This window comes from Papio anubis, chromosome X, assembly GCF_008728515.1.
Source record: "Papio anubis isolate 15944 chromosome X, Panubis1.0, whole genome shotgun sequence".
Classification (NCBI taxonomy): Eukaryota; Metazoa; Chordata; class Mammalia; order Primates; family Cercopithecidae; genus Papio; species Papio anubis.
This window is the reverse complement of record NC_044996.1, coordinates 2,404,187-2,539,440: the sequence shown is the minus strand read 5'-3', so window position 1 is coordinate 2,539,440 and position 135,254 is coordinate 2,404,187. Positions and strand designations below refer to the sequence as shown.

Sequence of the window (135,254 nt, the reverse complement as noted above, 5' to 3'; positions counted from 1 at the left end):
GCCAGAGCTGAGAGAGATTCTGACCAAGGCCAGAGGGCGTGAGGAGGAGGCGCAGGGCTGGGGCTGTCCCCACCACAGCAGGGTCTTTGGTGGACAGACAGTAGGCATGCTGCAGTGGACAGAGGCAGGAGACGAGGGTTAGAATCCTGCCTTTGACTGTGCTACTCATTCACCTGGACGACAGTGACAGGCCCATTCCAGGTCTCCCTGACTCCATGCGGTCTCTCCATCCTCTACCCTATGGCCAGAAGCACCATCCATGCACCAGGCAGATCTGCTCCTGGCACTGAACACTAAAATCCTCACCCGTGTGTCCCAGGGGATGGACTTGAACATGACGAGTACTACAATGACCGTCTTTGTTCAATAACAAAGAAAGAAAGAAAGGCCATTCCTGCTCAGTTATCTTTCAATCCTTCAGATCCTGAAAAAAAATCAAAAAACTAGAAAAAAAAAAAAAAAACCAAAAACCTCAGAGTTCCATGCTCTTAAGGTTTTTGACTTTGTATTGAAGCATGATATACACTTTAAAAAGTGCATGTCATACATAAGTGTACGGCTTGATGACTGCTCACAAGGAGAACATATCCATGTCAAAGAACCCAGACCGAGAAACAAGATGGCCACTACCCTGACATCTAGCAGCAGAAATTAGTTTCACCCGTTTTTCTGTTTTATTTAAATGAAATCGGCCGGGCGCAGTGGCTCATGCCTGTAATCCCAGCACTTTGGGAGGCCGAGGAGGGTGGATCACCTGAGGTCAGGAGTTCAAGACCAGCCTGGCCAACATGGTGAAACCCTGTCTCTACTAAAAATACAAAAATTAGCTGGGTGTGGTGGTGTGTGCCTGTAATCCCAGCTACTTGGGAGGTCAAGGCACAAGAATCACTTGAGCGTGGGAGGCGGAGGTTGCAGTGAGCAGAGATCACGCCACTGCACTCCAACCTGGGCGCAACAGAGCGAAACTCTGTCTCAAAAAATAAAAATAAAAAATAAAAACAAGAAATCACTCTATATGTGCTCTTAGGTGTTTGGCTTTCTTCTCTCAACATTATGTTTGTGAACTGCATCCATTTGTTTCTACACTCATTGTCATTGCTGTAGAGCATTACATTGTGTGAAGATAGCACAAATTACTTGTTCCTTCTACCTTAATGGGCATTAGGGTTGCTTTTGGCTATAACAAATAGTTCTGCTCTGGATATTTCTTGGGTATATGTCTTTAAAAACATCCGTAGGCTGTTGAGTGGGAACCTGAAAGTGGGATTACAAAGTCAGAAAGTATGTGTGTATTTGGCTTCAGTGGGTAAGCTGAGTTTCCCAAGTGGTTGTACCAATGTACCCTCCCCACCAGTAAAATATGAGTATTCTAGTTGCCAACAGTTAATATTTTCTGTCTTCTTAATTTTATTTTATTATTTATTTTTTTATTTGTTTTTAGAGACAGGGTCTCACTCTGTTGCTCATGCTGCAGTGCAGTGGTGCGATCTCAGGTCACTGCAGCCTCCCACTCTTGGGCTCAAGTGATTCTCCCACCTTAGCCTCCCGAGTAGCTGGGACAACAGGCGTGCATCACTGTGCCCGGCTACTTTTTTATTTTCTAGTTTTTTGTAGAGAAGAGGGTCTCACTCTGTTTCCCAGGCTGTTCTCAAACTCCTGAGCTCAAGCAATGCTCCCACCTCGGCCTCCCAAAATGCTGGGATTACAGGTGAGCACCACTGTGCTCAACCTGGAGTTGTTTATTTTTTTGATGTATTCTGGATGAGGGTTTTGTTGAAGATGTGTATTGTGAAGATCTGCCACATGTTGAGTATCCTTTCACTTTCTTAACAGTCTGTTTTGATGAACAGAAGTTTCTCACTTTAATATGGTTCAATTTGTCACATATTTGGTCACACTCAGCACTTTTTGTGTCACACTTAAGAAATCTTCGGCTGTTGCAAGTTCACAAAGACACTCTCCTATGTTTTTCTTGTAAAAGCTTTATTGTTTTACCTTTCACATTTAGGTCTGCAGTTTGTCTGGAACTGATCTTTTTAAATGATGTGTAGTAAGGATTCATAGACCTTTTTTTTTCCCATATGGGTACCCAATTAACCCAGCACTTTTTGTTGAAAGGCCAATCCTATTCCCACTGCCCTGCCCTGTGGTGCTAGTGTATCTTTAGATTCTCAAACACTTGCTAACTCCCTGATTTGGTGTTGGAAGTGTTAATGGGTTAAAACAGTTCAGACCCCAGTTATCAATCGAACACTTATCTAGGTGTTGTTGTGAAGGTGTTTTGCAGATGCGATTAAAGTCCTTCATAATTGACTCTAAGTATGGAGATTGTCCTAGATCATCTGTGCAAGCCTCAACCAATCAGTTGGAAGGATTTAAGAGCAGAGCTGAGACTGCCCTGAAGAAGAAGAAATTCTGTCTGTGGATTGCAGTTTGGGCCCACATCCAAGAGTTCCTGCATGCCCTTCCTGATGACCTGCCTTATGGATTTTGGACCTCCCCAGTCAGCCCCCACCACCACATAAGCCAATTCCTTGCATAGATATCTTAATATGTATCTCCTACTGGTTTTCTTTCTCTGGTGGAACCCTGACTGATACATGCCTCCATCTCCCAAACAAGACCCAAATGGTTTTAATAGTAAATTCACTAGCCATTCACCACAGACTAGGCAAAGAGGGAACCCTGACTAATGGGAATGGAATGGAAGAGGAAAATGAGTCTAATCTCAGTCATGAACATAGATTTAAAAAAAAAAATAACAAAAAACTCTACAAAATCTTAGCCAAGTGGCCGTATTCAAAAGATCTTATGCCATGACCAAGTTCATGTTGGTATACACTGCAATTGCAAACCAAGTCTTGCCAGGCCAACTCATCTTAATGGAAATGAAGAAATTCAGTTGAGAACGGTGGCAGACCAACAGTCAAACTTTTGAATGAAATGCAGTTTAATTCAATGTCCTCATCCTTGAATGTCTTCATATCTTTACTATCCTTGGTACTTTCATGCCCCAGGACCCAAAGCTGAGAAACCAGCTTGAGGAAGTATCCTGGGCCCACAACTGATTTGGTTCCACCCCTACGTCTCTTTCCTAAAACTCCCTGTCTCACTCACTGTGTCCACCTCACTCAGAAGCAGTAGTCCTCAATCCTTGGAGCACACCTGAGTCTGCAGGGATACCTGTTAAAAATGTGAACTGTCTCCTGGGGCAGGTTAGTTGACCCAGTGGACTCACGTCTCTGAAAGGTTCCAGCTGACTTGCATTGGTGTCCAGGCTCACCCACTTTCCAGCTGTGTGGCTTTGGGCAAATGACCTCCCTGCTCTGAGGCTCAGCATCCTCCTGTGAACCACATAGCCTCCCTAGCCCAAAGGGGAGGGAAGAGTCACAGCTCCTTTGCCCACCAGGCAGGGTGCCGCATGGTGGTAAGGGCAGCAGCCAGTGGGGAGCAAGGGAAGATATCCTTTGGGCAGCCTGGGTCCAGGAAACACAGCTCTGCCTTGCTCAGCCCCAGGAGGAGCCGCACTTCTGTCAGGCTCTCAGCAGGGTCAACAGGAGCCGCCAGGCTAAGTTTACATCCTCCTGAAAGAAAGACAGCCATGGGGCATTTCCTGCTGGGGACTGGTGAATTCCTTGCTCTCCTTGCAAGCAGCCAAACATTCAAAGTGAGGCTGCCAAGTTCATGTCATCCTCTGATCCTTCTAGAAATATCCTACTAAAAGCCAATCACATGTTTTCTTTCAAATGTGTCATTTTGCACAGATGTTTAAACTCTGGCATAAGCAGCAGGTTGCATCAGCCTCTCTTATATCTAAGGCCTGCAGGATCCCAATAATTTAATGTTGACCAAAGGAAGAAAGCCTCCTTACAAAGTGGCAGAAAGAAGAGGATCTCGAGAGGGTTTTCTCAGGACACCTACTAACAGAAGCACTGTGCATCATGCCCAGCATGTAGTAAGCCCTCAATAAATATTAGCTTTATTATTAGTATTGTTAGCACAGCTCCCATGAACAGTCCCTGATGCCGCATGTAAGTGGCTAATTGAGCAATTTGAACTCAGTGGGGTAATAATCTTGGAAGTTAAGAGTCCGGGCTCTAGAGTAAGACAGCCTAGGTCCAAATCCCAGCTCCACCACTCACTAGCCCTTCCGTGCCTCAGTCTCCTCATCTGTAAAATGGGGATAATAATAGTATTTATGTCATAAGGCTGTAGCAAGGATGGAATGAGATGTTTTCAGTAGAGTGCTTGGGACAGCACCTGACATAAAAAGCATTAAGTCAACATGGACCCTCAAATCACCCCCTTCAGCTGAACTTTGTCAAATCAGCCTTGCCCATCTATTAACAGAATCTTGAGCAAGTTTCGGAAGTTACTGGTGTCTTGCAGTTGTTAAAACTCAGACCAGATTAAAATGCCAATCTCAGACTCAGTTTCATTCTTCCCTACCCAATGCAGTGCAGCTTCCCTGAGCCCCTGGCTGCTCTGAGACCCTCCTGCCACCCTACCCTGTTTGGGAAAATGAAAGGACACTGGCGCCGGGCGTGGTGGCTCACGCCTGTAATCCCAGCACTTTGGGAGGCTGAGGCGGGCGGATCACGAGGTCAGGAGTTCGAGACCAGACTGGCCAACATGGTAAAACCCCATCTCTACTAAAAATACAAAAATTAGCTGAGTGTGGTGGCACGTGCCTGTAATCCCAGCTACTCAGGAGGCTGAGGCAGGAGAACTGCTTGAACCGGGACCCGGGAGGCGGAGGTTGCGGTGAGCCGAAATCACGCCATTGCACTCCAGCCTGGGCAACAAGAGTGAAACTCTGTCTCAAAAAAAAAAAAAAGACACTGGCTGTCTCATGGGAAAGGGGGAGGAGTGGGGGAAATATGTGAGCGCTTTTGAAGGCTCTTTGAGACTTGAGTAGGTTTCTGTTCCTTGCCTCAGAGGCATCTTAACAAAGGTGACTCCTGACACCTTCCTGTAGGCTCCTTTCACGTGGGGGATCTCTTTGAGGGGAGCTAGTTGAAGCTCCTTCCTGGCCTTCTCTGATCATCCAACACACACTCAACCATTCCCATACTGTCTAGGTGATATCATGCTCTCCCGTGGCCTCAAGGGGCCATCACTAGCTGCCTCTGCCCCCACGAGCTTGGCCTCTACCCTGGACGGTTCCTCTGAGCCCCCGCCCTGTGATGTCCTAGTGTCAGCTCATCTTATCCACTTGGTTGCCACACAGGCCCCACAGCCTCACTGTCTCCCAAGTGAAAATCAGATCTCTACCCTATTCCCTTCCCCCAACTGTTGCCAGTGGAGTCTCTAATTCCTGAATAAAAGATTTGTGCAAGTAACTAAGACCAGCAGGCCCCTCTGTCTCTCCTTCCCAGCCCAGGCTCCCGTTGGGCAAAGCTCATTCCTCGCTATTATGCATACCAAACACCTGTCCTTCAATTTGGGGCTGGGGCAAACAGTTTAACTCTCCAGTCTTAGGAGGAGAGGTCTCCCTTGTCGAAGATGGGAGTGGAGGCCAGGGAACAGGGAGATGAATGTATATCCCAGCTACGTAGGAACATTTCTGCTGGTGCAGGAAACCTACATCAAAGTGGCCACAAGATGAGCTAATAGAAGATGGATAAACATGAGTCCATATTTACTGCACTTTATGTGGAATCTTGACCGTGTAGGGAGGGAAGGGCCTGCCTGTGCCATTCTCCTGCTCCCACCCCTTTTTCCCAAGCTGAGCAGGAGCCCCCTTGGGTCTTGGGATTGACTTTATAGCATTTGAGATTCTTATCTCTTCCTTCTATTCTTTTGAAGTACATGATGACACTCTCTCCTTCCTCTGCCTTTTCCTCTGGGGAAATATAAGAAAGGAATAAAGACTTATTTGTCTGGAAAAAAACTGAGTCCAACTTTTACAAGTAGAGAATAAACTACAAACAACTTCAATCTGATGGTCGACTTTCACTGACAAGGCATTTCCTCCTTTCCTCTCCATCTCCATCTCTCCCTCCTTCCCTCTTTTTCTAAACATCTAGCAGCCTCCTTAACTGCCCTGTAGGCATAGCCCTGGCTAATACCTGTGACTGGAGGAGCTCTCAGCCACCTAAGGTAGACATCATTCCACCATGCCAGGATGCAAGCTGTAGGCGAGGCCTGAAGCTCAACAGATCTTGGAATCCCCCTCTAAATGGGTATGGTCTCTGCAGAATTCATGCTCCCCTTCTAGTCTATTCTTCTGAGGACCATCTCTTTCTATTTTTTCCTCAACACCCTCTGCCCCTCCACTGACTCCCTCTCCCATCACTGCTACTCCTCCATCCTCTGGCTACCAGTTTTTGCCTCAGTACTAGACGGCTTTTTACCAGACTGAACTCCTCAGGGTCCAGGCCTGGCTCAAAGCAGGTGCTCAGGACACAAGTGTGGGCCACTGGAAGCCCTGTATCATGGAGAGGGAGCAGGGAGTAGGGCTTCAGGAAGCGTCTGCAGGAGTGACGTCATGCAATCCACTACGATTCTGATATTTTAAAACAAATAATATGTATGACTTTTTAAAATGTCATGTAAAAACATGATTTAAACTGTCTTTAAAATATACCAGGTATTTACCAGGTTCGTACTTGTGAACAAATATTGTCTTCATCCAAACGTTAAGAATGGCTAAATGCCATCATGTTCCTTCCTCCAAAGCTACCCTCTTGGAAAAGACAAACTTGTCCAAAGAGGCTGCCTTAGCCTACAACCCAAAGGACTTTGTCACCTCCATAATTTAGAGACACAGCACGAACAAGCTTTGCCTGCCACCTCACACCCCCGCCACGAGCCTGGCATACTGGGCCATTGCAGATTGGATGGCAATACCGGGAGACATCTAGGTGTGACTGTCTACCTTGAGTTTAGAAATAGGGGCATTTGCAAAATGGCATCTCTTGCTTCTTTCTGTTCTGGAAATGATCATCTTCTGTTCCCTCCAATGCTGACTGAGCATTTGGTGCGTGCCAGCCCCTATATCTGTTACCTAAGACTCAGGGAGGAATATAAGCTGGTTTCTGCCTTCTAGAGCTCATGGGCTGTCAGGTAGACAGAGGAAAACCCAGTCACCACCACATGATGTGCTCATGAAGGGACTGAGTCATGTGTGTTGGCTTGGCAGTCCCTGGTAGCTCAGAAGGGCTACCATGAGGAGGAAGCGTTTTCTTCTGGTGGTCTCTGAGAAACAACCTCTCTACACTGTCACCAAGTATAGCAACACCTGCCTGTGTCCCTTCACCTGAGTGAAGTCTTTGTTTGTTTTAGATAATATTAATTCTTTCTCAGTTCAGAGTGGCCCCTGATTCTGCCATACAAGTGTGTAGTAGATAAGTTCACGTTCAGGGTCGCTACGCCTTTCTGATTTTGCAGTCTTTATTTCCTTCTATCTCTCACCTTTACAGACTTAAAAGTGCTCCACTGGAAACATAGGTTGTTTGTTATCGGAGGTTTTTGGCCTCTGACACCCCTTTGGCTCCTTAGTTGTGCGCCTCAATTTTCTCTGGGCCTTCTGGGGGGCTGGCTTCTCCTTCCCACATGCTTTATAGGAGTGACACATTGCTCTTGGCTCAAGGCACCACCCAGAAGCAGAAGGAACTCTCTCCTGGGCAGCACAGTGACTGGCACGGACTCCACAGCTTGAAAGCTCCCCAGCCAGAGGAGGTCTGGCACAGATTGAACGGGCTTGTTGGGAAGTACTTGGGGGCCTCAGAATGGCTGAGTGGGCTGGGCCCACAGCAGCAGGGGCTGGCAGGGCTGGCTTGAGTGTTAAGAATAACTCTTTTCTGTTGTTGTTTTTACTAGTGCTTTTTTATTACGAAAGTAATACACTGCCATAAAAATTCAAAGAGTACAGAAAGGAATAAAGAGAAAACTCAAAGCATCTTCCCACTCATCCCACACAAACCCACTTCCTAGAGGCAGCAGCTATGATCAGTTTCATGTGAAACCTTTAAGATAATTTTATGCATATGCAAATGTAACAAATATAAGAATGCATTTTTTTGCAAATTGCTTTTCTTTTCTTTTTTTTTTTTTTTTTTTTTTGAGACGGAGTCTCGTTTTGTCGCCCAGGCTGCAGTGCAGTGGCACCATCTCGGCTCACTGCAAGCTCCGCCTCCCGGGTTCACGCCATTCTCCTGCCTCAGCCTCCGAGTAGCTGGGACTACAGGTGCGTAGCACCACGCCCAGCTAGTTTTTTGTATTTTTAGTAGAGACAGGGTTTCACTGTGTTAGCCAGGATGGTCTCCATCTCCTGACCTCGTGATCCGCCCGCCTCGGCCTCCCAAAGTGCTGGGATTACAGGCGTGAGCCACCATGCCTGGCACAAATTGCTTTTCTTTAAAGGAAAAAAGATATGCCCATTTTTTAAAAAGTCAAACACTACAGAAAACACAAAATAAAACACAAAAAATAAAAACAAGGAAAAGACAACTCTCAAAATCCATGTCTTAGAAGATAGCAAGTGTTGACACTCTGGAAGTGTTTCTCAAAGCCTTTGGGCAATTTGACAGAAGTGAAATCACACTACGCTGCCTTGTAAATTGCTTTGATGCAAACTGCTATTTCCCTCTTTCATTCAACAATATATTATTGGCATTTTTCATGCCCCTAACTAGAGATCTAAAATCATCACCTTGATTGATCACATAATATCCTGTTATTACTTTGGAATGGATCTTCTGATAGAAACTTACCTTGTAATGAGTTTTTAAAAATATCATGAATAATGTTGCAATGAGCATACATGTACTTAGTTATCTCCCCCTGATGCAGTTACTACCTAAGGATAAATGCCTAGATGCCAGGGTACTGGCAATACAACCCCAAACCACAGTGAGCTGATACTTTCTATCCACTGCATTGAGAAAATAGAACACATCTGACAACACCAAGTGTTGGCAAGGATATGTAGCACTGGGAATTGTTTAGGCAGGAAAGTCAGTGTTCTGTTGTCAGATTGAACATGAACATACCCTGTGACCCAGCAATTCTGCCCCAGGATATATTATGTAGATGGTTCATGACTTAACAATGGCCAGACTTACGATTTTTCCACTCTACTGTGATGTGAAAGCGATACACATTCAGTAGAAACCAAACTTGGAGTCCCATACGACTATTCTGTTTTTCACTTTCAGTGTAGTATTCAATAAGTTACATGAGTTATTCAACACTTTATTATAACATAGGTTTCGTGTTAAATGATTTTGCCCAACTGTAGGCTAACGTAAGCATTCTGAGCACATTTAAGGTAGGCCAGACAAAGCTATGATGTTTGGTAGGTTAAGTGTATTAAATGCATTTTCTACTTAGGGTATTCTGAACTTATGATGGAGTTACATGCCTATAAACTCACTCCACATCTGGGAATGTTAAATGCTGCTAACATGTTCAGTAAAATTCAAAGTGAAAACTGCTCATTGGATTTAGTAACATAGAGGGTGTTGATGACCTTGACAAGAGCCATTTCTGTGTAGTGATGGGAGTGAAAGAGAAGGGAGGAAGGGGACTCTGAGAAAGTGTAGAGAATTCTCTGAAGCATTGTTGCTGTAAGGGGAAGAAGGGGAATGAATGGACAGTAGCTAGAAAGGAGTATGGGGTCAAGAGAAAGGTTTTTTAAAATGGTGGGAAGAATTCCGGCTTGTGTACATGCTGAGCAGAATGATCCGGTCAAGAGGGAATAATTGATGGTGCAGGAGAAAGGGAGAAATGTTAGCAAGATGTTCCTGAGTAGGCGGCAAATGGGATTTAGGGCACAAGCAGAAAACTTGACCTTTCATCTGCTTCAGGACACATCGTTCTCTTGTACCAGGATGGGGCAGAATGTATAGATAATGGTGCTGTGGAGGTAGGGGATAAAGATGTTTATATGCATCTCGTTTAATATAATATACATATATACTAATTTTCTATGTCAGATAATAAAAAGAATTTTTAAATGTTAGCATTGTTGAGTCCAAGGGATACCTCATCATTCATTTTGTGACATAGTTTTAGATCACCACCCAGAAGGTTGCCCTGACTTATCCTCTCACTCTTAGAGCCCCTGGGGCACGAGAGTGCCCATTTTCCCACACCCTAGGTAACCCAAGGTTTTGCAGATTTGTTTTAAGTTTTACATACCTGAGGCAGGGGTGGAAACAGCTGACTTTCTTTGCATTTCCTTCATATGCTAATTGGTGACCCGCAAACCTTCTTTTGTGATTATCTGTTCCCTTTCTTGGTCCTTTGCTGATTTTCCTACTGGGTTGCTTTAAAAGGAGTCCTTTTTTATTTTCAGAAGATTAAGCCTTTCGCTGTCATATGCAGTTCAAATAACTCTTCCTCATTTGTCATTTGTCTAATGACAGTTATGGTGGGTTTTGCCATACAGAAGTTTTAAATTTCTCCATCTTTTATGGTTTCTGGTTTTCATGACATACTTAGAAAGGCCGTCCCCACCCCAGGATTCTTTCTCATACTTCTATGGTTTCATTTTTTTTACATTAAATTTCTGAGCCATCTGGAGTTTATTGTGGTATGGAGAGCGAGGTAGGAAATCTAGCTTGTTTTTCCAAATGGCCAGTTATTCCAACATCATCTCTTGAAGGATACACTTTTAATCCACTGATTCAAAATGCCACCTTGATCACACACTACATTTGAAACTACCCTCTAGCCCTCCCTTTATTAATTTGGCAGCTGCTTCCTGTGTGCCTACTCAGGCATCATACCAGCATAAGGTGTGTTTCCTACATCCAGGAGGAAGGGAGAGGAGACATAGGAGACAGCGACCCTGCAGGGTAATAGGTGCTAGGGCGGAATGAGGTGGAAGTGACACTTAGCTGGGTCTTGGTGGTTAGGGATGACTTCTTGTAAAGGAATGACCTCTAAGCAGACATGAGTATAGTAGCAGTTAACCAGCGCGAGTGACCTCAGTCAGCACTAAGTTCTAGAGACAGAATGGAAGCCTATGTGGGGAATCAGCAGGAAGTCCAGTATGGCTTCTATATGACAGGAGCTTGGAGCGTGAAGAGGCTTGAGCCATAGCAGGTACCAGACTTGGATGGCAGAGGGAATGAGGAGTCTCAGATGGTGCCCCTGTTTCTAGCCTGCACCGCTGGACATACAGTCACCCAAGCAGGGCACAGGGGAAGATGGCTCTGGCTGCTTTGCAGAAAGTAGATGCAGGAGTCAAGAGAGGAAGCCAGGAGACTGGGGAGGAGGTGATCAGGGACACTAGTGTGTCCCAGGATAGTGGCAGTGGAAGTGGATGTGTTTTGGAGTGCAATCAGGACTTGCTGCTGGATTGGACATGGGAGATGAGGGAAAGAAGAATATCAGTTAAACACCTGGGCCTTGGGAGGTGCCTTTGATGATGAAGAAAACTGAGGGAGGAGAGGTTTGGAAGGTGAAGGATGGTGGGACAAGAGTTTGTTTTGAACATGTTTCATTCGGATTGACTCAGACATTCGTGTGGTGATTTCAAGTAACAAAAGTAGCAATAGTAAACATTCATTGAGCACCACCATGTAACAAACTCTATTCCAAGCACTTTATGCACGCCATCCCATGTCATCTCACAACAACTTATGAAGGCAGATGCTGGCACTCTCATCTCTATTGTACAGGTAAGAAATGGAAACTCAGAGAGGGCAAGTAACTTGCCCAAGGTCACACAGCTATTAATTGGCACAGCTGGGATTTGCACGCAGTCCAGTTCCAGAGTCTGTGCTCATAGCCTCCATGCCTCCAGATAAGTGGGGTGTCAGGGAAGCCAAGAGAAGCAAGTTTTTCCAGAAGGGGAAGGTGGAGTGATCAACTGTGACCACGGGGTAAGTGAAGGCAGAAATGTGAACACTGGGTTTAGCAACATGGAGATGAATGGTGACAAGAATGATGTGAAGGGAGTGGCAGGGTTGAAGTCCTGATCTGGGTGAGTTTATGAGCGAATGGGAGGAGAAGTAGAGACAGTGAGTCTAGACAACTCTTTTGAGGAGTTTTGCTCAATAGCAAAGTGGAGAGATGGGGCAGTAACTGGAGGCGGGTGTGTGGTCAGGTGAGATTCTTTTTCTTTCTTTTCTTTTATGTTGATGGGAAAGCTCCAAATGAAATGGACATTTTTATAATGTAGAAGAGAAAGGGATAATTATAAAGAGGGAAGAACCTATGAAGGGGAGAAAGAGTGGAATACATAAGTTTATATTGGCACCATTCTGCACAGTTGTGTGACCTCTGCCAGCACGGTTCTTTGCCTTGGGATAGGCATGAAGAATATAGACATTTAGCTTTGTTCAGATTTGATGCCATTATCATCAGGTGGAGGTGATAAAGAGACAGTAGGGTGAGAAGATTAGGATGTTCATAAGACAGTGGTTGAGGTGAAGTGATGGGCCATTAACTGTAAGCTGGATAGGGAGGGAAATGAAGAGAGGAAAGGACTAATGGATGGAAAGAAAGTGGAGCAGCCAACAGTTGGGAGCTTGAAAGATAGTTGTCACAGAAGTGGTTGAACAAGCCTGCTGGAAAGAGAGGAGGTTGGGGCAAGAAGTTGGAAAGCCTGCATTCTCCATTCTGGAGGTAGCAACAGTAGGCAGGCTGCACCTGTGGGAAGAGGTGGCTATGGTAGAGCTGACAGGGTCTTTGGAGATGCCTGGGGAGCCTGAGGGTTGGGGATAGCTAAGCCACAAGCGTGGATGCTCAAGTCACACTCTTACTACCCCACCTCACTGCTCTCACCCTCACCCTCCTAGTCACTTTCTCACATCCAGGGCAAAGACCTGCCTGAATGTCAGGTGGGGGATGGTGTTGCCAGTTGGCCTGAGCCTCAAAGGAGGGGAGGATTTCGTCCAACAGCAAACTGGTCTATTCTGAGGTAGCTGGGGTGTGGGAGAAGGAAGAGCCTCCTCTGGATTGGGCTGCAGGGAGGGTGCCTGGCTTCAGTTGAGGAGGAGATGGATAGCTCCCTCCAAGAAGGGCAGCATACGGGGCGGTGCTATCCTAGAACTTTCTGTGGTGATGGACGTGTTCACTATCTGTGCTGTCCAACACAGTAGCCACTGGCCACATGGGGTTATTGAGTACTTGGAATGTGGCTAGTGTGACTGAGGAACAGAATTTCCTATTTTATTCCTTTATAATTCACTGAAATTTAAATAGCCACATGTGGCCAGTAGCACCTGTAGTAACCAGTGGATTTCTAGAGACATGTGCTAGTTACAGAGCTGCAGTCTCCAAGGCCTGGGATGGGACAGGTGGGGGAAGAAGGAGAGGAGGAACAGATGGCACAATGCCAGGAAGGCTAGAGTTATTTGGTAGAGTTCAAGGTCTCCAAGTACAGGTTACTTGGGCCAAGTGCAATCAACAGGAGCCAAATGCATCCCCCAGCCAGGCTGGTCCAATCCTTTTTGACGAGAGCCAGCCCCTTCCCCTATGCTGAAAAAATTAGAGTTTTCACCAAGTGAGACTTTGGCCAGCAGCAATGTGGGCAGAAGAAGGAGAAAAGCAGCAAGTCTGACTCCAAAGGTCAAAGGTTATGGACCACAGTCCTGCTCAGTTGAACAAAAGGGCACCCTCTCAACTGTTCTCCCCTCTAATCTCTCAAAGGCTGCTCTCCATGAGGAAATCAAGGCAGCAAAGCACCCAGGGAAGTTTCTGGGAAAAACTAATAAGAAGTATACAACCTTTAAGAGGTGAAACCCAGTAACCTTCCCTCTCCTGTGTGAAGAGGACTTGGATTTGCAATGGCGTTTTAGGGATCCACTGCATTTCCCCTTCCCAGGAGGGCATTTCCCAAGCCAAGGGCAGTACCCAAACGAAAGGAACAAGGCTGGGCATGGTGGCTCATGCCTGTAATCCCAGCACTTTGGGGGGCCAAGTCAGATGAATTGATTGAGACCAGGAGTTCAAGATCAGCCTTGGCAAGATGGTGAAACCCCATCTCTACAAAAAATTAGCCAGGCATGATGGTGCGTGCCTGTAGTCCCAGCTACTAGGCAGGCTGAGGTGGGAGGATTGCTTGAGCCCAGGATGTTGAGGCTGCAGTGTGCCTTAATTGTGCCACTGCACTCCAGCCCGGGTGACAGATTGAAAAAAAAAAAACAAAGAAAGACAGAAAGAAACAAATCCACAACTCTCGGAGCCAGACATTCCCTCTGGTTGCTGTGGTTTCCGCGCCCTCAACCACTGGTTTAGCCAGGCCAGGCTTAGCAGGGCCCCAGAGTTGGAGCTCCCTCCCTCGCAGGACAGATGCAGCTGCTCAAAAGTTAGCGTTCACCTGCAGCCTGCATCTCTCTGCCAGACCTCCCAGCCTGGGGCCCCAGAGAGGTCTGGGGGATGCTCACAGACCCCAACACTGACTCTGACCTTCCCATTTCTTGAGCATGTGGCAGCTTCCACACCTTTCCTCTTCCAGGCCCATACTCACAATTCCCACTGAGCATCAGCCCTGCCAGAGGATCCTAGGAGCCTGGGCTGCTTCTGGGGCAGCAGCAGGGCGTCTGGGGGGCGGGGTTGGGCCCAGCTGGGGGTGGGGAGTGGGGGGTGGGCAGGGAGCTCCCAGCTGAGGCCAGACAGCCTCCAGAGTCTCCAGGCTGAGGACCGCGGGGGCCCTCAGCACGGCCCCTTGCCGGCAGTGGCTGAGCTGAGCTTCGGGGGATGAGGGGGCGCTGGGCAGGGAGCCCACTGTCTCCTTCTCATGGCTTCCCTTCCTCCTTATCCCAGGAGCCTCCCTGCCGGCCAACTGTACTAAAACTCCGGAAAACCATGGCGGGGAGGTTTTCCAATTAGAACATTCTTTTTCCGATCTGTGGATGATTCTTAAAGCAGCAAAAAGCCATTCTTCAGGGCATGCGGGGATTATCTGCCAGCGAGGCCTTGGCTCCACTCGCGCACTCGTGCTCAGGAGGCCTGGCCTGGGGCTGCTTCAGAGCCAGAGACAAAAGGCAGAGCCTGTGTTGTGGGGCATCAGGTCACACAGACCAAGACTGATGGCTGAGTGTTTCTTGGGCTCATTCGAAGCAGTAGATTCAAACGGCAGTGGGGATCCAGGCTACAGGAGTGGCAGATGTCAGACCACCTCTCTCCTTCCTTTGTGACAAGGCCACTGCTCCCAATGAGGCCACTGTTCACACAGCAAACAATTCCCGGGCACGGCTGCCATCCCTTGGAGTAGAACTGGGCTGCTTCCTCTCCCAAAATGGAAGCCACAACAGGCCAGGGCAGGGTCTGACTGGTCTCTGGCCAGGGTTGGGGTGGCAGTACAGTAGGGCAAGTAAGAATGTGTGTGTATTCCAGAGAGGGGACCACAACTCTTTAGCTTGGAGTGCAGTCGGAGAACTGGGGGAGAGGGGCAGCCACTCCATATGCTGAGAGGCTGGACCAGCAGGAGAGCTGATTACAAACACAAGGGGCCTGGCCTCACAGGTTCGGGACTCAAAGGACCCATCCTACCTGCAGTCACACCTGGAGACCCCTGCTTCCAGGGCATCCACCCTGCTTGGAGTCGGCAGAGTCACCTAGCAAGTGTAAACCGGTTGAAGAGCTTAGGAGGATGAGGTGGCAGGGCGGGAAGGAGGGGATTAGGGCCCAAGCAGGAGCCCAGCCCTCCCCACGCATGAACCTGAGCACCCCAGCTTCTCTCCAGCTGGGCAGGGGCTCCTTCCAGAGCAACTGGAACCCCAGGTTCTAAGCCCAGCTCTGCCTCAGACTAGCTGTGTAATCCTGGCAACATCCTGTCTCTGTGGGCCTCTGTTTCCCCATTTGTACAACTGAAGGGTTGAGGTTGGTTGCCGGTCTTCAGTCCCCTCTAGTTGAGGACACTGCCTGGGTCAGCTTTGGGGCCTGACAGCTTTCAGGACCCAACCCCTCTTTCCCCCGTCTAGCCAGGTAACTCTTTCTGTTTTCTGTGTTTTTTGTAGAGATGGGGTCTTGACATACTGCCCAGGCTGGTCCTGAACTCCTGAGTTCAAGTGGTCCTGTCTCCTTGGCCTCCCAAAATGCTGAGATTACAGGCGTGAGCCACTGTGCCCAGCTCCTAGCCTGGGAACTCTGGGGCTAGATCACCTTGCTTGAGTTCTGTTCCCAGCCCTGGAGATCAGAATAGGGCCTTGCCTGGAAGTTAGGAGTGCTGCTGGCCAGTTCTTTCCCAGCAGACACCTGTCCTGCTACTCATCTCATTGCTTAGATGCAGCCTCCCAGAGAAGCTGCCTCCACTGCCTGCTTGTGAGCTGTGGCTTCCCCAGTACAGGGCTCACCACCTGCCACTCCCTGCCTCTAACTTTCAGCCTCTTGCCTGCCCAGAGAGCCCAGCCTGGCCTCACCCTCAAGCCCCCCACCTCCCACTTAGTGCCTTGCTGAGGGCCTGCTTGTTGGTGGGAAGACACTGTCCCATCCCCTGGAGGTGGCACTGCTGCCTAAGCTGGAGGGACTTCAGGAGAACTCTGCCAGAGCCAGGGAGTGGGAGCTGGCCTGTCTTGGAGCAGGAGATGGGTGGTAAGGTGCAAGAGGAGATGTGAATAGGAAAGGATAGGGCCAAGCTCAGGTCAGGTAGGGACAGAGCCCAGCCTGGAGGCAGCCAGCAGCCACCACAGCCTTGGCCTAGAACTTGAGGGAGGTCTAAGGGAAGGTTCATGAAGAAGGTAATGTTACAGCTGAGAGTAAGTGGAGGCCACCTGGTGTCCCTGGGGAGGAAATGTCATTCCAAACAAAGGGAGTATCTTGTGCAGAGTCCTGGTGGTATTTGAGCACTTGGTCTATCTGGGTACATGTCATTTGGGCATGTCTGGTGCTTGAGGAGGCTGAAGAAGCCAGCAGGCGCCTGAAGCCTGGCTGAGGTGACTAGAGGTGCCCTGGCAGGCGTGGAAGTGGAAGACTGTTGGGGCAGTGGACAGGTGGGCAGGGCAGGGCAGGGCAGGGCAGGGCAGTTACCATTCGAGTCAAACCCGTTTGCAGGCAAGATCAGCTGCAGGGCCCGGCAGCCTGGCAGGGAGGGAGGGGTTCAGGGAAGGCTGATCTTTTTGGCTGGAGCAGTCATGACAGATCTGGCCTGGGCAGAGACTGAGTCACCTGGGACATGGGAAGAGCTTGAGGCCCTGGGGCGGCCCAGCCTGGGGCAGTCCTCACTTGTTGGCCGTGCCCTTGGACACCACGTTTGCTCATGCTCTCCAGCTGGGCCCCCCACCCCTGACTCAGGGCTCTGGAGTGAGTTTGCCTTTTCCCTCTTCCTTGCCCTACATCTCACCCATCACGATGTCTTCTACCTTCTACCCTTTCAAGCAAGGGGCTCTTGAAGAGGACTGGGGCCCAGGCAAAGAGTATGACACAGCCTAAGTCATACAGTGAACATGTTTAGGAGGTAAGATGCCAAGCCAAATCCATGGCCACCAGTAGCCACAGTGGAGGAGGGGAGATGTTAGTTGCTGGTCACCAGACAGGGGCATACAATATTGGAAGCAGAAAAATGCTTGTTGGCAAGAGACAGACATGAACAGAAGTGACTTTATATACAACCCCCCAAGCACACACAGGGTCGCCTTCTCCCTATCTGATGAACCCCAAGAAGAAAAGGATGAGGACAGCTTCCACAGCCTCACTCACCCCTCCATCACTTCCTTCTGCAAATTCTTCAGATGCCCTGTGCTGGTCTCCGTGACCCAGTGATGAATCAGAAGGGGCCCTGCCCTCCCAGAGCTCAGGATCTAGAACAATAGAGGGTGACAGCTACTATGCTGGATTGATGTCATCTGAGGGAACTAAGGGGTGCACAGAAGGAAGTGATCAGCTTGACTGGGTGGCAGGCAGGGGAGGCTTTCCGGACACTGGGTGGAGGCTTGAAGAATGACTAAGAGCTCACTAGCCCAACAGAGATGAAGAGCATTCTAGGGAGTCCAAGGAGCAGAAGCAAACCCCCCAAGGTGAAGGCCATGTGATGTATTCAGAAGACAATGGACAAAGGCCAGCGTGGCTGTAATGTATCGAACAAAGGGAAGAGTGGCTGGACCCGCAGGGACAGGTCATCTCAGGCTTTTACCCTGAGAGCAGTGGGAAGCCATGGAGGAGTTGCAAGCAGCAGAGCACCTGATCATACAGACACATGTGAACTTTTAACCTGACCTCTGTGTAGAGACTGAGGAGAAGGAAGGCAAGACCAGAGGCAGGGGGACACCAGCAAGGAGGCTGGTCTTCGGGGCCAGGTCTGGACTAGGGTGGTGGCAGCAGACACAGGGAGAAGTGGGTGGACTGGAGGGCCATGGAAACATTACATTGGCAGGCCCTGGTGAAGGAGAAGCAGCTGGTCCATTCTTTCGAACCTATCATCCTGGTAAGCCAACTCCTGGCCAAGTCCATGCCATTTCTTGGGCTGGCTTAATTATCTTCCTATCTAGGAGGCCGCAGGGTGAGGGGTCTTTCCTCCATGCTCTCTCCATCCCAGCCCCAGCCCAGGGCCTTGCACACAATAAGCACTCGGTGAGCAACAACGCGTGACGCAGGTACATCAAACCGCATTGGCTCTGGGAGTCTGGCTGTATCTCCAGCCAGATGTCGTCCAGTCTGGGAGATAGCCCCGTTTGCTGTGCCTTGTGAGCCCCGGGTCCCTTCCGCGGTGAGCGGCTCCCTCACTCTTCTCCTCCTTTCCTGCCTGCAGGACTTCCTGGATGATCTCAGCCGCCAGCCCCCCGCCCCCTCCTCGCCCCTGTCTGGGATCTCCATCTGTAAAATGGATCTAGGAACAGTAGTTCTCAACTGAATTAACCCGACAGCATCTGTGGAAGTCGTTGGCCCTGTGCCGGGGCCAGATCGCGCAACTAAGAGCGGGGGCCCTTCACGTGGCGGAGGCTTCCCGGCCTGGGGCCAAGGGCCCGGAGGAATTTGCCTGGAAGTTTTCCATCACGGCAGAGCCTTCTGGAGCTCGCCCGTGCTCGGCGAGGGGAGCCCCAGACTTGATTTCTCCAGCAGCCCCGCGAGGCGGGGCCGAGAAGGGGCGGGCGAGCGGGCGGAGGACGCTGGCGGGAGAATGTGCGGAATGTGCCAGGCGTCTCTACCTACCCCAGGAGGGGCAGAGGAAGGGGCCGGCCGAGGGGAGGGGCGAGGGGCGAGGCTCCGGGCGGCCGGAGAAAACCTGTTTGTTCTCCTGCGGGCGGAGCCCAGTCCGCGCCTCCTCGCCTCCCCGCGCGCTCCCCGCTGCGCCCCGCGCCCCGCGCCCCGCGCCTGCCTCCCCGGCCCGGCCCGGCCGGGCGCTGTCCACCCGAGGGAGCCCGCGCCCCGCGTCCGCCCGACCCTCCACCCGCCCACGAACCGGGCACCTGTGCCAGGTAGGGCTGTCGAGTCGCCATCGGACGCGGCCCTGCGGGGAGGCAGTGGGGGGCACCCAGTCCGTGCGCAGCTAGGGACAAGTCAGGGCCTCAGTTTCCCCATCCATAACCCTTACCGGCTCCAAGCATCTCTCTTCGGATTTCCCCCCGGGAGTCAGTGGATTTCTGGTTTTCGCTGTGAGTGAAAAGATTGACAGAGGAGGCCAGCGTCCCCTACCGAGGCAAGTGTCCCCCTCGCCGGCCTGATCGCTCTGTCTTGCCCTTTAGGAAAGACACGGTTTGATTGCTAGTAAATGGCGAGGGGCCAGGATGCTCTGAGAGTTGACTGCAGGTCTTTAAGAATCAGGGAATCTCATATCCCTCCGTCCCCCTGTGTCCATTTTATAGATGAGGAAACTGAGACCCAGAGGCTGGCTCGCCCAGAGGATCCCCTCGATCGCCCTGGGGCCTGTGATGGGCATGTGCTGGGTACAGGGCAATCTTGGGGAGGGCCATGCGGATGGTGGCTGCTCACACTCAGACAGAAGGCGCCGAATCAGGTGTCACTGGGTGTTATCGACTGGATCGGCAGTGCACCAGCTCTGTGACTCGATTGTTTTGATGGGGGCAGGGGGAGCCAAGAGTCTGTTCTCTTTGGAAAGGCAGAGGGATACCTCGCCTTACAAAAAGGCTGAAAGCTCAGGTGCTCCTGCCTGATCTGCCACTTCTGAGCTGGGGACACCTGGGTACTCTATCGGTTTAAGGGGGTGACACGTCAAGCTACCTCCCACCCAGGGCTGCTGGGGACTCAGATAAGGTAGGTGGTGGGTGTGTTTGGGCTTTGGGAGAGCTGAGGCATGGCAGGAGTTGTGTTCTTGCTGAGCCATCCGCACGGAGCCTTGACATCGTGGAAGGCTGTGCAGCATCATCTCAGGACTCAAAGCTGTGAGCCCCGAGAGAGAACCTCTCACACCCTGTCCAGCAGTGCTTGAGGCCTCAGTACCTGGACTAAGTCCTGCCTTGGTCTCATGGCTCTTCAGACTTCTGGTTGTTGTATCCGGCTGGGGACGGGAGGCAGGGGCGCACAGGTGGATAGGCCTGAACAGAGCTGCAGAGGTAGGCTGTGGGAGGTCCTGCTTTGCCAGGGCCTCCACTCCTCATCTGAAAAACAAGGGGCAGTTCAGAGGCCAGCAAGTGGCCAGGACACAGATGCACAGACGAGGGGCCAACCTTCTGGCAGGTCTTGGTGCCTTCCCCTCATCACTCCCAGGCCACTTCAGGAAGGGAAGGAACAGATCCCTCTCACCTGCCCCTCCTTCCAGCAATTCCCAGCCCCTGGATGGCCGCTGTACATTCAGCCGTGTGGAGCTGGCGGAAGGCACTCAGTGCAGGGCCAGGCACGTGGCAGGTGCTCAAGATCTGTTCATTTCCATCCTCTGGACACTCATGAGTCAAGCAACAGAGGTGGCCCAGGACCACTTAGGGTGTTGCAGCTCTGAGTAGCATGAAAATATTAGGGGCTCCTCAGTCCTGGAGCAACAAGGCACCCCTGGCTGGGAAGATCAGGGAAGGCTTCCTGGAGGAGAAGGGCTTGGAAGCAGGAGGAGGAGCTCAACTGCCACCAGGTCAAGGCCCGCACGTCCTTTGGAGCTGCTCAAGTCTAACCTCCCCCTTACACCTGGAAGATCATAAACCACTTCTTGCTGAGCTCCTGCATATGGGGGCCCACAGAGAAATCAGCTCCATGCCTTGCCCAGAGGAGTGACAGAGAGGCCATCTGTCAGTAAGAAATTGCCATCTGAATGCAAATGGCAGCAGTGATTGTCCACCTCACTTCCCGCTCAGCTCGAGTCCAGACTCCAGAAAAAGCCTTTCCCACATAAGGGCAGTGATGCCAGGGGCAGCCAGCGCCTCAACTCAGCCTCCCTTAGCCTGACTTGTGCTCCTTGTCTTCCTGCCCAGTGTCCCCAAGGCCTCCTGAGATCTGGCAGGGCAGGGACTCTGGGTCCCCAGCACTGGGTCTGGGACCTGGCCATGATAGGCATCGGCACCTGTTCCCTGAACTGTCTTCCGTTGCATGCCAAGCAAACTCCCCTAATTCTGGCTCAGTGCATTCTGGAAGCCGGAAGTCTGCCTTCCTCCTTCCCCACTCGAGCCTCCACAGGTGACTGACCCTTTTGGTGTGGGTTTTGCTTCAAGCCACAACTCATAAGGTGCCAGGTCACATGTAACACAAGCTTTGCTTCTGTTGGTGAGCCCAGAGGCTGCCCCCACTGCCAGTCCCTAGCAGCATGGGACAGGACCAGTGCCAGAGAGGAGAGCTGCCTTCCAGTGCTCTGGAGCCCTGAGCGGCAACCCCTTGCAGTCCGGGCCTTTGGGCTCTCATGTTTAGGGTCAGTCCAGGGGCTTTGCCTTCGTTACCGCTGTGCCTATAGTGAACCGAATGATGCCAAGACAAGGGCAGTGCCATCAGGGACTGGTCCCTGAGAGATGCTCGGGAGAGGTTGCCATCATTGCTTCCAAAGACCCGGGCGGGGCGGGAGTTGAACTGTCCCACACCTGGTCAGGTGTGTGGTAGGGGAGGGTGGCATCTTTATAGCCTAGTGGTTAAGAGAATGGCTCAGAGGTCAGACTGGGTTCAAACCCCAGCTCAGCCACCATCCAGTTGTGCAAAGTTGGGCCCTTCATGCAACCCCTTGAGGCCTCTGTTTTCTCACCAGTACAGAAGGGCGGCTAAAGCCAGGAGTACCTGCTGCACTGGGTGCCTGGCTCAGAGGTGGTGCTCTGTCACGGAAGGTAGCTGAGCCAGGACTATGGTGCCCTCCTTCAGGGCTGTGGTGGCAAGGAGTGAGGTGGGACTAGGTGGAGAGAGAGATGCTGCCTGGGATGTGGGCTCCTACCTGAGGAAAACAGTTTAGAAATTACTGCTGATGATTGGCCGGGCGCGGTGGCTCAAGCCTGTAATCCCAGCACTTTGGGAGGCCGAGACGGGTGGATCACAAGGTCAGGAGATCGAGACCATCCTGGCTAACACAGTGAAACCCCGTCTCTACTAAAAAATACAAAAACTAGCCGGGCGAGGTGGCGGGCGCCTGTAATCCCAGCTACTACTCGGAGGCTGAGGCAGGAGAATGGTGTAAACCCGGGAGGCGGAGCTTGCAGTGAGCTGAGATCTGGCCACTGCACTCCAGCCTGGGCGACAGAGCGAGACTCCGTCTCAAAAAAAAAAAGAAAAAAGAAATTACTGCTGATGATGCAAACAGTATCTACTCACATTTCAAATGACTCACTAAAGAACACTTAATTCTTAGGGTGATTTCTCATGCTTACTAAAGTCTGACTCGCTTTCTTTTTTGTTTTCACTTTTTTTGTTGTTGTTAGAGCTGGGGTCTCGCCTTGTCACCCAGGCTGGTATACAGTGGCTAGTCACAGGCACGATCATAGCACACCGCAGCCTCCAACTCTTGGGCTCAAGCGATCCTCGTGCCTCAGTCTCCCGAGTAGCTGGCACTACAGGCGAGTGCCACCATGCCAGCACTGTTGTTACTTTTTATCTTTAAGTTTTTAATTTATTTTTTACCTTGAATTGATTTAAAACTCATAGAAAAGTTGTAAGAATCGTGCAGAGAACTCCTGAAGCCTTATCTGAATTCCCACTGTTAACATTTTGCCACATTTCTCATTAGTTTACTTCACTTGTAGCCTTTGGACGGGTCAGAGGGTGGGCAGGACTGATGTCAGTTCATTTTTCCAGTTCCCTTTTCCAAAGGGAAACTGAGGCACAGAGAGGGACTTGCTCAAGTGCCATTGATTAGAAACTGAGCCAGATTAACTTCTCTCAGGGACACACATTGATGCATTTGGCAGGTATTTTCTTGATCACTTTCTGTGTTGGGCGCTGGGGCACAGAAATGACTGAGAACTGACAGCAAAGTGGGAGGCACAGGCCTGGGTGGAGAAGAGACTGGAAAAGGAGAAGACAAGAGGCCCTGTGGGTATCATTCTCAATGTCGGAGGTGGAGCGCAGGAAGGAATCTGCAGCTTGAGCGCGTGTCCCAGGGAATTTGACTGACTGCCGAAGGGTCAGAGGCCACTTTCAGAAACACTGTCTAGGCTTTTCCTGTTGGGAGTGTGCTCATTTCTCATCTCAAAAGGAAGCTGGGAACTGGGAGGGTGCCTGCCTGGAGCGGGGAGGTGGGTCCCGGCCAGCCAAGAGAGCAATTCCTCACCCACTCATTAATGCCCACTGAGCCATCCTTCTTCCCGCAGAGCTGCCCTTGGGGCTGCTGCTGCTGAGATGGCCACAGAGCTCTGAAGCCACCCCCTGGGTCAGAGAGGAGTCATAGCCTCTGGGGCCAGTGGGCAAGCTCTAGGCTGCTGGTGGTTGCTGGCGGTGGTCCCTGGCCTTGGCCCCATCTGTGGGCCCAGCTCGGGCACCCAGTCCGGGCCCTTTGGTGTAGTCCCTGTGATCTTTGGCTCAGCACGCCACTTTCTGATGACTAGGTCAGTTTCCCAGAGAGCTTGATGTGGCGAAGAGTTGCTATGAAGAGAGCAAGCACAAGGATTTTAATCACAAGAACCGGCATCCCTGGTGAAAATGCTTACATCAGGCACTGCCTGCTTTAAACTGAAAAAAAAAAAAAAAAAAAAAAAAAAAAACCCAAAACCCAAAACCAGGACTTGCTTCACCACTTGTGTCAGCGATCCCTTACTCATGCTTTCATTCCTCCGGGCCTGAGCCTAGGCACCTCCTTGGGAAATGCAGTGCTCTGGCTACACCCCGCTAGGCCGATTCCCCCCAGCACCCAGCCTGGTGGTTAGCGCTCTGAAAATGCTTGTTGCATACACGGCAATGTGATCTTGGGCAAGTGCGTCCTTCTCTCTGGACTTCCTTATTCTTATCCAAAAATAAGGGCAGTGTTAGAGGTAAGGGTGGAGTTGAGGGGACTCTGGGTCTAGAGTGGGCAGGAAGATGAGAAAGAGGGTTGTTGGAGGGGAGAAGGAGGATGGGGAGTCAGAGCTTCGGGGAAGGTGGGGAGGCAGCGGGCTCGTTCTGTTCCTTTTGCTCCTCACTAGTGATCACCTGCATCTAGGACAGAAGGAATTAGCTTTGGCTGATGTTAGTCAAGGGCAAGTAGGAGTGACTTCCTGTCACTGGCCCTGCTCTGGCAAAGACTGAATGGATGGCAGCAATGGTGTGTGTGTAAGGGGGATGTTCCTAGGGGAAAGCGAAAGAGGGTAAAAGAAAGTGACCAGGTGCAGTGGCTCATGCCTGTAATCCCAGCACTTTGGGAGGCTGAGGCGGGTGGATCACTTGAGGTCACGAGTTAAGAGACTAGCCTGGCCAACATGGTGAAACCCCGTCTCTATCAAAAATACAAAAATTAGCCGGGTGTGGTAGCTGGCATCTGTAATCCCAGATACTAGGGAGGCTGAGGCAGGAGAATTGCTTGAACCTGGGAGGTGGAGGTTGCAGTGAGCCGAGACTATGCCACTGCACTCCAGCCTGGGTGACAGAGAGAGACTCCGTCTCAAAAAAAATTAAAAAAAAAAAAAAAAAAAAAAAAAAGAAAGGGAGTAGAGGGGAGAGAGGTGCTGTGGAGGTGGAAGTGTGGGCTCCATGACCTCTGAGCCTCCTCTGATCCCACTGGCTGCCTTGTCTGCAAATGGGACTAGCATCTCTGCATGACTGGGATTGGCTTAAGACCACACTGGTTCCCTGGCTGCAGAGACAACTGCAGGACGAGGGGTGCAGAAGCAGCCAGGGCCCTGCAAGAGGGTCCCTGCCTAGTCCTCTGTTCTCCGCAGAGACATCTCAGAGGGCCCTTGAAGCCAAGCCAGCCCTGAAATGGCCCAGTTCCCTGAACAGTCACTTGTATCTGGCTCACTGAGAACTAGAAAATGGGTGCATGGAAGCCAGGAGGAATCCCGAGGCCCCAAAGAGTGGTGGGTGGCCGGGGCTGCCTTCTCCCCTCCTCCTCACCCCCAGCTCCCCACCACCTTGGGAAGGAGCTGGCCTGACTTAGATGTCTGCCTCCCAGGGCCCCTCCAGTGCAGACGCCAAAAAGTCTAGCTGCTGGGGTGTTAGGGGTGGGATGGGGAGAGGTGAAATTCCAGACTTTCATGCAGAAGTCATTTACCTGTAAAGCACATTTACAAATACCACCCCCCCATGCGTTCTTTTTCCATATTATATTTTTCCCTCTGCAACCCAAGTCTTTTTCAGCTCTTTTTTTCCACTTGCTGCTCCTTTTTCCTGCCACCCTGTTGGCCTCCAGGCGAGAGCCCCTGGGACTGGAGCATCCCAGGCAGATCGTGCATTCTGGCTCTGGCAAGAGAGGCCCAGCCTAGGCCTCCTTGGAGCTGCACGCTGAGCAGCAGACTAGGAGGCTCAGACGGGATCCAGCTGCTCAGCCCTGCCCATGATCCCTAAATCACCTTTGAAGGGCCCCACCCCCCTGGATCTCAGCAACTCCTGGAACAGCAGCTACAGACGCTGCAGCGGTGCCTGTGGTGGTGCCTGCTCCATCCCCTTCCCAGAGGAAAGCAGGAAAGCAACCTGTCTGCTGACTGTTGCCTTGCCAGCTGCTGAGACTCCAGTGCAGGAGACCGGGAATCAGAATGTCCTGATTCACCAGACCTGGCCACAGGAGGCTGCTTCATCAAATGTAACGTTTCATCATTCCAACCCTTTTGGTCCAGAAAATCAGCACCCGCACCGGCTTAAATCAGCCTGGGTCCAAACTGAGTCAGCCAAGTGCGTGCCTTGAGAAAGGACGGGGTGAGGGCATCTGAGCGGGGGTGGAGGTCGTGCTTCCTGACTTTATAATTCCTCAGCCCCCTCACACTCCTTGCCGTGACTGGCACTTGGAGCGTGCAGGCTTGTCCCTGCACTTCCCAAGGCAGCCTCCAGGAGGAGTCTGTGCCACAGCCAAGGCTCTCCCCACTGTGCTAGCCTTTGACCTCAGCCCCCTCCCCGGGAAGTATCATTGTTTGGGGGCCTGTGGCCTTGGTGATGACCCGAGGGGCTGCACTGAAGCCTACACCTTCCTCACACTACCAGGTGCAGGGGCCAGGGAGCATTTTGAGAATGGGGCTTCCTTAAGCCCATTCCACCTCCCATGGGCACAACAGAGTATTCTCTTTTACCTCAGAGTTTAGAAGTGAAGGTCAGGAAGGGTGAGTGATGTGTCCAGTGACTAAAACCCAGGCCCTTGGACTCCTTGTCAATACTCCTTCCTTCGCTCCAGAGTTGGAAGAGCCAGCATGGGTGTGTGACTTTGTGGCCTTGACCAAGCCCTCCACAGCTCTGACGGCACCACTGTGCCCGTCTCATGACATGACAGATGATAAGGCATGGCTGGCTCTGCGCTGAGGCCTTCTGAATATGTTGTGCCCCGACTACCCTCTCAGCATCTGTTTCTTCTGCCCCATCTGGCTCAGGGCTGCAGTCTGGCCACAGAGAGGGAAGCTCTCTAAGGAAGGAGAATGGGCTAGGAGAAGCCCTCTGCTGCCCCTTGTTTAGCAGGCTGCATTCTCCAGCAAGCCAGCTCTGACTATCTCAGTGGTGCCCGTCTCCTGGTCACCCAGACTGCTCTGTTCCTGGGGCAGCTCATGACACTGCGAGGGGTTTGTGAAGGGTCTTTCATGGGAGGGCCCTTACTCTGAGCTCACAGACATTTGCTTGAAAGACAACAAAAGAGGACCTAAGACATGGGGACTTTTCTTTGAATCCTTTTCCTGACACTAGGGCCGCTGGAGGCTCTTTGCCCAAAGGGAACATTTACAGTGAGAAATGGACAGGAGCCTCGACACCCCCACCCTATGCAGAATTCGACCTCCACCCCTATTTTACCAAGGCATGTCCTCCAGCAAATGAAGCTGTCAGACAGGTTCAGGGAAGGGGGGCGGTCACAGCCTGGGAGGGAGCTGCCTCCTTCTCACCCTTGGTGCTGTGGTGGTGGTCCCCAGGTTGAGTTGGACCAGAATGGAGAGGTGGAGGGACTCTGGCCAGGGGAGCTACCTAGGCTGGCTGGGCTCTGGGACTTGGGCAGCTGGGAGCCTTGGGTTTGTAAAGCCCAACTCTGGCTCTTATAGGAGGACTGGGGGAAAGGTGTAAGAGCTGGGGTCACCCTTACACATGTGTTTCTCCATGGTTTGGTCATTGCCACCCTTTTCGAACGGTGGGGAGCCAAGACACCATAAGGGGAGGAGGGATTTGCCCAGGGTGGCAAAGCTGGGATGAGTCTCCTTCCCAGAGACCAGCCATCTTCTCTGAGGGTCCCAGCAGGGATCAGCCCTGGCAGGTATCTAAGCTAAGGGATCAGCACTGTCTGGGTCCACCCATCTCTAGGAACAAGTTCTTGGGAGACAAGGGACTTATCCCTCTACCACTTACCTCATGACCGGATAGGAGTACTTACATTTCTGCTATGGGGGCAGGCCTAAGTGCTGGTCCCCAGCTATATTCTGGGCCTCTGCCTCCATTAAAGCTCCTTGTCCCAGAGCCACATGAAAGTGCTTGCAGACAGAGCTTTCCTAAAACATAGCCGAGGTTTCCTAAAACACAGCAATCAGCCTCTGCAGTGGGCAGCCCAAGTCTTGATGGCTTCATCCACTTATACTTGACAGATCCATATTTGGTCCCTGTACTTGAGGGGCAGCACTCCGGGCTGTGCCCCCTTTCTTGTCCCGTCCAGGTGTTTCTTTATGCTGACTCCTGACCCACCCCAAAGGGGTCCACACAGATCTGAGCTGTGAGTGATCTCTGTGAGCCTAGCTGAGGTTGGCACGTGTGGGGTGGCAGAGCTGGGTGTCTGCTCAGCTCCTGGGTGCAAAGCATCCCAATTTACCTTTGGGAACGAAGCCCTTCTGCTTGCACCTCTGCCTGTGGCACACTTGCTCCTGTTTGTGCACGGCACCCGGTGCCCAGCACACATGAACTGAGACAAGCCCTGACACCCGTGCCCTCTGGCTGCATCTCCTCCATGCGCCGCAGCAATGTTCAATGCTCCGGGAAGGGAAGGCTGAAGGCGTTTTGCTCCTTTGCCCTCCCAGTTTGCTTAGGAGGCCCCTGCCTGGCATCCTACTTCCCTTCTGCACAATTTGGAAGCCATCCTAATCCCCTGCAAGCCAGATTCTCTGGGGAGCCAGGCAGCGGGGAAGTTCTACAAAACTTTCTCTGAGTTAGTCCTCTCATCTTGGAGGCTGAGCACGTCCTGTGGTGTGACAGGGAGCCTTTTCTCCTGCCGCTCCCGTCTGTGTCCATCTCCTCATGCTCCAGCACCTGCGTCATTGCCTGCTGCCGCCCCCACTCCTCCAGCGCACGGGAATCTGCATACATTAGCCCCCTGCGTCAGCTCCCCTCTCACTCCACTCACTGATGACACCAGGCTTGCTGTGGTTGGAATAACAGGCTCCCTTCAGCCACCTCATTGGCTCCTCGCTCCTATCCATCCAATCAGGGCCAGGGGCCCCTTCCTTTGAGGTTGCTGGGCAGCCTTCAGAGGCTGCAGTAGCAGGGAGAAAGGTGGGGCAGGAACATGCCCATGGGCATTTGGAGGCCATCTGAATTCAGGGAAGACCTGTCCCCATCTCCCCCACCCTACTCTGCCACGGACACTTCCCCTGATTGCCATCTCTCAGCCCACTTGGCCTGAGACAGGAAGAGGGAGAAAGAAGGGGATGAGAGGTGGGCTGGGACATCTGCCTGCTGTCTGAGGTGGCCCGGCTTGTGCAAGAGGAGTTGGACTTGGCCCTGAACTGCCCTAACAGTCTAGTGTTGTCTGAGTACAGGGCTTTGCTCAGAGTCAGCACAGAGAGGGGTACTGTGGAGTGTGGCCACATCTAGTGGGGCTCCAGGGGTGCACCACGAGGGACAGTCCATGCAGAAGGTGTCACATAAGCCAGCCATTCCTTTGGTGGCCCAGGCCAGGTCCTAAGCAGGATGATATGGAGATTTCCAAAAAAACCAGAAGTCTTCTCCCAATCAAGGTAGAAATGAGAGCCATGGTACTGAAAAGACCTAGAGTGGCTGTCCAGACCAGAAATGTGCCCACACAGGCCATCAAGACACCCGCGTGATGGCATGAGAAATTCAGAGAGGCACATCCTTTAGCTTGGGGTGTCCCGTCAGGAAGAGACCCAGTGAGCAGGCCCACAGATGCCACCTTCCAGATGAGGAGACCTAGACTTGGAGAGTGGGATGTCACAGTCCTGTGAGGCCACTTAGGGAAGAGGAGCAGAGATGTAAGCACAGGCCACAGCTCATGGGGACAGTGTTTGCTTTCGGGCTGTGTGGCCTCTCTGGGTGTCAGGGCTAATGGACTTTGAAAGAAGCCTGAGTTCCCAGAGGAAAAGAAATACTGGAAGACTTGGGCAGGTAGCAGGCCCCTGGTGCCACTTTCAAAGGTGGCTAAGGAAGGAACATTTGCTCTCCATCTTCATGGCAGGGTAAATGGGAAGGTGCAGGGACCCCAGTTACAGCGGTTTCTTTTTCTTCAGGAACTTTTTCTGAATGTTTCTCAGACACAAGCCCAGAGGCATGAGAAAGCTTGACATACTGAACTCAGATGGAGAGTGTAGGGCTGTGGGAGTGGGTGGGCTGCTCCATGGGGTCGTGGAGTCACATGTGGCAGGACTCTGCGGCTACATCAGGCCGAGCAGCATAGGCAGGCACGGTGCGGCTGGCCTGAGTCTGAAGAGTCTCCTCCCTCCAGCAGGTGAGCATTGCTGCATGTGCCCAGTGGTTTGGAGGAAGCCATAGAGGCGACTGGTGGTGGGTGTGCCCCAGGAGCCCTCGAGGCCATCGTGCGTGGGCTTACCTGGGCCACTGCGTGGCTGGGGCTCAGAGCCCTGGGAGCGTGGCCAGGGCCAGACACGGGCCCACTCCTGGCTGACTGTGCTGAAGGTGAAGCAGGAGCATTGGCACAGTTCTTGTGCACGAGCTGCACATGGTGCTGCTGGCCTTCGGGGACCTGATCCCAGGAGTGTGTGTGCAGGGTGCCCGCCTGACACAGGTGTCGTGCTCCAGCAAGGGAAGCCAGTGCTGTTATTGCTTCCCAGAGGAAGGCATGGTTCTCATCGCAGAGCAGAGCCCAGGCCACCGTCCCAGTGGCCAGGTCTTCCGGCCGCTTTGCTGGGACCTGGGTGCAGCCCTGGGGAGGGCAGGAGTCTTGCACACAGGCTCTGGAGGCTTCACTGGCTCCCCAAATGGAGTTCACATCCACTAGTGACTGTCCCAAGAGAGTGGAGAGCTGAGGGTGGCCCTGGGGCAGCAGCCATGGTGGCCAGAGGGTTTATCTGCCAAGCCTCTCTGGTGGGCGCTCTCTCCCTGGGCAGACTGGGTCTGTCCCCCCACCCCCTGCTGCCACCCACATGAGAGCAGACATAGGCATCCCACGTCCACACCTGAGCCATAACCAGTTCCTGTGCCCAGCTCTTCAGACCTTCTGGACGTGAGCCTCATGAGCAGGGAGTTGTCCTTGCCCCCTGGAGTACTCTGCTGTCTGTGCAGGTCCCTCTGGCTGACTTGCCATGGGCTGGGGAGCCAGGGCGGGATTGCGTGGGGTGGGAGAGGAGCCATCAGCGGGCCTCATGCACCCTCCTGTCCTGTCATCTCTCCCCTGGGCCCCATACATGTGTGAACGGAGAAGCTGGCCTCCTGCTTCCAGGGGTGCCACCGCCACTGCCACTGTCACTGCTGCAACCTCTGCCTGGCATCCGGCTCGAAACACCCCTGCCTGCTCTCTGCTTCCTTCTCCACCCCAGCTTGTGGGAAAAGAGGAGACCCCGGGAAGAGGCCGAGGCTGCAGCACCACATGGCCCAAAGCGGTGCACAGCACAGCTGGGCCCCAGAGACTGACGGCCTCTTGCTACTGTGGGGATTTCCTCCTCAGAGTGAACAAGCAAGAGAAGTCCCTGCATCCGTTCACTCTCCTCACCTCCCATCCTTCCTGGGCACTGCCCGCCTGGCATCAACTCTTTTTTGAGATGGAGTCTCTGCTGCCCAGGCTGGAGCGTAGTGATGTGATCTCAGCTCACTGCAACCTCTGCCTCCCAGGTTCAAGTGATTCTCCTACCTCAGCCTCCTGAGTAGCTGGGATTATAGGCACGTGCCACCATGCCTGGTTAATTTTTGTATTTTTAGTAGAGATGAGGTTTCCCCATGTTGGCTAGGCTGGTCTTGAACTCCTGATCTCAGGTGATCCACCCACCTTGGCCTCCCACAATGCTGAGATTACAGGTGTGAGCCACCACGTCCGGCCCTGGCATCAACTCTTGAGACCAATCCCTTGGCTGCCCAAGCATACCCCACTCCCACTTCATTTGGGTAAACCACTGTTGGTCTCATCTTTAGTACACAGAAGATACACGTTCATGACAGGAAAATTAGAAATATACGAAAGAGCAAAATATTTTGGTGTATATCTTTGCAAATTTTTCCCCTGTACATTTTTATGTAAATATAATTTGAGTTACATGACACCATCATACACATCCTGCTTTACAGGCTGCTTTTCACTGAGTGATGTATAGAAGCTGTACACAGTACAGGTTTACAAAGCATGTTAAATACTACATGTCTCAGTATGATTTGTAATAACTGCATAGTATTTACTTGAATGGATAGACTATAATATGTTTAACTATGACTGATGGGCATGTAGATTATTGCCACATTTTCACCATCATACTCAACACTGTGATGACACCTGTCTCATATACCTCTTTGTTGTACTCGTGCAATTTCTTCCTCAGGCTACTTGGCGGTGGGGGGAATTGCTGGACCAGCGGGCCTGCCCTTAAGCCTTTTGATACATACAGAAACTCAACCTGTCGAAAGATTCCTGCTTTCCCTTCCCACAAGAGCCACCAGGAAGCCACTTCTGGAGGGGTCCACATTCCATCCTCCAAGGCTGCTTACATCTGTAGCAAGGGTCTTCCTGGCTGTCACTGAGTGCAGGGCCACTCTGCCCTGCTGTCTGTGAAGGGCTGGACAAGGGGAGGGGGCGGTGGGTCTGGGAGGAGACCTAGGTCCCAGCAGGGGTCGGTGGCTTCAGGCAGTCACTCCCTGGTGGGGTGTGCTGGGCTGTCACAGGGTGCCTGGGCCTGATCCTTGTTGAGGATGGGGGAGGAGCAGGGCTTGTCTGGGAAGACTTGGGTCTGCAGGTCTGTGCCCGGCTGTTGGAGTTAGGGGAGGGGAGCGCCCAGTAGGAGCAGGGCTGGCCTCGACATGCTGGGCCCTGAGGGAGAGGCAGGGCTTAGGCTGGCAGGAGTTGGAAGGGCATTTCAGCTGGGTGGACCAGCATGAGCCAAGGCACAGGCATTCACCTGGTAGGGCTACCTTCCAGGGACTCCAAGGCACATGGTCTGCTTGGAGCACAGTGTCGGCATTGGGGGGGAAAGAGGCTGACTCAGGGGACTGGTGATTTTGCTCCCAGTCTGAGAAACAGTGGGGAACCATCTGGTGCTGACTGGGAATTGAAGGCTGGTGTGGGCCAAGTGGGATTAGAGACCAATGAGTGTTGCCTGGAAGAGGTGCAGATACAGGCAGCAGGCCAGGGACCAGGGAGGAGGTCACAAGGGATTGTGGCCTAGACCAGGGCAAATTGGAGGGAGAAGCCAGCTCAGCAGATGGGATGTATATTCCAAACTCATTTGGAGAATAACTCATTTGGGGTGCCCACCCCACCCCAACCCATCCCATCCCATCCCATCCCATCCCATCCCATCCATCCCATCCCATCCATCCCATTCCATCCATTCCATTCATCCCATCCCATCCATCCCATCCCATCCCATCCATCCCATCCCATCCATCCCATCCCATCCACCCCATCCCTCCCATCCCATCCCATCCCTCCCATCCCATCCATCCCATCCCATCCATCCCATTCCATCCCATCCCATCCCTTCCATCCCATCCCACCCCATCCATCCCATCCATCCCATCCCCTCCCAACCATCCCATCCCATCCATCCCATCCAACCCATCCCATCCCATCCCACTGCCTGACACTCATCACTTTGAAGACTCCTTGTCCCAAAGAACTGCCTTACACTTCATCGTATGGAAAGACTCTACTTTGGCAGAGATTTTTCTAACTCTTTCATATTTATTGTCTCATCAAAAAGGAAATTTCACTTGTGAGACTCAGCCAGGTGTGAGGGAAAGGAGCCCATGAAGAAGCACCAGCCCAGGTCTTTGCCTGGCAATAAACCTGGAGTCTTCTGAATGGAGTCTCAGCTATAAAGACGGGACTGAAGGCAGCATGGCACCCTCTGCAGGGGACCGATGGTGTTCCCACCCAGCCCTGTCCTCGCTTGCCATGGGACCCTTTGCCTCTGTCATTCTGCATGTGCAATAGTGTCTGTTTTGACTTTGGAAGTGGCTTATTTGGTCCTGATTTGTCAGGAAACTTCTAGGCTATGTGGCCATCAGGTTTGACAAGGGGTAACTGATGAGTCCTTGTGCCTAGTACTGGGCCTGGGATGGAGTCCACTCCCCAAACTGTGGATGGCTGTCACCTGCTTGCCACATTCATATGTGGAAGCTGGTGGCTGCAGTCCCTCAGGCCTTAGAAGGGAGTATGTCTTTGAGGTGCCCGGCGCAAAATAAGTCATACTAGCTGGTACAGCCTAGCAAGGTTAGAAGGAACCTAAAGACGAAAGACTAGGAGGTCCTCCTGCACGTGAAAAGCTGAGGCCCAGATGAAATGAGGAACTCTCCCAAGGTCTGTAGTCAGTCAGTGGCACCCAGAGACTCTGCCCATGTGCCCTGCCCATGGGGCCACTCCACAGATTGCTGGGATGGGGACAGTTGGGCCTGTATGGCCCTAGGATCACCTGTGGAGTGAGCTCCACTCAACAGAAGTCTAACGTGGCAGCTTTGGTTCGGGGCTGGGCACGTGGGGCTCCCATTTGCAGTGATGAGGTGCCATTCCTGGCACACAGCAGGCTCGGGCTGTCTGGGCTGCTCATTCAGTGCAGTTTATGGAAGAGCCGGCTCCTGCTGATGTGGCGAATTTGGTTTGCTCTCGTCCCCCTGCCCTGCCCATTCGACTGTTCCCCTGACCTCTACAGAAACACGTCCAGGCCCTGCCAGCTGGCAGCAATGCTGAGCTGGTCAGACCCTAGCCCTGGAGGGGCCCAGGGGATGGAAGACCCTGGAGAGAAAGGCTCTTCTGCTTTGTGACTATGCCAGCACAGCCAGGGCCCTACTTCCTGTCATGCCCACAAGCCTGAGTCCCCAGTCTCTCTTTTGAGGCTCAAGGGGTCGGCTGTGGCCACTCAGGGCTCCCAGCCTGGAGAGCCAGCTTCATCACCCTGGACCCTCCTCCGGAGCAAATGGCCCTTGAGACCACCACAGCTAACCCTTCATGGGCATGAGAGGGCAGCACTTGGCTCAAGGGCAGAGAGGCTGAAGGCAGTGTGGCACATTCTGGGCAGCATGAGCAGCATCGGGCTCAGGGGGCAGAGCAGGGCGAGAATACACAGAGGAAGAGGAAGCAGAGCTCGAGGCAGCTGTGGGCTAGGGGCGTAAGGAAGCCCTTACCACAATGCCACACTCGCCTGGTCCCTGAGGGCCACTAGGATTTGGCAGTGGGGCCCTGGGCTTCCCCACTGAAGGTGGAGCCAACCCCTGAAGGAAACAGGGCTGCACACCCCAGACCATTCTTGTGCTGTTTGAGGACCACCCACCGCGCCTCTCCTAGCAGATGACTTGAGAGCTACTGCTGCTTGGCTCCTGTTCAGGTGGTGCCAGGTACTTATAGGAACGTTGGCGCATTCCATCCTCACAGCAGTCCTGAAAGGTAGAATTTTTTTTTAACTATCGTTTTACAAATGATGACACTGAGGCAGCTCAGAGAGGTTAGCTGAGCTGCCCAAGGTCTGTCAGAAAACTCCTAAGGGGTGAGAGGCAAGGTCCAACCCCAAAGCAGCTGGTCCCCTTGCCCCTCCCTCCCAACAGGCCATCTGCCTGCCCTGAAGCTGTTCAGCTTTAGATGCACTCTGTCCCACCCTCTTGAGTCCACCGGTGCCAGCTGTCTCCCCGACACTCCCCAGCCTGAGCCAGGCCGTTAGCACTCTGTAGGAGGGCTCATGTTCTCCTGTTATCAGTGATCGCTTTGAACAGACAGTCCCTGGCAGTCCCTGAGCTCCACATTCTCTACGTGAGCAGCCCTGGGCAGGCAGGTGGGTGTGCTGCTGGGCAGCAGCAGGTACAGTGAGTGCTTGCCCCTGGCTTCTGCCCATACTTAGCACTCCACCAACGCTTGCCACCCCCAATGTGCAGAGGGCAGTCTGGATGATCTTGGTGTACCAGGACACATATGGTCACCTGCAAGACACTACAAATGAATGAAGTGACAGCATTTGCTTGCCTTTATCCCCAGAAGCCCTGCTGAATCAACTGAGAAGAGACCTGCGGAGCAATCACCATGAGTATCTCAGCTCTTGGAGGCAGCACCAAAGGTGAGGCCTGGGTTCCCTGGTGTCCCGGGCTCTGCTTGGGGCTGTTTTCTTCCAAGCCTGCCCCTACAGGCCGCAAGCACTGTCCCAGCAGCAAAGGGAGAGCAGCATACTGGGAGGACTGGAACGGAGGCCGAGGGTCCTGGGGCTGCGTTCCTCTTTTGAGGCTGGTGGCTTTTCCTACCACAGGGAAGCCTCTGCCATCAGGTGAGGAGGAGCGCAATAACGTCCTCAAGCAGATGAAAGTGCGAACCACGCTGAAGGGGGACAAGAGCTGGATCACCAAGCAGGATGAATCGGAGGGTCGCACCATGTAAGGCAAGGAGGCCGGGAGGGACCGCAGCAACGTGGGGGCGTGCAATCCGTGGGGGCCTGACCATACCTGGGGATGCAAAGGGGCTTCCACCGTTCAGAGCTCCACCAGGCCATGTAGAGGGCAGAGCATGGGAAAGGCTATCCAGCAATGTCACAGGGTGGGAGGGCCCCTGGTTGCCTGGGAAGGAGAATATGAGGCACAAATGGCAAGACTAGCTGGGCAGCCTCTAGGATGGAGGCCACAGGGTGGCAGGTGGCAGGGAGTCTTGGAGCCACTCTTTCAGGATGCCTCTTTCCCCCAGAGAGCTGCCCTCAGGTCGGAGTCGTGCCACATCCTTTTCATCAGCTGGGGAGGTTCCAAAGCCCAGGTAAGAGGTGGTACTCAGGTGGCTGGTGGGTCAGCCCCAGGGACTCTCCTAAGGCTTGGGGTCAGCCCTCAACAGGGAGGGGTGGGCAGTCCACAGGGGACAGGGATGCAGCCCCAGCCAAGGGTCTGCTATGAGTAATTTGAAATCTGCAGGAAGGGGAGTGTAGGAGTCACTTGGTCCAGGCCCTTGGCCTTGCTGTGTGGCTGTGGGGCAGCTGACTTCCCTGCTGGGCCTCCATGGCTCCAGCTGTTAACTGGGATTGAAGTTGTCTTTAAGAAGACGATTATTCTGACCTCCCACCCATTCCCTGCAGGGAGTGAGACTGCCTCTGAGATGCTTTGGGCAGCTTCCAGAGTCACAGTGACTCACTCCTGCAGGTCGCCCTGACTGCTTGAGTGTACTTGGGACTTGGCATGCCTGTAGAGAGGCATGAGTTTGCTCTGACTGTCTCCCAAGTTTATCGTGACATATTTTGTCAGCTGACCAAGGAGAACTGGCTTCTGTCTCTTTGGGGGACTTTTCCATAACAGTGTTCAGAGGGGCTCTGAAGCGTAGGCACACCCTGCTGGCATCTGGAGGAACTGCTCCTGAAAGAGAAAGGGAACTGAAATTCAGGCTTGCTTCTTGCTCCAAACAGCTGACAGGTGGCTTCTCAGGGGGTGGTAGAGGCAGTGGCAGCCTCTGGAAGGGAGGGCCTCAAGTTTACAGCCGGCACACAGGGCTGCCTTTAGTAACTACGGTCTCTCTGTCACCCCTCGATGACTCGGCTCCCACTACCTGCCAGGTCCCATGCTGGGCACAGAGGATGCAGTAGTGGCCAAGACAAAGGCCCTGTCTTCGGGAAACTGACATCCCAGCAGGGGGCTCAGGCAGGACCCTAATAAACAGTTGAATACAAGAGCGAGAACCCCCACGTGTGCCTGCAACATGGCCACCTCTGGGAGGCTGTCTCCTGTTAGGGATGGAGACTGTGGGGATGGAGACTACTGGGGCTCTGTTGCCCTTGACCCAAACCCTGATGCTCCAACCCAAATCCCATCCATTGCAGGACAGAAGGGTCTACCCTGACCCCTTGACTCCTCCCCTAACTCTGAGGAGGACTCTTTGCAGGGGCCCTTAACTCCTGCCCGAGGCCAGAACTTACAGGCCGACCACACCCGGCTGTCAGCTCCCTGCCTGCTCACCTTAGCTGCCCCCTGAGTTATCTGAGCCCCCTCAGTTGCTGCCAAGCAGAAGGTCTCAAACACCTGGAGCCTAATGTTTCCCAGCCACTGAACAAGCCCTGGCCATGCCCTTTCCTCTCAAACTTCCACCAAGACTTGGGGTGTGGGCATGCAAGGAGCTGGAGCAAAGAGGGCCCTGAGGGACAGGAAGGGGGACAACTGGCTTTGGTTGGCTGCTGCCTGGGCTCTCACCCTCAGGTCCTCATGCACCTTCCTGGTGGAGGCTGTTGAGGGAGATCAGGTCAGGCCCCGGGCTGAGGGGAAGCCTCTGGCTCTGACTGGGGAGCCTCCAGCCTGCACTGGTTCAGCCCCAAGCACAGAGGATGGGATGGCTGTTAGCTGAGAGGAGCGCTCCCTCGGCGCAGCACTGGGGCCCGGCTGGCCAAGGAGAAGCTGGACTTTGGAGAGGCCATCAACCTGCCATGAGGAGTCACCTTGGGCTCTTTTCCTGGGGGAGCATGAAGGAAACAGGCAGAGTGGAGCAGGCACCTGACTGGGGGCACAGGGGGCTGGCACCCCTCGTTTCTGCTGTACTGGGACACCTGGAGCACTTGCCAGCCAACCTTATTTGCTATAGTTAAGGGCAGGATAAAGTAGGATGACCTGAGCCCTCCAGCAAACCTCGCTTCACTCCACCCCTCCTTCCCTTTGGCAGGCCTCCGAACACAAGGGCTCCGACTGGCTACATCATCCGGTAAGTGACCGCAGGACTCTGCCGGCTTTCCTGTGCCCACTCGTATCACCCCTTGACTTCTTACCCCTCCAGCCCCTCCAGGGAGCTCACCAGCATCTCCTGGGCTCTCTTTTAGGGGAGTGTTCACCAAGCCCATAGACAGCTCTTCCCAGCCCCAGCAGCAGTTCCCCAAGGCCAACGGGACTCCAAAAAGGTGTGTCCATGGGGTGTTGGCCAGTCGGCCAGTGGGGAGGTGTGAGGGCCTGGTCTGGGCTCGTGGCAGAGAGAGCGCTCTGCCTGTCAGGAGTGTGGGGCCTTGGAGGTGCCAGTTCTCATCCTGTGTAGGGCAGGATCCTGGAGAGCAGGGTGGGGTGGCCAGAGGAGATGGGTTGGGGTGGGACTGGCAGTCCCAAGTGGATGTGTGGGTCTCTGGGAGGTCCTGGGCCACTAACAGTGTCCTTGTCCTGGGGTCAGTCCTGGCTACTGGGACAGAGAGGTGCAGGAGTTTGGGAGGGGCTGGGTGTAGAGTCCCCCTAGCCTGGCAGTGGGCACCCTTGACTTGACTTGCTGATGGCATTGAGAAGGCTGAAGTTGCATGCAATTCAAGCACCTTGGCATCAGACATTGCCTGGGGCTCCATCAGACTGGAAAGGCCAAAGGGATCAGGAAACAGGAAGCAAAGACACAGGCAAGAGCCCTCTGGGCTGTTCCCTGAAGCTCGGTGGGATTTGCCTATGCAGCAGGGGCTGCCCTGTTCTGAGCAGCACAGTTCTGGGTGTCTGTCAGGGCCAAAAGCAGAGAGGAAAGGCTCCCAGGCAGTTCCTGGCCCACCTATCACGTGTCCACTGGGCTGTATGGCCAAATCTGGAGGCAGGACGGAGCCTGCAGGTAGATACATGGAACATTCTCCTCTCTAGTGCTGCCAGTCTGGTGAGAACAGCTAACACTGGTCCTCCCCGCCCCTCCTCCTCTGGCTACAAGATGACCACTGAGGATTACAAGAAGCTGTGAGTATGCAACACCAGGCTCACCGTGGTTCCCTACTCCAAGGAACAAGTCCAAACTCTGGGTCCGCTGAAGGCAGCTGGCTACTTGCCTCCTGCCTGACACTCCCTGCCAGTTGCAGCTGTGGCCTGGAGCCACCAGAGGGTAACAAGTCCCAGAAAACTGGATGGCAGTGCACATTGCACGTCTAATCTGAGGCAGAGGAGGGACTGCAGGAAGCTTGTAGGAGGGGCCCCACGAATCTGGGGAAAGGATCATGGGTCGTGAGGCTGCTGCTGGCTGGTTGTGCTTCTTGGGCTTGGCCCTGCACCCTGCCGAGCCTCAGGTGCTCTGCCTGGCTGCGCTGGGCTGGGGGCCTGGGGATCCTCAGGGTGCTGCTGTCAGTCTGAGCATCGTGTGCCTAAATCTGAGCTGCTTCTTGGATAGAAACCTTTGGGGTTCCACTTCGTGCTCCCCTTGGGGTCCCTTTCAAAGCCCCCCACCCCCCACTGTATGCTCAGGGAGGGGGGTTCTCTAGACAGAGGTGTGAATTGTGCCTCTAGTTCCCAGGGGACCACATCTTTCTGTTGTTTGTCCCTTGCCTCCACCATCCAGGGATGGGGAGCATCTGGGTAACCTTTCTAGGGAAGGAGAGAGGCTCAAACAGGGAGGGAGGGGAGAGCTGGCTCTCAAGGAGGAACAAGTGGCATGAACTAAGGCCCAAAGGCAGAGATACTGACTTGCCTTGTCACTGGTGTTGAAAGCCAGGAAGCCAAGCTGCTGAGGGTGGCAGCCTATGACAGAAAAGTGCCTCTCCCCTCTCTTAGGGCACCCTACAATGTCAGGCGCAGCTCTACATCAGGGGACACCGAGGAGGAGGAGGAGGTGCCTTTCTCCTCAGATGAACAGAAGCGGAGGTAACGGAATGGTGCCTTTTGGGCATCCCAGGGGGCAGGGCAGGAGCCTGAGTCTTCGAAGACTGCTGGAATGAATTGAACTGGTTGGGGTGACAAAATGCACAACACGTAGGCCATCAGCGGTAGCCCATGGAGCATGAGAATAGGGGTCATTCTTTGAGTGCCAGAACCACCCACTCAGTGTTGGGCCAGCTGAGGGGCCCTTGAGAACCTTCTGTGGGGTAGAACCTACGTACTGTGCGTCCAGGGAAAAACCTCATTTGGAGGCTCTTCAGGGCTCTAAATCGGTTTGTTAGAAAGGGCCCTGAGACAGTTGGACAAAAATATTCAAGGAGAAGCCAGTACCCTCTATCTGCATGATCTGCATGATCTGCATGCCTTGGGGGCAGGGGTTGACTCCACAGTTCTGAATGCCCCTGGACCCCAAACTGAGCCCCAAGCACGCGCAGCAGTGGGAGTGTGCCCCGTGCTGCTGAAATTCTACCCCAGTCTCTGCACCAAGTTGCCCTCATCCACGCAGGCCAGCAAAGTTCCATGGACCCTTGCCCCTCCTCAGTCCTTTGTCCATGGGGACTGACCACACACCACCCAGTACTGGTGAACTGTGACAGGGTTTTGTAAGCACCTTTTGTATGCCTTCGGCTTGGGGCCTGTACAGCAGTTGGGCCCTGAGGAAATAAAGCCCTCCCCTCTCTGGGCTCAGCCAGCCACCAGTTCCGTATCTGCTGACCCATCTGTGGCACAGGAATCACAGCAAAGCCCCACTGCCAAAGGCCCTGGCAGATTGGCTATCCTCAGGGGATAGTTCACAGTGGCAGGGGCCCCCAGGCCTGGGTGGAGCAAGGAAAAGAGCCAGAAGCTAAGAGTGGCCTAGCATTGAATGCCAGCTCTGCCACCTGCTAGGTGAGTGCTCTTGGGCAAATAATGAAAGCTTCTTGGACTCAGTTTCCTCATCTGTAAATTGCAGAGGATACTAGCACCTACTTTCCTGGATTGAGAAGAGCAATAAACCAATGTGAGGACATTGGCATCTGGCGCAGAGCTGGGCACATGCCACACACTTGATAAACGTGGGCTGCCCTTCCTTCAGTTTCTACATTTCCTTTGAATAGTCCTTGGAGCAGGTGCAAATCTGGTTTATCCCATACCTTGCCTCCCTGGGCTGGCCCTAAGTCATCCCGAGTCCATCCCAGGCTAGGCTGGCAGAGCATGTCCAGCTTGGCACCCATCAGATGCTCCCCCACCCCGTGTCACCCCAGGTCAGAGGCTGCAAGCAGTGTTCTGAGGAGAACAGCTCCCCGGGAGCACTCCTACGTCCTGTCGGCAGTCAAGAAGAGCACTGGGTGAGTTGCCACCAACTGGCTCCAGGCTCTAGGACAGCTCTCCTCTCCTCAGAGCTCCAGCCTTCTCTGGCTGATGAAAGGGTGGGTGGAGAGATCATCCCCAAGGGCCTTCCTAGCTGAGCCTTCTCAGATTCTCAGATGTACTTTCTAGAAAATGGAGAGGTCTGGCGGTTACCACCAGGGAAAGTGAAGTGCCGGGAATGGGAGAGGACCCAGGACCCCCTGGGGTAAAGCAGTCTTGATGTCACCTGCCCACGGGCTCTGCCCAAAGCTTTGCCTTTCTCTTTCGTTTCAAGCAGTCCTACCCAGGAGACACAGGCGCCGTTTATTGCGAAGAGGTAAGTGTCATCAAGGGACATCTTGGAAGCCTGTTACTGGCCACAGGAAGGCCTTCCGTCAGCTGGGGTGTAATGTGGGAGCTGTGGAGAGGGGATGTGGATGTGGGAGCTACTGTCCCTGAGCAGGGGAAGTTGTGAGGGGCTGGGGGCTTCTGTCTGGAGGCTGTGGTAGCATATGTGGTAGCATATGTGGTCAAGCTCTTCCATTTGCCAATGGCTAATGGGGCTGGGTCCCTGACCCAAGATGGAGCATTTCCAAGGCCCTCTGGGAGTTGTTCCCCTGCCCCTGTTGCTTGCCTCTTGCCTTGCCTTCTGCTGTCACGCAGGATCAAAACCTGGGCCATCAGGAGAACTTCCCCTGGGAGGTGACTGTGACATTGGAGATGGGCCCTAAAGGGTGAACAGGGCTTAATAGGGAATGATCAGAACGTCAGGACACTCCAGCTGACTGAGGGAGGGGTGTCACCATTAGTTGAGACAGGGCACCTTCTGGAGGAGGAAAATATTCGGGGGAAAGCAGGAAAGAAAATTCTGGAAAGTTGAATTTGAGGGACTTCCAGTTTAGTGGACAGGGAAGGCCTCTCTCCATGCTGAGGTGGCTAGCTGGGGACTGAAAACCCAAGAGAAGACAGCATGCCAACTGCCCCAGGCAGAGGGCCCCATGGTGCCCAGGCCCGGGGTGGGACTAGCTTGCTGTGTTGGAAGACCGGAAGGTTGGCAGGAATACAGAGAGCAGGGATGGGGGCAGCACAAAGGAAGTGACAGAGAATGGCGGGGGGTCTTCCTGGTTCCATTTGGTTCCTGTGGTTTCTGTAACGCAGTACCACAAACTGAGCAGCTTAAAAAACCAGAAAAGACTTATCTCCCGGTTCTGGAGACCAGAAGTCCAGATCAAGGTGTTAGCAGGGTGGGTTCCTTCTGGAGGCTCTGAGGGAGAAACCGTCCCAGGCCACTCTCCTGGCTTCTGGTGGTGGTTGGCGATCCTTGGCGTTCCTTGGCTTGTACCTGCATCACTCCAGTCTGTGCCTCTGTCTTCACATGGCCTTCTCTTCCCTGTGTGTCTGTGTCCAGATTTCCCTCTTCTTACAAGGACAGCGGTCATTGGATTTAGGACCCATCCTATTCCAGTATGACCTCATCTTACCTGATTACATCTGCAAACACCCTATTTCCAAATAAGGTTACAGTCACAGGTTCCAGGGGACACGAATTTTGGGGGGACACTATTCAAGCCAGTATGCTGTCCTTATCCTGAGCTGGCATCACTGAACCCCCAGCCTGGGCCACCTCTTAGCCGTGATCCTGAAGGGTTGGCCCAGTTAGACACCACTGGAAGCATGTCCTTCAAGGCCTGCAAGCTCCAGGGCAGCCAAGAAGACCACGAGCACCATTTCTCTTCTTGCTCAAAGGGTGGAGGTGGTGGAAGAGGACGGGCCTTCTGAGAAGAGCCAGGACCCGTCTGCTCTGGCAAGATCCACTCCCGGCCCAAACAGGTAATCCATTGCGCTTATCTCTGCCTAGGGCTGGTGGCTGCTACACCTGCCACTCAGTCACTAAGGAACCTCAGTCAGGGCACCTCCATGCTGGGCTTAGAGATTAGTGTCTCTATGTGCCCAGTGACAAGATGGGACAACGAAATCATTAAGGGCCCATCTGGCTGGATGTCCCAGTGCTGAAAGGAGCAAAACAGTCCAGCCTCCCGGGAGAGAGCACCTGGCTCTGGTCTGTTGAGTATGTATCTGTGTCACCTTAACCCTTGCACCACTGAGCCTGGTGGCAACTTGAACACCCCAAGAAAAAGTACCATCCTTGGGGTTTGAGAGGGCCAGCCACCATGGCAGTAGCCTGCCATTGTCAGACTTGCTCCTTGCACTCCAATAAGTTAGCCATGTTCAGCATGCCCAGGGAGGAGGCTCTGACATCTCCAGAGCCTCTCACAGCCACCTTCTTTGCCAGTGCGGATGAAGGCAGGACCAAAGCGTCTCAGGCAATTTGGATCGGGTGCCTGCCGAGTATGCCTAGCCCCGGTGGGAGCCAGGAGCTCAGGTGGGTGCCGAGAGCTGACTCTGGCTTGTGAGTGGGTGTGATGGCTTCCCGCCAGCCTGGCTGGCTGGTTCTGCCAGCTGGAGAGGGTGTGGCAGTGGGATGACGGGGCAAGGACAGGCTGAGTGCTGGTGATCTCACTCCAGGAAGGGCCGTGATTTGTCCTGATTTCTGATCCCTGAGAATCTGGGCAGATAATGGTGCTCTCTTGTCTGTGGACAACTAATACCTTCCTGTACTTTGTGCAGAATGGTGCTACCAGTCCTGTGGGGAGAGCCACCACTCTGTTGTCGCTGCTGTTTAAAGTGCCTGCTGGATTGAGACCTTTGCTCAAATCTAGGTCTCCTAAGAGCTGCATCTCTGTAGCACCCTTGGAAGACCCCTGCATCCAGAAGGGGAGAGGGCCTGTCCCTACAGGTCACTTCCCAGGCCCCCAAGGGCTGTTCAGGCTCTCCTAATACCATAGCAATCCCCCAATTTGAGCTCCACAGCCATTTATAGACAGGTGACCAATGTCCTCAGGGTTACTTCCTCGGTGCTGCGAGGGAGACAGAAACACTGACAGAGGGAGCCAGGAGCACGAGGCCAGGTCTCTCCATGGCCCCAGGCAGCAGACTGCCAGGGTGCTCCTCCTTTTCACTCTCTCCGTCTCTTGATTTTCTCAGTTGTCTGACTCTCCCCATAAGAACTTTGGTCCATAAGAACCTTAGAAAATGTGGAAAAGAAGATTTGAGATTTCTTTACAAGGCAATATCTAGGGCAGAGGTCCCCAGTCTTTTTGGCACCAGGGATTGGTTTCGTGAAAGACAATTTTTCCACGGGACGGGGCAGGGGATGGTTTCAGGATGAAACTGTTCCACCTCAGAATCCACCTTCATCATCATCAGGCATTGGATTCTCATAAGGAGTGCACAATCTAGATCTCTCACATGTGTAGTTCACAATACGGTTCGTGCTCTTATGAGAATCTGCTGATCTGACAGCAGGCGGAGCTAAGGCAGTAATGATCGCTAGCTTACCTCCTACTGTGCAGCCTGGTTCCCAGCAGGCCACGGACTGGTACTGGTCCTCAGGCCGGGGTTGGGGACCCCTGATCTAGGGAACTTGGCAATTGAGGGATATGGGGGCAAAGGCTGCCACAGCAAAGTATTATACCACACACTGGGGGGCTTAAACCACAGAAATTTATCATCTCCTACTTCTGGAGGCTAGAAGTCTGAGATCAAGGTGATGGCAAGATTGGTTCCTCTTGAGTCTCTCTCCTTGACTGGTAGACTCCATCTTCTCCCTGGGTCCTTATGTGCTCATCCCTGTCTGTGTATGCCTGCATCCTAATTACTTCTCATTTTTTGAGACAGAGTCTCACTCTGTCGCCCAGGCTGGAGTGCAGTGGCACAGTCACCACTCACTGCAGCCTCGACCTCCCAGGCTCAAGAGATCCTCCAGCCTTAGCCTCCTGAGTAGCTGGGGCTATAGGCACATGCCACCATAACCAGCTAGTTTTTTTTGTTTGTTTTTTAAAAATTTTTTTATTTTTTGTAGAGACAGGGTTTCACCATGTTGCCCAGACTGGTCTGGAACTCTAGGACTCAAATCATCCTGTCTTGGCCTCCCAAAGTGCTGGGATTGCAGGCATGAGCCACCGCGCCCAGACCCTAATCACTTCTTTTAAGGACATTGGTCCAATTGGATTAGGGCTCACCCACTTCTTTAAAGGCCCCGTCTCCAAATGCAGTAACATTCTGAGGTCCTGGGGGTTAAGACCTCAACATATGAATTTTGGGTGGCACAAGTCAGCCCATAACAGTATACAGTTCTCGTTTCTCCTTATTTCTCTGTTAAAGAAAGGCAATAAATGGATTCAGGTGCCTTTTTGTTTGTTTGTTTTGTTTGTTTTTGAGATGGAGTCTCGCTCTGTCGCCCAGGCTCAAGTACAGTGGCGTGATCTCTGCTCACTGCAACCTCCGCCTCCCGGGTTCAAGCGATTCTTCTGCCTCAGCCTCCTGAGTAGCTGGGACTACAGGTGTATGCCACCATGCCTGGCTAATTTTTGCATTTTTAGTAGAGACGGGGTTTCACCATATTGGCCAGGCTAGTCTCAAACTCCTGACCTCGTGATCTGCCCGCCTTGGCCTCCCAAAGTGCTGGGATTACAGGTGTGAGCCACCACGCTCGGCCTCAGGTGCCTGTTAGAAGACAATATAGGAGGCTGGGCATGGTGGCTCATGCCTGTAATCCCAGCACTTTGGGAGGCCAAGGCAGGAGGATGGCTTGAAGCCAGGAGTTTGAGACCAGCCCAGGTAGCCTAGCAAGACCCCATCTCTACCAAAAAAAAAAAAAAAAAAAAAAAATTACAAATTAGTTGGGAGCATTGATGTACACCTGTAGTCCCAGCTACTTGGGAGGCTGAGGTGGGAGGACTGCCTGAGCCCAGGAGTTTGAGGCTGCAATGAGCTGTGACTGCACCCTTACATTCTAGCCTGGGTGACAGAGCGAGACCCTGTCTGTAAAACAAGAAGAAAAAAAGAGAGATAATGGAGGAGAATTAGACTGTGCTGTATTATAGATTTAAGAGGCACTTTGACATTTATTCCAAAAAATTCCTTTGGATGTTTAATACTCATCATATGGTTGTCATTGCAAGGTGGCTTTTTAAGTTTGCTCAGGCTGCCATAACAAATAAAGGCTAGAGATTCAGGGTCCGGAGCAAGCTCTCAACAGGAGGCTCAGCTTGATGCTTCTGATAGTTCTTTCCTCCAATTCTGGTCTCTCAACATTTGGAGCTCACCCAGGCAGGTTCCAGGAAAGCTGCTGGCTGATCCTGACCCTGGAGGGCCGTCTTCTCTGACCCTACCCCATTAGGTGCTGCACTGGACCAGGCAGCCATCATCAGTACTCCCAGGCCCAGCTCCTATCTGCCTGGTGTCTGAGAAGCCCAGCCCGTGAGGAGCAATGACTCAACCAAACTCAGGGTCCTGCAGCATCTCAGAAAAGGCTGGTTTGTGGCAGAGTGGAAGAGGAGAATGTCACAGCCTTGTCCCAGGCACAGACCCATCGAGGCTATCCTCTCCCCACTCCCTGCCCTGCCCAGTCTCCCTTAACTACAGTGCAAAGGTCAGCTCCTCATAACTCTTGCCCCCCTTGCAACCTACACCCAGTTTAGGGACCCTCTCTTGGAGCACCCCTTCTCGACACCCCCAGACCTGGCTGCTTTACCCGCAGCTCTGGTCAAGCTTGCCTCACCTGACCAGCGCAGGGCCTCCTGGGTCCTGGTCCTAGGCTCTGCCCAGCATGCTGCCTGGCAGAGCGTCTGGGGAGCAGGGAGTAGGAGCACAGCTTCTGGCACGGGACAAAACCCTGGCTTTGCATCGAACTGACTGTGTGACCTTGAACAAGTCCCTTCATCTCTCCGTGCGTCAGTTTTCCCGTGGGTAAAATAGGGAGAGCAGTAATAGCTACTTCCCAAGGCTGTCTCAAATACTAAATGAGATAATGCACCTGAAGTACTTACCACAGTGTCTGGGTGCTGGTATCCTCTGGGGCGTGCTCTGGGGCGTGCTGAACTGCAGGACCCTTATTCAAATACAGGAAGAGATCAATATCTCCACCTGCCGGCATTTGAGGGAAATGCGGCCAAAGGCAGTGAAAACGTAGTATCCCTCCGCCCCACATCCCCGCCTCCTCACTCTTTGGCAGGATGAGTCACACACTGTTTGGCACAGGCCACAGTTGCTCACATTCCCACAGGTGGCTGTGATCCGTTTTGGGCCTCAGGCTTCAGCAGATGCCTGCCTCTCTTCCTTGAGTGCCTTCCAAGGGTGTGCAGCCTTCCAGCATGGTCCTGGACTTCAGATTGGACTAGAGATGTCTGTGGTTGGGAGTCTGGGGAGGTGGTGGGGTAGCGAGTTGCAGGGGAGGAGAGACCCCTGTGTTAGTTTACTGGAGCTGCTGTAACAAGGTACTAGAAACCGAGTGGCTTAAAACCACAGGCGTTTATCCTCTCACAATTCTGGAAAGGCCATGTTTCCTCCAAAGACTCTGGGGCAAAATCTGTTCCACGCCTCTCTCTTACCTTTTGTTGCCCGCAATCCTTGGTGTTTCCTGGCTTGCGCCCACCTCACTCCCATCTCGGCCTCTGTCTTCGCACAGCCATCTTCCCTCTGTGTCTGTCCAAATTCCCCTAGTCTGACACCAGTCACTGGAGCAGGCTGGGGTGACACTTTGTTCCCATTTCCTCTCTGACAGAGCCAGAAACGCCAGTGAGAAAATATGTTGTGCTTACCTGTGACATCCTGGTTCCCTGGCACCACCTGCTTTAAATGAGGCAGCCAGGGGTTTTATACTGTCATCATAAATGACATCATCCTCAACAACGATGTCATCATCGTTATCACGAGAGGAGATGGGGAGAAGTCAGAGCTGTCTGTGTGTGTAGGGCCCCTCCTGGCTTTCCTGATGGGAGAGGCCTTGTCCTTGGTAGCCCTTCCATTTCCGTCTGGTCACTTTGAGCGCTCCAGGCCCTGACCAGGGTGGAAGTGGAGGGACAGAAGGGACAGAGATGAGCAGCCCACTGACCCAGCCCTCCATGGCTCATTCCTCACTTTCACCTTGGCCACTCCAAACCCTACCCCTCCTGGGACCCCTGACTGGCTTCTTTAAAGTTCCAGTCTGATCCTATAAACCCCCCACTCCACTTCAAGCCCATCCTGCATCTTCCCTTTGCCATACCAGATCTAGTCTGTACATTCAGGACCTCTGCCAGCCTCTACCTCCTCCTCTTCCCCTGATCTCGCTTCAGCTGGCCTGGGTCAGGCTATGCCTCCATAAAGCTTGTCCACTGCTCCCATGGCGAAACCTGTTCTGGGCCCTACAGCACAGCAAGGTCAGTTTCCATGCCTCTCTGCCCCCGTCTGACTTTGCTGGGCCCAGAGCTTCACCAGGGCAGGCCTGGGACTCAAGCTTGTCTGCACTTCCAGTGCCCAGGGACAGTCAAAGGCAGGAGTGACTGCAATGTGGCTTGGAATTAGGCTTTGCTCCATGGACCTGAGGAGGTCTAGTTTGGGGTGAAGGGTCCACCCCCACAAAGCCTGAGAGCTCTATATTCTCTCTGGCCCTGGCCACATCATGGCCAAACCTGCTGGGCGTCATGCCTTGCAGTACAGCCAGAGAATGCATCAGATTTGGAGGGATGTGTGTCTGGGGTGGCCTGTGGTCACCTGGGGGAGGGCTCTGAGCATGGCTGGCAAGAGGAAAGCTCAAAGGGGCCCTTTGTCCTCACCCCTGAGTCTGCGACATCCCCTCCCACTGTTTTTCATTCCAAATTTGGTCTGTGGGTTTTCTCAGTCTCTCATACCCCTCAGTTCCTACCAGCCCATGAATGCAGAATTACCCCTGGCCTCACAAACGGCCACTTTGGATGCCCTGGTGGGGCCACAGGCTGGGGCTGCCCCTGCAAATGGTTGGTAGAAACACGGGTTGGGAGGTTTCATTTCTACCCAGAAGGGCCCTTCCTGTGCCTGAGGGAGGGTTGGGCTCAGGTCAGGGGTGGGAGACTGGGGAAGTGGCCTAAGGTCAGTGGCCCGAGCTCAGCTGCAGCACCAACAAGGCTCAAGGCCAAGGAGGAGATGACAGCAAAACAAAAGGGGGCAGTGGGTCTGGGCAGCCCACCGCACTCACCAGCCCGAGAAGGGGGAGACTTTTCTCACCTGCAACCCACTGGGTCTCTCCTTTGGCCCGCAGCTCAAGAGGTGAGGAAATTGTCCGCCTGCAGATCCTGACACCCAGGGCAGGACTCCGCCTGGTGGCCCCAGACCTGGAAGGCATGAGGTATGGGGGTCCTGCTGCTGTCCTGGCTCCCTGCACATCATTCTAGAGATGGAGGTAGCCGCCTCAGGATGCAAATGATGAGGCCTAGGGTTGGCTCTGCCACTGTAGGGCCAACAGGTTGATGGGAGGCATGGTCGACCTGGGTTCTCTGCCCCATCTCATTCTTTCACTCACAAAACCATTATGGAGCAAGCACTTGGTCTGTGTAAGGACACAGGCCCGACCCTGGGACACAGTAATGAACAGGACACCCTGGCTGGAATTGTCATCTGCCTGATGGGGGAGGCAGATGCCGACATGAGCATGAACGAGGTCAGCCAGAGATGCTGTGTGCCAGGAGCCCCTGGGAAGTGAGAGCTCAACCCTGCCAATCCCTGAAGATGGGACCAGTCAGCCGTGCTGGAGATGTTGGTGGGGGTGGGAGGAGGATTGGGTCTAAGGAGCTCGTAAAGGCCACTGAGGACATTGCCCTGCCTGTGTGAGAGGGCCACTGGGAATAGAGTGGGGTCATTCTATCCCCTCCCACTGGTTTTCATTCCAAATTTGGTCTGTGGGTTTTCTCAGTCTCTCATACCCCTCAGTCCCTACCAGCTCATGAATGCAGAATTACCCCTGGCCTCACAAACGGCCACTTTGGATGCCCTGGTGGGGCCACAGGCTGGGGCTGCCCCTGCAAATGGTTGGTAGAAACACGGGTTGGGAGGTTTCATTTCTACCCAGAAGGGCCCTTGCTGTGGTCAGAGTCCACAGCTCTCCAGGCCACTAGGCTCTGTGCTGGGGAGGGGTGGGTCAAGGAGGCCACAACCAGCAGGGAGCACGAGGGGCTCGGCCCCTGCCCTGGGGTGGAGGACAGACAGCCAGGTGACATGCAGGCAGGATTCAGGGGCTGGGGTGGAGGCTAGGAGAGATCCAAGCAGGGAGACTGGGCCCCTTACCTTGTGAAGGCCAGAGACTGGGGAGAGAAGCGGGAGTGTACACTGAAGGTCATCCCTTCATCCCTGGGGTGGCAGGAACTTTGAGCAGAGGCCTCTCAAAAGTGTCGTGGGTGGGAGTGCTTGAGGAGAGCTTCCCGGAGGAAGTGACACCCAAGATGAGTCCTGAGCGATCTCTAAGTCCCTTTACTCTCCTCCTTGGCTCCTCCCACTTTTAATTCTGCCCCCAAGGCACCAAGTCCTGCCCATTTTATTTTAGAGATGTTTCCATCCCTATTGCTCTGCCCCTGGCTCAGGCCTCCACTGCCACTCACCCAGTTGTCTGCAGCCGTTTCCTACTATCCCATCCCTGGACTCCCTTCCACATCTACCTGGGTGATGTTTTCAAAGGGCAGAAGTAGTTATGCCAGCTCTCTGCACAAAGCCCTGCAAAGCCCCTCCCACTATGCTCTGCAGCCTGAACTCAGTACCTGGCCCCACCTGCAGGCTCCTCCCTCCCTGGGCCTTTCTCTGTGCAGGCTGGAGGCTCTGCCTGAGATGCCCTTTCCCCTCTTTATTTTTCTGTTCCACCTGAAATGTCCTCTCTTCTGGGTCACCTCGTTCTCCTGAGTTTCTTTCCCAGGCAGCATCTGAGGGGCTTGTTGATTCTGCATGGCAGCATCCATTCTGCATGGATGTAGATACAATCACTATGCTCATTTTACAGATTAAGAAACTGAGACCCTGAATGGTTAAGTAACTTGCTCAAGGTCACATGGTCCAGAGCACGCAGATCCGCCCAGCCTGCCCTACTCCCACCTTCCACCTTCTGCACCATAGCTCATTGTACTAGTCGGGGCAGGGAGCAGGGGGACGGAGAGGGGTGATTGAAAGAGTTGGCATTTGCTGAGTGAACTCATTTGATGAGTATATTCTTAGGCATTGAAGTCAAATTTCCAGGAGGGAGGTATTTGAAGGTTTGTGATTGAGGTTTGAGAGAGTGATCAGGGCTCAAGAGCTTTCCACGTTATATGCAGACAGAATAGAGCTGAAATCATGAGCGTAAACTAGCTTCACATGGGGCTCGTGGCAAGCCAGCGGAAGCTGGGCACTGACCTCACTATGCAAGTGGCAGCCACCTGGCCAGCCCTCCTGGGGACAGCTGGGTGAGGGCAGTCACTTCTCACCATGTTGAGAGTGAGCCTCCTGAGGGCCAGTTGGGAGGTAGTGGGTGTGCAGGCCAGTACAGAGGAGAGGCGGGAACAAGTGGAGATCACTGCTTCAAGGGTGGCAGTTGACGCTTTGGGAGGGGAGGAGACAGCCCAGCAGGTGGTGGAGCACGTGAAGGGGAGGAGAAAAAGGCAGAGACCAGGAAGGTGTGTGGCCAGGGAGGTAGGCAGGTCGTGTTGACAGGGTCAAGGGAGGAGGGGTGGCGAGAAGGCTGGAGTGGCCCACTGGGTCAGCAGTACTGAATGGTGGTTTGAAATAATGATGGGACTGTCTCTCCTGGAGTTGACAACATGGGTCTCCCTGATGACCTGAAGGAGAACAGAAGGGGGCTTAAATTAGGAGATTAGGATCAGTCTTACACCATAAAGGGATATAGTCCAGAACTCTGAAGTCAGACTGCCTGGATTCGAATCTGAGCTACTCCTCTTATTACCTGTGAAATTTGGGGCAAATCACATGGGCTTTGTGTGCCTCTGTTTGCTCATCTGAAAGATGGGCATGGGTGATAACAGTGCCCATATCCTGGGGTTGATTTGCAGAGTTAATGTATATAAAGTCATGAGAACAGGCTCAAATGCTCAATCAACAGTAGCTATTGCCAGGCGCAGTGGCTCACGCCTGTAATCCCAGCACAGTAGCTATAAAACAATAACAACGACAATAACAACAACAAAAACAAACCCAAAACACAGTAGCTATTACTAATGAAGTTTTGAGAATTGGTCAATCTGTCAATCAGCAGGGTTTGTTTGTTTGTGGTTTTGTTTTTTAACAAACGTTTCAGGTTCAACCTCCCAAGTAGCTGGGGCCACAGGCACACACCACCACTCCTGACTTTCAAAAATATTTTTGTGGAGATGGAGTCTAGCTATGTTTCTCAGGCTGGTCTTGAACTCCTTGGCTCAAGTGATCCTCTTGCCTCGGCCTCTGAAAATGCTGGGTTATAGGCGTGAGCCATTGCACCCAGCCCAGTAGCAGGTTTTAAGCTCCGTGGAGACAGCTGGCATTTGAGGATGAGGTAACAGCCCACACCTGAGTGTGAATGGCTGCTGCATCGTTAACTTCCATTTATTTCCTCCATAGGTCTTCCCCAGGCCACAAAGACAAGGAGGCCCCCTGCTCCAGAGAGCTCCAGAGGGACTTGGCTGGCGAGGAGGCTTTCAGGGGCCCCAACACAGACACTGCAAGGTAACTCAGTGCAGGAAGCAGACACTTCATTCCCAGAACATGGAGCCCACATACACCCAGCTGAAGGACTTCCATGGCCTCTGGTGCAATGTCAATGGATGCAGCTGGGGCCAGGATGGTCCTGTTCCCGCTGTTCCCCCGGTGCCTAGGGTAGTGCAGGTCTTTAATGAATATCTGTTGAAAGAAAGAATGAAGAAATGAATGAGGCCTGGAGTGGGGTAGGCCCCTGCCATGATTCCTCAGGGAGCCAGTTGGAGAGCAGGACCAAACTCCAGGGCAGGCTATCCCCAGCTCCTGGCCTGTGCTGGGTTCCTTCCATTCCCCTGAAGATTCCACACTCACTATGCTTTTACTGCAGGACAAAGCAGCCCTGCCAATGGCCAGGGCAAAGCAAGGCCACCAAGCTGGCAGTCTGGGAGAGTCAGTGACCAAAGTATGTGGGCCCCCATACAGCATGTAGCTGAGACTTTCAGGATGACCTGTGGACTACGGGAGACATTGTGGCAAGGGGTCAGGGGTCCAGGATGGGAAGTTGGAGCCATAGTGGTGGATGATGAGTCCAGATGGGATGATTGTCCCCAGTCGCTCTACAGCCAGCCCACTGACCTGTCTTCCAAGCCAGACCAGTGCCAAATGTGTCTGGTGAGCAGTGGCTGCAGGCTGGGCATTTCCTCAGTGAGAACCTGGTAGCCAGTTACAGCTAAGAACCCACACACCCGTCTTCTCAGTGTGGATCCCTGGAGCCTCTAGCTGGGACCCTGAGCCCTGGGAATGAGGAAAGGAATCCCTCTATAGCTTATTACCAGCCCCACGTCTTGCCCCTTGCTCTGTTGGCAATAAGCCCCCACAACGAACTGACCTCCTCCTGACTTTCCACCTTGCTCCCAACCAACTCATCAGGTTTGGAAAAAATACAGAAATGCTTCCTGTTAGAGTTAACTTGGGCTTGGCTCAGCTCTGGTCAGAGCAGCACAAAGTAGCAGCTAAAGGCCTGTGCTTCTGGACTTGAGGCCCACTCTCATGGCATCTGGGTTAGATGAGATCAAAACACAACCAGAGTCAGCAAATACTCACTTCTCATAACAGGTCAAGTGAACAGTTGAGTGATGGCAACGTGGGATCCGGAGCCACCGGCTCCTGGCCTGAAGGCTTGGCTGCAGTAGACATCGGCTCTGAGAGAGGAAGGTAAGCTGCCCGGGGGAGGCAGGTTCTCTCATGCTCCTGGTGACAGAACAGGGTCAAGCTGCCAGGCTGCTTGGACTGCTGGGGGTGGGGCACTGGTCACTTCCTATGACTCCTGTCTATTGCTTCTCCCACACGCCCACCTTCCACCACATCCTGTGTCCTTGGGCTTTCCACTTCTTGGAATCTTGTTCATTTTTTCTGACCCCTGCCACTGGCCCTCAAGCTCCTCGAGTAGGCACTAGGCCCACTCACAGCTGGAGGCCCAGCCCCCACATGGTGCTGGTCCTGGGCTGGTCAAATGAACGTGTGGGGAATACATGAAGGGACAAACTAATGAGTGAATGACTGAATGATGGAAGAGTCGGCACCTTCTTACTTTTCGGTTAAGCTCTGAGGACCAGCTAGGAGGCCCTTTGCTCCTGCTTTCTCCCTTCTCTCCTTTTCCTGCCCCACCCCTACCCCAGCCAGCTCTGCTGTGAGGTTCAGGGAGAGGAAAAGCAGTAGCCCTGGAAAGACCAGTGTGTCCAGCTGGGCTCTGGCTTCTTGGACCTGGATCAAGTCAGGGGCCACTTTCTCAGGTGATTTGGGGAGTGGCAAGGTCCCACTTGTCCCTAAGTGGTTCCAAACCAAGCCTGAATCATCCTTGGGGCAAAGGCTAGGTATGCAGATGATGGCATAAATAGTTTAGCTCCAAATTATGCTGGAGCCCTTCTTCAGAGCAGATAGCTAGGGAAGAGTGGCAAAGCCAGTGTCTGCAAAGAGCTACAACCGCAAGATATCATCTGCCTCCTGCATCCTACTGCAGTCTGGCCAAGGAGGGAATCCTGTAGGGAAGGCCCTGCTGATGCTTTCCTACTTCCCTCAGCATACCCAGGGCCCCTTTCCCTCACTAACTTCAATAGTTTGCAATTCATGCCTGGAAGCAGAGCCTGACTTCTAAATCCAGGCCCACAAGTCAACACAGGAAGGGGACAGCAGGTCCTGGCCTCTGAAACCACTGCCTCTGAGCAGGTCCAAGGAGAGGCCACCAGAGACTCTGTTCTTTGAGCTGCCACTAATGGGGAGGACTCCGCTAGAGCCCTGTCCACGCAGCCTGCATCTTTTTGCCATCTGCAGAGGTGTTGGAGGGATCTTTCTAAAAATAAGCTAGATCACATTTCTCCCCTGCTAAAACCTTCTAGTGGCTCTCCATTTTCCTTAGAATGAAGTCCCAACCCTTTCCCATGACCCACTGGATCCTGCATGGCAGAACCTTTGGCCTTCTATCCAGTTGGGGCTCCCGCTACTCTCCCCATGGTAGTGCAGCTTGACTGGCTCTGCTGATGGCTGTCGCGAAGAGACTTCTGGTCTACTGTGATTGGGTGGCTCTTGTCTCCTCCGTGTCGCCCCGCCTGCTTATACACCCTCATAACACGAAGGCTGTGCTGTCCTCTGTTTCCTTAAAGTGAAACCAGGCCTCAAAGTTACTTGTAAAGTCATCTGAAGAATCTTCTAGATTTTCACAAATTTTAACTCAGTCTTTTATAGTTGTCTTACCTATATAGTCGTCCCTAGGTATCTGTGGGGGATTGGTTCCAGAACCTCGCTCATATACCAAAATCCATGCATGTTCAAGTCCCTGATATAAAATGGTGTAGCATTTGCATGTAACCTATGCACATCCTCCTGTACCCTTTAAAGCATCTCTAGATTATTGTAATACCTCATACAATGTAAGTGGTATATAAATAGTTGTTATACTGTATTGTTTAGGGAATGATGACAGAAAAAAGCCTGCACATGGTCAGTATGGATGCAACCATCCTATTTTAATTATTTTTTCCAAGTCCCTCCCCTCCCCTCCCCCCTTCTCTCCCTCCCTCCCTCCCTCCCCTCCTCTCCTGTCTTCCTTTTTTAGACAGGGCCTTGCTCTGTCACCCAGGCTGGAGTGCAGTGGTGTGATCACAGTTCACAGCAGCCTCAACCTCTGGGGCTCAAGGGATCCTCTCACATCAGCCTCCCGGGTAGCTGGGACTATAGGTGTGTACCACCGCACCTGGCTAATTTTTGTATTTTTGGTAGATATAAGGTTTTACCATGTTGCCCAGGCTGGTTTGGAACTCCTGGGCTCAAGCAGTCCACCCACCTCAGCCCCACAAAGTGCTGGGATAACAGGCATGAGACACGGTACCTGGTCCCAAATATTTTCAATCTGAACTTGGTTGAATCCACAGATGTGGAACCCACAACATAGAGGGCTGACCACACACTTAGTTTGACCATGATTTTCAACAAACTCCTTTATTGTTTTTCCAAAGGCAAGGTTGTTTCTCATGGAAACAACCACTCTCCTTTTCCATTCATTTTCATGGATTTACTTAATCGTTGAACTTAGTGATTCTTCCCCATTAGAGGCAGCTCAAATAACTAAATTACTGCCCCAGGGGCCTTTCCTTGGACCTGCTCAGAGACACTGGTTTCAGAGGCCAGGACCTGCTGTCCCCTTCTTGTGCAAATACAACTGGCATAAAGAGGTTTGGGACCAAACAAGAGTGCCCCTTAGTGAGTGTGCTGGTTAGTGGAGGGCACAGACTTGTATAGGCAGTGATTGTTCAGCATGCCGTGAGCATCAGTCTGCCTGGCTTACAGAGACACAGAGAATGTGACTCAACCCTGTGAAGGGTGGGTAAGACATTTGCCACAAAATCCATATTGAGTGGGTGAATACAGGTGGACTGGGAAGGAGCACTGCTTCTACAAACAGCCACAGGGCCCAGTAGTAACAGGAACACATTAGCACATGTTATGGCCCAGGTATTATTCAAAGTACTTGGCATCTATGAACTCATTTACTTTTCTCAGAATACTTACGAGACAGACATGATTGGCATCCCTATTTCATTGATGGTAAAATTGAGGCCCAGAAACAAAGGTCAGGTAACATGCCCAATGTCACACAGCTGGGTGACAGCAAAGCCGTGATTTGCTTGCTAAACTTGGCTGTAGTCCCTACAGCAGAGGTTCTCTGAGACCTCCTAGCAGGATCTCTTCCTAGGCTCTGCCTTCCAATGCCCTCCTCTCTGCCACCTCAGCTTGGGTCCATGTAGGTTGGTGCTGGGCTCTCTGGGTGGGCATGGTCACTTTGCTGTGGGTGTGAGGAGCATTTGGCAAGTGCTAGTAGGGAACAATCTTTCTTGACTCCCACAAACCCTAAGGAGGTGTAGGTCAGGTAAGGATACGTCATGCTCAGGGTCAGGTTCCAGCCGCAACTCAGGGCTGAGGGGAATGGTTGGACATGGGGCAGGGAGCTGGAAGAACACTCAAGAGATAGCGGGTAAATGAGACATGACTTTACTCAGCAGCAGCTCTCTTACACAGCTTTCTCAAACTAGCTTTCAAATCGTTAGCAGCTTACTCTCACACTGTCTGCCCTGTCTTGGCTGCTTAGTCCGATGGCCCCCACGCACAGCTGCGTGGCCAGCTCTCCCTTGCCTTCAGGGTCAGCCGCTTAATTCTTTCTCTCCCTGGGCACGGGCAAACCAAGCTGTGTCCTGGTTCCCCTCTGTCCATCTGCAAAGACAGACAGCTCTTGCGCTGTCTCTTTCTCTGGGTTCCCACGCACCCGCCATGTCAAGCCATGATGAGCTGAGCCAAGCCCCAAGAGACATGTTCCCTGTACACAGCGTCAACAGGGCAGTTATACCTTTTACAGACAATAGTGGTTTAGAGCCAAGTATGAACTTACACAAACAGGTTATATAAGAAGTGGAGGTGTGCACTTGTGCACCAGACTCACTGAGTCATGCAGGCCTGGATATCCCCCTCTGCCTATTCCTTGACCAAAGCACATCCATGTACCTTACAGGATACTAGAACCCAAAACCAGGAGGGGACTTCCCCAGGGAACCCAAATTGGTCAGGGGCAGTGCTTGCTCTTGAACTCAGGTGCTAAGGCCATGTCCAAAGCTGACACGAGGTTGTCACACACCGTGGCATCGGTGCCACACTAATGCCAAGACTGAGACACCAGGCTTTACTGGAAGACACAGTTTCCCCCTTTCTGGTGAGAAGGCAGCCTGGAGGGAGAAGACCTGGGACCCAGCCTTCTTTGGCCTGAGATCTCAGCGGGCCTGTGTTTCCTTCCTCAGCTCCAGTGCCACTTCAGTCTCTGATGTCCCTGCTGATAGGAAGAGCGACAGCACAGCAGCCCGGGAGGATGCAAAGGCAGACCCAAAGAGGTAAGGTATGAGGAGACAGTGCTGAACGAGAGACGCAGCTTGGGCTGTGTGTCCATTGGCCTTTGGCTAGGAAGGCCAGCAAGGTTTGTGAGCTGGCCTGAGGCACATAGCAAGGGCAGAAGCCCCAACGGGAACCCTCTGGCTTCTGGGGCCAGGGAGCTTTCTACTAAACTCTGTTGCCTTGGCCAGGAAGTACACCATACTCAGAAAGGGTCTTTCAGTCAACAACCACTCTGACAGCACCTGCCTTTTGCTGGAGGCTGGAGCACACAGACAAATCAGAAACACCGCTGCCTTCCAGGAGCTCCCAGGCCGGGGGTGGGCAAAGGCTGGTTCAGATTAGAGCAATACATCAGCGCTAGAGGAGGGGAAGGGGGCTTCATGGGAAGGTGGCCTTTGAATGGAATGTTGACAGGTGAGGAGGAGTCTTTCAAGCAGAGGGAACAGGATACGTAAAGGGCCCAAGAAAACCTGGTGTTTCCTGGGCACTGTATGTTGCTGGGTGTGGTCAGCGATGAGTGTCCTTGTCAGGGAGTGCTGGAAGAGGAGGCTCAGTGAATTAGGTAGGGCTTGATTGGCCTCTTGTACTGTGATATTGGAGCCTACTGTGTGCACAGCCCTCTACTCACAGCGTCTCATATGGTTCTCCTCACAGTCTCTCAAAGGTTTATGCCTGATTACAACAAAATCCAAAAGCCTGGAGCCTAGGTCTCTGTGCCTCCTGAGAAGGATAGTGCTCTAAAGAAAACAGCCGCAGCTGAGATAGAGTGATGACGGTGAGGAGGGTACGACTTAGGTGGGTGGAAAAGGCAACTCAGGCGAGCTCCTCTAAAGATGAGAAGGAGCCAACTCTAGAAAGAATACGGTGAAGAGAGCTGTAGATAAGGAACCACAAACCAAATAACCCTGAGATGGGAACATGCTTAACATGTTCCAAAGGACAGAGTGGCTGGAGCTTGGCCAGTGAGGAGGGCCATAGATGGAGCAGGGCCTTGGTAAGCCATGATTAAGAGATTAGATCTTGTTTCAAGTTTTAAGCCAAAGGGGAGTCTGATGTGATTTAGGTGTTTAAAAGGTGAATGCATGTTTGCATTTTCATACCACATTGCTGTTGCTTTTTTACTTAAACCAAGATGCTGGGGGCTGGGGTGGGCAATGGATATCTAAGGTATGAGGCCTTAATATATTTCTTTTCTCATTCAAATTGCACTGACAATTAACAATCAGAGTGAAAACAATAGCTGACACCAATACTGTGCTGTGCCAGGTGCCTTACAGCCTTGCCAGCAACCCTGTGAGATGGGTAAGGTGGGAAACTGAAGCACAGAAAGATTACGTGACTTAGCCAAGGCCTTACAAGTGGCAGAGCTGAGTTCCAAGGGAAGAGGCTCTAAGAAAATCCTCAGGAGAAACTATGAAAAATTAGTTTATGAAATCTTGTCTTTGGAGCCTAGTCTCAAGACCCAGAATCAGTAACTCACAGCTGGTTAACATGGTTAACATGCTGTGTAATCTCACCTTAGTTCTCCCCAAACGTGGAAAAGGATAAGGCTTCTTATGCAACCTGACAGAGGAGAAAATTGAGGGACTCACTCCTGTGATGAACACACCTAGGAACAGAGCCCAGATCCAGCTAACTCTAGAGCCAGGCTCACACTACTTTCCTCTGATGTTTAAATGTCTGCAAAATCAGAGGTTTTTTTTTTTTGAGACGGAGTTTCACTCTGTCGCCCCAGCTGGGGTGCAGTGGCGTCATCTCGGCTCACGGCAACCTCTGCCTCCCGGGTTCAAACGATTCTCCTGCCTCAGCCTCCTGAGTAGCTGGGATTACAGGCTCATGCCATCACGCCCAGCTAATTTTTATATTTTTACTAGGGATGGGGTTTCACTATGTTGGCCAGGCTGGTCTCAAACTCCTGACATCAAGCGATCCACCCATCTTGGCCTCCCAAATTGCTGGGATTACGGGCGTGAGCCACTATGCCTGGCCAGTACAGACTTTCTTGATTACAGTGTTTCACAACTCTGGCTGTATTTGAGAATCACCTAGGAAGTACTGAAACACACTGTTGATGAAAAAGGCCGTACTCTGTAACATATTTGAAGAAATTCTGAGCCAAATGTTAGGACTATGACCCGTGACACAGCCTCAGGAGATCCTGAGAGCATGTGCCCAGGATGGTTCAGTTACAGCTTGGTTTTATATGTTCTAGGGAGACATAAGACATCAATCAATATATGTAAGGTATACATTAGTTAGGTCCAGAAAGGCCGGACACCTCAAAGCTGGGAGTGTGGTGGGGGTGGGGGTGAGGGTGGGGTTCCAGGTCATAGGTGGATTCAGAGATTTTCTGATTGGCAATTGGCTGAAAGGGTTGTTATTCTCTAAAGACCTGCAATCAATAGAAAGGAGTGCCTGGGTTAAGATAAGGGGTTGTGGAGACCAAAGTTCTTATATAGATGAAGTCTCATAAGTGGCCGCCCTTAGAAGCAATAGATGACCAATGTTTCTTATTCAGACCTTTAAAAGGTGCTAGACTCTCAGCTAAACTCTTCAGATCAGAAAAAGCCCTGGAAAGGGAAGAAGATTCTCTACAGAATTTAAATTTCCCCCAGGAGAGACAGCTTTGCAGGGTTATTTCAAAATATGTCAAAAAATATATTTTGGTGTAAAATACTTCAATTTCTTTCATTACCTGCTCTTTGTCATGTGATGCTATACTAGAGTCAGGTTGGAATTTGGCATATTATTGCTTCAAAGAGTCTGTTTTGTCAGTCTGAATATCTCTCTCAATGTTAATACTGGTCAGTTGGGTGTGAATTCCAAATGGAGAATATATTGAGGCATATCCGACCTTCCCCTTTCTCATCATGACCTGAACTAGTTTTTCACGTTGTGTCCCCTTGGCTGAGAGAAGTGTCCATTCATTCGGCTGGGGAGCTTAGAATTTTATTTTTGGTTTACAACACAACAAAAACTTTCCGAAGTCCCAGGTAGAGATTTGGATTTTATTTTTCTGGGGCGGGTCTCCATCATCTGTGTCTTTTTCAAAGCTCCCCAGTTTATTCTCTTTCCAGGCTAGGTTGAGAACCATTGTTCTCAGGTAGTGGTTCTGAACCAGGGGCATCTCCCAAACCTTCCAGCCTGCTACGATACAATGTCTGGAGCCATTTTTGGTTGTAAAAACTGGGAGTGGGAGATACTACTGGCTTCTTAAATGTAGAGATCTGGGATGCTACTAAATACCCTACAGTGAACAGGATAGCACCCACCCCACACCATAGAATTATGGGGTTCAAAATGGCAATAGTGCTAAGGTTGACAAATCCTGCTCTAGAGCTTTGACGAGCTATTTGGGAAGACAGAAGGGGCGGAAAAGAAAAACGGATGGAAGAGAACCGCAGCACTCGCCTTACCGGGAGTCTGGGTAGCAGGGACTGCGCCTGTGCGAATGCGCACTAGCCACCAGCGTACGCGACGCGTGCGCGCCTGTGCACCTCGGCTAGCACCCGCCCGTAGTGAGTACGCCTGCGCACGCCGCCATTTCTTGAAGCCCCGAACTCGGTCGCAGTGCCCGCCGGGAAAATGCGACTGTCTACAAAGTGAAATGGCCGCCTGGGGCGAGCTCGGCCTCGGCGGGGATTCTCCTGAGGCCATGCCCGCGCCGGCCGCCAGAGGTCGCCCGAGGATCGCGAATGGGCCCGAGGCGCTGGCTGCCCCTTCCCCCGCATAAGGTCTGAAGCCGCGGCCAGAGTGGCCTTGGGGTGACCGCGCGTGGACCGTCCCCGGCGGGAGGAAGCGCGGTCCCGCGAGGGACCGAACGGGGCCGCTGCGACTTGAGCTTGTTCCGCGGGGAGCCCTGGCGGCCATGGCCTCCGGTACACCGGACATGGGTCGTCAGGGCTGCCCAGGGGGAGGGGATGTGGACCCTCCAACCACGCTGGGCCCTCGGGCTGACCGGGGCTGGTCTGTGGGGCTCAGTGAGGAGGGACTTTATTCCTAGGAGTTTGATGAGGGAGCGCCTTGGGGGTGGCGTCGTCCTGACATCCTGCAGGGCAGTGGAGCCTTACTTTCCCTAGGTTACAACACAATTTTAACTGTCCCAAACTGTGGGGACTCTGCCCTATTCCACCTTGGGCCGTTCCATCACACTACAGGGAGAGGCGGTATAGTATAGTGGTTGAGAGCCTGAACTCTGGTGCTTTGGGTTCCAATCCAAGCCCTGTCACTTACAAGCTTCGTGACCTTGGGCATGTTACTCATCTCCTCTGTGCCTCAGGTTCTTCACGTGTAGAATAGTAGTAATCATACCTCCTACCATATAGGGTTGTTGAAACGGCCAAATCGGTTTGTATATGCAAAGCGTGTAGGACATTTAAACCTGCAAGCTAAGTGAAGCAGCACCAGAGGAATATCTCCTGCTCTCAGAGGTGTTCAGGGACACTCGGAAGGCTGACTTTACCAGCTTTATTGGCTTGATTTCATTTGACATGACACGATATCTCATCTCCTTCCTACTAAACTTTTGTCATCAGATTTTACATATAGAACATGCTGTTTTCTTCATTATGTTGCAAGCATGGGCTTCTCAAGTTTATATTTTTTCTTCATGAGGATCAGGTGAAGTTTAGGCCCCACATTTCCTCACCACTGGCAACCGTTGTTGGCCAGTGGAGGAGTCTAGTGGAGGTAGTACAAGAGTGGAAGTGTCATCTGGGTGCAGTGGCTCACGCCCACCTGTAATCCTATACTTTGAGAGGCCGAGGCAGGAAGACCACTTGAGTTCCGGGGATTGAGACCAGTGTGGGCAACGTAGTGAGACCTCATCTCTACAAATTTTTTTTATATATATATGTGTGTATATATATATCTATCCATATATGTATATCATATATGATATCTATATATGTATATCATATATATGATATATATCTTATATATGTATATCATATACATATGTTTTTGAAACAGTGTTGCTTTTCTGTCACCCCAGACTGGAGTGTAATGGGGTGATCTCGGCTTACTGCAACCTCTGCCTCCTGTGCTCCAGTGATTCTCCTGCCTTAACCTCCCAAGTAGCTGGTACTACAGGCACATACCACTGCACCTGGCTTATTTTTGTATTTTTTGGTAGAGATGGGTTTTTGCCATGTTGCCTAGGCTAGTCTCAAACTCTGACCTCAACTGATCCACCCACTTCTGCCTCCCAAAGTACTGAGATTACAGGCGTGAACCACTACGCCGGGACTACAATTTTTTTTTTTTAAAGAATGGAAGTGTGTAGAGTATGGTTGTGTCAGGAATTGACAATGGCTGTACTAGGCTACTGGATCTTTGGTCCAATTACATTCAGAAGGAAAGGCTTCAGAGAAATCAATCCCAAATCCAAAGTCCCATTGGTCATCATCCCCTGTGTTACCTTGCCTATCTCTAACCACTTGACTTCCAGGCAGTTCCTGAGGGACTCAGACAGGATAGCTGGGAAGTAATTCCCCTGGATGCTACATTGTCCAGCAGAGCTTCCTGTGAGTGTTTGCCTAAGATTTCCTTTTTATGACCCACATAGGTCATACCTACTAAAATCACAGTGGCCCTGCCACAGGCCTAGGAACAAAGAAGCCTTGTTCATCCATTTGTCCCTGTGTCACAGTAGAGCCCAAGTTTCTCTTTGTGGAGAATTCTGGCTCTATCCACAAACTTGGTGAGGGCAACCTCTACTAGTGTATTTCTGCAGAGGACATGGGACAGGACGGGACTCTGATTGAATCCATAGTAAAGCTAAGTCAGGGCTACCACAGTAGGGATACAAGCTCTTCAGGCCTTGTATGTTTGTCTTTGACTCAAGCAAGCATGTCACTGACAGAGATTGAGCGGGTGTGTCAGGGCACCCTGCTGGCAACCCTGGGACTGGTGTTACCTGTGCAGAAAGACCACTTTTGGATCTGCATAGCGGGCCCTAAGGGTGGAAGCAGCACAGAGAAGCACAGGCCCAGTGGGATGGTTTCCCACAGTTACTGTGTGGCGTCATACTCACTTGCCTGCAGTTCTGCCTGGTGCAGCTGGAGGTGGCAATTAGCTTGTTGTCCCTGCTGGAGAATTTTAGTCCCCCCCCACCTCCACCTGAGGCTGAAGAATCATATTGCTTTCAGGGCATACTTTCCAAAAAGTGTGGCCTCTGTTGGCCTTGTTATTCCAGCTTGAAGGCAGGAAGCCTGCCTAGACAAAGTTAACTCCTATATACAAAGAGTCCCAGGGTAGTTTGTAGTGTGTTCTTGTCTCGGGGTAGCCCCCACTAGCTATTGAAGGCAGGCTGGTGATGTTGGGAAGGTTATATTCAAAGTGAGCTAGGATTAAGGTGATGGTGAAGTCGATTTTCATTCTGAAATGCTGGGCTCACTCTCTTAGTAGCCCAACTTGGTGTTTGCACCTGGCCTAGTAGACTCTGGAAGCAGTACCTTGCATCTCAAGGTGGGGCTGGTGATGGGAGGGGTGTGGAAATGGAGGATCAGCTAGCAGCCTCTTTCCCATGGTACCCAGACTGGAGGGTACAGTGCAAGCATGGGGTGAGGCCAGAGAAGACCCCTGAAGAGCTTGATGCCTGAGACATCTGGGGGAAGCCCCGTCCTTCTTGCTGGATTCAGGGGTGGCAAAAGCCAAAAATTGGAGGGCTGGGTGCAGTGGCACATGCCTGTAATCCCTACACTTTGGGAGGCCAAGGCAGGAGGATCGCTTGAGATCAGCCTGGGCAACATGGCGAAACCCCGTCTCTACAGAAAAAAAAATACAAAAATTAGCTGGGCGTGGTAGTGTGGACCTGTAGTCTCTGCTACTTGGGAGGCTGAGACGGGAGGATGACTTGAGCCCAGGAGGCAGAGGTTGCAGTGAGCCGAGATGGCGCCGCTGTACTCCAGCCTGGGCAACAGAGTGAGATCCTGCCTCCAAACAACAATAACAAAAACATCGGAGGCTTCGGCTTCGGCTTCGGCTTCGGCTTCGGCTTTGGCTTCGGCTTCATCTATTACACAGGGACGCCTTTTCAGTGGGAAGGGAGCAGCGGTGCTGGGCTCCTACCAAGGAGACTGTCTGCTCCCTGGACTTGGGGCTGTGCCTGGCTCCTTTCTGCCCCACTCTCAGGGATATGAGTGCCTCCAAGTCCACAGGAGGTGACAGCCAGCTTGCGTGCTGGGACTGAGGCAGGGTTAGTTTCAGAGCACTTTTTTCATAAGGGTGCTTATTCTTCCTCAGGGCCTTGGCGGATTATGAGGGGAAGAATGTGGCCACCAAGGTCAGAGAGGCCTGGCAGGAGAGGCCTGGAGCCCCCGGAGGTGGCCAAGGAGACCCAGCTGTACCCACTCAGCAACCTGCAGATCCCAGCACCCCAGAGCGGCAGAACAGCCCCAGTGGATCTGAGCAACTTGTCAGACGAGAGAGCTGTGGCAGCAGGTAAGGGCTGAGCTGCAGTGGACTCTGCCTCTAGAGCCCGTGTTTTTGTTGGGGTCTGCGACCCAGGTAGGAACCACTTGCCCACACCCTGTGCCAATACCCAACACATTGCACACCCAGGTGCCTGTTCTGTAAGTGGGTCATGGTGGTGATTCCCTGGTCCTAGAGCAGTGTCATCAGGCTTCTTGTGGCTCAAGGGGCCGGGAGGGGACTGTGATAGGAGGATGTGTCTGTCCCCAGGTGTGAGAAGCCCTGGCTAATTCCCAATGCATGGGGCAGGAAGGAAGGCTGTCTCTCAGAGTACAGGTGCTCTACAGGTGGGGGTCCTGGGCAGAGTGAGGGCAATTTGTGTGGTGTGCATAAAATGCCATTGTCAGAGAAGGACAGAGTGTGAAAGAGCAAAAAAGAAAGAGGGTACAAGTGCAAAAGAGTGATGGAGTGAAGCAGAGAGAGAAAGGCCAGAGGGAGAGAAAGGGAGCATGGGTAAGCAGGCATGAGAGAGTGACACAGGATGTGACTGGCCATGTGTTGATGTGTGCCAGCGTGCATGAGCAAGAGGACAAGCATGCCTGTTACTGGAGCTGACCACGTGGCATTGGTGTGAGAATTTCAAGTCAGGCTCTCTTGAAGGCATCTCGCCTGCCAGCGCAAACACTGCATGTCCCTGCAGCTCTGGACACGTCAATAGACCAGTGATTCCAGGGGTGCAAAGCGAACAGTTTCTTAAACAAGACAGAAATGTAGAAGGAGAGAGCTAAGACTCATATTGCCCCAAGAGAGGAGCTGGTGGAGTCCAGCAGGGTATTTGCTGTGGGGAGCAGGTGGGGCCTGGGGCTCCTTTTGCAGGGATGAAGGAAACACAGTTATCTGCCTTCTTTGTTCTGGGGCTTCGTGTACCACAGAGGTTCCATAATTATTAATAGTTAGATAGGGAGGTTATTTTTAGGGCCTGGCTCAACTGTTAGATAACAAGTTTTACCTTCTAAGAATATCTAGCCCATCTTTGACTCCTTGGCCCTGGAAAGGCCCAGTCCAAAAACACAGTGAACAACCTTGGACTTCCCGTCACATCGTGTGGCTTCTGGAACTAGTCAGTGTTGCATGCAGTGAAGGGATATAAAAAGTGAGGCTTGTGGATGAAGGAGGAGGTGAGTGGTTCTGGGCTTTGTTTTTGTTTTGCAGGGGGAGTGTCAAGAAACGCTTTCTTTACAGGGAGAGTGATGTTGGAGCTGGGTCTGGAAGGCTGAGGGAGATTTTGCCAGATGGATGTGCTTGGGAAGGCATTCCAAGTAGAGGCTCACCAAGTGTATAGGGAACATCCAGTCAGTAGCCATCACAAAGGAGGGTTAATCCAGCCTGGCTTGGCAGGAAGCACTGAGTAGGGGCTGGGCAGGCACCTGCTCCTAGGCTGAGGAGTGTGACCCACGTCCTGAGGGCCCTGGGAGCCACTGATGGTTTTCCTGCAGGAGAGTGCCACAGCCAGACTTGAGTCCAAAAAAGATCCCTCCATTGCCCTGTGGAGGACCAGGCCAGCGGAGTATATGACAAGACAAGGCAAGAGGCCTTATTGGAGACTGTTTGTTTACACCAGGGCTGAGGTGATAAGGCTGCAAGTATTTTTGACTTATTAAAGGTAAAAGTGGGCTTGGCGTGGTGGCTCATGCCTGTAATCCCAGCACTTTGGGAGGCCGAGGTGGCAGTATTGCTTGAGCCCAGGAGTTTGAGACTAGCCTGGGCAATATAGCGAGACCCCGTTTCTACAAAAAATTTAAGAACATTAGCCAGGTGTGGTGGCACATGCCTGTAGTATCAGCTACTTGGGAGGCTGAGGTGGGAGGATTGTTTGAGCCTGGGATGTCAAGGATACAGGGAGCCATGTTCCTGCCACTGCACTCCAGCCTGGGTAACAAAACAAGATCCTGTCTCCAAAATAAAAATTAAAAAAATAAAGTAACAGTGAGGGAAAAGCCAAGGTTGCTTCCCAGATTTCAGGGCTAGGCAACTAGATGGGTGGTGACAGGAACTAGCTGGGGGTAAGGAGTTTGGGGGCAGGCCTGCTGAGAGATGCAGAGAGATGATAAGGTCATTGGGCCATGCCGAATGAGAAGTGCCTGTAGGGGGCTCCAGCCAATGATGTCCAGTAGATTACTGAGTAAACAAATCTGGAGTTGAGCAAAGATCTGACCTGGGGCTAGAGAGCTGGGAGTTGGCAGCTCATAGGAAGTCGCTGAAGGGAATGGATGAGGTTGCCTAGAGAATGCCTTTGGAAGGCAGTGTGTACAAAGCATGTATTCTCGACTTTTCTCTGCAAGCTTCCAGGGCCACTTGTCCAGCTAGGCCCTTGGCTGGGTGGGTAAGTCCACATGGTTCACGGGTGCTGAGGGAGCCTTCTTTTTGGGGTGTACATCTAAAGCCACCTGCTTCATCAGCTGACATTTATCTCCATTTTCTGCTCTTCTTTTGTCTCAAAAAGAAAAAGAGGGGATATTAATTATTGATCCCCTAAAACCCTAGCTGAATATATAAAATGAAAAGAAGTAACAATATGAGAGAAGCAAAGGCAGATGGACCATAATTTTGAAAAGTAATACCGAAAGGTCTTAAGGAGGAAGAGGAGCTACAGAGAGGTATTGAGAAGGACAATTTTGAATAAATGGAAGAATTAGGAAAGACGACCGTCATGGAAACCAAGCCATGCTGAGCTAACTTTCCAGTGTGCTGTATATCCTGAAGTAGGCCCATCAGATCTGGCTATGTAGAACTCATGACTACCTTGAGGGGAGTAGGTTGGGGCAGTGGGAAAGGCTGTAGTTGGATTATAATGGATTGAGGAGGGAGCGGAGGATAAGCAGGTGCAGTTGGTGGGGTACACATTCTGAAACTGGCCATGACGTGATGGATGTGGGAGGGGTGAGCAGATAACGACAGCTACAAGATAATGGGGAAGGTTTCCTATAGGTGAAAGCAACGTGTGCCTGTTAGGTAAAGGCTAGGCAGAGGGTGCCTACATGACCAGTACCCAGTAAAATCCTTGGACTCTGAGTCTCTAATGAATTGCCCTGGTTGACAGCATTTCACACTTGTTGTCACAACGCACTGCTGAGGGGAACTGAGTGAATCCTGTGTGACCCACTGGAAGAGGACTCTGGAAGCTTGTGCCCGGGTTTCCTCAGAAATTTGCCTTGTGTGCTTTTCCCTTTGCTGATTTTGCTTTGTATCTTTTCACTATAATAAACCATAGCCTTGAGTGTGATGATGTGCTGTGTCCTGTGAGTTCTTCTTGTGAATCACCAAACCCAGGGATGGTCTTGGGGACCCCTGACGCAGATGGGCAGGATCAGAACTTTATGCCATAACAGGGACTTCAGATTTTCTTTCAAGGGCAAAGAGGAGTCAGGAAGGTTTGAAGCAGGGGAATGATACGGCGAGAGTATTGCTTTGCAGTGGGCTCTCCAGTGGCAGTGAGAAGAGTGGACTGAAGTGGGCAGAGTGGAGCAGGGAGAAGAGGAAGTGCTTACAGAATCCTCCCTGTAAGAAATGATAGGGCCTGGACTAGGAGACTAGCTGTAGAGATGGAGACAGACAGAACTGTAAAACAAGTAGAATAGATCCCAAATTGGATGACAGGTAAGACTTGGGAGAGCAGTGAAGGAGAGGGAGTGACAATTTAGAAAGCCACATTTCTGGTCGAGTGACTGAGTGGAGTATGTGACCCCTCCTGGCTTAGGTGGTGGCCAAAGTATCTCTAACCTGCCACTATACTGCCTGCAGCTGACTGAGCAAATGCCTGGTCCATGGAGATCCCAAGCTGACAAGGGCACCTGAGGCAAGCCTCTGGCTTTCAGGTGGAGGCCCTGCCTAGGCTGGCCTGGCCGGATTGCCCTGGCACACTGTGCTGTTTTGCTGAGGCAGACAGCAGCACTCTGCAAGTGCTCTTCTCCTCTTCCTCTTAGTGGTCTAAATCCTGTAGCATGCTGGGGTGCGACTGTAGACAAATACCCTTTGCGGACCACCTGGGTTCTCTATTTGCAGTCTTTGGGTCTGGTCACTGGCATGGCATCTCAGTAGGCTAGGTTCATCAGGAAGGGTCAACTATGTCATGGCACCTCATGGGAAGCATTTAGAGTCAGTGGGCCAGGGGCTTAAGGGCTGCTTACTGCTAATAGTTCTAAGTAGCAAGCATTCCCTCAGTCCTAGTCTGGGCACACGCCAGGAAGAAAGCCACTAGATGCACTCTCCTAGTGGATAACTAGCCTGGGGTTCCAAGAAGGGCAGAGACAGGCAGAGTGAGAGCCTTCAGAGATGTAGGCAACGATAGTAGTAGAACTTCCAGGGAGAGTAGATGGAAAAATGGAAAAAAATCCTTGTCATTATTTTTAAATGTCTGAATTGACCAGATTAGAATCTTTGAGAGTCTAGACACTAGGGAATTCTCATGGGTGGGCCAGTTATCTCCTTCCTCACATGGGGGGAGAGTAGATAGGACCCAGCATGAGAGGACCAGAGGGCAGTCAGTGCTAAGGGTAATACCTTAGGCTATGGGAGATTGAGTTTTTCTTCAGTTTGCAAGTTTTCACTTTAATATTCCACTGTTTCCATCATTTCAGATGACTGGGGATGATAAGGACAATGTAATTTGGGGGATAAAGGAAGAACTCATTATATATCTTGGGTGACTTTACTGGGGAAATGGATTCCTTAGTCATTTGAAAGAAGTGGTAGAATTCCACATGTGGGGAATACTTGTTCTAACAAAAGCTTAATAACATTAGTGGCAATGATCCTTTTATATAAGGGAAAGCTTCAAGCCAGTGAGAAAAACATAAATAAACTAGTAAGAACATATTTATAACCATGAGATTTGGATGCAGAATAAAATCAAATTGGCAGTTAAGGAAAGGTCCTAAACATCTGTATATTAACAATATTTCATCAGTGGGCAATGTGAATTTCCCATGGAAACCACTGGCCTAGAATACACTGGATATAAATCAGAGAAGCAAAATTGCAACCAAGTTAATATTTTAAAAAATAATTGAAATGATGACTGATAACCTTGTATTGTTCTTATCTAATATAAGGCAAAGCAGCACTGGGGCTTTGATAGAGAACAATATCTCATGTGCACTGAGGACACTGAAAACCTGCTAGGAATTCTATGGAATTTCTAAAATATTTATATTAAGGACATTTTACCCATTATAGACTAATTTAGGGAAGGTTCTGCATTTTTTTTTTTTGATTTGACAATGCTGCCAATGCAATTTATACAATATTAAATAAGACTAATTAATTTTTGCACCTTTCTTGTTACAAGGTGAAAGAGTTAATCCTTTGAGATTTTCCAGAAGGTCCCTGGCAAATCCCAAAGTCAGTTTTAGGTATGAAATATATTTGAGGTTTGATTGTGGGAAGGCAAATGTTAAGAGTTGTCAGGGGTTCTTAAACATTGGATTGAATAGCATTATGGGTTAGTGAGAAATACTACTTGGTTAGCTAGTGAATCAGAGTTATACAAATTTCAAAGTAAACATATGAGGTAACATGATTGTAAAGAATCTTCAGTTCCTTTAAAATTGAAAAGACTTTCAAAAAATAAGGACATAATAAAGTCAACATACAGATAGGACATTACAGTATTTTGATAAGACATAAAATCTTTGCCCCTTAGGCAGATTACTCAGAAGAAAAACAGACCATTTATAACTTTTTATTAGGGACAGACCAATGATCAAGATTTTTTTTTTTTTTTTTTGAGATGGAGTCTTGCTCTGTTGCCCAGGCGGGAGTGGCGCGATCACCATGTGGGCCAGGCTGGTCTTGAACTCCTGACCTCAGGTGAACTGACTCAGCCTCCCAAAGTGCTGGGATTACAGGCGTGAGCCACTGCACCTAGCCTAAGAAAATTTTGTTATTTTAACAGAGAAACCAATATTTTAATTTTATACAATTACAATATTTGATATTCTTTTTTGAAAATCTTATAAATACACTGAATAAATATTAGTTTTAGCCATGACAAATAAAATTCCTTTTCTGTGAACATTTTCTAATTTTAAAGATATGTGTTTACATTTTGTCTCACACATTTTTAAATTATTTGTCATTTTAATTTAGGACAAAGCTATTTTCTTTTTCCTTAGGAAAAGCATATTTGCATACCTTACATACAAAGTTGTTTCCCTTTGCCATTTCTGTCATTATTACTTTTAGTAGTCATATATATATATATATGTAAATAAGTGTATATATATATATACACTTATTTGCTTATTATAATTTTAACCATTAATAACTTCTCTTTTACAGAGCAAACCAGGAGGTAGGTAATTTTGAAATATCATATACCAGCATTTTGTAGCAGACTAGTAAAGCTTATGAATATACATCTCATAACTTTTTATAGTTATATACTTTATACTACCATTTTGCAGTGTGGACAAATGAACACATTTAACAGATCCAAATATAGTCCCACTGTACCATAAAAAAAAAAAGCAAAAAGTATATAAACCTAAAATTAGGTCTAGTGACTAAGTATTTTATCTTCTTTATAAATGATATTTAATGAATTTAGTTAACTTAATTCAGCATCAGTCTAAGGTTTTAAGTTGCCAAAAAGATTTTAGAAACTGTCTTTAAGCTTACATATTATAAAACATAATTACTGCTGAGATAAAGTTTGCCAGAATAATGACTCAGTTTGGTTAAAAGCAAATTTAAATTTTTATAATCTTAAACATGTAGTAGATATAATACTAGCTTATTCAACATGTAAACCTGTTTAAGTTTAGGAGGAATATACCCAAGTAGAGTAAAAATATATGCTTGTATTCTGTTGTATTATAGGTAATGCTCATGACTCAGACACACAGCTGTCTATTAAACTAACAATATCAAACTAGTCTTGTTTGCCAAAAGTTTACGTAAATTCTGTGAACTTGAATTTTAAAAGCATTTGGGTTAGTTTTTATAAGAATACTTTTTTTGTTGTTTACATTGAAAGTATTAGAAGTTGGTTCTTTAATTTATGAGAGTTTTATAATGATTTAATTTATATAAGTACTTATTTATCTCTAAGTCAATTAGAATAGAGGATAAGGGATTTTGTAAATTAATTTGGTAGTGCCATCTGGAGGTACTGAAATATTACACATATACAAGATACATGTATACTAAACATACAGACAGACACAAATAGAGATCTAATGGCGAGCCCTCAATGGGGGCAGGGGACCTGAAGCTCTACTGGCTCTAGGCAGTTGAGAGGCCTGAGTGGGAAGGGGAAAGCCTGCGGAAGGGTAGATAGGGGTATGTACGAGGTAGAGGCGTGGAAGGGGACAGATGAAAAGATTCAGGGAGCTGAAGGGAAGGTCTAAAGTGGTGAAAAGAAGGGAGGAGGGATGCGGTAGGAAGATGGGAAGGGAGAATCTTAGATGAGCAGGTTTGGGGAGACCCCAGGTTCCCCAGTAAGGTCACTGAAGTTCCAAATTACCCTTCATGATTACTTTTTTTTTTTTTTTTTTTGCCGGTTTTGGAAATACTGGACAGAATGAGTGCCATAGGGGCAGAGCATGTAGTCTGCAAGGGAGGAGGAGGAAGACGAGGAAGGGCACCCAGTAGATTGAGAGTTACCTGTGGGAAGAGGCAGATCAAATAGAGAAAGGAGCCAGGCTGGACAGTCTCATTAGAAAGTTCTGCATACAGTCCTCATCTGGGAGCCAAAGTTTCTCTTCAGTCCTTACTGAGGAGCGGAAGGGCTTTCCTTATGCAATCTCTAGACAAGGTGTCAAGGGAAACAATGAGGCCTCACAAAAGAGCCAGGAATTTCCCACTCGAGAGTCAGGGAGTAAATCTCCACTCAAAAGGAACCAAGAAAACTTCCATCCAGGACAATTCTGGCTAAAATTGAAAAGAACCAGGAAGAGTCCTGCTCAACAGAATCAGGGGTTAAAGCCCCACTCAAAAAGAGCTAGGAAGACTTCTGTCTGGGAAGATCCTTGCTCAAACAGAAAAGAACTGGGAAGAGGTCATTTAACAGAATCAAAGTAACTGAATCACAGAACCCTAAAAAGTGTCCAATAAAAACAAATACTGACTCTGGGCAGGGTGCAATAGCTCACACCTGTAATCCCAGCACTCGAGAAGCTGAGGGAGGAAGATTGCTTGAGCCCAAGAGTTAGAGACCAGCCTGGGTAACATAGTGAGACCCCTGTATCTATAAAAATTTTAAAAATTAGCCAGGCATGGTGGTGTGTGCCTGTAGTCCTAGCTACCTGGGAGGCTGAAGTGGTGGAGGATTGCTTGAGCCCAGGAGTTTGAGGCTGCAGTGAACTATTATTGCACCACTGCACTCCAGCCTGGGTGACAGAGTGAGACCCTGTGTCAAAAACAAAAAACAAATATGGATTTAGATAAACAGAGGCTTTTATTTTATTTTATTTTTGAGACAAGTCTCGCTGTGTCACCCAGGCTGGAATGTAGGTGCCATCTCAGCTCACTACAACCACCACCACCTGGGCTCAAGCAATTCTCCCGCCTCAGCCTCCTGAATGGTTGGAATTACAGGCATGCGCCACCATGCCCAGCTAATTTTTGAATTTTTAATAGAGATAGAGTTTCACCATGTTGCCCAGGCTGGTCTTGAACTCCTGACCCCAAGTGATTCACCCATCTTGGCCTCCCAGAGTGCTGGGATTACACACGTGAGCCACTGTGCCCGGCCAATAATTTGTTTAAAAAGACCACTGCAATAGGGATGATGCTGCAATCTTAGGACTTGCAAACATCACAAAATAATACAGAAAAAGGAGGGAGGGAGTAGTAAGTAGAGCTAGAAGCTCAGCTACTTTCAAGGGCCAGTGGGCAAGCAAAGGGGAACCTATTTGGCATGATTTGGCCAGAAATGTGTTTCCCTGCAGTCAGCCGATTCCCAGGAGAAGCTGCTAAGTGGGGCATGTTCTGCAGTTTAGCACTTACCTAGCCAGGAGCAAGCAAAGTTCAGACCCTGTGGGGAGGAGAGAAGACTGCCTAACATTCTGTCAAGGCAAAGGAGAGGGTAAAAAGCAGACAACTGTGAACACTTGATCATCCTTCAGGCAATAATCCATTCTGGGTTTCTGGCTTAAGACTCTTGAGAAACAAGGGGAAACAGCTGGTAGGAGCAGCAGGCTCACCTATATGTAGTCCATGAGGTAGCCTTATGGACTTCTGCCACCTTCTAAAACTCAGCATGTCTCAAACCATCTTTATCAACACAGCGTCTCACCAAAAACAACCAAATAAAACAAATTAACTAATGTACTAATTCTGCATCCCCCACTGTGTTCCTCATCTCAAAAAACTGTTATCACCTCATTGACTCAGACTCTCAACCAGGGAGATAGAAGAAATGTTTGGGGGCATGTTAAATGTGATACCTATGAGACATGTAAGAGGTGAGGTGCAGGAGGCAGGTACATGGTGATAAAAGAAAAACTTCAGCCAAATTAAATTTAAAGGAGTTTCATTGAGCAATGAACTATTTGTGAATTGGGCAGCCCCCAGAACCACAGTAGATTCACAGAGACTCCAGCGCAGCTGCATGGTAGAAGAAGATTGATAGATTAAAAAAAAAGGTGGCGGGGGGCAGGGAGGAATGACGTACAGAAATTGGAAGTGAGGTACAGAATGGCTGGATTGGTTACAGCTTGGGCGTATGCCTTATTTGAACACAGTTTGAACACTCAGCAGTGTATGAATGGTTGAAGTATGGCCGCTGGGATTGGCCAAGACTTAGCTATTGTTACGCATGCATACTACTAAATTACGTTTTCAATTTTATCTCCCTATTAAGCTAGGTTACTTTTCATCCACAAGGACTCAAATATGGAAGTACGGAGTCCTTCTCAGGTCATATTTAGTTTGCTTTAACAATGGACAAATGGGACTGGAACTTTGGGGTGAGGTCTGGACTGAAAATAGGTATTTGAGAGTCTTCCATACGTCAGTGCAACTGAAGCCAGGGGGATGGGTGATATTGTTGTAGGGGCATGCATAAAGTGAGAAGAGAAGACATATAGGAGCAGCGCCCCATATTAAGAAGTAAGATAGAACAGGAGGAGCTTGTGAAAGAGATGAGTGAGCAGTGGCCAGTGAGGTAGGAAACCAACCAGTGTGCTGCTGTGGAAGAAAAATGTAAAAGGGAGAGTCACCAACTCTGCCAGTTAACTGGACTTAGCTGCAAGAATGTCTAGAGTAGTGTGATCTGCACAGTGATCCTGTGATTAAAGCATCCTAACCGCCCCAACAATTTGTTACCACCTTAGACAAGTACAGAAATTGAGAATATTTATATTTTTGCAGCACTTTGACATTGCCAGGACATGTAAGCTTGTGATCAGTAGACTTTCTGGTTGAACAGGGTAGAGAGACCAGTTCAGGTGTTGTGGTGAGTCCCATGGTGTCGGAGGCTGCACCTTAAGACCGCATGTCAGTCCCAGACAGATGGGAAAGGGAGGTCATTCAGTGCAGATAGTTTGAGAAGCAATTAATAGGTTCTGTGGAATGTTGATGGTAAGAAGGGAAGGAAAAGGTGACAAGAGTGAGTGTAGACAGCTCTTTCTAAGGAGTTTGGCTGCTGGAAGGGGAAGAGAAGCAGCTGGGGTTAGGTGGGGGGAACTAAGTTTAGAGATGCTAAAAGTGTAGCAGGGGTCATGTGATCAGGTTGAGCTGCAGCACAATGAAATTCCATTTTGACTACCATTTATTAGTTGCAATTGGACTCTTACCTCAACTTTCTCATCTGTAAAAAAAGGGATGGCCGGTGGCTCATGCCTGTAATCCCAGCACTTTGGGAGGTCGAGGCAGGCGAATTGCCTGAGCTCAGGAGTTCACGACCAACCTAGCCAACAAGGTGAAGCCCTGTCTCTACTGAAATACAAAGAATTAGCGGGGCGTGGAGGCGGGTGCCTGTAGTCCTAGTCCCAACTACTCGGGAGGCTGAGGCAGGAGAATCGCCTGAACCCGGGAGGTGGAGGTTGCAGTGAGCCGAGATCACACCACTGCACTCCAGCCTGGGCGACAGGGGAAACTCCATCTCAAAAACAAAACAAAACAAAACAAAACAAAGATGAAAATGCGATTGCTTTCTAGTAATACTTATGACTACTTCACAATAAAGAAGACAAGAAGGTTCCAGCTGTGAAAACTACGCGGTCACAACAATAAGTGAGCGGGAGCACGCACGCGCGCTGAGATTGTACGTGCACAGGCTGGGGTGCGGTCGGCGTGAGTACGCCTGCGCGTGCCGCCATTTCCTGCAGCCGCAGACTCGGCCCGCGGTGCCCGCCGGGAAATGAGATGATCGACAAAGAAAATGGTAGTTTTGGGCAAGATCGACCTTGGAGAGGCTTTTTCTGCATCAGTCCCGGATCCTGCCGCCAGATGGCGCTAGAGGATCACAAATGGGTCTAGGGTTGTCATAACGGCCCCACCTGAGAAATTTTGGATTCTTCTGGCCCTTCCTCCTTTTGTGGGGTCAACAGCGGATTTGGGAATCTGGCGACCAACACGTGCCCACTCCCCTACTCTTGCCCCTACCGAGCCCTCCAGGGTATCTTGGGGGACAAGCCCCTCCCTAGATTGCCGGGTTCTTGATGAGCCTGGCCAGCGCACAGGTCTTGAGCACCATAGTCAGGGAAGAAGGCTGAATGGCTTAGGTCTTCCTAGAGAGGCCGGAGGCAGGAAAGAACTGGAGAAAGGAGAGATGGCAGTGGGAGGACGGGGACAGGAATACCAGTGTGTTTCCAACCAGAAGACTATGTCTTTTAATACCTCATTGAAGTCATCAGGTGACTTTGCCCTTGTCAGAAGGGAGCAGCACTGCTGGGGTCTTACTGAGGAGGAGACTGCCTGCTGCTTGGAGTGGCGGTTGTGCTTCCTTCCTGTCTGCCCTACCCTTGGGGAGATGAGTCCCTCCAAGTCCACAAGACATGACAGCCAGCCTACCTACCATTGGAGAACAATGTCTAGTCTCGGGCACTCACTTCATAAGGGTCTTATTCTTCCTCAGCATGTTGGCTGATTCTGAGGGGAAGAATGTGGCCACCAAGGTCGGAGAGGCCTGGCAGGACAGGCCTGGAGCCCCAAGAGGTGACCAAGGAGACCCAGCTGTACCCACTCAGCAACCTGCAGATCCCAGCACCCCAGAGCAGCAGAACAGCCCCAGTGGATCTGAGCAGTTTGTTGGACGAGAGAGCTGTGCCAGCAGGTAAGAGCCGAACTGCACTGGGACCTTGTCTGCTAGAGCCAGTGTTTTTGTCCAGGGCAGCAACCCAGGACAAACCCCTACACACTAGGCATGCCTGTTACCCTCTGCAGGCGAGTGTGGTTAGGAGCCAGAGGGAAGCAGAGAAACCAGCATGTCAGGGGTAGATATTCATGGATTTCAGCTTGGAGCCATAGCATCGAATCTGTTAGACTAAGTCTGGCACAGAGAGGATGCACAGAGAACCATGTTGTCTGGCAGCCAGTTCAAACCTGGAAACCTGGGTCAGGGGAGGGATATAGGTTACTTTTTCCATTAACGGAGATAGAAGCTCTCTGAGCAAGGTGTGCCATGGTGTGGATGGGATTCACTGCCAGAAATAACAGCTGTACCAGTTGGATGAGCTCTTCCACTGGCATCAGCACTGGGATGGCCATGGATTTGGGCAGTAATGTAGCTCCACAGTGCTGACTCAGGGTTGCTCATTGGTTGCAAGAAGTTGGCAGCAGTAGCCTGAGGAAACAGGGGCTCTGAATTTTCTGAGAGAGATCAATAACCAAGGAACAGCCAGGTACTAGAGAACAGACAGCACTAGACGCTTGTGCTTTTCTGTGAGCAGCTCAGGTCTCCCAAAGTGGTAGTTTCCTGGCTTCTGGCCTTTGTCTAGCAGTGTGGGTCCACTCCAAATTATGACGTTTGTGGTAGCTGTAAGAACTTTCGCAATTTTGAAATCCTAGGTGACTTGTAGCATATTTTTTCACATTTGAAAATAATTGAGTTTTGAAAATGTTTTTACAGGCAATCTAGTATCAGATTTTATACATCCTGAAACATTCTGTCAATTCCCATTTCCAAAAATCCATGGAAAGCTGGAGTTGTTGGACTGGAAACAGTGTGGTCTCAGGAAGGGCTTCACAGCCATCGCAACATGGGCAGGGCCTAGAGGGCAGGAGAGGATGCCATGATTTGATGACATTTTACCCAATCCTGCCAGGTGAACTTCATCTTCTTCTCTATGACAGAATTTTCTGGCTCTCACATCCAGCTTTGGTCACTAGGAACCTACCTGTTGGCTCTTGCACTGGCAGGACATGTGGTAGAGGCTTCCAGTCTGAGGCAGGACTGGCTGCATTCTCAAGATGTCCTTATTTCTGGTGTTTTGTGGCTATTGTCCTGTCCACTTAACTGATTTTGACCAACTGCCTTGCTGTGACCTCTGTCCTGTCTCTGTCTCTCAGTTCCAGGTCATTCCCTTGACCAGCTTCCAGTCTTTCCTAATCTTATCCCTGCCAATGAAGTATTTTGGCTCTGCCTTCACTCTCCTGCCATGATCCATCGCTTTGATAGGGTGGCTTCGGGAACAGGGTAAGGAGAGGGCTGTGCTAGCTTCATCTTGCCGAGGAACTCAGTAAAGAAAATGTTTGCTGACCTCTTGCATTCCTCAGCTTGGCTCTGGTCTCTCAAACCTAATACATGGGATGCATGCCAGCAGTCAGCCTCAGTTTCCCTCTGGTCCTTTTCTCTGTGAGTCCTTCCTTTATCACTGCCTGGAGCTGCAGTTGATGATGGTGAAAGAAGGTGTACATGTCTGTTGAGAGCTCCCTTTGTTCCCCAGATATTTTTTTCCCAAAGTGGCCATGAGTTCAGGAATAATCAGGAGCCATGGGCCGCCAGCTAGAGATGCTGCATACTAAGAGCCTCCCATGAGCAGCCATGTACACAGTGAACACGATGGCTAAGGCCCCATGCAGCCGCTCTCAGAGAGCACACGGTCTGCTAAGGAATAAGCACGATCGTAATAATCGTTAGCACCCGCTGTGTGCTGACAATGTGCAGGCACTGTTCTCCATGCCTTATGTGGACTCACTCATTTAATTCTCACACCAACTCTAGGAAGGAGGTGCTTTTATTATGGAGAAACTGAGGCAGATGGAGGTTAAGTAATTTGCCGGCAGTTTTGCAGCCAGGAAGTGGCCTAACGGAGATTAGAATCCAGAGAGAGCTCAGGGCCTATACTGTTCATCGCTATGGCATCCATACTGCCCCTCCGTTTGTTATAAGCCCAGAAAGGAAAGAAACCAGGTGCTCTGATGAAGAGGGGTTAGGGCAGGGTGTGGTAGCAAGGATGGTTAGGGAAAGCTTTTCTATCGAGGAGGAGACAGTTCAGCTGAGACCTGAAACATCTGGAGGAGCCTGCCTTCCAAAGAACCTGGGGAGAGGCATCGTGTACAAAGAAGATAGAGAGGAGGGCCTGAACGATGAGCCCTGTGCTTGGAGGGTACAGGGTGAGGTGAGCGAGGGACAGGAGCTGGGCCCTGTAGTGTCTTGTAGGTGAGGGAGAGGAGGCTATTGGGAGGGCTCCTATTGCTCACGTTGCAGTCCTGGGGGGATGCCCAGGGGATTTTTTTTTTTTTTTAAGAGGTGATGTTTCACTGTGTTACCCAGGTTGTTTTTGAACTCCTAGCCTCAAGTGATCTTCCTGCCTCAGCTTCCCTAGTAGCTCCTTCAGTTCTGCTGTCCCCTTCAGTATTCTGCTGACATGGATCACAGGATACCAGACACCTGGTAGTTGTTCAGTCAGTAGGAGGTCTTCCTTCCTTTCTCTTAGAATCGATCCTTTTCTCACTCTTCGGCTCTGCATTTTATGCCCCATGTGTCTTTTCAGATTTTTGTGGGGTATCCTCTCCTATCTGGTCCACCTCCTCCAGTCTCTATGGTATATTTCTTTGTCATAGGGTGAAGCAGGAACAGGCACAGGATGATTGGGTACACTGGGGTGAGGTAGGAGGGAAGGCCCTCAGGAAGGGCTTCCCAGAGGAGGAGGTGATGTTGTCTGCAAAGGCATATGAGAGCTTGGCAAGTCCCGGGGAACTGCAGGCTGGTCTGTATGGCTTGAGCTTGGGTGGCAAGTGATAGTTTGAGACTATGAGGCAAAAAAGCTAGGCAGATGCTAGATCATGATTGTTCTTCCCTTTGCCTACTCTTCAACTAGTTGTAATCTTGGGCATTACATTCTCTGGCAAGGGGACAATACCCCATAGCCTGGGCCAGATGCAGGCAGCCATATCTGGAGTATGATCTGAGCCGCAGCATGTTGGAGAAAACCAGAATCAGCCCAGGGCAGTGTGCACCCATAGTGCTGGCCTCAGGCCATTGGAGGGTGGGCAGACTTAAGTTGGAAGGTGCAAACAAGTGGTCAATGGTGCTGCCCAACACCATGCCCTGAACTGCAGTAGACAGCTATGGCAGCTTTGGTAATGAGGCTCATAGCCTGGAGGCAGGCAGAGTGAGAGCCAGTATGGGCTTGGCCAGAGAAAAGCTCTTTTGGGCTGCTGAGGAGGTTGGATTCCAGGCCAAGGGCCGTATCTGGCAGCTGAAGTGTGGAGGTTCAGAAAAACTTCCACACCGGTCAGTCTCCCGCCTCTGCTGGGAATGAGGTGCATCTGACTTTCCTCCTCAATGATGCCTACTTTCATTTGGTCCTCTGCCCCTTGGCCTTGTGTTCTCTAGAGAGTTCCCTGCAGGGTGGCAAAAGGAGCTGATCCTAGTAAGGGACTGTCCCATCCAGTGAGGAGGTGAGCTGGGCTGTGTCTTCCCCTTCTGCGCCCTCCTGACTGTCACATCCCTGGGAGCCCCATGATTCTACTCTAACTGAGTGAGTCACAGAGGCCAAGGCCCTTGGCTGCAGTCAGGAGTTCTGCGTGGACACTGGAAGATTGGGGTCTTGCTACCGACTCACAATGTGACCTGGGACATGTCTCAACTTGCCTAGCCTGGGTTTGCTTGTCTGTAAAGTGAGGAGAAGTTCCATTTGTTGGTCTCGGAGGAACCTTCAAGAGCAGGGCTCAAGGGTTAGGCTCAGAAAAGTCTGTTTGACCCTGGAAGGTGTTAGCTCTCAGGTTGACATGCCCACCCCTCCCTTTATTTCTTTCAGGGTGAGGAGCCCCTCAAGCTGCATGGTCACCGTTACTGTCACTGCCACTTCTGAGCAGCCTCACATTTCTATTCCAGCCCCCACAAGTGAATTGGACTCCAGCTCTACCACGTAAGAAGGGCTATCTAGCAACCTGGGAGATGTTCCTCTGCCACTTCCTCCTTGGCAGTAAAGGACTTGGCTTTTGTTCCATGTTGCTTCCCCTTTAGTGCCTTCCCCAATTTCCAGCAGGCCGTTAGCCAAGGGGCCACACAGGACAGTGTTAGTCCCGTAATATAAACTCCCATCTACAGGCCTAGACGTTCCCACACCTCCTTTTTCCTATCTCTGTAAGAGGCTGCAGTGGTACTTCCTAGTGTGCTAGTGGATGTGGCTCTGCCATCCATGATTCCTTGCTGATGTCCCTGTGGAACATGCCCGGGAAGCCAGCTCAAGTCTGTGAAGGCCAGGCGTGTGAGGAATACCTGAGGCTGGGTAATTTATAAAGAAAAGAGGTTGAATTGGCTCACAGTTTGGCAGGCTGCACAAGCATGGCACCAGCAACTGCTTGGCTTCTGGTGAAGGCCTCAGGAAGCTTCTAATCATGGTGGAAGCTGAAGTGGGAGCAGGACCATCACATGGCACGAGCAGGAACAAGAGTGAGGAAGGGGAGGGCCCGGACTTTGAAACAACCAGATCTTGTGTCAACTAACTGAATGAGAACTCACTTTTCACTAAGGGGATGGTGCCAGCTGTTCATACGGGATCCCCCCATGATCCCGTCACCTCCCTCCAAGCCCCATCTTCAACACTGGGAATCACATTTCAACATGAGGTTTGTCTGTCTCTCTCACATGCCCACTGCTTCACCGGCATTCCTGGCCACCTGTCAGGGTGCAGGAAGGGATGTCACTGCAGGAAGGCTGCTCAGTGAGGTGTGTGTGTTGGGGGTGGGAGGGGGGCATATCCAAGGGGGCCTCTGCAGACATCAGGTCAGCAAGCTGGAGTGTGCAGCATGGAAATGGGGGCAAATTTGGGGCCATGCTGAGCCCAGCATGATGCAGACCTTGTTTCCAGTCATGCAGACACCAGTCCAGGATGAGGCAACCTCTAGGCCTCTGGACCCTAGGAGTGAGAATGGAGAGGTTAGATGTGAGGTGGAAATTGCGCAGTAGCTGAGTACCTTCTGAGAGGTGCTGAGTACCTTCTGAGAGGTGCTGAGTGGTAAAGACTGACAGTGTAGGATTAAAGCTTGGAGGATATCTTGGTTGTGGGTAGAGGGGAAAGATGACACAGCCCTAAAGTAGGAGTGGAAAGCCCACAGGACTGAAGTGTAGAAGTATAGAAGCCTGGGGAGAACAAGAGATGCGCATGGCCTGGGATTGTAGCCCGAGTCCACAGCAGTGCCACTGCCTTTATCCTGGGCCTTCCCATAAGCTGTTTCACTTCCTTCAAACCAGGCTGGGTCTCCCCAGCCCTGAACCACTCCTGTGGACCAGGCCTGGTTCCCTGGAATCTTCTGGTGTACCTCTGACTTCTGCTGTGCTCCTTCTACAGCAAAGGGATTCTCTTCGTGAAGGAGTACGTGAATGCTAGTGAAGTGTCTTCTGGGAAGCCAGTATCTGCACGCTATAGCAGGTAAGAGCAGGTCCCAAACCCTTCCATGTCGGCCTTCTCCTGCCGGCTCCCATATTCTCATCCCTGCATTTCCGGTTCCTTGTCCAGGGCTTGGCTCAGAGTAGCTTCTGGGTAATTGTTGAGTGGATGAGTGATGTAGTTGCTCTGTGATGGGATTGATGCATTTTCAGGCATTCTACTTAACTGGGCACCTTTGGGTTCTCCCTTCTGGTGAATTCATCCTGTACACCATTTTCACTGCCATTTTGTTCTGTTTGTCTTTGTTATTTTATTTTGTAGAATGCTGAGAGCACCCCTCTTGACAGAGCTGGCAGAGCCCTGGGGACAAACTAGCCCATCCTATTTCCTTTCAGATTGCAGAGCTCTTCTCTTCTGCCCCCATGTTCTTTTCTGTCATGCCAGGCTGCCTCATTTGAACACACATGTGACTGCAGTTCCTGATACATGTGTGACTTTGCTTTTTAATTAATTAATTAATTATGATTAATTTTTTTGAGATGGAGTCTTGCTCTGTTGCCCAGGCTGGAGTGCAGTGGCACCATCTCAGCTCACTGCAACCTCTGCCTCCTGGGTTCAAGTAATTCTCCTGTCTCAGCCTCCCTAGTAGCTGGGATTACAGGCACCCACCACAATGCCCAGCCAATTTTTGTATTTTAGTAGAGATGGGGTTTCACCGTGTTGGCCAGGCTGGTCTTGAATTCCTGACCTCAAGCAATCCATCTGCTGCGGCCTCCCCTTTTCATTGATCATCTTTTCATTTTCTTGCTTCGTGATGCCATGTGGAGGGGGTACTTCCATGTCACCTCAGTGTATTGCCGCCTACCACACTGAGATGAAGTCCCTTGGAATGTTTCTTATGACATGTCATCCCACTGGAGGATTTTAGTAACAGAGAGGAGCATCCTGGCCTTATTTCAGGATTGGGCCTCTGGGGCTTCTGGACTGGCTTTCATTGGTGCTATGGAATGATGAGCATGGCTGTGGGGGTCAAGTTCAAGCCCCAGCTGAGGCCCCCCTGTTAGGATCATTTTGGACAAGATGTTCAACCTCTCTGAGCTTTGGTTTGACCATCTGTAGGCCCTTAGGGTGGTTTTTCTCAACAGCTTATTGAGTTATAATTCACCTTTTAAAGTGTACAGTCCTGAGGTTTTGGTACATTCACAGAGTTATGCAAACATCACTATCCAATTCTAGAACACCTTTGTCACCCCGAAAAGAAACCCCAAACCCATCTGCACCCCCTAATTCTGCCCCATAACTCAAGTATAGGTATTATACCAGAATGATCCCTTCTTTTTTCTCATTCCCAGTATCTGATTTCTACTGAGTGGGCTCCTGGTGACTGTCACATTATATTATAGGCGGGGAGGAAAGCTCTGCTCTTTTCCCACTGGTCAGTGGTGTTCTCTTGGCGTATACAACCTCAGGAATCCTAGCCACCCAGCCCCGATCATCTCCCTCATTGTGAAAGGTCTCCTTTGCCCCCCCATAGAAGGGCCCTATGGCACCAAGTGATGGATGACGACTGGCATCGTAGTTATGTCTCAGCTTGTGGCCAAAGGTTAATTAGAAAATGAACTATGATAGTGATTTGGCTCTCATCTCTGCCCTCCTCTCCCCCATCACACTCCCTGCAGTGTCAGCAGCATTGAGGACTCATTCGCCATGGAGAAGAAGCCTCCATGCGGCAGCACTCCATACTCTGAGAGGTATGTTGACTTCCTTAGCATGGAGCTTGCACTTCTACAGAGGAGAAACAGGGAAGGGAGAGTTCCTGCTGAGCCTGTTTGCTTTTATCTTCTGCTTTGCAGCCTCCAATCCATTTGCAGAAAGGCGAAGGACACTACCAAAGGGTGGTGCTTCCCTTTTTGGGATATCACACTTATGACAACTAAAGCCTTTGAATTGAGCTGAGACTAGAGGGTAGATACCAACGGTGACTGAGATGGGAAGTGGTGGTGTCTGACAGCCCAGAGGACTCATGTCAGCAGGAGGGGCCCTTCAGATTAGAACCTAATCAATCACTTAATTAACTTACAAATCTGGCCAGAAGTAAAAATAAAATAACTACAAAAGAGAGGAGTGGGCAGAGAATGAGGAAAAATGGGCTGCTGGCATCAAGAAACCAGAAAGACACACAGAGCTAAGAATGCACAGTGCTATGGAGCCACGAAATTGAAAGCAGGGACAGAAAACACCTCGTTCAGCAGTTTTGAAAGCTGTCACTAGATGATGGCACAGTCACCAGACCATCTTAATAACAAAGAGATCTTGTGTTAAAATTCTTGGATTGAGGAGAAGAGAGTCTCAGAGATTGAGTTCACTCAGGCTGCTATGAAGAAAATAGATCTGGTAGAATAAGTAGCCTTCAGTCCACAGTGAGCGAATATGGCAGACCCAGGACTAAACTCCAGGGCCCTGACTCCTCCCAGGTTAGGGATGTTTCTACTCTGCCATCTGGCTTCTCATTGATAGGCAGATCTAAATTCCTGTGGATGACATTCAGAGGCGAAAGCTAAATTGGGGAGGAAAAGGAAGGAAATAAGAGAGTTAAGATAAAAAGAATCCTACCGGGCCCCAAGGGCAAACATATAGGAGCAGGCAAGCATATGGGGCCAGGGAATCTCCTCCCCTATAGCTGAAGAAGCAGCTGGTTCTGAGTAGCTACAGATTACTTGGTGAGACACATCAGCAGATGAAGTCTTAGCAGAGAAGGACGGGTTGGTCAGAAACCTGAGAGTTAACCACCTACATAGGGGCAAATGGAATGAGGCTTCCACTTCTAATGGAGTGACAAATCAGATACTCTAGGGACCCCCCCCTTTCCATTGCACAACTACTAAATCCAGAATCAGACATTACTGATCCATCGCTAGGCTTGGAGGAAGGAAGGGGACTCTCTAGGGACAGTCTCAGTCACTTGCACACATGCATATGCACAGACACACATGCACACACACAAAGAACAGCTGTGAGCTGGTGCTACTGGTGGTGAAAGAAGCAGGAGGAACAGGGCTGCACTGAGGGCAAGGGTTGCCAGCAGCACTGCTGTCCAGAGTGAACCCTGGGCCAGCAGCAGGATGGTGGGCCACACTCAAGCTGCCCGTGGCACTTCTGGGTCCTCCGACAGAGCTAACATGGATCTAGATTGGTAATGTCTCCCCGCCCCTGGGCTCCTGTCAGAAGCAGACCCAAATCTCTGGAAGAAAGTACCCTGAATTTTGGCCTGTGGCATCAGATCAAGCAGTCACTTTCAGAAAGTCCAGTGTGAGGAAGAAAAGCAGAGGTGACTCTCAGAAACAGGCATCCTGGAACTGGAAAGATGCTCAACCCTGGAGTCAGTGTCTAGAACTTGAGCACTGGATCTGAGTAGGCTGTATAGACAGAGCACGGAGAGTGGATCCAGGAGTATAGGCGGGGGCAGGGCTCAGCTGGCCCAGGCATGAAGAAAAGGGCCATCAAGACAGGGGGCCAGGCAGGGCACACAATGACATGTCTCCTGTAGCAGAAGGCACTGGTCTTCCTGCTCTAGAAGGTAGCAGGCCCCAGTGGATATTCTAAGCAGAAGGTCGGGGGAGGCAAACTGTCTGGAATAAGCGTCACATCAGGACACCTACAGGAGACATTGTCATTGTGAGCTGGAAAAAGATACATGACTAGTTTTTAGAAATAATGCAGAGGTCTGCAGCAGGCTGAGAACTGATCTGCACACCACAGAAAACAATGGCAGCCTGGAGATCCTGACAGCAAACCTGGGCCTGGCTGCACCAAACCAGAAGGTCTGGCTGTGTCACATCAGAGGTCTGTACACCAGCCTGACCACCGGGTTATTGTTCTTCATCTCACAGGACAACTGGAGGGATCTGTACTTACTGCAACCATGAGATCCGAGACTGTCCAAAGATTACCCTAGAACATCTTGGCATCTGCTGCCATGAATATTGCTTTAAGGTAAGAAAGAGGTGGAAGACACCTTGAGCTAGGCAGTAACGTCCTGATCATGTGCTGCTAAGGACGTTTTGTAGAGTGCAAGAGTGTTACAGGTTCAGAGAATACAGAGAAGGCTTGATCTCCATATACAATTGCAGATAGTCACAGAGGCTTTGCACACCTGGGAGCTGAATGAGCTTCCAAGTCTAAGAAAGTAGATGAATGTTGGTGATTCTGCATACTTAGTACTGTAGGGGAGACAAAAGTGGTCTTTTCAGGAAAGACTATTCCTGGCAGAGGGCCAGCAAGTGCAAAGGCCCTGGGGCAGAAGCACTAGAGTGTTCTAGCTTTCATGGGAGAATGGCATGAGTGACAGGGTGGCTAGATCATGTAGGCCTTGGCGGGCACAGAGTTTGAATTTTATTCTGAATGCCATTGGGGTCCCCATTCTCTATGATGTATGGCACTTTGTAACCCCAGGTTGTTGGTTCCAGTCCATTTAGGGGGTCACCTCTAGGTGCACTGAAAAAAGCAACCCTCTCCTTTGCCTTGACAGAATGTTAGGCAGTCTTCTCTCCTCCCCACAGGGCCTGAACTTTGCTTGCTCCTGGCTAAGTAAGTGCTAAAATGCAGAACATGCCCCGCTTCGCAGCTTCTCCTGGGAATCGGCTGACTGCAGGGAAACACATTTCTGGTCAAATCATGCCAAATAGGTTCCCCTTTGCTTGCCCACTGGCCCTTGAAAGTAGCTGAGCTTCTAGCTCTACTTACTACTCCCTCCCTCCTTTTTCTGTGTTATTTTGTGATGTTTGCAAGTCCTGAGGTCCAGGATGTGCCATAGGCTCACAGCATCTGCTCACCCACCTTGTTCAGGCATCTCCTTCCCACTTCACTCATTCCTCTTGCTTTGCTTTGTGTGTTGACCTCCAGCTTGCTTTTTCTTTCAGTGTGGGATTTGCAGTAAACCGATGGGCGATCTCCTGGATCAGATCTTCATTCACCGTGACACCATTCACTGTGGGAAATGCTATGAGAAGCTCTTCTAGGTGGGTGCTGGCACTGCAAAGGACAAGGGGCCAAGAGACTCATTAAGGAGTAGAGATGTGCCCCAGTCTCTCCTGGAGTCAGCCTCAGACACAGCTATCTTTCTTGGCTCTCCCTTATGTTTGGGGGCCCTATGTCTTCATGTCCCTATGCCTTGTGATATTTTGAGATCTTAGGTGGCATGGACAAAGGCCCTCTATGAGGACACTTCCAAATCACACCTTCCATCCAGCACCTGAGCCAAGCCCTCTAGCTGCCCTGGGATGCTCGCTGGGCCGCTGCTGTTAGCCCCATTTTGCAACAAGGAAATAAAGATGTAGAAAGGGAGGGGACCTGGAGAAACCAAGGTAGAATCAGGACCTCACCCCAGGTCTTTGGATTCTTGTCCAGGGCTCTCAGTTCACTGTTGCTTGCATAGCTTCAGATCAGTACTGCATAGCCACGGTGCTCAGTGAAGCAAGCCTCTGGGTCACATTATGAGAACTGCCTGAAGACGTGTGTTTGCATGCTCATAGCCAGTGGAATTTATCACAGTGTCTGAGCACAGAGCAGAATATATCCCTTGAAGGCAGTCGGGATCAATAGCAAACAGGCTTTCCACTAGCTCCATGCTGATGGTCTTCTCTCCAGAAGACACCTTGAGCTAGGTGGTAACTCCTGATCACTGGAGCAGTCACCCACCCTGAGGGCCTCTGGCTGATGTGTTTCTAGTCTCATGGCTACTTCTGTTTTCTTTTAGCCCCCCCCGATCCCTGGGCTGATCAGAAGCTGATGACTCTGGACAAGTTTGGCTGTCCCCAGTTTTGCCCCAAGTTGCTGTCTTCCCTTCCCTCACCTCCTCCCACCCTGTTTGATTTCTTCATGCTTTTGCCCTTCTTAAGTTGAAGTTGCATACATCCAATATCGTATCTTAATGATGCTATGGTAATTGCTTGTGTGTATAGCTTCTCATAGCTTAGAAAGCACTTTACATCCATGATCTCATTTCAGGCTCAACCAAACAGGATCAAACAAGAATTCCATCTTGGCTTCCCTAAGACAGATTAGCTTTCTAATGAGTTTAGGTGGGCGGAAGTGTAGGGTTCAGTGTGTCCTGACTCCCTTGAGGCTTATGATGGGCCAAGTTGAAGACTGTTGATGATCCCTGATGGGTAAATTGCAGACATTGAATGCTAGGGATTGGTATAGGCTAGTGTTTAGCTTGTCTATTTGCCATATCTATTTTTTTTTAAATTTCTATACACTTGTAAAAGTAGTTAGTTGCTTTTGATTGACTTATATAGCAGTTTTTCATTTTGTCTTCCACCTACCTTTCACTATATTTGAGTGTTCCCTTACAGGTATGTTGGCATGTGTTGGAAAATTTACACAATTAGGTTTAAATTCAGTAGGATATGATTTTAAGATGCTACTGATCAAAGTGATATCTGTGTCTGTTGGAATCTTGATAGTTGATTAATTTGCCCTCAATTCTGCTCCCTGAACTTTACACATAAATCTTCCCAAGTGGGTGTTAGGGTGTGTAGATCCCAGCAGGATTAAGGAGGGGGAAAAGCAACTAACATTTCTTGAGCCTGTACCGCATACCAGGCACTGTCACAAAGTGATGGCATTAATCCCCATGATAATCCTGTGAAGGCGATATTCTCATCCCATCTTAGAGATGAGGATATTGGAACTCGGAGAGGTGGCCATTGCATTGTGCAGAACTCTACAGAGCCTGTGCTCTTCCCAGAGCAGCAGCCACAAAAGCAAGCATTGATTTTGTGCTCAGTGTGTGCCAAGCACTGTGCAGAGGGTACATAGTTCCTGCCAGGTTAACACCCTCCCTTCAGGCCTCCTGAAGACATAGGCTTGCAAAGAGCAGAAGGTGTGAAATCATACTCTTCCTCTGGGCATCCTGGATCCCTGAATTATCCCCACCTCTCAAGAAGTACTTCAAGGGTCAAGCTGCCCCTTTCCCTCCCCTCCACCCATGAAAATGCCTCTAAACTGAGATGCTTTCAGCTGAGAACAGATTTGACTCATAGACATTACCAAAGAGGAGCTTGTGAATCCAGGAAAAGCTCCAGGGGGCTAGCTTATCTGAGCAGAGAGCTTTCAGTGACCCATTTTCCTGTCTAGACTCTGCCTCAAGCTAGTGGCAACTGCTGGGGCCCCAGGTACTTGGGACATGGAAACTCGTTGGATGGCTGGGCAGATGCAAGCCTGTTCATGCAGTCAGCCAACCCTCTGCTCAGGTTCAGCTGGACTCTGCCATCTGTGGGCCCAGCATCACTCTGTAAGTTCCTTGAAAGGAAGAACAACCTTAGAGTATTTCTGATATAAAATGAGGGCCTGTTCTCTTGATTTAATTATAAAATGTCTACGTCTTTCTCCAGTTTCTAAGCCTTATGCACACTGGCTTGTGGACTTGTTCTTCCTGCCAAATGATCAGAGAGAAACATTCCATTTATTTGTATCAGATTTCCTCTGGAGGGCGTGTACCCACACTAAATAGCAACTGCTCTTCCTCAACTGTAGTCCCCAACATCAGACTTGGCACGTGGTGGACACTAACACACAGTTACTAAATGAATGAGTGAAGGGAAGAAAAGTCACCCCGTTGGTGAGAGGTGCTATCCCTGAGTCTCAGTGCAGGCCCAGTGGATGAAAGGCAAGATAAAGAGGCCCAAGATAGGCTGGCTTCCCCCATTCAAGGTATAGTCTGCCTTTAAGGGAGTTTTAGAACCAACATGGAAGATATGCAAAGAAATCTTGCAAGAGCATTATTGACTTAGACCCAAAACAGCCTCTCTCATGTCTAAAAAGGCACAGCATTTTGCAAATCTGAGGAAGAGGGATGGTTGCATTACATTTTTGCTTCTTTTTAATTGCTTAGTGTTTCTAATCATACTTAATCCGTATTAATGTGCACAATTATAATAAATGGTAAGATATTACATGTGTCAAAGTTTTCTTTTTAAGTGTAATAACTTGGTGTATTCAGCTGTGTGATTTCTTTATTCCTATTTCCTGAAGCCATTCTCTGTACAAAAGTAAACAAGTACTTAATAGCAAGATCTGTACACTAGGCATGCGCAGGAACTGTGGAATTCTAGACTCATGAAATCTTAATGAAGAATATTGTATTGTGGCGGGGGCGGGGGGGCGTCTATCCTCCTCATCGTTACCACTGCAGACAGCCAGCCACCTAGTTGTTAGTGCCCACTTCCAGTGACCAGGAGCTCAGTTCCTTACACACCCCTGCTGTCTGTGGACAGCCTTGGTTTTAGGAGATGCATTCTTCAGTTGAGTTAAAGTCCATTTCTGTATGTCACCCACTGGTGGTCTTTAATCCCTCTGCTAGATGCCAGCCCTTAAAATAGATGAAAATGCTTCTCAGATTCTGTCTTGGTCAACTCTTCTCACATTTAAACACCCCTGGTCCCTCCAACTCTTCCTTGACAGTAATTCTGAATACACATCTCTCAAAGGTCCTCCTCAAAGGTGACCCCAACACACACTCCAACTCATTCCTCTAGATGTGTACCAATGTAATCTGCATGCAATCCAAGTCTTGATTCAACCCAGGGACAGGAAAGGGTGATCAGGAAGCCCAAAGATAGACATAATACCGAGAACTCCTACCACTGAGTAGGGGCCTTGGGGCCATTGGACTAGTGTTACTCTAGCTATTTTCTCACCCCAACCTTCGCCTTCATCTTGTTACAATGGGAAGGAAGGAAGAGCTTTTACTAATTCAAAAGACAAGGACTGCAACAGTAGCTCCTAACTAGGTATTTGTAGGACTCTTAATTGGTGACAGTGTGTGACACAAAGACCTAAAGGAAAAATAGGGAGTGTCATTGTGAAACAGCAAGTCGATCCTAGTGTTGTGCCTCCTCTGTTACCACGACTCCTCCTTCCTGTCCCGAGTTTGTATCTGTGATGGTCCCCTGCCCATGCATCTCTGTGTCCTCTAGGGACTGCTCCTTGCTTATGGTTGTGTTCAGCCTGTGAATTTTTCTCCCCAGAATGTATTCCTCTTGTGAAACTTCTGTGCACAGTATCCTTTGCCTGTGAAGGTCCCAAACCTGCCTCTGAATGCCTTCTTCCCACTGTCCTCTGCCTCCTAATGTCTTGTGCTCCTAGCTCCTTGCACAGTGCATTCTACCTGCAGATGCCTTCTGCTCTCTGATCTCTGCTGCTGAGTTCGTTCGTCACCTAGGGCTCAGCCAGTGAGGCCTATCTGCACAAGGGCTTTTGCCTTTAACTGCCCTTGCCATAGTGTGCTTTGCTTCGTTAGTCTTACTTAAGGTCTGTTGATTTTGTTGTTTCTAAAGAACCATGCTGACTTTTTAAAAAAATCATTTTATTGATACCTTTAGATTATTTTCTACTCTCTGTTTCATTAATGTTGCCTTTAATCTTTGTCATTTCTTCCCTTCTACTTGGTTTGGATTTACTTTGCTCTTCTTTTTCTAGTTCCTTTAAGGTATAAAGTTAGGTTGTTGATTTGAGATCCTTCTTTCTTTCATTTTTTTTTTTGGAGACAGGGTAAGACCCTGTTCCGAGGCTGGTGTGCAGTGGCACAATCATGGCTCACTGCAGCCTTGACCTCCTGGGCACAGGCAATCCTGCCACTTAAGCCTCCTGAGTAGCTGGGACTACAGGCACGTGCCACCATGCCTGGCTAATTTTTTCCTTTGAATTTTTTTTAGAGGTGGAGTTTGGCCATGTTGCCCAGGCCAGTCTACAACTCCTGGACTCAAGCAGTCTTCCCATCTTGACCTCCCAAAGTGCTAGGATTACAGGTGTGAGCCACCATGCCTGGCCAAGATCTTTCTTCTTGAATGTATGCATTTATAGCTAGAAATTGTTCTCTGAGCACTTCTCTAGCTACATGTTGTGTTTTCCTTTTCATTCATCTCAAAGGTTTTCTAATTCCCCTTATTGCTTCTTATTTGATCCACTGGTTATTTTGGAGTTTGTTGTTTAATGTGGGTTCCCCAGATTTCCTTCAGTTATCAGTTTCTAATTTCATTCCATTATGGTAGGTTAACACACTTTGCATAACTTCAACATTTTAAAATTTGTGGAGGCTTGTTTTATAGCCTAGTGTTTTGCTGTGAATGTGTTCTTCATGGGGTTCTTCCTGCACAGCTGTGGTCACTGCCTGTGACTACTCTGCACTCTGCCCTCTGCCTTCACAGCCTCTCTGAATAATGCACCCTGCTTGAGAATTGCCTCTCCCTCTCTCTGAAAGCCTGCTGCACATTGCTTTTCATTTCTGAGGCCCACCGTACACCGTGCTCCACATCGTGCAAGCTGTCCAGTTGTGAGCTTGGTGTGACGTGGCATGCATAATGCTTGGCTGCCAGATCACCTCCTTCTCATGTCCTCTGCCTGAAGTGCCCTTGGCAGATCCCCCTGCTTCAGTATCTCCTCCCACAAATGTCTTCTGCCCATTGATGCCTTCTTCTGCTCAGCACCTTGATGTGCCAGTTGGTCACTTAATCACGCAACAAGCATTGATTGGATATCTACCTGTGTGCCAGACGTGGGAGCCCCAGTAAAGTAGACTCAGTTTGTATTTCTGTGGAGCTCACAGTGTAAGAGGAGAGAAGAGTAAACCAAACATCCCACAACAAAATACTGTTGTGATAAGTGCTCTGAGCAAAACATACAGGGTATATTTTGGAGACAGGGTCAAGGCCCTCACTGCAGCCTTGACCTATAAGCTATAATATAGTGACCTACTCTGGGCTGCTTGGTTATTGGGGGAACCCGCCCCCAATATTTCAACATAGGTTCTTTCTATTTTCCGTAAGTGTCGGCCAGCTGAGAAATAAAGAGAAAGAGTACAAAGAGAGGAATTTTACAGCTGGGCTTCTGGGGGTGACATGAGGTGGGCACTGTGATGCCTACCTGAGCCACAAAACCAGCAAGTTTTTATTAAGAATTTCAAAAAGGGAGGGGGTGTATGAACAGGGAGTAGGTCACATGCTTTAAGGGGCAAAAAACAGAGCAAAGATCACATGCTTCTGAGCAAACAGGGCAAGGACAAAATCAGAATTCCTGATAAGGGTCTGTGTTCAGCAGTGCATGTATTGTCTTGATAAACATCTTAACAGAAAACAGGGTTCGAGAGCAGAGAACTGGTGTGACCTCAAATTTACCAGGGCTGGGGTTTCCCAATCCTAGTAAGCGTGAGGGTACTGCAGGAGACCAGGGTGTATTTCAGTCCTTATCTCAACTGCATAAGACAGACACTCCCAGAGCGGCAGTTTATAGACCTCCCCCCAGGAATGCATTCCTTTCCCAGGGTCTTAATTATTAATATTCCTTGCTAGGAAAAGAATTTAGCAATATCTTCCCTACTTGCACGTCCATTTATAGGCTCTCTGCAAGAAGAAAAATATGGCTCTATTCTGCCCGACCCCGCAGGCAGTCAGACCTTATGGTTGTCTTCCCGTGTTCCCTAAAAATCACTGTTATTCTGTTCTTTTTCAAGATGCACTGATTTCATATTGTTCAAACACACATGTTTTACAATCAGTTTGTACAGTTAACACAATAGTGGTCCTGAGGTGATGTACATTCTCAGCTTACAAAGATAACAGGATTAAGAGATTAAAGTAAAAACAGGCATAAGAAATTATAAAAGTATTAATTTTGGGAGCTGATAAATGTCCATATTAAAATGAAATCTTCACAATTTATGTTCCTCTGCTGTGACTCCAGCCGGTCCCTCTGTTCAGGGTCCCTGACTTCTCATAACATCTCTCCCTTTCTTTTTGAAGATAACAAGATTAAGAGATTAAAGTAAAGACAGGCTTAAGAAATTATAGAAATATTTATTTTGGGAACTGATAAATGTCTATATTAAAATGAAATCTTCACAATTTATGTTCCTCTGCCGTGGCTCCAGCCAGTCCCTCCATTCAGGGTCCCTGACTTCCTGCAACACTTGGTCAGGGAAGCTTTTTTGCATTTTTGGTTTTAGAGACAGACTCTTACTCTGTTACCCAGTCTGGAGAGCAGTGGCATGATCGTAGCTCACTACAACCTCAAACTCCTGGGCTCAAGGCTCAACCACCGGAGTTGCTGAGACTACAGATGCACATGCCACCACATCTAACAGAGAAGCTTTTCACAAGGACATGATATTTGGCTTTAGTATGAGTTTGCTATACAAAAGGAGGCTATCTTTCAGCCCCTCTTTAATGTTCCCCTACACTCAGCTCCACCCCTCAAGGCTACTCGCTCTCCTTGTATGGTGTGTCAAGCCTTCTGTGGGGCACTGGGGATACATCAGTGAGCAAGACAGACAATCTGTGAATTTGTGGAGTGACCATCTCATGGGGAGAAAGACAAAGCAACAATCCTATTTCAGTAGCAATAGCTAAAGGAGCACAGAGGTGTGTCACCTGGATTTCTGGGGCTAAAGATGGTATTCTGGGGGAGGTGACCTCTGAACTGAAACTTGAAGGATGAGGAAGAATCATTCGTTCATTCATTCATTCATTTAATAATTTAAATATTTCCTGAGCACCCACTGTGGGCCACACACTATAGTAGGCACTGAGGACACACCAGTGACAAATCAGACAAGGACCCTGTCCTTCTGGTCAATGATGGGAGGCAGGTGCTAAATAAACATGAAAGCCTTTACTCTCTTCATTTTCTTTTGAACCCATTTCTTTCAGGCTCTCACCTCCACCATGGTACTAAAAATGCTGGTGCTAAGGTCCCCAATGACCTCCACATTGCTAGACCCTATGCACACTTCTCAGGCCTCATCAACTGAGCAGCAAAATTTGGTCCAGTGGGCATGTATTAGTTTGTTCTCACACTGCTATAAAGAAATACCCGAGACTGGGTAATTTATAAAGGAAAGAGGTTTAATTGACTCACAGTTCCACGTGGCTGGGGAGGCCTCAGGAAACTTACAATCATGGCAGAAGGCAATGGGGATGCAGGCACCTTCTTCACAAGGCTGCAGGAGAGAGAAGTGCAAGCAGGGGAAATGCCAACGCTTATAAAGCCATCAGATCTCTGAGAACTCACTATCACGAGAACAGCATGGAGGGAACTGCCCCCATTATCCAGTCACCTCCCTCCCTCAACATGTGGGGATTATGGGTCCTTCCCTTGACATGTGGGGATTATAATTCGAGATTAGAATTGGATGGGGACCATATCAGGTCTATTCCCTTTGCTAGGCCTCTCAGTCTATTCTGCCTTTCCTTCCACCTCACTGGTCACTCCTTTTCTATCTCCATTACTGGTTGTTTCTCATCACCCCATTCTCTCAACTTTGGAGTACTCCAAGACTTTGTTCTTGGACCCCTTCGCTTTTCTATCCGCACTCACTGCGTTGTACCACTGGGGTCCAGGCTTCAACATAGTATACACTGCCTCCTTCTGGAATTGCAGCTGCTCCAGCCCATGTCATCTTCCTGAACTTCAGACTTGTGTTTCAACTTTCCACAGCTCATTTCCACCTGGGGGGTCTAATCGTCATCTCATACTCAACCATGGAAGCCATGCTCTATGCATTGCCATCCACAGCTCCATAAATGACAGTCCCATTCTTCAGCTTGCATAGGCCAAAACCTACACATCACCTACTGCTCTCCCACTGCAGCCCATCAGCCTAGCCTGTTAACTCTCCCTGCCAAAGAGATCCAGAGGCAAACCATTTCTCCCCACCTTCACCATAAACACATTGCCTCCTAATCCTCCATGTGGATAATTGCAGTAACCTAAGCAATCATCTTTCCTTCCTTCCCACCCTGAAGTGTACTCCAGCACGACTGCAAGAGTGAAGAGTTTGAAACTTCAATCAGATCATCTCCCTCTTCTGCTCCATACCTTCCCCAGACCTTGTTTTACTTGGACTAAAAGCCTGAGTCCTCAAGGTGGCTGGCCAAGCAGGTGCTGCTTTATCCAGCCCCCACCACCTTTCCTCCTTACACCATTCCAGGCATTCTCTGGCCTTGAACTGTGTGCTGGTTGTCTCTTCTGCCCGGAATGCTCATCTCCCAGATGCCCACGTGGCCATCTCCCTTGCGTCCTTCACATCTCTGCTCAGCTGCTACCTTCTCCCTGATACCTTCATGGATCATCCAATGTAAAATTCTGTGCACACTCTAACACTCCTTATATCTGCTTCCTTGCTTTTTCTCTGTAGCACTTATCACAATCTAACATACTATATATTTTCTACTTATTTTATTGTTTGTATTTCCTTACTTAAATGAAATTTCCATGAGACATTTTTGTTCTTCTGCTCCACTGCTGAATTCCCAGTGCCTATAATAGTGCCCTGTACATAGTAGGTGCTCAGTAAATGTTGACTAAATGAATGCATAAAATAGATGATTTCAGACAAGTTCTGTAAAATTATAAAGCAGAACGAGCTAGAGCTCTGGTCTCCACATGCTAAATATGGTCTCCACATCCCACGTTAGGTTACTTGTGTTTAAATAGAAATCAACTAAAATACATTTTATAAATCCAGTTCCTCAGTCACACTAGATCCATTTCAAGTGCCTAGTAACCACACATGGCTAGAGACTACCCTATTGGGCAGCACAGTCCTAGAATATCCCATTCCCGCAAGTTTTCCAGATCGAGGGACCAATAAAGGCAGAGGCCCTGAGATGATTTAAGAGTCAGGTGTGTTTGAGGGACTAGCCAGTGGGGCTAGAGGGTGGTAAACACACAGAAGAGTGGAGGCCAGATCATGTAGGGTTTGTAGGCCGTGGTTAGGAGTTTGAGTTTTAGTCTAAGTGATATGGGAAGCCATCCATGGCTTCTGAGCAAATAAATGATGTCATTTGATTTCTGATTTTTAAAAATCACTATGAGTTATATTTGGAGAATGGACTATAGAGGAGCAAGAGGAGAGAGAGAGGAGGCTATTATACTGCAAGTATCAGTGACGGTGGCCTGGGCAATGATGGCAGTGGTAGAGATAGAGAGAAGTGGATGGAGTTTACATGTATTTGGAAGTAGAACTGCAGTACTTGCTGATAATGGAATATGAATCTATGAGGGAAAGAGAAGAAGACAAACTGAGTCTAGGTTTGGAATCAGAGCGTCTGGGTAGATGGTGATGCCAGTATCTTGGGTGAGCTTATGAGCAGTTTGGCACTGATTGAATGGTGCAGCTTGGGAGCCAGAGTTTTGTGTTAGGAAAGTTGGTATTGAGATGTTCTGTTGCCCAAGTGGAGATGTGGGTTAGGCACTTTGACATATAAGTCTAGAGCTTAAGAGGGAACTGGGCTTAGAAGCAGCCTGTCAATGAAAGCATGGACAGGCTGAGATCACCAAGGAAGTGATGTAGATAGCAAGAGAAGAGGTCCCAGGGCACTGAGTCCTGGAGAGAATCAAGCAGAGAAGGAGGAACCAGAAAACTCTATTAGGAGAGGCCAGTGAAGTAGGAGGAAACCCGAAGCATGTGGTATCCCAGGAGCCAAGGGAAAAAGTGCTTCATGAAGGAAGAATAGTCACCTGGGTCAAATTCTACTGAGATGTTGGTGTAAGTAAGATGAGGACAGAGAATTGGATTCATCAAGATTCAGGTTGTTTGGTCACTTTGTTAAGAGTCCTTTCAGTAGCAGAATGGGTGAAACCAGTGTTACAGAGAATTAAGGAGAGCATGGGAGCTGAGAAAGTGTGCGTGGTAGGCGTAGACAAGTCTTCTGAGGAGCTTTCCCATGTAGTGGAACAGAAGAACAGAGTGAGAGGTAGAGGGATGTGCTAGTTAATTGCATGTGTCAACTTGACTGGGCTAAGGGATGCTCGGATAGCTGGTAAAAACATTATTTCTGGGTGTGTCTGTGAGGGTGTTTGCAGGAGAGATTAGCATTTCTATCAGTACAATGAATAAAGATCACCCTCACCAATGTAGGAAGGCATCATCCAATTGTTTGAGGGGCCAAATAGAACAAAAATATGGAGGAAGAGCAAATTCTCTCTCTCTCTCTCTCTCTCTCTCTAGCTCGCTCTCTCATTCTCTCTCTTTCTCTCTCTTCTTGAGCTGAAACATCTACCTTCTCTTGTCCTCAGACATCAGAGCTCCCGGATCTGAGGCTTTCAGACTCCAAGATGTACACCAATGGGCCCCACTCCCCACTCCTTCAGCTTTAGATTAGAAGTAACACCATAAACTTCCCTGGATCTCAGGCCTTTGAACTTGGACTGAATTATACCACCATCTTTCTCTATTCTACAGCTTGCAGATGGCATATCATAGAATTTGTTGGCCTCCATAATCATGTGTGCCAATTCCCAAAATAATATATCTATCATCTCCTACTGGTTTTGCTTTTCTGGAGTACTCTGATTAATGCAAATGGGAATTTGGAGGATTTGTGTCTGTCCATGTCATAGGTAAACAAGGAGAGCATTCCTGAGCCCTAACTAAGTCTTACGGGGAAGGGGTATTGTGTTAGTTTCCCAGGCCTGTCATAACAAAGTACTACAAACCAAAAGGCTTAAACAACAGAAATTGATTCTCTCACAGTTTTAGATGCCGGGAGTCCAAGACCAAGGTGTCGGCAGGCTTGGTTCTTTCTGAGGGCTGTGAGGGAAGAATCTGTTCCAGGCCTCTCTTTTTTGCTTGTAGATGGCAATCTTCTTCCTGCTTCACTTCACATTATCTTCCTTGTTTGTCTGTGTGTCCAAATTTCTTCTTCTTGTAGGAACACCTGTCATATTGGATTGGGGCCCACCATAATGCCTTCATTTAACTTTAATTACCTTTTTAAAGACTCTATCTCTAAATAAGGCCACATTCTGAGGTGCTGGAGTTAGGACTTCAACATATGCATTTTGGGTAAAATAAAATTCAGCCCACCCATAACAGTGTTTTTGTTGTTGTTTTGTTTGTTTGTTGGCAATAAGAAATTTTCTGGAACACTAAAGGATGGGGGGATTTTGTAACCATTGCTGTTTTCAAGGATTACAGGGCTTGAGTAAAGTTCAACATTGTCAGCAGGCACCTGGGGCCAGGAGCAGGGCAGCCAGAGGTGCTGGAGGCCAAAGTGCTCAGGGGACTGACTACTGTGTGCAGGGACTACAGGCCTGGGAGGCAGGCTCCGCTCTGGGCTCCCTGAGGAGGGGATAGGGTCTGGAGGAACATGGTAGCCTTGAGAGTGGCTGCCTCCAAATGCCAGCTGTCTTTGGGTGGGGAAAAGCTCAAAGGGCAGAGTGTAATCCCAGGCCTAGAGCCAGCCAAGCCCCTGGGGCCCATGGCTCAGGGGACCACAGCAGCAAGGGACCAGGGTCTGCCCTGCAGGCCCAGGGAAGCAGCCAGCAGGTGCCTCTGCTTTGGCCTTTGCACAACCCACTGTGGGTGAAGGAGTCGGGGCCTGAGTGGTGGTCCCGTTTGAACAGGCAAAGAGAAAGGGGAGAGAGAAAAGGTCACATTCGGCTCTTTCCAAATTATCTTGACCAGTGGGAGAGGACTTGTTCCCTGACAAAACTGAGGGTCGGGCTGCTATTTCTTGCGGTCCAATAATGAGATGCAGATGAACTGGGGAGGAAGAGAGTTTTTATTTCTGTAACTGGTTACAGAGAGAAAGCCTGGAAAATATTGCCAGACCAACTCAAAATTACAAAGTTTTCCAGAGCTTATATCCCTTCTAAGCTATATGTCTACATGTAAGTGTGCACTCATCTAAAAAGACATAAGTGATTAACTTCTTTTCATCTATAGGTAAGATTTGAGTCCTGAAGACCTCCTTCTGGAGCCTCAGTAAATTGACTTAATCTAAATGGGTCCAGGTGCTGGGGTGATGACCCTTATCTTATCTCCTGCTAAATCATGGAGGTTTGGGGAGTTCCTTTAATCTCCAATAAAGCTTGTTTGTGGAGGCCCGGTGAGTTTCTTCAGACCTTCAATAAAACGTGTTTAATCCTAAACGGGTCCTGTGAAGAATTCTTTCATCATTTTGTCATGTTTCAAGGCCCAGGAAAGGCCTAGGCAAAACTCTTGGTGGGCTTTTGTTACATTCAAGCCTTTATATAAGGGTGTTGGCTCTTTCAGCTTTTAATATTTAATTTCACCACTTGGTTAGTGCTGAAACAGTTGTTGTGGAGGCCTGTGTTAGTGATACCCTACCTGCCACAGACTGAGGGCTGGGAAAAAGGCAGCCCCCAGGGGTCTCACTCTTCTGTGCCAGGCCCCACTCCTGTGTCTGGCAGCCAGAGGGCCCATTCCCAGAGCCCACCTAGGGCCAGACTGCCCAGGGCATGGCCTTCTTCCTGGCATCCTGCCATGGGAGGGGCCAGGAAAGTGACCGCTCTGTGGCATCTTCATCTTCAGAAAAATGAAGATGCCACACGGCTCACTAAGAGGAGGTGATCCCAGGCCAGGAACAGGTGGAGGCCGGGAGTCCAGAAAGGCCACAGAGAGTGCTGCAGCCTGCAGGAGAAGCAGCAGGGGGTCCCAGCCGTGTTCCTAGGTTAGCCTTGTCATTCCCAATCAACTGCAATGGGACATAGACTTACGAGGCAGTGAATCGACAGGTTCTCAGATGAGCCTAAAATTAAATACAAAACATGCTGGCCCTCTACAGACCCCGGGTGCCTATCCGCAGAAGGACAGGGCACAGGCCCGAGGATGGCACGTCTCTCAATCCACTGTGCTGAGGAAACAGACCTGAAGACAGGGCTTAACTCAGTCCCCACTGCTAAGGGAAAGAGCTAAGGCCACAACTCTCCCAGTCTTCTCTGATCAAAGCCGATGAGGGAGCAGGAGTTTTCTCAGTCCTCTCTGCTCGGGGGACAGACCTTAGGACATGACCTCACTCAGTACTCTCTACTCAGGAGCAATTCATAAAGGGACACCTCTCCACATACATGTCACTCAGCAAACAGGAGAACAGGAACTCTGGGTCCTCTCAGCTCAGGTGACAGGCCTGAGGATGGGACTCCTGTTGGGCCATCTTCTAAGGGGATAGATAAGAGAACAGGACCTCTCTCAGTCCCATCAACTCAGGGGACAGGCCTGAGGGTGGGACCCCCCCTCGGCCCATCTTCTAAGAGGATAGATATGAGGACAGGACCTCTCTAGGTCCCCTCAGCCCAGGGGACAAGCCTGAGCATGGGATTCCTGTCAGTCCATCTTCTAAGGGGATAGAGGGGTTGATATGAGGACAGGACCTCTCTCGGTCCAGTCAGATCAGGAGACAAGCCTGAGGATGGGACCCCTGTCGGTCCATCTTCTGACGGGATAAATATGAGGATAGGAACGCTCACAGTCCCCTCAGCTCAGGGGACAGGCCTGAGGATGGGACCCCTGTTGGTTCACCTTTTAAGGGGATAGATATGAGGACAGGACCTCTCTCTGTCCTCTCTGCTCAAAGGACAAGCCTGAGGACAGGACCCCTCTAAGTCCTCTTTGCTCTGGGATAGACACGTGAATGGGATCTTTCTCAGTCGACTGTGCTCAGAAGACAGGCCACAGCACAGGACCTCTCTCTGCCCACTAAGCCTCACATGCCTGAAGACAGCATCTCTCTCAGTCTTCTCTGCCCGGGGACACCGGAGGATGATACCTCTCCCACTGCTTTCTACTCAGGGTCAGGCCTGAGGACAGGACCACTCTCCGTCTTCTCTGCTAAGGGGACAGACCTTAGGATGGGATCCCTCTCTGACCTCTTACACAGAGGATGGGCCTGTGGACAGGACCTCTCTTATGACTCTCCGCCCAGGGATGGGTCTGAGGACAGGAGTCCTCTCAGTCGTCCTGCTCAGGGGATGTCTGAGGATGAGACCTCTGTCAGTTCTGTTTGCTCAGGGGGCAAACTAGAAGATGGGACCTCTCTCAGTCCTCTCTGCTCAGAAAGAAACCTGAGGATTGTACTCTGTCGGACATTTCTGCTCATGGACAGGGCTGATGATAGGATCTCTCTCCGTTGTTCTGCACAGGGGACACCTGAGTATGGGACCTCTTTCAGTCCTCTTTGCTCATGGAACAGGCCTGAAAATGAGACCTCTGTCATTTCTCTATGATCAGGGACAGAGTTGAGGACAGCACCTTTCACAGTTCCCCCTGCTCAGGTTTCGGAGAGAGGCCTCTCTGCTCAGGAGACCCAACTCAGTCCTCTCTTGTTAAGGAACAGGTCTTATGATGGCACCCATCTCAGTTAATTTTCTCAGAGGTATACCTGTAGACAGGACCGCTCTCACTCCTCTCTGCTCGGGGGACAGACCTGAGGACAAGACCTCTCTCAGACCACTTTGATCAGGGACAGGCCTGGTGACGGGACCTCTCTCAGTCCTCCCTGCTCAGGGGACAGGCCTTAGGATGGGACCCCACTCAATCTTGTCTATTCTGGGACAGTCCTGAGGACGGGACTTCTCTGAGTCCTTTCTGCTCAGCCTCACCCCCCATGATTGGGCTCTGATCCTGCTCCCTCATCCACTGCTCAAGCCATCTGTGAGCCCAGGAGGTTGCTGCTTATTGGATGGGCTTGGTCAGCCCCTGGGCACCCGGGAAGGCACCTCGATGGACCTTTCTGTCCCCAGGCCACACATGCCCCGTGCCCCCACCCCCCAGGGACACTTGGTGAGGACTGTGCAGTGAAGCACAATGCATGGTAGGAGCTCTGCCAGCCGGCACACACCAAGGGCCTGGCCAGGATGAAAGGGACAGGGGGCCCCGTGGTGGGGCCCGTCCTTCAGGCCCAGCAAAGTCTCCTTGCTCCAGGCTGGTGGGGAAGCAACTGGTTCCTCCCGGTACCTCCTTCCAGACTCCCTGGCTAGATCCCTTCCAGGTTTCACAACCCAGCTATCCAGCATGTGTGCTCACACGCTCACTGACACAGTCGCACACACGTTCAGTGACACGCTCACGTTCCAGACACACTCACATGCGTGCACACATTGAGTGACAAACACGCATTGAATGACACATACATGCCTGCTCATCGACACACCCACATTTGCAGTCAGCACACTCACGCACAATGACTCACAAACATACACACACTGACACGCATTGACACACTCACAGTGTCACACACATGCAGCGACATGCATGCTCACCTTCAATGGCACAGCCTCATTCCCCCACACACTCCCACTCACACATGCTTAGTGATGCAGTCACATGCTGTCACTTGGATTCACACACACTCACTTTCTCAGAAACTCATGCACATGCTCACACTGACACACACACGCACATGCGCAAACACACCCGCTCAGACACTCACGGCACACACAGGTCCACTCTGAACAGGGAAAACCAAGGAGCCCTGACAGGCTCTGGCAAGGTCAGCCAAGCTCTTCGCCCTCTCTTCTTGTCCTGTCCCTGAAATCTGGAGGGGCCCTTGGAAAGTGAGCAGTTGACTTGGCCCTGCTGAGACACAAGGGACAGACATGCTGGGGTTGTGCCCAGCCTGAAGAAGGCAGGGACAGCAGAGCACAGTGGGGGCCCCAGGCATGCCCGCAGGGCACCCCGATGCGACACACTACAAGGGTCCCTGAGACACTGGTTAGGCACCTTCAGGCCGAGGAGGCTGCAGACCCAGCCCCAGGGACCTGCTGCCCCTGCCCCTCCCCGACAGCCCCGCAAAACTACCCCCCGCCCACGCCTGCACTCGCCTGTGTATGCCTAGTGTCTCCCAGGGCCCCTGCCGCCCTGCAGCCCTGCTGACTGCAGCTCTGCTCAAGCAGACAGGTCGCCTAGATCCAGGATTCCTCAGCCCAGGCGGGCAGCCACCCATTCCCAGCACTGGCTCCCAGGCTGCTTTGGGGCACCCTGGCTATCATCTGAGCCAAGGGGATGGTCGGAGGCTCTGTGCTCCAGAACAGCTGGAGGAAGCGTGTGGGCACAGACTGAGTGAGCTCTGGGAGACCCTCGCCAGGTCCAAGTCACTGATCCCGTCCCCTCCCCGCACTTGTGCAGGGAGGGGCCTATCAGTTGTCCCAGTCCTGTTGCCCACAGACTCTGGGTTAGTTAAATGGCTGATCGAGGACTACCCTCAATTTGTGGCGAGCTCCCTGGCCTGTTGGGAGAGAGAGCCAGTCCCAGGAGGGCTCAGGAGGGCGGGTTCCAGGATCCTCAGGCCCCCACTGAGGACGGCCCCTCCGTCCAGTGCTCAAGGAGGGGTGTTCGGATTAGCAGCGCTGTCCACCCTGAGGGAGCCCTCCTCAGGCAGCATCCAGGGCTCAGAGGGCCTCGGGGACGCAGGACAGAAAGGGGTCACTCCCCAGGGCCATCTGGACTTGCTGCTCATGGCCCACTGCCTGCTCCCAGGACACAGGAGTAGAGGCCCCTCCCAGCACACTGGGAAGAGAGCAGGACAGGACCCAGGATGAAGTGCAGCTCCCCCCGCCCTTCCTCTCCCCCTCCCCGACACATGAGCACTTGGGATCCCTGTCTGACCAACACTCTGTCCCTTGGCCATCACACAAACACACTATCCCCAAACATCCCTCAGTGGTTAGGCCAAGGCTGGCCACCTGCGGGCTGATCTGGGAGGGTGGGCACACAGCAGCCCCTGCACCACCCCCTGAGTCCTGTACACAGCTCTTCACAGGGCCTCTGACTGCCTGTCCAGGCCCTCCTGGGGTTCTTCTCTGACCTTGGTTTCTGCCCTCAGTTGCACACATGGCCTCTCTGACCCTTCTGGAAGCCTTGAGCCACACCCCTACAGTGCTGCCAGGAATCAGGGGCCTGGAACCCACCTGCTGCCCCTTGCCCAGCCTTCAATGTCCAACCCACTTATTCCTGAGGGCACCTGGAGTGCCTTTAGTACCCAACCAGTCACTGCTCATGACCACCGGCATCCTGTCGCCAGGCTCCATGCAGCCCAAGGCACACCACAGGTCCTCATGGACACACACCCCAATGTCAGCCTGGCCACTGTGGCCTCGTCCCCAGCAGACCACCCCCCACCCCAGTTTCATACAGAAGAGGCAAGACACTGCTGGAACACCGAACAAAATTTATTGAAGAGAAACATGAACTGAAACCGCTGAAGAGAAGGGAATTGTAACACAGACAGACACTGCAAACAACCACTGCAAGTCACAAGTCCCGGGCCCCTCCCTCACCGCGGCTCCCCCTACCCCATCCCTCCTTCCACAGGGCCCCAGGATCCACCTCTTGCCAGGATTGTGGGCTCTGGCAATGTGTACTCGCTTCAGGTAACCCCCTCCTGAGCCCACCCGCTGGGGCAGGGCCCTGTCTTATAGACTGCACAGGACAGTCACAGGATGCTGGAAAACATAGCAGGGAACACCCCACCAAGTTGAGGAAACTGAGTCACGAGTCACAACAGGGGTGGAACGCCAAAGCACAAAGCTTCCCGGGGAGCCTCAGGCAGCCCTGCTCCGTCCTGTGTCTGGTTCGTCCTCCTGCAGTCGAGGTCACGGTCACAAGGTGAGCGTCTGCCATGCCTCCTTCCCACTGTCTCCTGGAACTGCGCTGGGGTACTCTGGAAAGGAGCTGCTCAGATACAAACACAAACATCCCCAAGAGAACAAGCAGCTGCCGGCCGAGATCTACACCGGCAAAGCAGAGGTGGAGTTCTTGACACGGAACAGCAGTGAGCAGAGCCTGGGCCTGGTGATGACGCAAACCAAAAACAACTACCCACCCCCAACAAGTCCTCTCTTCTCACACTTCTTCCTCCTCCTTCCCCTCTTCCTCCTTCTCCTCCCCCTCTTCCTCCTCCTTTTCCTCCTGCCCCTCCTTACTCTCCTATTCCTCCTCCTGATCATCCTCTTCTTAATTCTCCTCTTTCTCTTCCTCACTGGTGCAGGGGGTCATGAATGCTGCCTTCCTGGGGCTCCCCTCATGCAGTGTAAATGATCCTAAAGACGGGCTGGACCCTGCAGCCTCCCCTGCCGGGCTTCACTTCTCCCCCACAGCTCTTCCTCAGCAGCCCTGGCTCCTTCTGGCAGAGGCAGGCCCCAGGCAGGCTCCTCCAGGTCCCACATGGCCTGGGTGCCAGTGGGCATTCTCAGCTCAAAGTTCACAGGGTGGATATTTGGGGGTGTCCAGATGACCAGGCCAGAGCCCCCAGCCACACCGTCTTCAGCCCCTGCTTTGTTGGGGTCCCCATCTGAAGCCCAGCCACCCCCTGTGCTAAGTGTAGCGGTTCCCTGCTTGTGTCGCCTATACCTGTTAGGGGCCATGGGCCTGGCCCCCACTGAACCAGATGCTATTTGGTCTAGGTTGGTGAAGTCCCTTCCAGCTGGTGGAAAGTAAAGGGGCTTGATCTTGACCTGGCTTCCCTGTCCCTCTGCCCCAATCAAGTTCCCTGTTAGTGTAAGCTGCCCTTTGTTTAAATGTCCCTGCTGCCTGCCAGGGGAAGGAGTGCTTGGGTCTTCTGAGCCTATGTTTCCCAGGGCTTGGGATGGCTCATGGCCCCAGCCCCTGCCTCGTTTCCCGACTCCTCTCCTGCAGCCTGTGGCCCCTCCCTGCCTGGAGTCTGGTTTTCAGCCTTGGGATACATGGCCTGGCCATAGTCTTCTTCCCTAGTGCTTTCACTGCACGACAGCCGCCTGCGTTTCACTAATGGGGGTAAGCCTCCCTGTACAGTCTGGGTACTGCTGTCGCTAAAAGACCTTGCCTGCACGGTGGCCCGAGGTGCAGAGACACTGGCTTCTGCTCTTGCCTGTCTACCAGAGGCCCCCCGGCCTCTCCCTGATGGCTTCTCCTTATTCTTCATCACTGCCTCAGTGTTCTCCCACTCTTCTTCATCTCGAATAAGCTTCATTAACTCCAGAAAATTGGGAGGACACCCTCGCTGATCCAAGAGCTCCAGCTTGCCTCTGAGGGCCGGGGTCATGGAGACCCGAGCTAAGAGATGTTTCAGACGAATCATGTCTGCGCTGCGCACTGACAAGGGGCTCTTCTGCACTGCTTTCTGCAGCAGGGGCTCTAAGCGCAGCAGGAAAGTGGAGACTTTCTCTCCAATCTTTGGAAAGGTCTGCAGAAACTTAAACTGAGAGGCTCTGAAGTCCTCTTTATCCCCAAAGATCTGCTTTAAGGCGTCAAGGCACTGCTCCACAGTTATGGAGTCATTGTTGGCCTGGAGCACCCGCATGATTGACAGAGCAGGCCCTCGTAAGCTCTCCAGCAAACGCCGTCTCTTCTCCATCTCAGACACTTGCCATATGGGCATTATCTCAGTGACCTGCTCTAGCCAGTCTTCAAAGGTCTCTTCACCTGGGCTAGGGGAAGCAGTTCCCGAAAACACTTTCAGTTTCCGGTACCACATACTTTCTTTCAGAGGCTCTAAAGGTGGGGGTCTAACTTGGGGTGCGACCTCTGCGTCCAGGCTCTCGGCAGGGAGGCTGCAACACCCCAGGGCTCTGGCCACATCTGTCATAGTTCGGCCCTCATCTTTCAGGAAGTAGTTCAGTCTAATGAGAAACTCGTCATCTGGGTTACGGGGTTTTACCACCACTTCCCAGGAGCCCCCCTTTCCTGGTATGTGACTAGGCAGAGTAGTGTAATCGACAGTGTCAGCCAATTCGATGAAGACTGCCTTGGCGTTGTCTTCCCTCCTGAACATTCTCCCTAGCATCCTGTATGCGCGCAGGGGCTGTAAGCCTGCCTGCACAGTGTCCTGAATTTCCACCTCACTACACTCCACGGGGATGCCTATGATCAGCAGGGCCTTTCTGGGGTCCATGTCCATCCCCTTGCACCAATCCTCTAGCAGTGTCAGTGCCATTGCTCCCACTTTCTATGGACTGATCTAATACTAGGGCAGCAATCAGCTTAGTTTGACAGCACTCAAATAACTCTGAGCCACTGCCACGTAGGAAGGTAGAAGTGGTCCCAGGTTTCCACAGCCTGCAAAGCAAATGGGATGAGAGCATTGTTAATGCCTACCCCAACCTACACCCCCAAGCATCCCTCCTCTGCCCCCACCCCCCAGCAGGGATGGAGTCCCTTCTTCCCAGGGTTCCCCAAGTTATTTTGGGGAGGGTAGAGGGTGGAGGTTCTCCCCAGGCAAAGATCTCCTCATCTCACCACTCCCTGCTGACCTCCTCCTGCTGTGGGTTCCTCCTCGAAGTCCAGAGGACTCTGCTGTGTGTGCTTCGGGTATCTGTAGTGAAAAGGCCAACGTCAGGAGGCAGGGCCTGACATCTGGGGACACTGACAAGCTCTCCAGGCAGAAGAGGGCAGGAGACGGCCTCACTGCTCACTCAGGGCTATGTGGGCTCAGGTCACCCAGCACCCTCCTTGCTGGAGTGAAGGCTGGCAGCAGGAGAGGTAGAATGGCGCTCTTTCTCAGGAATGCCTGACAGATGAGAAAGATGGCCGAGCTCTGCGCAATGCAATGAGAGTGGTGGGTGTGGAGATTGTGTGACAAGCTGCAGTGTTGCCATGGATACAGAGAATACCATGGACCATGGGTTGCTATTGCAGGGGAGTGTCATGTGGTAAGGCTAAGGTCCTTGAGAAGCAACAGGTGATGTCATTGGCCTCCAACCAATAAAGCTTCCCAGCAAAAAGGAGGGTGGGAGAGGGAAGGCGAGGTGGGCATGAGGAGTGAGTGCTGAAAGGACAGGAGCTCATGGTTTCAATTGTGTGGAAGCTGAAATCAGGTAGAAAAGGGACCCTGATGAGGTCCCCACTGCCAGACTGCAGGAAACCAACAACTCTTGCCCTAGAGATGGCCCTACCCTGCAGAGTCTGTGAACGCTGGCAGGCAGTCCCCTCTCCACACTCTTTGCCGGGGTTCCAGAGGCCCTCCCAACAGGGCCCACCTCACAGCTGCTCACCTTTCTGGGTTGGCCCTGCTGGCAGCGCAGATGCTGCAATAACACAGTCACTTCAGAGTCGCTCTGCTCTTCAACTCTATCCAATTAGGCAGTTCCTGACTCAGGCGTGATGGTTCCTGCTTCCCTGGATCTGTCCAAGGCAAAGCACAGGTATTTTGCTGTGATTCTGTCCCACACACATGTCCCTGCTCAGGCCATGCCAATTCAGATTCTGCATAGGTGTCCACTAGGACCCTGGTGCAGGGGTAGAAGAAACTGCTCAACTGGCAGAGGGAAGAGGAGGGGGGAAAGGGGGGAGGGGTGGGGGGGAAGGAGGAGTGGGGGGAAGAATGGCGAGAAGGGTGGGAGGTGAGGAGGGAGGTGGGGGGCGGGGGGGCTGCTGCTAGGGCAGAAGGGATCCTAAGGTAAGGTTGCGGCCCCACCCCCACTGCAAACTTCATTCCCTCCCAAGCCCCACCCCTGCAGCCATGTTGCACCCCTTCCTAAGCCCCACCTCAAAACTTGCACCCCTGCTGCCAAACTCCGCCTACAACTAAGTTGCACCTCTACCCCAAGCCTAGCCCCCCACCAAGTCCAACTCCTTCCACCACCCAAGTCTAACTCCCGCCTCAAGCCCTGCCCTCACCCACAGTCCAACTCCTACCCCAAGCCCTGCCCCCTCACCAAGTCCAACTCCTACCTCCATGCAAGTCTAACTGATGTCCCCAAACCCCCACCTCCATTTCCCTGTTCCCCCAATCCCCACCCTGTTATTTACATACACCCACACCACCGACACCGGTGGAAGCAGGCAGAATCTAGGAGGGGAAGGTTCGAAGCCACTTTCCCTCAAGGGCAAGGGCCTAGAGCTACTGTCCTGACTGCAGTGTCTCCGGGCAGGGTCGAGGGTGGAATAGGTCTCCCTGAAGTTTTTTTTTTTTGAAACGGAGTCTCACTCTGTCACCCAGGCTGGAGTGCAGTAGCGTATGATCTCAGCTCACTGCAACCTCCGCCTCCTGAGTAGCCGGGATTACAGGCGTATGCCACCATGCTCCGCTACTTTTTGTATTTTTAGTAGAGACCGGGTTTCCCCATGTTGGCCAGGCTGGTCTCCAACTCCTCACCTCAGGTGATTCACCCGCCTTGGCCTCCCAAAGTGCTGGGATTACAGGTGTGAGCCACCGCGCCTGGCCAGGTCTCCCTGAAGTTCTGCCTGGAAATGGCAGGGATTCCTCGGGGTGCTGTGTGTGATCTAGTGGGATCCCGCCTCCATGGAAACCTATGGCCACCAGCCCCTAGACCCCGTTGAAAATAGCAAGGATTATTGGGGGGATCCCCCGTAATCTGAGTTGCTGTCTAAGCCCGGGGTCCAGCTCCGTACCTGCCGGAGGTGCCTCCAAGCCGGTGTTCCCGCGCAGCGCGACCACCACACGTCTATGGCGGCTGCCGCCTCCGTGCCGACTGCGCCGCGAGGCTGTGGCGGGAAGAGGTTGTCTGGAGACGACACCACTCCCCCAGCGGAATTGCACACGGCCCGCTCACAGTTGCGCACTGGTGACATAAACTCCTACTTCCCACAAGGTGGTTCCTCACCCCGCCCCCCCCCCCCGTGCCAGCCTGAGCCAGCCTGCACCTTTGAGGACAGAGAATGCAAGCCCAGCTGGGAGCCACTTACATTGCACAATAGCTCCCAGTCCTGTTGTTTATTGGCTGGACGATGGTGGCAGCCAGGCTCGCCACGTGCCATTTGGCCCAGCAGCCATTGTGGCTGTTCCCCATTGGAGGGGAGGTGTGGCGTCCCAAGCCTGTGGTAAAGGGCCGGGTGCAAAACACCCCGTGCAACGTATAGGCCACGTGAGCGCGCTTGCTACCTGAAAGTCATAGCCCCCGTTTTTTTACTGGACTGTGTTCTAGGGGAGGAGGGCAAAAAATACAGCTAATGCCTGCATTTCACAAGGGCATTAGTTTTTTTCACTGCTCACTGAGAGCCAGTGACTGAAAATATTCCATTCTCCCATTATTCTCCTGATTTCACGACCAAATATTACGCACCTAGTACCCAAGCTGCTTCCTGTCGTTTCCCAAAGCAGGTTTCTTCCACAGAGGGAAGATCCTGGGGCCTGCAGTGGCCCGAAAGTGCTGTTCCAGAAAAGGGTGTGGGTGCGGCACAGGTAGCATACTTCAAGGTGCACATAAATCCCCTGGTAATCTTGAAAAAATGCAGGTTCTGAGTAAGGAGATCTGAGGCAGGGCTGGTTCCGCTGAAAGCTGGGTTACTTGCTGCATATCCCTGCCCAGGCTGTGTGGAGCAAGGGTCTGAAGCCTATGATTACATTTCAGGGCCAGAAGTTATGGACCTTTAATGACAGAATATATTTGTTTTTCTTTCTTTGTGATTAAAAAACAAAACAAAACAAAAACAGGCTTTTCTGGTAATGTTTTAATAAATATGTTAAAAGCAGACGACATTTTAAATTGATGGTCACTAAGCAAGATATTTGCAGATGTCACCTTCTTCAGCCAGGTGTGGTGGCTCACACCTGTTATCCCAGCACTTTGGGAGGCCAAGGTGGGCAGATCACTTGAGATCAGTCTGGCCAACATGGTGAAACCCCGTCTCTACTAAAAATCCAAAAATTAGCTGGGTGTGGTGGTGCAGGCCTGTAATCCCAGCTACTCAGGAGGCTGAGGCACGAGAATCGCTTGTACCTGGGAGGCAGAGGTTGCAGTGAACCCAGATTGCACCACTGCACTCCAGCCTGGGCAACAAAGCAAGATCCTGTCTTTTTTTTTTTTTTTTCCTGAGAAGGAGTCTTACTCCTTCTCCAGCCCAGGCTGAAGTGCAGTGGTGCAATCTTGGCTCACTGCAAGCTCCACCTCCTGGGTTCACGCCATTCTCCTGCCTCAGCCTCCCCAGTAACTGGGACTACAGGCGCCTGCCACCACGCCCAGCTAATTTTTTGTATTTTTTAGTAGAGATGGGGTTTCACCGTGTTACCCAGGATGATCTCAATCTCCTGATCTTGTGATCCGCCCACCTCTGGCCTCCCAAAGTGCTGGGATTACAGGTGTGAGCCACCGTGCCCGGCCGATATCCTGTCTAAAAAAAAAAAAAAAAAAAAAAAACCATTGAGAGCCCATTAAATCAATCTCCTTCATGTGACAAGAAAATAGTGCTGGAAGCCATTGCTTAGCTGCCTGGTATCACAACATCACAGAAGGTGATGCCTCGGAAAGAGGTTCTGCCTCAGTCACCTCTGAGCTACTGAGGCCTGTGAATGTAGTGATTTGGGGGACCCAGTCTGGAGTCCTAGTACCTGGCTGTCCGCCAACTCCCAGCTTCCAGACCCTGCCCCTAAGCATGAGCTTTCTCTCTGCCAGTTTCCAACCCCCTTTTTCTCTCAACACTTCCACTAGGCCATTTTGAGGGTAGAGGGTCAATGGTTGGGCCTGTTGCCCCCAGAGGCTCAAGCCTGGGCACATCAAGCCCTTACCATGCAGGTCCCGTTCCCAGGGCAACATGGATGCCTCCCCCTGTCTAGCTATTTGCCTCCCCCGGAGACTCTGAGATTTTTCTCCTTCATCTATCTGAGGCTTCTGGGAGAAGTTGGAAGCCCATGTGCCCTTAATACAGCCGACCTGAGATATCCCGGCCCTGTGCAGCCCCAGCTGCACTGCTGAGGCGTGATCTTCCACCTTCCCGTTCCAGGGCCTCGAGGTGGTCTCTGGAGTGGGCTCCACAGCCTGAAGGTGGCATTTGCCCATGGGTGGTTGCAGTGTCTGCAGACAGAGAGCAGGCACCAGCGGGACCCCAGAGTGGCCGAGGGCACCCGGGGGAGGAGCCAGATTGCTGTGCCCCCAGGCAGTAGGTGCGAGAGGGGGTCCCGGTCTGGAACCTGAGGAGAGGGGAGGAGGGTCTCCTTGCTGCAGGAGTCTGGGTGGGGTGAGCTCCTGGCTGCAGGGTGCCTCTGGCTACAGAAGGGGACTATGGGAGAGACAGGGGCTCTGACTGTGGCGGAAGGGGACTCCTGGCTGCTGACACGGGAGGCGTGGGAGGGGGTTGTCAGGTTGCAGGGATGATGGGAGGGGGCTCCTGGTCAAGTGCTGGGAAAGAGGAGGTGGGCACATCCAGCTGCAGGGTTCCATATGATGGTTGGAGTGGCTCCAGCTGTAAGTTCTGCCATCAGGGGCTGTACACCAAGGTGAAAGAGGCGCTTCCTGCTGTGGAGGTGGGGGACGCAGTGAAGGGCTCTGAGCTGCAGCAGTAGGGGTGGGGGAGCATGGGCTGTGACACTGGGCAGGGAAGATGCTTCAGGCCCTGCATTTGGGAGTGGCTGGTCTCTGGCTGTGCGGTGGGGGTGGGCTGACTGGCACCAACATCCCTTTCTCCCCTTTGCACTCACAGGCTGCGTCAGAGACTGCAACAGTCAGCACACATTCCTGTCTGATCAGGCTCCCTCCCTCAAGTCCTCTGCGATGGCTCTGGCGATGCTTCGGGACTGGTGCAGGAGGATGGGTGCGAACGCAGAGTGCTCCCTGCTCATCCTGGATATCCCTGATGACTGTGAGGAACATGAGTTCCAGGAGGCCATGCGGGCTGCCCTGTCGCCCCTGGGCAGGTACCGAGTGCTCATCAAGGTATTCGGAAAGGAGCTCGGGGCCAGGGCAGCCTTGGTGGAGTTCGCTGAGGGTTTAAACCGAAGCTTGATTCCCTGTTGAATACCAGGCAAAGAAGGACATTGGAACATGATCTCCCTGCCCCAGGCCCCTGATGCTGATTTCAGGATATATCCAGTTTCCCTGCACAGCCCCAGGGGCAAGCAGTGGCCAAAGGTGCAGGTGAGGCAGGAGCTGCAGGTGAGGAAGATGAGGCAGGTGATGGAGGAGCTGCAGGTACAGCAGGAGCCATAGGTGAGGCAGGAGCTGTGGGTAAGGGTGAGGTAGAAGCCACAGGTGAGGCAGGAGGTGCAAGTGAGGCCGGAGGTGCAGGTGAGGGAGGAGCTGGAGATGAGTTGAGAGTTGTAGAAGAGGCAAGAGAGTCAGATGAGGGAGCCGCAGGTGATACAGGAACTGCAGGTGAGGCAGGAGCTGTGGGTGAGGCAGGAGCTGTGGGTGAGGCAGGAGGGACAAATGTAACAAGAACCTGGGTCCAGCCTTGGCGCTGCACCCTGCAGGCTGTGCTGGAAAACAGGGCCTACCAAGAACTAAGACCCTTTTCCAGGAGGGAGCAGCCAGGCTGCGAGGAAGAGTCCTTTGAGAGCTGGGTGGAGCACGCCAAGGATATGCTGTAGCTGTGGTACCATGCGTCGGAAAGGGAGAGGAAGAGGTGGCTGCTGGAGAGCTTGGGTGGCCTGGTCCCGGACGTCGTGAGCGGCCTCCTGGAGGAAGATCCCAACGTGGCGGTGCTGGACTGCCTGGGGGTGGCGCTGGAGCAGGTATTTAGGAACCGGGTCACTCGAATGACTTCCAGGCTGAAGTTCCTGACCTGCCCGCAGGGGCCCTTTGCCTTCCTGGTACACCTGGAAGGCCTGCTGCAGATGGCCCTGGAGAAGGCGGCCGTCCGCCCGGCCCTGGCCAATCACCTGCGACTGCGGTAGGTGCTGCCTCAGGCCTGCCCTAGGGAGGCCCTCCAGAATACCCTGAGGGGGATGCAGCTGGAGAGGAGGCCACCCAGCTTCCTGGGGCTGCTCCAGCTCATCCAGGAGATGGAGGTGTGGGTGGCCTCCCCAGTGAGGAGCCAGCAGGGTGTGGCCTGGCCAGTGGCTGCAGCAGAGAGTGAAGACCCAGTTGCCGCCCAGGCAGCTCCTGCCCATGGAGATGCTGCCCAGGCCTCCTCAGCCCAGGGGGACGCCAGCCAGGCTGATCCTGGGGTAGAAGATGCTGCTGAGACTGCTCCTGCCACCAAAGAGGCTGTCAGGGGCACCCCTGCCACTGGGGAAGGTGAAAATGCCCCTGCAGAGCTCAAAGGAGCCAGAGGGCCTTGTCCAGGCAGGAGGCCAGGAGGCTGAGGAGCCCCCCAAAGGGAGGCTTATGTTCATCCTGGAGGAGTTGGAAAATGAGGACAGGGCCAGGGAGGTGGGCCAGCGCAAATCCTCCCCAGGCAAATAGGCTCAGAGGGCCCCAGGGCCTCCTCTCCTCTCAGGCTGCAGCATCCTGGAGGCAGAGGGGAGGCCAGGCCAGGGCTGGTCCCTCATCCCACATCAGGATTGGGGCCCCCCACCTCCCTCCAAAGGGCCCTGGCCACCACCATCAGCCCTTCCCGGTGACCCAGATGACCACGTTGATACCAAATGGGGTTGGGGGAGGTGCCCTTCCTTTGCACCCAGTGCTGCACCCAGCCCCAGCCCCAAACTCTGCCGTCTCCAGGGTTCTGGCCTGGAGGGAGCCCTGAGTGGCCAGCTGTGGCCTGGGTGGGGGCACCTGAAGATGTCTGTCCCCCACCCCTTGTCCTGGGTTGGGAGAGACAGGGGCAAAGAGGTCCTCTCAAGGGTGCCAACTGCCTGGGTCTCCCAAGAGGGTCACCCCACTTGCCGTCCCCAGGGCAGGCTGCCCCCTGTTCTGGGAAGCCCACCCTCACCTGTGTAGGCCCCTCAGTGACCCAGCAGACGCCCACCCACTGCTAGCTGTCGTTCCTCTGCAAAGTTGTGTGTTGTGCACCCACCTGGGCAACCGCCTCTAGGCCCGGGGCATGTGCTGTGAGCTTCCTGCGAGCCCAGGTTCTGCTCACTGCTGCCTGTCCTGCATCTTAAACACCACCTCTGCTTTCCTGGTGTAGATTTAGGCCAGTGGCTGCTTGTTTTCGTGGAGCTGTGTGTGTTCTTCTCTGAGCAGCTCCTCCCCAGAGGCCCTCAGCACAGACCCAGGAGATGGTGGGAAGGAGGCACCAGGACACGGCGGATGCTCACCCTGTGACCACGATGGTGACCATGACTGTGGGAGGAAGAGCCGGACCCGGGATGGAGTGGGGCTGCCCTGCCTGAGACTTCCAGGAGAGCTTCATGCTTTGGCGTTCCACCCCTGTTACTCATGACTGTTTCCTCGACCTGGTGGGCTGTTCCCTGCTGTGTTTACTGGTGTCCTGTGACTGTCTGTGATGGCCATAGGGCAGGGCCCTGCCCCAGCAGATGGGCTCGGGAGGGGGTTCCCTGAAGCCAGTGGACACTGCCAGAGTCCACCGTCCTGGCAAGAGGTGGACCCTGGGGCCCTTGGGAAGGAGGGAGGTGGCAGCGGGGTCAGCAGCAGGAGGGGGGTAGACGAGGCACCTTGCCAGGAACCCCAGGAGGAGGGATCCCAGGACCTGTGTCCTGTGGTTGCTGTTTGCAGTTTCTCTCTGTGTTGTGGCTCCCTTCTCTTCAATGATTTCAGTACATGTTTCTCTTCAATAAATTTCATTTCATGTTCCAGCCCGCCTCACCTCTGCTGTGGGTAACTAGTGGAAAAGGTCTCTTTGGGATAAAATCGGAGCTAGGGGACAACAGTGGCCTGGAATTCTGACCCTATTGTGGTCACTGGGATACGGTCAGGGCATAGTAGGCCAGCGATTGTAGAGAATGACCTAACTGTAGTTAGGTCATTTTTTAATTGTTCCTCAGTTTCTCATGTTTATCCTGTGTGTGGACTACAGTGCTAGAGCTTTCACCATCTCTTTGGAAAGACAGAAGAGATGCATAAGGAAAAGGAGCAGAGCAGAGCGGCACCCCTCGCCTTCCCCAGGGTCTGGGTAGCGGGCGCGGGACGTGTCGCCTGTCCAAATGCGCAACCGCCACCAGTGTACGCGACGTGTGTGCACCTGTGCACCTTGGCGAGCGAGCAGCCGTCATGAGTGCGCCTGGGCACGCCGCCATTTCCTGCAGCCTCGACAGCACGGTCGTATGTTTCTGGTTGTCATTTTATTCTTTTTGAGAAACGGTCTCGCTCTGTTGCCCAGGGTGGAGTGTAGTGGTGCTATCATAGCTCACTGCAACATAGACCTTCTGGGCTCAAGCGATTCTCCCGCCTCAGCCTCCCGAGTAGCTGGGACCACAGGCGTGCACCACCATACCCGGAACCAAAGTCACAGTCAGTCGCAGTGCCCGCTGGGAAAATGCGACCGTTCACAAAGCGAAACGGCCCTTCAGGGCGAGTTCGGCCTCGGCAGAGATTCTCCTGAGGCCACGCCTGCGCCAGCCGCCAGAAGGTGCCCGAGGATCACGAATGGGCCCAAGGAGCGGGCGGCCCCTTCCCATGCTCAAGGTCTGCTGCCGCGGTCAGAGTGGCCTTGGGGTGACCGCACGTGGACCGTCGCCGGCAGAAGGGAGCGCGGTCCCGCGGGGGCTGAACGGGGCCCCTGCGGTCTGAGCTTGTTTCGCAAGGAGCCCTGGTGGCCATGGCCTCTGGGACACCAGACACGGGTCGTCAGGGCTGTCGCCGGGAAGGGGGTGTGGACGTGCAGACAGGGAAGGCAGCCGGACCCTCCAACCATGCTGGGCCCTCGGGCTGACTGTGGCTGGTCTGTGGGGCTCAGTGAGGAGGGACTTTGTTCCCTAGAAGTTTGATGAGGGAGCGCCATGGGGGTGGCGTCATCCTGACATCCTGCAGGGCAGTGGAGCCTTACTTTCCCTAGCCCCAGAGATCATGAAGCCTCTCTTTGTTTAAAGGTAGAAACCAAGGACAAGAGATTGGTGGGAATTGCTCTGGTTACAAAATTGCAGAACCAGACTTCTTAATTCTGGGACCTATGCTGCTTTCATTACAGTCTACCGCTTCCAGTTTGTGATGTTCTCCTTCTGTCAACAGTTAGCAAACCTGCTGGCTGTGTCGCTCTGGCAGTGAGTCCAAAGGTGAAGGATTGAGGGGGAGCTGATGCATTTTGATACTCAAAATGTCTCCTAAACTGTCAGGTATGGTATACCATCTCCTGCCTCCTTGATGCTTGTGATGGCACCCCAAACACTCAGTATATTTGTACATGTAACATTCTTACTCCTGCCTGGACAGGCCCTCAGTATCATTCAACGAAAGCTCAATTATTACACAGGGAGTGACAGCACAGTCGTGACTTTCTTGTTGTCATTTTTTTTTTTTTTTTTTTTTTGACACAGTCTTGCTCTGTTGCCCAGTCTGGTCTATGTCCACAGTATCTTCTTGGTCTGTTTATACTAAGTCAAGCAATTTCTGTGCTGGCATGGGTTCCAAGCACCTGAGAAAGCCCAATGTCATCTCTCTTTTCACAGTGGTTCTCTTTTGGCTGTACTTTATATTCCTTCTAGCATAACCTCTTCCTGACTGAAGGCCAGGCAGAGCACAGGCCACTTTAAGGTTTAACTTTCAAGTAACTAAGAGCCTCCCTTTCCCAGAGCAGCAGCAGTGCTTGGAGAAGCACCTGCCTCAGCTTTTATTCTCCCTAGAAACTGACCTTTCCTTTTCCCATTGTAACCTACCTCTGAGCAAGCTGGTAAAAAACCTGCATGCCCCCTTCTTTGCTGCATGAAGGAAATTCAAACCATGCAAGTTCCTGTCTCCATGTGGGAATTCTCATCTTGGCCCCCCACTTCTAACTTCAGTGAAAACCTAGGCCGTTCTCCTTCCTTTGCTTCCAGAAGCCATTTTGGAATTGCTGGAGATGACTGCTCCCCTCTCCTGAAAACTCTCAATTATATATGTAGTGAAACTTTTCTTGTCCTCTTGGCGTGTATGTGGTGTCATCAGTCTTAACATCCTAGCTGATTTTTGAGTGGGGATCTATCTGCCTCTGAAGGTGACCTTAAAAACAATTTTGCAGGAGGCATAATGGAGATTAGAGCCACTTTAAAGACCTCTAAGATGTATTAACAGGTATGGTGGTCCCCATCATATCTCCATTTAATCCACCAGTTCTGTCCCCTGTGGAAATTGGATGAATTCTGGAGAATGAGTGTACACTACCTCATGCTTCATCAAGTAGTAATCCCAGTTGCAGACGCTCTATACCAGACACAGTATCGTTGCTCAAATAGATTTATAAAGCCTTAGGTGCATAGTATGTGGCCATAGGTTTGATGAAGGCATTCCTTTCCATTTCAACCAATCAAGGAAAGAGGATAAGAAGCTGCTGTGGTTTGAATGGTTGTCCCCTCCTAAACCTATTGTTGGGTGAAATTGAGGACCGGAGAGACCAATATGGAGAACAGGAGGATTGTTTATTTTAGGTACACACCAGCTTAGTGGATTTGTATTCAAGAAGCTGAGCATTAAACAAAGACAGAGCAGGGTTTTTATAAGTGGATTTACAGAAGTAAAATAAAAGTAGCTAATTATATGATAGGTTATATAATTTACAGCATAGCTTAACTTGTGGCCTTGCATAGCCAGTGGCCTTATAGCTGCATTGAAAGAAAAATAAGAACTGGCTAAATACAGATATTTATAAAACATAGTTATGCTTAAGAAGCCAGGGAGAGGAATAACAGTAAAGGAATTTGTGTCTCTCTCTTTTTTTTTTTTCCTTTAACCTTGTTTTGGAGGGGAGGGGTGTCTGGAGCCCATTGCTTTGGCCTTGGCTTCTTAAATAGCATTATCTTATAACTGTCCTTGAAGTGAGCTTGCTAGGCAGAGCAAAAACTTGTGTTTTTCTTTTTAACCCTTGCCTTGCCTGCTACTTTTTTTTTGAGTGAATGAATACATATTTATTTTTAAATTTCTGCCTCACTATGTTGAAATTTAATCCCCAGTGTGACAGTATTGAGAGGTGTGGCTTTAAGCCGTGATCGGGTCATGAGGGCCTTGCCCTCATGAGCAGATTAATCCAATCATTGATTAATGGGTTAATGGATTAATGGGTTATCATGGGAGTGATACTAGTGGCTTTATAGGAAGAAGAAGAGAGAGAGACCTGAGCAAACGCAGCTGTCTCACCATGTGATGTGTTGTGGCACCTCAGGACTCTTCAGAGAGTCCCCACCATCAAGAAGGCCCTCACCAGATGCTGCCCCTTTACCTTGGACTTCTCAGCCTCCATAACTGTAAGACCTGTTTTATTTCTTTCTAATTAATTACCCAGTTTCAGGTGTTCGATTATAAGCAATGGAAAATGGACTGACACAGAAGCATTTCACGATCACGTAGACAAACAAAAATCTTTGTTTACAATTTGTCTCAAGACCATGTTAACTCTTCTGCCCTGTGTTACACTATCCTCTATCATAATATAGTCCAAAGAGATGTGGGTCATCTAGACAGTGCATAGAATGAAACATGGATCTGTTACACTGACATCATCATTCTGATTGGACAGGACAAGTAAGAGGCAGCCTACACACTGGGAGGCCTTGGTAAGACACGTGCACTCCAGAGGGTGGACAATAACCCCTATGGGGATTCAGAGATCTGCTACATCAGTGAAGTTTTTAGGGGTCCAGTGGTCGGAGGCATGCCAGGATGTCCCCTCCAAAGGAAAAGACAAATTACTGCCTCTTGAATCCTCCATCATAAAGAAAGTAGTACACCTGGTAGACCTCTTTGGGTTTGGGGGAGAAAACATTCCACTCATAAGATAACTTCTGAGGTACACACACTGGAGGACACAGAAGGCTGGGAGATTTAAGAGAGGCAGGGAGCAGGAAAGTGATCTGCAGCAGGTCCCGGCTGCAGTGCAAGCAACTCTTGAACTATCTCATCTGACAGACCCTGCAGTGTCAGAGGTGTCAGTGGTAAGAAAGGAGGCAGGGTAGGGTTTAAGACCAGTCCCCATGGGAGGATCGCCACACAGGCCCCTAGGGTTCTGGAGCAGGGCCATGCCACCCGCATCGGAGAATCATACACCTTTTTAGAAAACAGCTTCTGGTGTGCTTCTGGGCCCTGGCAGAGACAATGCTTGACCGTGGGACACCAAGTGACTGTGTGTCACTTGTAAGCTGAAATTTCCCCTTACAAGCTGGGTCTGTCAGACCATCGGGCGAAAGTCAGATGACCCTCCAGCAATCCATTGCACGATGGAAATAGTTCATCTAGTCAGGAACAGAAGTGTGAGTGAGCTACGGAAGCAGCAGCCAAGACACTTGCGTGACCCATCACAGTTATATCAGTGCCCCTCCCTTAGCTCACACCTATGGCTGTGTGATCTCACGTGGCTAGATGAAGGAGGAGGAAAAGGCCTGAATATTGCTTATGAATGGCTTGGTTCAGTCTCTGGCCAATGGATAGCAGCTATATTCCAGCCACACCCACCTAGGGACGGCCCTGAAAGACAGTGGGGAGGGAAGATCTTCCTGGTGGGTGGAACTTTAAGGTGTGCACCTTGTCATCCACTTTGTGTGGGAGAAGTGGCCCACGGTGGGAATATGCACAGATTTCTGAGCAGTGGCCAATGGGCTAGCCAAAGGACTAAAAAGGAAAGGACTGGAAAACTGGAGACAAGGAGGGCTAGGGTAGAGACATATGGATAAACATATGGGAGTGAGCATGAAGGAAAAGTTTACATCACATACGAGTGCCCACCAGAAAGCATCAACAGTGGAAGAGGAGCTGAACAGTCAAGTGCACAAAATGATGCAGCAAGTTGGACATTAGCCACACTTCACCATCAGCCAGTCCAGAACTGACACAATGGGCACATAAACAAATGGGCCACAGTGTGAGAGATGGAGACTGCTCGCAGGCCCAGAAGCATGGAATCCTACTTAACAAGGCCTTTATTGCTGCTACTGGCTCTGAAGGTCCAGTCTTCTAGCGAAAGAGACCAATGTTGAGACCCCAATATGGCACCATTTCTCCATGTTGGGTCCGTTATCTCTTAGAAGAGACATCTGTTCTTTCTTACAAGGACAGAAACCTATTCTGAGTATGGGTTTTCCTTTCCTCCTGGCAGAATTTCAGCCAACATCACTATCCAGGGGCTTTCAGAGTGCATGACCTGCAGACCTGGAATCCCACACAAGAGGGTATCCTACCAAGGGACACACTTCAGAATGAAGGAGGTATGTGTGTGAGCCCATGAGCATAGGATAGTCTGGTATCACACTGCCACCCAGAAGCTGCTAGCTTGATAGAGTGTTGGAATGGCCTTCTGGAGGTGTAGCTGAAGCACATGCTTAGAGGCAACACCCTACAACGATGAGGCGCCATCCTGCAGGATGCAGTATATGCACTGACTCAGAGATGTCCATGTGGCACTGTGTCCCCAGTAGGAAGAATACATGGGTCTGGAAGCCATAGGGTGGAGGCCAAAGTGGCCTCACTTTCCATCTTTCCCAATGACCTACTCAGGGGCCAACACTGTGCTTCCCATCTCCTCAATTCTAGGCTCTGCAGGGTAGAGGTTCTGGTTCTTGGCACTCTTATCAGGAAATACAGCCTGGGTTCCAGTTGTACTTATAGCCACCACTGCTGCCTGGCATTTTAGGGTTCCTTGATTACAGACACCAGCAAGCAGGAAGAATCATCATGGTGGTGGGAGTAATAGATAATTATCAAGGAAGAGGCAAGACTGCTGTTATTATATAATAGAGGCAGAGAGGAATATGCTCGGGACTCAGATGATCTTCTCTAGTGACTTTTGGTACTCCCTTGCCTCATTGGCTGTAAGTGATTAAGTACAGTGTGAGTGGTCTAAGAAGGGTATGGATACAAGGGACTCAGACCACTCAGGGATGAAAGACGCTGCCAAAACTGCAGAGGTTATAGTTGAGGGTGAGGGAATCCTAGAATGGATAGTGGAAGAGGGTAATCATGAACACCTGTTGCAGTTGCAGGACCAACTGCACTGATAGGGCTTGTACTTTGTCCTGCCAACTTTTCTCTTCTTCTTCTTGTTCTTCTTTTTTTTTTTGAGACAGAGACTTGCTCTGTCACCCAGGCTGGAGTGCAGTGGTGCGATCTCTGCTCACTGGAAGCTCTGCCTCTCGGGTTCACACCATTCTCCTGCCTCAGCCTCCCAAGTAGCTGGGACTGCAGGCCCGCCACCACGCCCAGCTAATTTTTTTTTTTTTTTTTGTATTTTTAGTGGAGACGGGATTTCATCTGTTAGCCAGGATGGTCTCGATCTTCTGACCTCGTGATCCGCCTGCCTCGGCCTCCCAAAGTGCTGGGATTACAGGCTTGAGCCACCATGCTCGGCCCCCAACTTCTATCTTCTAAGTTTGCCTTCAGAAAGAGTGGCCCACAGGAGCCAAGAAGGAACTGCTTCCCAAGCAACTATGGAGTAGTGGATCTGTGTGGCACAAAGGATGGCCTGTGGCAGCTATGGAAGTGCACTGCTTGGATGTCACTTTAAGAGAGGGCCTGTTATAAGGAGTGCAGTTAGTCAACAGCATCCAGGTAGAATGTCTTCAGGTTCCAAGGCAGCATTTGAGGTGAGACCATGCTAGTTCCAGGCAGCTCCCTATCAGAGGCTTAGTACAGCAGAGTACTAGGATCATTTTTGCTCAGTGTGGGGCTTCTCTATGGGCCATCTCTGCATCAGAGCTCCCCGTTGGGCTGGCCATGACTTTTTGAAAGCTGCACCGCTGTCTGAGACTCTTCCTTCCAATCCTTCCTTCTCCCTCTCTTTCCACTTGTGTTAGACCTGCCCTGTGGTCTGAAGGTTCTTCCTGCCTCTTTCTGTGTCATCTCCCCTTTATCTTCTGTGATAATTTTTTTTTGCACTTCTAACTCCATCTTGACTTCCTGGAGGACCTGAACTGATGCATTTGATTTGGTTTTAGAGATAGCACCTCCTTATCCTCCCTCCTGGGGAGGGTAGGAGAAAAGCCAAAGCACTCTTTGCTCCTACAAATTTCGTTTAAAAATAACCTCTGACATGTTTAATCTCTTCAGTAGCCTTGATGGGATGGTGTTTGCTGAATGGGCTTTGCCATCATTTAATAAATTCAGGGAGTTTGTTGAAGGAATTTGAGGGCTGATCAAAGAAAAAGATATGACCACAAGGGACAGTAACACAACAAGCTTTATTGGGTGGCACTGGGACAGGGTTGCATAAGAGGGAAAGTCCTCACAGCACAGGACTATCCAGAGGTTTATGGATGGGCTAAGAGGCCACCACCTGGAAGGGAAGGAAGGCATAGGGACTCACAGGGCAGAGAAGGAACGAAGAGGGAGCTTATGTGTCTGGGTGAGGTCAGTCGGTACCACGTTGGAGAGTCTCTGCATATGCAAAGCAGGCAGGCTTTAAATGGCTAAAAAGCTGCTTATTTGGGATGTTTTAAAAATAATCAGGCTGGGTGTGGTGGCTCATGCCTGTAATCCCAGCATTCTGGGAGGCTGAGGCATGCGGATTGCCTGAGCTTGGGAGTTTGAGACCACCCCGGGCAACATGGTGAAACCCCATCTCTACTAAAATACAAAAAATTAGCTGGTCACGGTGGTGTATGCCTGTAATCCCAGCTACTTGGGAGACTGAGGCAGTAGAATCGCTTGAGCCCAGGAGGTGGAGGTTGAAGTGAGCCAAGACTGTGCCACTGCACTCCAGCTTGGGCAACATAGTGAGACTTCGTCTCAAATAATAATCATAATAATCAGACGTGTAAAAATATGAGTTGGGCACCAGTGAGCTTTTCAGGTAACAGGTCTCAGTCTGCAGTGAAGAAATAAACAACATAGGGGCCAATACACAGAGGCCATCTTTAGTTCATTTATATAACAAACAATGTGTGATGTTTCCATTGAGAATGTAGATCGTACAGGGACTTAGCACCTCCTGTCCTCAGATTTGGGCTAAAGTTCTGTGAAAATAGGCCACATTTCATTTACCATCCTGTTATACATGCAATACCCAGCAACTATGCCCTGCTGTGTCTTGTGGCAGATGCTAGGGACACAATGGTCTAGGGTTCCTGCTGTCGCAGAGCTTCGAAGTGCTGAAAGAATTGCACAAATGCATATGTGATCACTGGGTTAAGTGCTAAGGAAGGCAAGCAGTACAATAGTGCTATAAGAATGTGTTAAAGAGTGACCTCAGAAGAGGGTGCGGGTGCCAGAGGAAGCATCCTTGATGAAGGGACATGAATGCTGGGACATGGAGGATAAGTAGGATTTAGCCAAGCAAAGAGTAGAGGTAGGGGTGGAACCATGCTCAGGCAACAGAGACAGAATATGCAGTGGGCCTTGAAGCTTCCTCTACCTAAGCTACCTGCTCCCAGTCAGTCACACCCTAGGCTTTGTCATCTCCTAAAATTGTCCCATCTTGAGAATCAGTGACTCAAGTATGCTACTTTCTGACCACAGACTCCCTACTGTGATCCTTTTTCAACCTCTTTGGGGCCTTCAGATGTTGACTCCTCTGTTTCTTCCAACCTATCAGCCCTCTTCTTTCCCTCCTAGTTCCTTTTTGTTTAAAGAGCTTTACTCAGACGTAATTCACACACATGTATTTAAAGTGTAATATCTGATCAATGTTGGTATAAGCATACACCTGTGAACTCATCACCACAGTCAAGATTAGTGAGTGTATTCATCACTCCCAGAAAGTTCCTCATTCCCCTCTGTAATCTCTCCTTCCCTGTATCCTAAAACGTTGCTAAACTCTAAACTCCCTTACTAGTTCTAATAGATCTTTTGGGTAGATTCTATCAGATTTCCCACACAGAAAATGTTACCTGCAAACAAAAACAGTTGTACTTCTTCCTTTATGATATGAATACTTTTATTTATTTTGCTTGCCCTATTTTCAAAAGGCTTTCTTCTTGGCTCCATAGCTTCTTACTACATACAACTTCATAATTCAATATTGGTCTTGCGTGGCAAGCCAGCAGTGTGACAGACACAGTCTTCCATCTCTCACTTCTCATTGGAATCTCAGCTCCTTAGGTCACCAAGTTTGTCTCTCCAGCCCTGTGAGACTGTGGAAATCTCTACTGGGTGTTTGACCCCCAGCTGTGGCCATCTAAGTAAAGCCTCAATTCTCAGCCTCCTTCCCTGCACCTGGAAGTATCTGCAGCGCCACCTCATCCTTTCATGGTTCTCTTCTTTCCTGCATGTTGGCCCCTCAATATTCATTTTAATAGGTCTCCAGTGCCTTTAAACTGATCCTTTTGTCATGTTTCATCGGACTTTTCTTGTTGTTCTCTATAGGAGCATTTGTCTGCCAAAAGCTACTCTTTTATACCCATAAGCAGAAGTCAAATCAATAAAATTGTTACTCCTTAAATGTTCTCAAACATTTCTACTTCTCTTTATCTCTTCCACCACCATCCTAGTCCAAATCACTCCTCTGTGTTAGTGCAACGACCTCCTTCATTGCTCTCCTTTCATCCACTCTTGCCTCCCACCTAGGCATTCCCCATATAGCAGTCAGAATTCTTTTTTAAAAAACAGGTAAGATTATATCACTTCCCTACTCAAAACCCTTAAATTGTTTTCGATAGTTTTCTTAGCATAAAATGAAAAATAAACATTATTAACAACAATAAATGGTACTTGCTGAACTGTGGTTATGCTCAATGTGCATCAGTAATGCAAATGGCCTTTCCTGTGACTCCTCTTGTTAATACAGAGAAATAAGCAGACATTCATCAAGTTCAACTTAATTGGTCAAGGACACAGATAGGGGCAGTAAAGGCAGAATTTCGAGCCAGGTCTCTTCAGCTCAAGAGCATGTCTTTGAAGGAGAGTCCTGAATGGAAAAATGACTCCCTTTCTATGTTCTCATCTTGGTATCAGTTAGGGCTGTCCAGAGAAACAGAATCAATAGGAGAGATAGATGTATCTCCTGTTGAGGCAGAGAGAGACAGACAGAGAGAGAGAGAGAGAGAGAGAGAGATTAAGGAACTGGCTCACATGATTGTGAGTTGGGGGCTGGCAAGTCTGAAATCTGTAGGGTAGGGCAGCAGGCTTGAGACCCAGGGAAGAGTTAATGTTGCAGCTTGAGTCCAAAGGCTGTCTGAACACAGAATTCCTTTCTCTTCAAGGGACCTCGGTCTTTTCTCTTAAGGCCTCCAACTGACCGGATGAGACCCATCCACATTGTGGAAGAGGACAATCTGCTTTACTCAAAGTCTGTTGATTTAAATGTTAATAATATCTTAAAAAATAGCATCACAGCCACATCTAGATACTTTGACCAAGCAACTGGGAACTGTAGCCTAGCCAAGTTGACACAAAACCAGCCATTATACTTCCTGACTATATTTTCATGGTAAAGAATTCAAACAACAGGGAGATATATAGAAGAAATACTGAAAGTCACATTTCCACCCCATCCCTTTCGTTCCCCAGAGGTGAACACTGTGAATTCCTCAGTCAGCATCCTTCCAGAACTCTGCCTATTCCTTTAACACTCATACATGTAAATATATTAATATAATTTGGTTTTATTTTACTTAAATGAGATTGTCCTGTAAGTGCTGTCTAGTGTCTTGTTTTTTTGTCTCAAATGGTAACTCATGGAAATCATTCTGTGTTTGTTCATCCATATTTATCTTGTTTTTTCAGTTGGACAAACAAAACATTCATTCAATGTTTACAAAATTAAATCAAGTAAAAATAAAAAATTCTCTTTGATCACTTCCTAAACCTCACTGTCCTTCTCAGCAGTAAGTGGTTTAAAAAAATATATTACTTTTTTGAGACAGGGTCTCACTCTGTTGCCCAGGCTGGAGTACAGTGATGTGGTCACAGCTTACTGCAGCCTCAAACTCCCAGGCGCAAGTGATCCTCCCACTTCAGTTTCCCAAGTAACTGGGGGCACAGGCACATGCCACCACATCCAGCTAATTTTTCATTTCTTGTAGAGATGGGATCTTTCCATTTTGCCCAGGCTGGTCTTGAACTCCTGGGCTCAAGCCATCCTCCTATCTAAGGCTCCCAAATTGCTGAGATTACCAGCATGAGCCACCATACCTGGCCAGTGAGTACTTTGATAAGTTTGGTGTCAGTCTATCTAATTAGACACAATATTACACAAAGAGGTGAAGATGGCAGGGTGGTCTCTGTATTTCCTTCATGTTCTCTTTTCCTCTCTGTTCTCACCCCTGTATAACTTGTATCAAGAATGTAATGCTTTAACAGTGAACTTATGTGATATGATCTGTATTAATAAGAGAGAAGCTTGTTTGTCTTTCAAGTGTGCCACTATGAGGCATGTGAAAAATCTGAGCCTATTCCTATAGAGGGCTGTTAGCAACAGACAGCTGTAAAATTCAACCTTTTCATCCAGGCTGGAGCCAGGAACTATCAGTTCTTAGGTTGGGGAGACATATAAGGGTCAAAAAGAATTTTTCAACCAGAAAGCCAAGACTGACTGTGTTCTATTGTGAAAGTTTCTTAGATAAGTATCTGCAGGAATTTTCCAAAGGAAGCGATCAGGGGAAGGGAGGCTGTGGAGAGGACTCTGTAAACTGGTAGGATCCACTGCTACCCTAGGGGTGGGGGTGGGCATCATGGGTTGGACCAGAGCCAGGGCACAAATTGGGACCTGTGGTAGGTTGAATAATGGCCCCCCAAGGATAGCAGGTCCAAATTCCTGGAATCTGTATGTATTACCTTATTTGGGAAAAGGGTCTTTACAATGTGATTAAGCTAAAGATCTTGAGATGGGGAGATTATCCTGGATTATCTCGGTGGGCTCTAAATCCAATCACACTTGTCCTTATAAGGAGGTAAAGGCAGATTGTCTGCACACACACCCACATACAGGAGGAGGTGATATGATGAGGGAAGACAGACAGGTTTGAAAATGCTGGCCTTAAGACCAAGGAATACAGGCAGTCACTAGATATTGAAAGAGCTAGGAATGGATCCTCCCCTGGAGCCTCCAGAGAAAGTGGGGCCCTGATGACATCTTGTTTCAGCCCAGTGATACTGATTTTAGACTTCCAACCTCCAGAACTGTGAGAGAATAAAATTCTGTTGTTTTAAGCCACGCAGTGTGTAATAATTTGTTAAAGCATCCACAGGAAACTCATACAGGACCTAATCGAATTCTTCAGGTGTTAGCTGCACACACGTAGTTCCCCCAGCTCCTTCCTCCCAGAGCCTGTGGATGGAAGCATGGAGATTTTGATATTCGGGGGTATTTCTGTTACTGAGGAATGGAAAGAGAACATGAGGAGGAAGCTGAGTGCCTGGATCAATGTTTACTCCCCCTGTGAGTGGTTTGTGAGCTAGGCAAAAGAGGGGCAACAGAGAATACAGTTTACATGGCCCTCACCTTTTAGGGAGCACTCTAGGGGGAAAGCTCAGCCAGAGGTCCATGATCCCAGGAACAATATTAAGAAACTCTTAATTAATGGCACTCTAGCTGAATCTTAGAGTTGGAGTGCATCTGCCTTCACAGTAGTGCAAGAGAAATCCAGGGGAGGTGGGGTGGCTGTGTATGGCAAGATGCTGGATAAATGGAGGCAGAGACTGGCTGGGGACCCAGACATCCTAGATCACCCTAAAGGCCACCTGGGGCTATGTGTATAGCTCAGGGGAGGAGGAGAAGGCAGGCAGAGAAGTATTTGTTGCTATTTGTCCTTTGTTTAATTTTTGTTTATCATTAATCTCATAAATGTGAAAGCAGCCAATTAATAACAATAACAATAAAAGACAAATGGCCAAGATTCATCTGAATGCATATTCTATGCATTTAACAAAGTAATTTTGAGGTAGGAGATCAGCAGGACTTGTTTTCTGAGCACTGGTCATGACCCCACTGATAAAAACAAGATCTGGTCAAAATATGTTATAGTAAAGAAACCGGTCATAACAGATAAAACCAAAGTGGGGATGAAAGGGACCTCTGGTTGCCCCCACTGCTCATTACAGGCTAATTATCATACATTTGCATGCTAAAAGACACTCCCACCAGTGCCATGGCAGTTTACAAATGCCATGACAATGCCTGGAAGTTACCTTATATGGTTTAAAAGGGGAGGAACTCTTGGTTCCACCCCTTTTCTAGAAAATTCATGAATCACTTATGCCTTATTTAGAACATAATTAAGGAGTAGCTATAAATATAACTAGCCAGCAATCCACGAGGGCTACTGTGCATGGGGTAGCCCTGCTCTGTCTATGGAGCAACCATTTTCCTGTACTTTGTTGCTCTGATAAACTTGTTTTGCTTTCACTTTACTCTGTCGGCTTTCTTTTGAATTTGTTCATGCATGAAGCCAAGAACCCTCCTGGGCTGAGCCCCTATTTGGAGATTTGCCCGCATCAACTTCCCACAAACCTTCAAACATTGGCCCTATCAGCCAAACACTTCCAAACATTTAATGAAAATTACCTGCCTATCATATGAGACACTCTTTAGTGTTTCAAACACCTTCAAAAGCAGACCAAGGTGGCATCTCAGGTGTGGTGGTGATCTCACAGGTGGCAGCAGAGGGGAGGTTTAACCTGTCAGGCTCACAGTGGCCTGGGCCTAGACCCCCAGGCATGTGCCCATGCTAGGATCTCCCACCAGCAGTGGATGGCCCTCAAGATAGCTTAGTGCCTAGATTTGCAGTTGGTGGAGTCGGGGTATGGGGAGGAGGGCTCAGAGTGTTGGGCATGCTGCTGTTCCTTTTGCAGCCCCCAGGCCTGGATGGTTCAGGAACCGCTCTCAGAGAATGCTAAGAAACAGGAAGGGCTTCCCAGATTTATGCTAGGAGTATGTGTGCATGGAACATATATAGTCCAACTGTCGTCAGATCGCAGCCCGTCCTGATGTCCCAATCAGAGTTTAAGTGGGTTCAGCCAAGTTACAACGTTCTGCAATACGTTTTTACCTGCTGGAGAACACAGAAGGAAGACAAGGAAGTAGAAACGAGCATGTGTAGTCCACTAAAGCAGTGTGTGTCTGGGACTGTGTGGAGGAAGGGTGCTGTCCCCGGGGCCCCCTCATGGGAAGGGGAAAAAGTGGCTTCCTTTTTCCTCTGTAATCTCTTTTGGGAAATTCTGTTAGTGCTCTTTTCCTCATGTTCGTTTCCACTTCTTTGTCTTTTGGCATTTTCTGGGAGAGTTCCTCGATCTTTAACTTTCAGATCTGTAATTTAGTTAACTGTCATCAGCCCTCCTATTGAACTTTTTCTTATTTTGGGCAATGCAGTTTAAGAATTTCAAGAATTCCCATTACTTAATTTTGAAACCAGCTTCTAGTATTTTACAGGTTTACATAAGTAGATCTGACCCTAGTCTGTTGTTAGGGTTTAACAAAGATACTGCTCCCAAAAGACTCTCTGATCTGAGCATTGGCTTGCTGTCCACCTAGAAGAGACTCCGTGATTTGACACTGGATCCCATGCAGGGATAAGGCACTGAAGCTGCCACTGTAGAGGATTGGCAGCTAATAGTGCTGGTGCATTTAATATTTCAGCTCTTTATTCCACCCAGGAACCAGAAGCTCTCTGGCTGGTTCCCTAGTGACTTCGTGGACCCAAGCGTATACAACCATGGAATCCTGGCACATAACTTGCAAAGTTACTATAAACAAACATGCTGAAAGTATAGTCTTTTGGAGGTCAACTAGATTCCTCACATTTCCAAACCCTGCATTTCAGGAAATATTGTAGTTTTGGCAAAGGCCACCCACACCCACACCCTGGTGAATTCCTGAACCACCATTTAGTCACCCAGGAAAATGCTCCTTATGCTTCCAATCACCCCTTAGCCCCACCCTCATGTCACTGGGACTGAAGTTTTACATATAATTATTGTAAACTATTAGGGGAAGGATGCTTTAGATTCCTGTTATGGACTATTGGTTACGAAAGATATTTTCATTTTCTTTAAGGGGTATTGATTTAACCCATTTATGCCTGAGGTTGCAATTTTTTAAATTTTTACAATCAGACCTTGGTGATGACCTTGAGCAGTAGGATATAAATAACTCCCACATGCTTAGAGTTCCAATAATGGAACACTAGGCATAAATTGGTAATTTTAAGCTAGCACTGAAGTATGGAGTTTAGGTTTTGTGAATCATTCCTTTATAGGAGCAAGGAAACCTTGTATACTGAAAATGGTGCTGGTGCAATCAAGAGGTTGTATGCTGGGATGACTAAACTCCCTGGGTGTGTTTCTTTCTCCAGCCCCCTTAGTTGCTAACAACCACTGTTGATATTAGACGTGAAAGACAGGGCCAGGCATGATGGCTCATACCTGTAATCCCAGCACTTTGGGAGGCCAAGGTAGTTAGATTGCTTGAGCCCAAAATTTGAGACGAGCCTGGGCAAGATGGTGAAACCCCATCTCTATAAAAAATACAAAAAAATTAGCTGGGCTGGTGGCACACACCTATAGTCCTAGCTACTCAGGAGGCTGAGGTGGGAGGATTGCCTGAGCTCAGGAGGACAAGGCTACAGTGAGCCATGATCACACCACTGTACTCCAGCCTGGGCAACACAGCAAAACCATGTCTCAAAAAAAACCAAACCAAAACAAAACAAAAAAAAACAAAGTGAAAGACAGGAAGGTTTAGAATGGAGATGCTAAGCTCCCAAAGGTCATTTGGTGAGAAAACTATACTGGGTCCATGAATTTGTACTCTTTGACACCTGACATCTATAAAGTGAGAAATGGAAGGCCTTCCCCAGTGACTGATAAGAAACCTGGTATTTCTGAAATTTCCAAAAGTACTACACCAGAGAACCAAAAACAAAAAGTCAGGTACCAGCTACTAACACATCACCACCACCCTGCCCACCCTGCCCACATGCACACATACATAAGATCATTGCATAGGGCTGGGACTCATGACAATACCATGTGGCATGGACAGAACTTCATGTCTCCATGAGTTGACTGGGGTTTCCAATATAGCGATTACCTATATAAACTGATGGCCAATATGAAGATAACCTAGCTGGTCATAATCGAAGCCTAACTCTATTGATTTCAAGGGGGCAGCATCTGACATTTTGCCTCCACAGACCAATCCTACTTTGCCATCCTAAAGGCAAGCTAGACAACACTCTAAAGCCTACACCATGTCTGTGTCTCCTATGTCTTCCCCAGAAGTGTCAAATTCAACCTCATTAATGGAGACCGTCCTGTTATCATGCAGTCTACAGTGGCATTATGGTGACCCCGACTGGCCAAGTCAAGTAAATGTGTCAGCCACAAATGAGGAAAAGCTCACCTTCCCCCAGGACAAAAACCAAGGGGGCTCCAATATCCAAAAGCTTATCATATAAAAAGGTAACTCTACAAATTGTATGAAATGCAATGGCACATGAGTATTATGCAACATTTCTAGTTTGTGATTTTCAAGAGGGCCCAAATATCTAATAAATAAAGCCATGTCCTCTTCTGCCATGTTTCTCTTCCATGAAATTGCCCACTTTCTTCCTACTTAGAAGCAAGAAAGTTCCATTGCTCACTCTTATCTTCCACTTATTTCTCCTTGTGATTGTTTATAATTTTCAACAGTACTTCCACTTAAAGCACCATTCCATTCCAGGCTCCAGTTACCAGCACTGGAATATTACAGGTTATGTGCTCCTCCTCAATGTCTCCAGGAAATGTCAGAGGTCTTCTTGGCAGCCTCTCCCATCACAGGCCCAGAGGCCTAGAAGGAAAAAAATGGTTTTGTGGGCCAGGCCCAGGGAACCATTGCTGTTTTGTGCAGTCTCAGGATTTGGTGCCCTGCTTCACAGCCATGGCTAAAAGGGGCCAATGTAGAGCTCAGGCCATTGCTTCAGAGGGTGCAAGCCTCAAGCCTTGAAGGCTTACACATGGTGTTGCACCTGCGGGTGCAGAGAAGTCAATAACTGAGGTTTGCGACACTTCACCTAGATTTCAGGAGATGTTATGGAAACTCCTGGATGTCCAGGAATAAGTTTTCTGCAGGGGTGGGGCCCTCATGGAGAATCTCTGCTCAGGCAGTGTGGAAAGGAAATGTGGGGTTGGGCAGGAAACCCAACA

General features: G+C 50.6%; 2 protein-coding genes, 1 long non-coding RNA gene and 1 pseudogene across 10 annotated transcripts; 2 read left to right on the top strand and 2 right to left on the bottom strand.

Moving 5' to 3' along the window:
* The first annotated feature begins 19,207 nt into the window (after positions 1 to 19,207).
* Positions 19,208 to 91,695, top strand: ZNF185 (zinc finger protein 185 with LIM domain). 6 transcript variants are annotated; one of them, XM_021932802.1, is made up of 24 exons: positions 19,208 to 19,313; positions 35,690 to 35,768; positions 35,955 to 36,078; positions 36,383 to 36,448; positions 38,327 to 38,365; positions 38,481 to 38,558; positions 39,262 to 39,351; positions 40,156 to 40,245; positions 41,505 to 41,588; positions 41,888 to 41,926; positions 43,336 to 43,419; positions 43,883 to 43,972; positions 49,709 to 49,795; positions 53,020 to 53,124; positions 54,211 to 54,309; positions 58,437 to 58,526; positions 65,773 to 65,970; positions 78,023 to 78,220; positions 82,152 to 82,262; positions 83,688 to 83,768; positions 85,406 to 85,477; positions 87,617 to 87,719; positions 88,646 to 88,744; positions 89,482 to 91,695. In XM_021932802.1, the coding sequence occupies exons 2-23, from the start codon at positions 35,735 to 35,737 to the stop codon at positions 88,742 to 88,744; spliced, it is 2,061 nt and encodes a 686-aa protein (XP_021788494.1). In that variant the 5' UTR covers positions 19,208 to 19,313; positions 35,690 to 35,734; the 3' UTR covers positions 89,482 to 91,695. The 6 variants fall into 6 exon arrangements, with proteins under 6 accessions (XP_021788494.1, XP_021788492.1, XP_021788496.1 ...); XM_021932800.1 differs by having other exon boundaries at positions 41,885 to 41,926; XM_021932804.1 differs by lacking the exon at positions 43,883 to 43,972.
* Positions 53,080 to 62,053, bottom strand: LOC108583652. The gene is made up of 3 exons (XR_001898457.3): positions 61,944 to 62,053; positions 54,199 to 54,345; positions 53,080 to 53,298 (listed from the first exon to the last, which is right to left on the bottom strand). It is a non-coding gene; the product is annotated as an uncharacterized LOC108583652 (long non-coding RNA).
* Positions 91,696 to 106,679: 14,984 nt separating the features above from the next.
* PNMA5 (PNMA family member 5) lies at positions 106,680 to 111,996 on the bottom strand. Of its 3 annotated transcripts, none has more exons than XM_021932807.2 (4): positions 111,856 to 111,996; positions 110,496 to 110,625; positions 109,741 to 109,816; positions 106,680 to 109,560 (listed from the first exon to the last, which is right to left on the bottom strand). In XM_021932807.2, exon 4 carries the CDS (start codon positions 109,436 to 109,438, stop codon positions 108,092 to 108,094), a length of 1,347 nt encoding a protein of 448 aa, XP_021788499.1. In that variant the 5' UTR covers positions 109,439 to 109,560; positions 109,741 to 109,816; positions 110,496 to 110,625; positions 111,856 to 111,996; the 3' UTR covers positions 106,680 to 108,091. The 3 variants fall into 3 exon arrangements, with proteins under 3 accessions (XP_021788499.1, XP_021788498.1, XP_021788500.1); XM_021932806.2 differs by having other exon boundaries at positions 109,755 to 109,816; positions 111,856 to 111,971; XM_021932808.2 differs by lacking the exons at positions 110,496 to 110,625; positions 111,856 to 111,996 and having other exon boundaries at positions 109,741 to 110,327.
* A 2,882-nt stretch (positions 111,997 to 114,878) lies between these two features.
* LOC116271924 lies at positions 114,879 to 119,534 on the top strand (annotated as a pseudogene).
* The last annotated feature ends 15,720 nt before the right edge of the window (positions 119,535 to 135,254 follow it).

Bases quoted from the DNA above. Each gene is read 5' to 3' on its own strand.
- ZNF185 (XM_021932800.1), top strand. From the start codon at position 35,735: ATGAGTATCTCAGCTCTTGGAGGCAGCACCAAAG. The intron at 36,449-38,326 runs GTAAGAGGTGGT...TCCCTTTGGCAG, and splicing joins GGGGAGGTTCCAAAGCCCAG to GCCTCCGAACACAAGGGCTC. The intron at 41,927-43,335 runs GTAAGTGTCATC...TCTTGCTCAAAG, and splicing joins GCGCCGTTTATTGCGAAGAG to GGTGGAGGTGGTGGAAGAGG.
- PNMA5 (XM_021932807.2), bottom strand. From the start codon at position 109,438: ATGGCACTGACACTGCTAGAGGATTGGTGCAAGGGGATGGACATGGAC.